The sequence below is a fragment of the Mobula hypostoma genome, chromosome 8 (genome assembly GCF_963921235.1).
Source record: "Mobula hypostoma chromosome 8, sMobHyp1.1, whole genome shotgun sequence".
NCBI lineage: Eukaryota > Metazoa > Chordata > Chondrichthyes > Myliobatiformes > Myliobatidae > Mobula > Mobula hypostoma.
Window position 1 is genome coordinate 126,538,411 of NC_086104.1, and position 144,179 is coordinate 126,682,589.

At 44.9% G+C, this 144,179-nt stretch overlaps 1 long non-coding RNA gene across 2 annotated transcripts; it reads left to right on the top strand.

Annotated features, from left to right (window-relative positions):
* The first annotated feature begins 17,178 nt into the window (after positions 1 to 17,178).
* Positions 17,179 to 96,563, top strand: LOC134350252 (uncharacterized). Of its 2 annotated transcripts, none has more exons than XR_010018857.1 (5): positions 17,179 to 17,419; positions 79,907 to 80,033; positions 85,005 to 85,199; positions 93,387 to 93,481; positions 94,994 to 96,563. It is a non-coding gene; the product is annotated as an uncharacterized LOC134350252 (long non-coding RNA). The 2 variants fall into 2 exon arrangements; XR_010018858.1 differs by lacking the exon at positions 17,179 to 17,419 and adding an exon at positions 32,450 to 32,519.
* Positions 96,564 to 144,179: the final 47,616 nt, after the last annotated feature.

Here is a 144,179-nt window from a genome sequence, read left to right on the forward strand (position 1 = left end):
TATTCTGAAGCCAGAATAACACAACCATGGCTGACAACAGAAGTGAAAGTCAACATAAAAGCAAATGAGAGGGCATATAATAGAGCAAAAATTAGTGAGAAGTTAGAGGATTGGGAATCTTTTAAAAACTAACAGAAGGCAACTAAAAACATCATAAAGAAGGAAAAGATGGAATATGAAAATAAGCTAGCCAATAGAATTAAAGAGGACACTAAAAGTTTCTTCAGATAAATAAAGTGTAAAAGACAGGACAGTAGATAAAGGACCGCTGGAAAATGATACTGGAGAGATAGTAATATGGGACAAGGAAATGGCAGACAAACTGAATAAGTATTTTGCATCAGTCTTCACTGTGAAGGACACTAGCAGTATGATGGAAGTTCAAGAGTGTCAGGAGGCAGAAGTGAGAACAGTTGTCATTACCAGTGAGATGGTGCTTGGAAAGCTGAAAGATCTGAAGTTAGAAAAGTCACCTGGACAAGATGGATTATTCCCAAGGGTCCTGAAAGAGGTAGCTGAAGAGATTGTGAAGGCACTATTAAGGATCTTTCAAGAATCACTGGATTCTGGCATGGTTCCACAGCACTGGAAAATTGCAGAGGTCACTCCACTCTAAGAAGAGACAGGGGAAAAAGACACGAAATTCTAGGCCATTTACCTGAATTCAGTGGTTGGGAAGATGTTAGAGTCAATTCTTAAGGCTATGGTTTCGGGACACATAATAAAATAGATCACAATTAGCATGGTTTCCTTAGGGGAAAATTTAGCCTGATAAATCTGTTGGAATTCTTTGAAGAAATAAGAAGCCGGATAGACAAAGGAAAATTGGTGGATGTAGTGTACTTAGATTTTCATAAGGCCTTTGACGAGTTGCCACACATGAGGCTGCTTAACAGATTAACAGCCCATGGTATTATAGGAAAGATACTAGCATGAGTAGAGCATTGGCTGACTAGATGGAGGCAAAGAATGGAAATAAAGGGAGCCTTTTCTGGTTGGCTGCCGGTAACTAGACACAGATGTCTATGTTGGGACTGCTTCTTTTTACATTATATGTCAATGACTTGAATGATGAAATTGATGGCTTTGTGGCCAAATTTGCGGGCAATATGAAAACAGGTGGAGGGGCAGATAGGTTTGAGGAAGCGAGGTTACAGAAGGACGTAGACAGATGAGGAGAATCAGCAAGGAAGTGGCAGATGGAATACAGAGTCAGGAAGTGTATGGTCATGCACTTTGGTCGAAGAAATAAAATCAAAGACTGTTTTCCAAATGGAGAGAAACTCAAAAATCTGAGGTGCAAAGAGACATTGCTCTCCGTTTTTCTTTCATTCATGAGCCTATCTAAGAGTCTCTTAAATATCATGAACATATCTGTCTTCACCTCCTCTGACAGTGTAAAAAAACCCTAGCTCTGACATCCTTCCTATACTTTTCTCCAGTTATCTTAAAATTATAGACCCTCATATTAGCCATTCCTGCCCTGGGAAAAAAATTCCCTGGCTGTCCACTCTACCTATGCCTCTTATCATCATACATGCCTCTATCAAGGCTCCTCTCTTCCTTCGCTCCAAAGAGTAAAGCCCTCGCTCACTCAACCTTTCCTCACGAGACAAGCTCTCTAATCCAGGCAACATTCTGGTAAATCTCCTCTGCATCCGCCCCCACCCCCTGTATGAGAGACCAGAACCAAACACAATTTTCGGAGCATTGTCTAACCACAACGTGCTCGAAGATGGCGCAAGATTGAGAAACGAAGTGCAGTGGTTCAGTGGAGTCAAAGTTACATTTGAAGTCTGCAGGCTGAAGGTCGGAACATTCACTTACACTGTGCAGTAATGTTGAAAGCAGACACTTGTGTTGCGTATCAGAAATTGGCTGAGAAAGAGTGGCGGTGTAGAATGAATAGGGGCAGAACACCAATTAAAGACGTAGATAGCACAGGGTACAGCTAATGGAGGAACTTCTGTCACAGCTCCAGTGACTCTTTGTTCAATCCAATCTCCAGCGCTGCCTGTGGGTGAAATTTTCATGTTTTCCCTGTGACCGTGTTAGTCTCCCACCCACCCCCACATCCCAAAGGCTAACTGGGTACTATGAGTTGCCCCTTCGTGTATAGGTGAGAGGTAGGATTGGGGGGGGGCGCTGTAGAAGAAGTAAGTTGGGGTAGGAATTGGTGTCAAAAATGGGTGCTTGATGGTGGGTACTGTCCCAATGGGCTGAAGGGCCTGTTTCTGAACAACTTTCTCAGAAAGGTGGTCAAACAACCAAAGGAGTAAGGCAAGGCACAATGTGAGACATTTAGTGCAAGGGTTCGATTCAGGGCAGCTTAGCCTGTGAGAAAGGGTAGCTTGGACACAATTAGTTACTACAGAAGATCACAGAGAAAGGGTACAATGGTATAAAGACAGAAAGGTGGAGCCAATGGGTGGGCTGAGAGGAGAAACCACACTCCAGTCACTCAGAGGCTAAGGTTTTGATGAACAAACTGTGACAAACGTCTCTGCTCAGTATTACCCTGCTGTAGGTATGTGTGTGCATCTAGGCAAACTTCTGATACAATCCACCAAGATCAAAGAACATGCTGGAGGAACTCAGAGAGTCAGGCAGCATCTTGTAAGGGGGAGAAAGGAGAAGTTGACATTTTGGGCTGAGGTGTTGACAGTTCCTTTCCCATGACAGATGCTGCTTGACCTGCCGAGTTGTTTGTTATGCCAGATTTTAGCATATGCAGTCTCTCATGTCTCCATCAGGATCAAGTATGACTTGCTTCCAAGTCTTATTCTGTGGAGTTCCAATATGACCAATGAGGTCATGTTGGACAATGTGGGCTCTTCCACAGTAGGACAGAAGGTGACTGACAGAACAGGAGAGGTGGTTGAGTAGTTGTAGAGGTGGCGTGTTTCTTCCCTGATGTATGTTGGGCTCTTTGCACTCTCAACATATTGATTTGAGTTCAAACTTGCACCCACAGTGGTCTGCTGTTGTGACAATCAAGTCTCTTCAGCCCGCTTAAATTAAACGTTGAAAATAAAACAACGCTGGTAGATTTGACATTAGGTTGAATGCTACTCTTTGGAACTCCTTCACGGATGTCTTCCATGTTTTTAAATGCAGTACCTAATCCAATAGGGTGGTGGGGCAGAGAAATATCTCCACCAAAAGAGGTGGGAGGCACTCCTTCCCTCCACTAGCCTACAGGTCACCTGTGGGCAAGGCGTAGCACCCACTTACCACCCACCCACCCTCCACCCTGATCAGGGCCACATGAAGCCAAGGGAGCAGGTGGTGGTTGGTCACATGAGTCCTAGTTATGCGACCACTGACGCCCCTCAGAGAATCTCTGAAGAGTATTGATAATGGCAGGGGTCACCCACCTTGTAAAGACACTGCCCAGAAGAAGGCAGTGGCAAGTTACTTCTGTGGAAAAATTTGTCACAAACAATCACAGTCATGGAAAGACCATGATGGCCTAATGGGCGCATATGAACGAATCACCCAAATCCAATGCTGTCAGAAGTTCAGATGTAAGACAACTGCCTCTCAACATTGGTGAAATGTGAGATGAATTATTGCTACAGTCTTTGAACAGTATACAGCATTGCTCTTCATAACTCTGATTATACCTTACTGCCTTGATAAACCAGCCAATATAATCAAAGACCCACCCACCCTGGACATTTTCTCTGTCCCCACCTTTGGGCAGAAGATACAAAAGCCTCTACCCCACTATTTTCAGACTCTTGAATGGCCTTCTTGTACAACAAATTGAACTCTGACCTCACAAACTACCTTGTTATGATCTTGCACATTAATGGCTACCTGCACTGCACTCTCTCCCTATCTGTTACAGTTTATTCTTCATTTTGTTATTGTTTTACCCTCAGGGTGGGGGAGCAACACTTTATAATCCATCTGGGTAGCCTCCAACCTGATGGCATGAATATCAATTTCTCCTTTCAGTAAACAAATCCCTCCCTCTCCCCCCCATCCCCACTCTGACCTCTTACCTCTTCTCATCTGCCTATGACTGCCCCTGGATCCCCTTCTCCAATGGTCCACTCTCCTCTCCTATCGGATGCCTTCCTCTCCAGCCCTTTCCACCTTCCACTTGGCTTCACCTATCACCTTCCAGCTAGCTTCCTTCCCCTCCACTCCTCCCCACATTTTTATTCTGGCATCTTCCCTCTTCCTTCTCAGTCCTGACCAAGGCCCGAAGCGTCAACTATCTATTAATTTCCATAGATACTGCCTGACCTGCTCAGTTCCTCCAGCACTTTGTGTGTGTTGCTTAAATCATGGCAGGATTTGACTGAGTTTCAGTTCTGAGTGCATTACTCGCAGATAGGAGGTGTTCTTACAGATAGAACTGACAGTACACAAGCTGGCCATCCAACAGTAGGCTTGTGCCAATGCTTAAGTTTCACACACCTTTCCTCCCACTCTTGTCACCTCACCCCATTGCCAAATCCTGCACCTTCTTCATCCATGTCTGTATCCAGCTTCCTGCTTAATACTCCAACATTTGCCTCAATCTCTGGACGTGGCAGCAAACTCCAGAGCCACACCACCCTCTGTGCAAAGGTATTTCTCCTGCTGAGAGTCGTTATAGCTATTCCACCCATAATTTCTCTTGTGCTTCTTGTTATCACAAACTGGCACTTGTGAGATTTGAAATCTTCATAAATAAGGAAATATGATCCTCTGAAGTTTAAACTGGAAGGGCAGTAATCTGTTCCTTAATGAATGTGCAACGGCTGGCTCTTTAATTAGACACTGACATGGTTTCTTCAAATTATTGCTCTACTATTAACCTGCAGGTCATGGGTATAGTAATTATTTAAAGGAGAAAGCCCCTACTGCATTATTTAAAGATGGTCAGTACATCATTAATTATTCAAAGACATTGGTTGCTGGCACTGAAATTACTTATAGATGGCAGACTGATTAATAATTTACTGAACGCAGACTTGCAGCCATTTAAAAAATTATTGGATTTGTGACTTGCAGCTCAAATCGGCAGTAATTAATGCAGGTCACTTCTAATTCTTTAACGGAGCACTCCTTGGTACCTCATTTTGAAATGCAAGTCACCAGCGCAGTTATTATTTAAAGCAGCGACTATGACGGACTATTTCCCTTCAGGAAGTAATTCCTACCCCAGTGAGGTCACTGGAATAGAAGTAACACGAGTGGCTGATCGACAAAATGCGCGCACCGCCATCACCCCCTGTTCTTCTCGTTGTTCGGCGGTTGTAGATGGCCGCTTGTGCTATGATAACCACGGTGGACCAGCTCAGCATTACAGCAAGACCCTACCGCGTGATACTTTCCCAGTGCTCAGGACAAATAACAAAAGCCCAAAAGCTCATGGGCTTTCTGGCCTGTTGACCTTGGCATTCAGTGAACGCAGGCTTCAGAGGCAATAGTGAGAGGCAAGAGGTTCAGGAGTGCATTTCTATGGAAAGTACCACCGGCCATGAAACACTCAGCTCTACATTCAGCCTCAGTCCTGTCCCCCACAGCTCACAGCACAGGCAGGCTGGTGAATGGCTCCTCAGGGACTGAGGCATTTTCACAGTTGCACTCTTTATTATAATCACTCTCTGACCATTTGTCTCCTGGAGAAAGCAGGAATCCAGGGAAGTGAATACAGAATCATATAGTGGCTGGTACACTGGATGAATACATAAAGCAGACTGCACAGTAACCCTTCCTCTCTGATCTCTGCCACATCCTCCTTTTTCTTTCAGTGACCAACGGAAAAAGAAATGTTATTAAATTAGACTTAGATGATTTTAAGAATACAGTTTTGTAGTTAGGAATACTGGTTTGTTGTTGAATAAACTAAATTTCACTTTTATTACACGGGATTCCTCCTGGTATGTTGTAAATTATAATTTATTTCTACAATTTTCCTGCCCCCCCCAGTACAACGTCCTTGACTATAATATTAAAACCCACATGAGCTATCAATATGTGTGAAAGCACATTGCTTTTGAAATCAAAGCTACAGAAAGCATTCAGCACTTGCAATTGGCTTTTATTTGAATAGCCATCAATCTGCTGTAGCCAGGGCTAGTTTTATAATCCTTGATCCAACTCCAGTCTGGTGAGAATCCTCAGGGCAGCAACCTCACAGGTTCAGTGACCCGGGGTTGATCCTGATCTCCGGTGCTGACTCTGTGTACATGCTCTTCCTCTGAGTGATCGGCTTTTCGCTCACATCCCTGAGATCCGCCGGCATGCTGAGTGGCTGCTGTACACCACACGCAGGTCACAGAGAAGCAGCTTGCCCAGAGTGTCAGGTAGCACAGGCACAAGAATTGGGCCAGGAATAGGCTTAAGGGAGGTTGACTCTGCATTGTGATCTGGAGCTCCTTGTTACATGGAAGGGCACCAGTTCTTACATCGGCCGCTCAGTGTACTTGCCACAAAGCTGTGTCCTGAGGTATATCCACAGCACCCGCCATGCAACCAGGGAAGATCACTCACCTCCGCTGAACATGCCACGGTCTTTCTGGAGCGACGGTGAAGCAAAGGAAGTTGATGACTGCAGAGACAGGCTGTCACGTGACGTGCCGTCGGCCCATGGGCTCTGCCTTAACAACCCTCAGTGATCGTAGCCAAGATCTGAGCACTACAGTTAATGTCATCTCACTCCAGAATCTCAGCTGACCATCCCCATCATATCCAAGGCTCTTCGCTTCCTTTGGACAGTTCACCACAGTTATCACCCTCCTGGGAATCAGCATTATCCAAGAAGAGACCCTGGGCCAGGCACTGAACAATGCGAGGGCTCTATGTAGTCATTCTCGCCGTAAATACATAGGGACTGTGCAGATTCAGGTGCAGGAACCTGAAGACACACACTCAGCACTTCAGGAACAGATTCTTCCCCTGCACCATCAGATTTCTGAATGATCCATGAATTCATGAACACTACCTTGCTAACTCCTTTTTTGCACTATTGATGTTATGTTTTGTTGTAACTTCCAGTAATTTTTTATGTCTAGCACAAAACAACAAATGTCATTATATATTCTATGTAATAAACCTGATCTGATTCACTCAAGGACCCCTGCACATTAACGCCAACCTTCAATATGCCGTTTATGCACAGTAATCCTCTTCCTAAAGCCTGTACCTAACAGTGAGAATGCAGGGACCCTGGCTGGGAGCAAATAGCTGACAATTTGCATCTATTAAAATCACACTTGTTTAAAAGACGTTCCATAGGTACACGGACAGAACAGGTTGGATATGAGCCGAACGTGGGCAAATGGGACTCGTTTGGATGGACATCTTGGTCGGCCTACACAAGCTGGGCCAAAGGGCCGGTTTCTGTGATGTATAACTCCATGACTCTGTTTGCTCCTCACCTCAGTCTGGCGCACTCCCCAAGACAGCACATTGTCCCTAGGTAGACAAGAACGACAGTTCTACACAAGATGAAAATCGGAGACTTTCAACTGCTTTGTACATCAGTTAATTTCCAGTTCAAGGAGGAACGGAGAGCTATTTGATTTAGGTCTGGGAAATGAAGTGCAGCAAATAACTGAGGCAGCAGACCAATTGGGAAATAATGAGCACCGCTTCAATAGGAAGCTACAATGAAGAGTCAAATCCTGTGAATTACTTGCCTACATTTGTAGATTGCTAGCTCAGTAATATAAGCACCATATTACTCTCTTGTTAAGCAAAAAGGATGGCATTTCAGATTGGAAGTGCTGGATTAGCCCTCTGACAATGAATGATTTGAATGTATCTAAGGAATACAAGTGGTCAAATTACTGGTGACACAAAGTAGGGACTCTAATCGCCAAGAAGAATGTTACAACAAGTAAACAGGCCTGTGGAGGAGACAGGGAGGTGGCAGATGCAATTCAAGGCAAAGTGAAGTGGAGAATTGGAAGGAAACACTCCACTGAAACGTGTTGAAACTTGCGGATCAGTGGAAAAAGACCCAACCTCCAAAAATGTCAGCAGATTCAGTGAAGGCAAACTAGAGTTCACAGTCTACGTGATAATGAGAGTTTGCCACAGATGCAGAGAAAACAAGAGGATTCTTCTCATCTTTCGAGTTCAGGGTTAATAGAAAAAAAGATCGATCCCTCTGGACGGGGAGTAGGTCACACACAATGGTCAGCAGAGTACCAAACAAAGAAATGCCTACATACAATGTGTTCTTAGACCACAGACAGTTTCACCACAGGGAATCACTGCAGTGACAGGAATGCAGAGAAAGAACGGGATATAGAAACAAAGACACAAGAGCAGCAATCATCATACATCGGTTCTACACTGAGTCACAAGCAGGTAGTTTTTAGACCATAAGAATTAGGCCATTTGGCCCATCAAGCCTGCTCCACTCCTCAGCCCCACTCCCTGATCTTCCCTCTGTAACGTTTGATGCTGTCGACATCCAATCAGCCTGAATGTTGAAATCTCCCATGACTATCACAACATTGCCCTTTTGACATGCCTCTTCTATTTCCTGTTGTAATCTGTGGTCCACATCCCAGCTACTGTTGGGATGACTGTATATAACTGCTATTAGGGTCCTTTTATCCTCGCAGTTTCTTAACTCTCAAGGATTCCACATCTTCCGATCCGATGTTATATCTTTCTACTGATTTGATGCCATTCTTTATCAGCAAAGCCATGCCACCCCCCTCCACCTACCTTCCAGTCCCTCCGATACAATGTGTAACCTTGGACATTCCGCTCCCAACTACAACCAAACCATTTTAAAGATCTGAAAGTGAGAAAGAAAGGGGAGCTTAAGAAGGGCAAGGCACAGGTGAAGGCACAGCTGTCAGGACGGAGGCAAAGGGAACAGGGTGACACAGAGAGCCCAAAAGCTGAAGATTTCAGAGAATGAGGAGTAGTGCAATAGAGCTATGGAGGGAGCTATAAGTATGGCAATTGTAGGATTCTTTTTAAATTCTCTTGTCAGGAACTAATTATTAGACAGACCCTGTTCTCTGTCCCTTCTAAACACGCCACTTTACCAAGTCGATGGAGTTCTGGAAGCGGGGGCAGGGCATTAATAATTTCATCGGCCACATCTTTAAGAATCTTTGATTTCTGTCTTCCTCATCCTCTCACTTGTTGAGTACTTCCCGGATTTCTCTCCATTGTCACCAATCCCATTCGTCACCATATCCTTACCCATTTAACACAATCCCTACCCGCCCTCAGCCAACCCCTCCAAGAACAGGCCCAGAGCCATCAAAAACCCTTCATGTGACAGGCTGTTTAATCCCGGAATCTTTGTAGACAGTACTCTGGTATCACCAATATAAAACCTTCCTGATCTTCAATTCCCTCCCCAGTAAATGATGACATTCAGTCATGTTTTCTGATTACCTGCTATACCTTCTCTGAGCAGACAGAGTGATGAAGCAGGCTTTCAGCACACCGTCCTTTATCAATTAGGGCACTGAGTATAGAAGTTGGTATGTTCTGCTGCAATTTTTCAATATGTTGGTGAGGCCACATTTGGAATAATATGTCCAGTTTTGGACACCCTGCTATAGGAAAGATGCTATTAAGCTGTTAAGAATACAGAGGAAATTTACAAGAAGTTTAAGGACTGAGTTATGGAGAGAGGTTGAGCAAGTTGGGATGTTTTCATTGGAGTGCAAGAGAAGAAGGGGTGATTTTAGAGTGGTGTATAAAGGCATGAGGGGCATTGGTAAGGTGAATGTGCACAATCTTTTTCCCAGGGTTGGGGAATCAAAGGCTCGAGGGCTTTGTTTGAGAGATTTAATGGGACCTGACTATGGTCAGTATATGGAAAGAGCTGATAAAGTTAGTGGTTGAGGCAGTTACATGAACAACACTTAAAGAGCACTTGGGCAAGTACATGCATAGAAAAGGTTTAGGGATATGGGCCAAACGTGGAAAAATGCGGCCGGCTTAGATGGGAATCTTGGCCAGCACAGAGCAGTTGGGCTGAAGGGCAGTTTCCATACTGTACAGCTTTATGAATCAGGCCCTAGGAAGCCCCGCCACCTTACTGTGTTTTGCTCCCTGATCAACGTCTCGGACACACCTCATTTCTTCGCTAGTTCCTGAAGGAGTTGCTCTCTGGATACATAGTCCACTCCCACTGTTACCAAGGCGGGTTTTCAACCTTGTTCTCCAGGAAGTTTACTTGCTCCACACACCCCATAGATAAAGCGTACTTCTACTCCCAGACTCTCTGAAACCATTGAAACGAAGGGCTTGTGATAAGAACCTCACAAGTTTGGTTTGAAAATCAATGCACTAAATGAGCACCACAGAGCCCAGGTGGCAGGACCTGTACTAGGCATTGTTCACAGCAGACACAGAATGCATCTGTTGTATTATGTGTTGTTTTGTGGGAAACTCTCAAGCAAGGTGTCATTGAACACTACAGCATAGAAACAAGCCCTTCTCCCATCTAGTCTGTGCTGAACCATTAATCTGTCTAGTCCCATCGATCTGCACACTGATCATAGCCACCAGACCCCTCTATCCATATACCTATCCAAATTTCTCTTAAATATTGAAGTTGACCCCATAGCCACCACTTGTGATGGCAGCTTATTCCACACTCTCACCACCCTCTGAATGAAGAGGTTCTCCCTCCTGTTCCCATTAAACATTTCACCTTTCACCCTTAACCCTTATAGGAGTAGAATTAGGCCACTCAATGGGCCAAAAAGCTTAATTCTGCTCCTATATCTTATGGTCTTAACCCATGACCTCTAGTTCTAGTCTCACCCAACTTCAGTGGGAAAAGCCTGCTTGCATTTACCCTATCTGTACCCCTGATAATTTTGTACACCTCTTTTAAATCTCTCCTCAATCATCTGCATTCTAGGGAACAAAGTCTTAACCTATTCAGAATGGCAGGCGGTAACTAGTGGGGTACCGCAAGGCTCAGTGCTGGGACCCCAGTTGTTTACAATATATATTAATGACTTGGATGAGGGAATTAAATGCAGCATCTCCAAGTTTGCGGATGACACGAAGCTGGGTGGCAGTGTTAGCAGTGAGGAGGATGCTAAGAGGATGCAGGGTGACTTGGATAGGTTGGGTGAGTGGGCAAACTCATGGCAGATGCAATTTAATGTGGATAAATGTGAAGTTATCCACTTTGGTGGCAAAAATAGGAAAATAGATTATTATCTGAATGGTGGCCGATTAGGAAAAGGGGAGGTGCAACGAGACCTGGGTGTCATTATACACCAGTCATTGAAAGTGGGCATGCAGGTACAGCAGGCGGTGAAAAAGGCGAATGGTATGCTGGCATTCATAGCAAGAGGATTTGAGTACAGGAGCAGGGAGGTACTACTGCAGTTGTACAAGGCCTTGGTGAGACCACACCTGGAGTATTGTGTGCAGTTTTGGTCCCCTAATCTGAGGAAAGACATCTTTGCCATAGAGGGAGTACAAAGAAGGTTCACCAGATTGATTCCTGGGATGGCAGGACTTTCATATGAAGAAAGACTGGATGAATTGGGCTTGTACTCGTTGGAATTTAGAAGATTGAGGGGGGATCTGATTGAAACGTATAAGATCCTAAAGGGGTTGGACAGGCTAGATGCAGGAAGATTGTTCCCGATGTTGGGGAAGTCCAGAACGAGGGGTCACAGTTTGAGGATAGAGGGGAAGCCTTTTAGGACTGAGATTAGGAAAAACTTCTCCACACAGAGAGTGGTGAATCTGTGGAATTCTCTGCCACAGCAAACTGTTGAGGCCAGTTCATTGGCTATGTTTAAGAGGGAGTTAGATATGGCCCTTGTGGCTATAGGGGTCAGGGGGTATGGAGGGAAGGCTGGGTTCTGAGTTGGATGATCAGCCATGATCATAATAAATGGCGGTGCAGGCTCGAAGGGCCGAATGGCCTACTCCTGCACCAATTTTCTATGTTTCTATGTTTCTATTCAACCTTTCCCTATAACTCAGGCCCTCAAGCCTCAGCAACATCCTTGCAAATTTTCTCTGCTCTCTCTCAACCTTGTTTCCTGTAGGTAGATGACCAGAAGTGCACACAATATTCCATATTAGGCCTCACCAACGTTTTATACAACCTCAACATAACTTCCCAACTCCTGAACGCAATACATTGATTTATGAAGGCTAACGTGCCAAAAGCTTTCATTACGATCCTGTCTACCTGTGATGACACTTTCTCTGAATTATAGATCTGTATTCCCAGACCCCTCTTCTACCACACTCTTCAGTGCCCTACCACTCACTGGGTAAGACCTGCCTGGTTAGTCCTCCCAAAGTGCAACATGTCACAATTGTCTGCATTAAGTTCCATCTGCCATTTTTCAGCCCATTTTGTCAGCTGGTCCAGATCCAGCTGCAAGCTCTGATAGTCTTCCTTGCTATCCACTACACCCCTAATCTTGGTGTCATCCAAAAATTTGTTGATCCAGTTCACCACATTATCACCCAGATCATTGATATAGGTAACAAACAACAATGGGCTCAGCAACAATCTCTAAGGTGCACCAGTAGTCAGAGGCCTCCAGTCAGTTGTAGAAGCAACCATCCACAACCACTCTCTGGCTTCTTCTGAGAAGCCAATGTCTAATTTGATTTTCTACCTCATCTTGAATGCCGAGCGACTCAACCTTCTTGACCAACCTCCCATGTGGGATCTTGTCAAAATCCATGCTAAAGTCCATGTAGAAAACATGGCCTTCATCCCTGCCCTTCATCAAGTTTCCTGGTATCTTTCTCGAAAAACTTTATAAGTTTGGTTATACATGACCTACCACACACAAAATCATGTTGGTTATCCCTAATCATTCCCCACTTATCTAATACAGTCCTTATATATCCGGTCCCATTGTATACCTTCCAATAACTTTCCCACTACCAATGTCAGGCTCACAGTCCTATAATTTCCTGACTTATTCTTAGAGCCTTTCTTAAACAACAGAACAACATTAGCTGTCCTTCAATCCTCCGGCACCTCACGTGTGGCTAAGGACGTTTTAAATATCTCTGCTAGCAACCGTGTAATTTCTGCACTTCCCTGACACAGAATCCAAGGGAATACCTTCTCAGGCCCTGGGGATTTACCCACCCTAATATGCCTCAAGGCAGCAAACACTTTCTCTTTAGTAATCTTTATAGGATCCTCCCTGCTGCATAGCCTCATATCTATAGACTCTGCATCTGTCTGCCGAGTAAATACAGATGCAAAAAAATCTTTTTAACATCCCTCTCATCTCTTTCAGCTCCACGCATAGATTACCACACTGATCTTCCAGCAGACCAGTACATACAAGTCCCAACGAGAGAGTGTATCTCTCTCAATGAGTTATAAATCTGTATTGCCAGATTCCTCTGTTCTACTGCATTCCACAGTGCCCTACCACTGCCCTATCAAGACCTACGTTGGTTGGTCCTCCCAAAGAGCAAGAGAGGCCTTGATCTATTAGGGAATGTGACAGGGCAGGTTTCAGAAGTTTGTGTTAGGGAACATTTTGCATCTAGCGATCATAATGCCATTAGTTTCAAGGTCATTCTGGAAAAGGACAGGTCTGGTCCTTGGGTTGAGGTTCTAAACTGGAGAAAGGCCAATTTTGAAGGTACCAGAAAGAATCTGGCAAAGGTGTACTTGATAAGTGGGGAGGGGAGGGGAGGGAACGTCGACTCAGACCATGAGAGGCCTGCGTCGAGCATTTTCATACCTTACAAGGCGCAGATTGGAAGTCTGTGTGGGGCGCCACTCCTCGCACAGACTAGAGCAATGTATGATTAAGTGCCTTGCTCAAGGGCACAAACACGCTGCCACAGTTGAGGCTCGAACTAGTGACCTTGAGGTAACTAGAGAAACGCCTTAACCACTTGGACATGTGCCCATAAGTGGGAGGCCTTCAAAAGTGAAATTTTGAGAGTACAAAGTTAGTATGTGCCTGTCAGAATAAAAAGGTAAAGACAACAAGTGTGGGGAACCTTGGTTTTTCAAGAGATATTGAGAAAAAAGAGGAGGTGCATTGCAGGTAGAACAAATGAGGTGCTTATGGAGTACAAGAAATGCAAGAGAATGCTTAAGAAAGAAACCAGGAGACTAAAAGAAGTTGCTCTAGCAGACAAGGTGAAGGAGAATCCGAAGTGCTTCTACAGATATATTAAGAGCAAAATTGCTCCTCTAGAAGATCTGAATGGTAATCTATGTGTGGAGCCGAAAGAGATGAGGGCGATCTTAAATGGACTTTTTGCATCTGTACTTACTTGGGAGACAGACACAGGGTGTATGGAAGTGAGGAGGCAAAGTAGCAGTAGGATCATGGACCCGAGACAGATTACGGAGGAGGAGGAGTTTGCTGTTTTGAGGCAAATTAGGGTGGGCAAATCCCCAGGGCCTGACAAGGTGTTCCCTTGAACCCTGTGGGAGGCAAGTACAGAAATTGCAAGGCCCTAGCAGAGATATTTAAAGCATCCTTAGCAACAGGTGAGGTGCCGGAGGATTGGAGGATAGCTAATATTGTTCCACTGTTTAAGAAAGGCTCTAAAAATAAACCGGGAAATTACAGGCTGGTGAGCCAGACATCAGTAGTGGGAAGTTATTGGAAGGTATTCTAAGGGCCGGATATGTAAGTATATATGAGCATGAGATAGGGACTGATTAGGGATAATCAGCATGGCTTTGCACATGTTAGGTCATGTCTAACCAATCTTATTGAGGAAATTATCAGGAAAGTGGATGAAGGCAAGGCAGTGGATGCTGTCTACATGGACTTCAGCAAAACATTTGACAAGATCTTGCATGAGAGGTTGATCAAGAAGGATCAGTTGCTTGGCATTCAAGATGAGGTAGTAAATTGCATTAGACATTTGATTTGCGGGAGAAGCCAGAGAGTTTTAGTTGATGGTTACCTCTCTGACTGAGGGCTGTGATTAGTGGAGTGCCACAGGGATTGGTGCTGGGTCTGTTGTTGTTTGTCATCTGTAGCAATGATCTGGATGACAATGTGGTTAACTGGATCTGTAATCTTGCAAATGATGCCAAGACTGGAGGTGTAGTGGACAGTGAGGAAGACTACCAGAGCTTGCAGTGAGATCTGGACCAGCTAGAAAAATGGACGAAAAAATGGCAGATGGAACTTAATGCAGACAAGTGCCTGGTGATGCACCAAGGTAGGTCTTACACAGTGAACGTAGGGCACTGAGGAGAGCTGTAGAACAAAAGGATCTGGGAATACAGGTCCATCAGTCATTGAAAGTGGTGTCACAGGCAGATAGGGTCACAAAGAAAGCTTTTGGCACATTGGCCTTCATAAATCAAAATATTGAGTACAAGAGATGAGATGTCATGTTGAAATTGTATAAGATGTTGGTGAGGCCTAATTTGGAGTACAGTGTGCAGTTTTGGTCACCTACCTAGAGAAAAGATGTAAATAAGGTTGAAACAATACAAAGAAAATATACAAAGATGTTGCCGGGTCTGGATGACCTGAGTTATAAGGAAAGATTGAACAGGTTAGGACTGTATTCTTTAGAATGTGGAAGATTGAGAGGAGATTTGATAGAGGTATACAAAATTATGAGGGGTATAGATAGGGTAAATGCAAGCAGTTGTTTTTCCCACTGAGGTTAGGTGGGACTACAACTAGAGATCATGGGTGAAAGATGAAAAGTTTAAGGGGAACATGAGAAGAAACGTCTTCACTCGGAAGGTCATGACAGTGTGGAATAAGCTACCAGGGCAAGTAGTGCATGTGAGCTTGATTTCAATACTTAAGAGAAGTTTGGATAGGTGCATGGGTGGTAGGAGTATGGAGGCTATGGTCCCAGTGCAGATCAATGGGAGTAGGCAGTTCAAGTGGTTCAGCATGAAATAGATGGGCTGATGAGCCTGTTTCTGTGCTGCAGTTTTCTATGACTCTATGACTAAGACCAAGTTTGCCCCTTGCTATCCTTTTCCTCTTAATATATCTGTAGAAGCTCTTAGGGTTTTCCTTCGCCTTGGCTGCTAGATCAACCTCCTGTCTTCTTTTAGCAATCCTGATTTCCTTCTTAAATGTTCTCTTACATTTCTTATACTTCCCAAGTACCTCATTTGTTCCTGCCTGCCTATACCTGCTATGCACCTCCTTCTTTTTCTGAACCAGGGCCTCAATATCTCTCAAAAACCAAGGATCCTGTTATCCTTGCCTTTCAGTCTGACAGGAACATACCAACGCTGTCCTGTCATGATTTTACTTTTCCAAGAATACCTTTGCCAGAAAACAACCTGTCGTGATCCACACTTGCCAGATCTCTTCTGATACCATGAAAATTGGCCTTTCCAATTTAGAATCTCAACCCAAGGACCAGATCAATCTTTTTTCCATATTTACTTTGAAGCTGATGGTATTATGATCACTAGATGCAAAGTGTTCCCCTACACAAACTTTTATCTCCTGCCCAGTCTCACTCCTTAATAGGAGGTCTAGTATCGCACTTTCTCTAGTTGGGATTCCATGCACTGATTAAGGAAACTTTCCTGAATACATTTGACAAATTCTTTCCCTTCCAGCCCTTTTACAACATGGGAGTCCCAGTCAATATATGGAAAGTTAAGTCATCTACAATCACAACCTTATGTTTCTTGGAACGGTCTATGATCTTTCTACAGATTTGTTCCTCTAAACCCCATAGACTGTTGGGTGGTCTATAATATAATCCCATTAATGTGGTCATAACTTTCTTATTCTTCAGTTCTACCCATAAAGCCTGACCAGACGAGCTCTTCAGTCTGTTCTGACTGTGGGGGATAGGTGAGGGGTGCGATGGGATGGGAGAGGGAAGGGCAAAAGTGAAAGGGGGATCCAGAGTGAGAGCCAGGGCATGATAGCTGTAAGAGTGTACCTGGGGGGGATGGTACCTGTTCCCAGCGTAGGAGGGATGAGGGGATGCAGATAACAGCTGGAAGAATGTACCCCAGGAGGTGAGGGTCCTGTATCCAAGGTAAGGGAGAGTGATGGGGGGGGAGTGTGTGGGGAGTCAATAGTTGATGGGATGTTCCTGGGGGGGAGTGAGGTTAGTACCGGGAGCAAGAGAGGTGCTGGGACTGATGGTTGGGGTCAACAACAGCGGACATCGGTGGACCCATCCCGGGAGAGGGCGGCATTTACAGGGACTGAGATGCCCTTCCCCCCCAGCTGCTGCAGCCAAAAGGATTGCTTCATCTATTGATCAGGTTTCTGTAATCGATTTCTCTTCCAGTGCTGCTGCAGCTCTCCTTACTGCCCCCTCCCTGATCTTTGGCAGCAACACCAGAGTTAACCGCACTCCCCCTCTCTCCCCCAGCCCTGTCAGGAGGTGGGGGCCTTGGTGGACGAAGGCAATAGCCGGCTGGCTCCCTGAGAGGGCCGGGGGGGGGGGGTCGGCTCCGCACACGCTCGCTCTGTCCTGATTTGATCATCACTACGATGCGGTAAGCACTCTGGATATTGCACCTATTTTTCACTGTGCTGCAGTCAATGAGAAGAGAAAGAGAGGGAGGAAGGGAGAGTGCTGGGGGGAGCGGGGGAGAGAGGGGGAGAGTGAGAGGGAGAGAGTAGAGGGGGAGAGAGAGGGAGAGGGAGAGAGAGAGAATGGGGAGAGAGAGAGGGCGGGAGGGAGAGAGAAATGGGTTTCAGGGAAAACTCATGGGTAAAATGACACTTAGAAGCTGAAAGATATATAGAGAGATTTATATAAATAGGGAAAAGGGGAATAAAATCTGGCACACAGAGAATGAGTTGAGATACACTAATTTAGCAGGTGATGATTTAGTTTGAGGTCTGTGCCCTTGTGCATGAGGCTGGGTCTATCACTGTACATATGAGAGGTGTGTGGCAGGGCTGCCAGGTCAACAGCCACACAATATGACGATGAATGTTTATGCAATAACCACTGTGTGTGTGAGTATGAGAGAGAGAGAGAGAGAGAGAGAGAGAGAGAGAGAGAGAGAGAGAGAGAGAGAGAGAGAGAGGGGGAGAGAGAGAGAGAGAGAGAGAGGGAGAGAGAGAGATAGGGAGAGAGAGAGAGAGGGAGAGAGAGAGAGGGATAGAGAGAGAGAGGGAGGGAGAGAGAGAGAGAGAGGGGGGGGAGAGAGAGAGAGAGGGAGAGAGAGAGAGGTAGGGAGAGAGAGAGAGGGAGAGAGAGAGAGGGAGAGGGAGAGAGAGAGAGAGGGGTAGAGAGAGAGAGGGGGAGGGGAGAGAGAGAAAAGAGAGAGTGTGCGAGTGGGAGAGGAAGTGTGAGAGAGAGGGAGAGTGGGAGAGAGAGAGGGAAAGAGAAGGAGAGAGAGAGGGAGAGAGGAGGAGAGAGAGAGAGAGACAGAGTGTGAGTGTGTGTGTGTGAGAGAGACACAGAGAGAGAGGGAAAGACAGAGAGTGCAAGTGGTTGAGGGGGAGTGTGTGATGTTAGTGGGAGAGGGGGAGTGTGTTATGTGAGAGGGAGAGTGTGAGTGGGAGAGGGGGAGTGCGAGTGGGAGAGGGAGAGTGTGAGTGGGAGAGGGAGAGTGCGAGTGGGAGAGGGAGAGTGCGAGTGGGAGAGTGTGAGTGGGAGAGGGGGAGTGCGAGTGGGAGAGGGAGAGTGTGAGTGGGAGAGAGAGTGTGAGTGGGAGAGGGAGAGTGCGAGTGGGAGAGGGAGAGCTTGAGTGGGAGTGGGAGAGTGCGAGTGGAAGTGAGAAAGTGTGGTGGGAGAGGGAGAGTGTGAGTGGGAGAGAGAGTGTGAGTGGGAGAGGGAGAGGGGGAGTGTGAGTGGGAGTGGGAGAGTGTGAGTGGGAGAGAGAGTGTGAGTGGGAGAGGGAAAGTATGAGTGAGAGAGAGAGTGTGAGTGGAGAGGGAGAGTGCGAGTGGGAGCGGCAGAGTGCAAGTGGCAGAGGGAGAGTGCGAGTGGGAGAGAGAGAGTGTGAGTGGGAGTGGGAGAGTGCGAGTGGGAGAGGGAGAGCTTGAGTGGGAGTGGGAGAGTGCGAATGGTAGTGAGAAAGTGTGGTGGGAGAGGGAGAGTGTGAGTAGGAGAGAGAGTGAGTTGGAGAGGGAGAGTGTGAGTGGGAGAGAGAGAGCGTGAGTGGGAGAGGGAGAATGTGCGAGTGGGAGTGAGAGAGTGTGAGTGAGAGAGGGAGAGTGTGAGAGGGAGAGTGTGAGTAGGAGAGAGAGAGTGTGAGTGGGAGAGTGTGAGTGGGAGAGGGAGAGTGGGAGAGGGAGAGTGGGAGAGGGAGAGTGCGAGTGGGAGAGTGTGAGTGGGAGAGGGAGAGTGTGAGGGAGAGTGTGAGTGGGAGAGGGAGTGGGAGAGTGTGAGTGAGAAAGGGAGAGTGTGAGTGGGAGAGAGAAAGTGCAAGTGGGAGAGGGAGAGTGCGAGTGGGAGAGTGTGAGTGGGAGAGGGAGAGTGTGAGTGGGAGAGGGAGAGTGCGAGTGGGAGAGTGTGAGTGGCAGAGGGAGAGTGTGAGTGGGAGAGAGAGTGTGTGAGTGGGAGAGAGAGAGTTTGAGTGGGAGAGTGCGAGTGGGAGAGTGTGAGTGGGAGAGAAAGTGCAAGTGGGAGAGTGTGAGTGGGAGAGGGAGAGGGAGAGTGCAAGTGGGAGAGTGTGAGTGGGAGAGGGAGAGTGCGAGTTGGAGGGGGAGAGTGTGAGTGGGAGAGGGAGAGTGCGAGTGGGAGAGTGTGAGTGGGAGAGGGAGAGTGCGAGTGGGAGAGGGAGAGTGCGAGTGGGAGGGGGAGAGTGTGAGTGGGAGAGGGAGAGTGCAAGTGGGAGAGTGTGAGTGGGAGAGAGAGAGTGTGTGGGAGAGGGAGAGTGTGAGTGGGAGAGGGAGAGTGTGAGTAGGAGAGTGTGAGTGGGAGAGTGTGATTGGGAGAGTGTGAGTGGGAGAGGGAGAGTGCGAGTGGGAGAGTGTGAGTGAGAGAGGGAGTGTGAGTGGGAGAGGGAGAGCTTGAGTGGGAGTGGGAGAGTGCGAGTGGAAGTGAGAAAGTGTGGTGGGAGAGGGAGAGTGTGAGTGGGAGAGAGAGAGTGTGAGTTGGAAAGGGAGAGTGTGAGTGGGAGAGAGAGAGCGTGAGTGGGAGAGGGAGAGCGTGAGTGGGAGAGGGAGAATGTGCGAGTGGGAGTGAGAGAGTGTGAGTGCGAGTGGGAGAGTGTGAGTGGGAGAGAGAGTGCGAGTGGGAGAGTGTGAGTGGGAGAGGGAGAGGGAGAGTGCGAGTGGGAGAGTGTGAGTGGGAGAGGGAGAGTGCGAGTTGGAGGGGGAGAGTGTGAGTGGGAGAGGGAGAGTGCGAGTGGGAGAGTGTGAGTGGGAGAGAGAGAGTGTGTGGGAGAGGGAGAGTGTGAGTGAGAGAGGGAGAGTGTGAGTGGGAGAGGGAGAGTGTGAGTGGGAGAGTGTGAGTGGGAGAGTGTGATTGGGAGAGTGTGAGTGCGAGTGGGAGAGTGTGAGTGAGAGAGGGAGAGTGTGAGTGGGAGAGGGAGAGTGCGAGTGGGAGAGTGTGAGTGAGAGAGGGTGAGTGGGAGAGGGAGAGTGCGAGTGGGAGAGGGAGAGTGGGAGAGGGAGATTGCGAGTGGGAGTGGGAGTGGGAGAGTGTGAGTGAGAGAGGGAGAGTGTGAGTGGGAGAGAGAGAGTGCGAGTGGGAAAGTGTGAGTGAGAGAGGGAGTGTGAGTGGGAGAGGGAGAGTGCAAGTGGGAGAGGGTGAGTGTGAGTGGGAGAGGGAAAGTGTGAGTGAAAGAGGGAGAGTGTGAGTGGGAGAGGGAAGTGCGAGTGGGAGAGGGAGAGTGGGAGAGGGAGATTGCGAGTGGGAGTGGGAGTGGGAGAGTGTGAGTGGGAGTGGGAGAGCGCAAGAGGGAGAGTGTGAGTGGGAGAGGGAGAGTGTGAGTGGGAGAGGGAGAGTGTGAGTGAAAGAGGGAGAGTGTGAGTGAGAGAGGGAGAGTGTGAGTGGGAGAGGGAGAGTGCGAGTGGGAGAGTGTGAGTGAGAGAGGGAGAGTGTGAGGGGGAGTGGGAGAGTGTGAGTGGGAGAGAGAGAGTGCGAGTGGGAGAGAGAGCGTGAGTGGGAGAGGGAGAGTGTGAGTGGGAGAGAGAGAGTGAGAGAGGGAGAGTGTGAGTGGGAGTGGGAGAGTGTGTGGGAGAGGGAGAGTGCGAGTGGGAGAGAGAGAGTGCGAGTGGGAGAGAGAGCGTGAGTGGGAGAGGGAGTGTGAGTTGGAGAGGGAGAGTGTGAGTGGGAGAGAGAGAGTGTAAGTGGGAGAGGGAGAGTGCGAGTGGGAGAGACAGAGAGTGCAAGTGAGAGAGAGAGGGTGTGTGGGAGTGGGAGTGTGTGAGTGGGAGTAGGAGAGTGTGAGTGGGAGTGGGAGAGGGAGAGTGCGAGTGGGAGAGTGTGAGTGGGAGAGGGAGAGTGCAAGTGGGAGTGGGAGGGTGTGAGTGGGAGTGGGAGGGTGTGAGTGGGAGTGAGAAAGTGTGAGTGCGAGAGAAGAGAGTGTGAGTGGGAGAGAGAGAGTGTGAGTGGGAGAAAGAGAGTGTGAGTGGGAGAGGGAGAGTGCGTGTGGGAGAGAGAGTGTGAGTGTGAGTGGGAGAGTGTGCGGGAGAGGGAGAGTGCGAGTGGGAGAGAGAGAGTGCGAGTGGGAGAGAGAGCGTGAGTGGGAGAGGGAGAGTGTGAGTTGGAAAGGGAGAGTGTGAGTGGGAGAGGGAGAGTGCGAGTGGGAGAGTGTGAGTGAGAGAGGGAGAGTGTGAGTGGGAGTAGGAGAGTGTGTGGGAGAGGGAGAGTGTGAGTTGGAGAGGGAGAGTGTGAGTGGGAGAGGGAGAGTGCGAGTGGGAGAGACAGAGAGTGCAAGTGAGAGAGACAGGGTGTGTGGGAGTGGGAGTGTGTGAGTGGGAGTGGGAGGGTGTGAGTGGGAGTGGGAGGGTGTGAGTGGGAGTGAGAAAGTGTGAGTGCGAGAGAAGAGAGTGTGAGTGGGAGAGAGAGATTGTGAGTGGGAGAAAGAGAGTGTGAGTGGGAGAGGGAGAGTGCGTGTGGGAGAGAGAGTGTGAGTGTGAGTGGGAGAGTGTGCGGGAGAGGGAGAGTGCGAGTGGGAGAGAGAGAGTGCGAGTGGGAGAGAGAGCGTGAGTGGGAGAGGGAGAGTGTGAGTTGGAAAGGGAGAGTGTGAGTGGGAGAGGGAGAGTGTGAGTGGGAGAGTGTGAGTGAGAGAGGGAGAGTGTGAGTGGGAGTAGGAGAGTGTGTGGGAGAGGGAGAGTGCGAGTGGGAGAGAGAGCGTGAGTGGGAGAGGGAGAGTGTGAGTTGGAGAGGGAGAGTGTGAGTGGGAGAGGGAGAGTGCGAGTGGGAGAGACAGAGAGTGCAAGTGAGAGAGACAGGGTGTGTGGGAGTGGGAGTGTGTGAGTGGGAGTAGGAGAGTGTGATGTGGAAGTGGGAGAGGGAGAGTGCGAGTGGGAGAGTGTGAGTGGGAGAGGGAGAGTGCGAGTGCGAGTGGGAGGGTGTGAGTGGGAGTGGGAGGGTGTGAGTGGGAGTGAGAAAGTGTGAGTGCGAGAGAAGAGAGTGTGAGTGGGAGAGAGAGAGTGTGAGTGGGAGAAAGAGAGTGTGAGTGGGAGAGGGAGAGTGCAAGTGGGAGAGGGAGAGTGCGAGTGGGACAGTGTGAGTGGGAGAGGGAGAGTGTGAGTGGGAGAGAGCGTGAGTGGGAGAGGGAGAATGTGAGTTGGAGAGGGAGAGGGAGAGTGCGAGTGGGAGAGGGAGAGTGCGAGTGGGACAGTGTGAGTGGGAGAGGGAGAGTGAGAGTGGGAGAGAGAGCGTGAGTGGGAGAGGGAGAATGTGAGTTGGAGAGGGAGAGTGTGAGTGGGAAAGGGAGAATGTGCGAGTGGGAGTGGGAGAGTGTGAGTGGGAGAAGGAGAGTGTGAGTGGGAGAGAGAGCGTGTGAGTGGGAGAGGGAGAGTATGAGTTGGAGAGGGAGAGTGTGAGTGGGAGAGAGAGCGTGAGTGGGAGAGGGAGAGTATGAGTTGGAGAGGGAGAGTGTGAGTTGGAGATGGAGAGTGTGAGTGGGAGAGGGAGAGTGTGAGTGGGAGAGGGAAGAGTGTGAGTGGGAGAGGGAAGAGTGTGAGTGGGAGAGAGCGAGTGTGAGTGGGAGAGGGAGAGTGTGAGTGGGAGAAGGAGTGTGAGTGGGAGAGAGAGCGTGAGTGGGAGAGAGAGCGTGAGTGGGAGAGGGAGAGTGCGAGTGGGAGAGAGAGTGTGAGTGGGAGAGGGAGAGTGCGAGTGGGAGAGAGAGCGTGAGTGGGAGAGGGAGAGTGTGAGTTGGAGAGGGAGAGTGTGAATGGGAAAGGGAGAATGTGCGAGTGGGAGGGGGAGAGTGTGAGTGGGAGTGGGAGAGTGTGAGTGGGAGAGAGAGAGTGTGAGTGGGAGAGGGAGAGTGCAAGTGGGAGAGGGAGAGTGTGAGTGGGAGAGGGAGAATGTGCGAGTGGGAGAGGGAAGAGTGTGAGTGGGAGAGAGAGTGTGAGTGGGAGAGGGAGAGTGTGAGTGGGAGAGGGAGAGTGTGAGTGAGAGAGGGAAGAGTGTGAGTAGGAGAGAGAGAGTGTGAGTGGGAGAGGGAGAGTGTGAGTGGGAGAAGGAGTGTGAGTGGGAGAGAGAGAGTGTGAGTGGGAGAGGGAGAGTGTGAGTGGGAGAAGGAGTGTGAGTGGGAGAGAGAGCGTGAGTGGGAGAGGGAGAGTGCGAGTGGGAGAGGGAGAGTGTGAGTTGGAGAGGGAGAGTGTGAGTGAGAGAGGGAAGAGTGTGAGTGGGAGAGAGAGAGTGTGAGTGGGAGAGGGAGAGTGTGAGTGGGAGAAGGAGTGTGAGTGGGAGAGAGAGCGTGAGTGGGAGAGGGAGAGTGCGAGTGGGAGAGAGAGAGTGTGAGTGGGAGAGGGAGAGTGTGAGTTGGAGAGGGAGAGTGTGAGTGGGAGAGGGAGTGTGCGAGTGGGAGAGAGAGCGTGAGTGGGAGAGGGAGAGTGTGAGTTTGAGAGGGAGAGTGTGAGTGGGAGAGGGAGAATGTGCGAGTGGGAGAGGGAGAGTGTGAGTGGGAGTGGGAGAGTACGAGTGGGAGCGAGAGAGTGTGAGTGGGAGAGGGAGAGTACGAGTGGGAGCGAGAGAGTGTGAGTGGGAGAGGAAGAGTGCGAGTGGGAGAGGGAGAGTGTGAGTGGGAGAGGGAGAATGTGCGAGTGGGAGAGGGAGAGTGTGAGTGGGAGTGGGAGAGTGCGAGTGGGAGAGAGAGAGTGTAAGTGGGAGAGGGAGAGTGCGAGTGGGAGAGGGAGAGTGTGAGTGGGAGAGGGAGAGTGCGAGTGTGAGTGGGAGAATGTGAGTGGGAGAGAGAGCGTGAGTGGGAGAGGGAGCGTGAGTGGGAGAGGAAGAGTGTGAGTTGGAGAGGGAGAGTGTGAGTGGGAGAGGGAGAGTGCGAGTGTGAGTGGGAGAGTGTGAGTGGGAGAGAGAGCGTGAGTGGGAGAGGGAGCGTGAGTGGGAGAGGAAGAGTGTGAGTTGGAGAGGGAGAGTGTGAGTGGGAGAGGGAGAATGTGCGAGTGCGAGTGGGAGAGTGCGAGTGGGAGAAGGAGAGTGTGAGTGGGAGAGAGAGAGTGCGAGTTGGAGAGGGAGAGTGCGAGTGGGAGATGGAGAGTGCGAGTGGGAGAGGGAGAGTGCAAGTGCGAGTGGGAGAGTGTGAGTGGGAGAGAGAGCGTGAGAGGGAGCGTGAGTGGGAGAGGGAGAGTGTGAGTTGGAGAGGGAGAGTGTGAGTGGGAGAGGGAGAATGTGCGAGTGCGAGTGGGAGAGTGTGAGTGGGAGAAGGAGATTGTGAGTGGGAGAGAGAGCGTGATTGGGAGAGGGAGAGTGCGAGTTGGAGAGGGAGAGTGCGAGTGGGAGAGGGAGAGTGTGAGTGGGAGAGGGAGAGTGTGAGTGGGAGAGGGAGAGTGCGAGTGGGAGTGGGAGAGTGTGAGTGGGAGAAGGAGAGTGCGAGTGCGAGTGGGAGAGTGTGAGTGGGAGAGAGAGCGTGAGTGGGAGAGGGAGCCTGCGAGTGGGAGAGTGTGAGTGGGAGAGAGAGCGTGAGTGGGAGAGGGAGAGTGCGAGTTGGAGAGGGAGAGTGCGAGTGGGAGAGGGAGAGTGTGAGTGGGAGAGGGAGAGTGTGAGTGGGAGAAGGAGAGTGTGAGTGGGAGAGGGAGAGTGTGAGTGTGAGAGAGAGTGTGAGTGGGAGAGGGAGAGTGCGAGTGGGAGAGGGAGAGTGTGAGTGGGAGTGGGAGAGTACGAGTGGGAGCGAGAGAGTGTGAGTGGGAGAGGGAGAGTACGAGTGGGAGCGAGAGAGTGTGAGTGGGAGAGGAAGAGTGCGAGTGGGAGAGGGAGAGTGTGAGTGGGAGAGGGAGACTGTGCGAGTGGGAGAGGGAGAGTGTGAGTGGGAGTGGGAGAGTGCGAGTGGGAGAGAGAGAGTGTAAGTGGGAGAGGGAGAGTGCGAGTGGGAGAGGGAGAGTGTGAGTGGGAGAGGGAGAGTGCGAGTGTGAGTGGGAGAATGTGAGTGGGAGAGAGAGCGTGAGTGGGAGAGGGAGCGTGAGTGGGAGAGGAAGAGTGTGAGTTGGAGAGGGAGAGTGTGAGTGGGAGAGGGAGAGTGCGAGTGTGAGTGGGAGAGTGTGAGTGGGAGAGAGAGCGTGAGTGGGAGAGGGAGCGTGAGTGGGAGAGGAAGAGTGTGAGTTGGAGAGGGAGAGTGTGAGTGGGAGAGGGAGAATGTGCGAGTGCGAGTGGGAGAGTGCGAGTGGGAGAAGGAGAGTGTGAGTGGGAGAGAGAGAGTGCGAGTTGGAGAGGGAGAGTGCGAGTGGGAGATGGAGAGTGCGAGTGGGAGAGGGAGAGTGCAAGTGCGAGTGGGAGAGTGTGAGTGGGAGAGAGAGCGTGAGAGGGAGCGTGAGTGGGAGAGGGAGAGTGTGAGTTGGAGAGGGAGAGTGTGAGTGGGAGAGGGAGAATGTGCGAGTGCGAGTGGGAGAGTGTGAGTGGGAGAAGGAGATTGTGAGTGGGAGAGAGAGCGTGATTGGGAGAGGGAGAGTGCGAGTTGGAGAGGGAGAGTGCGAGTGGGAGAGGGAGAGTGTGAGTGGGAGAGGGAGAGTGTGAGTGGGAGAGGGAGAGTGCGAGTGGGAGTGGGAGAGTGTGAGTGGGAGAAGGAGAGTGCGAGTGCGAGTGGGAGAGTGTGAGTGGGAGAGAGAGCATGAGTGGGAGAGGGAGCCTGCGAGTGGGAGAGTGTGAGTGGGAGAGAGAGCGTGAGTGGGAGAGGGAGAGTGCGAGTTGGAGAGGGAGAGTGCGAGTGGGAGAGGGAGAGTGTGAGTGGGAGAGGGAGAGTGTGAGTGGGAGAAGGAGAGTGTGAGTGGGAGAGGGAGAGTGTGAGTGGGAGAGAGAGTGTGAGTGGGAGAGGGAGAGTGCGAGTGGGAGAGGGAGAGTGCGAGTGGGAGAGTGTGAGTGGGAGAGGGAGAGTGTGAGTGGGAGAGAGAGCGTGAGTGGGAGAGGGAGAGTGTGAGTTGGAGAGGGAGAGTGTGAGTGGGAGAGACAGAGTGTGAGTGGGAGAGGGAGAATGTGCGAGAGAGGGAGAGGGACCGGTCCCAGCCTCAGGTGCTCTCTGTGTGTGGAGTTTACATATTCTCCCCCGACCTCGTGGGCCTCTCCTGGGTGCTCCACCTTCCCCCCACAGCCCAGAATCGTGTGTGTGGGTAGGTTAATGAACTGGGGTGGTAGCAGCTATGAGCAGGAATATAATACATAGAGGGGACTTTCTGTGACGTGGAAGGGGTCTGAAATATGTGTTCTGAGAACCTGCACGGGCCAAATGGCCTGCTGCCTCATGGCAAAATACATGCACTGTACGCAGGTGGTGAGGGAAACGCATGAACGTGTTCAGGCCATAGGTACTGAAGTCCGGGAACTTGCATTGCGTTTTACTGGGGAAAGCAGCAGAAAGTGTTTTGTGATTTTTAAGTCAGGAATGCAGTTATGAGGACGATGATGGGGTAGGATCCATTCTCTTCCACAGTATTACACTGATGGATGCTGGAATTTCACTTACATTTGTCAAGTTTACCAGGTTACAGGGTGCTAACCTTCACTGGGGGAATGTACCCTCTGATATCACACTCTCCACGTCTGAGCCCAGTTAGCGAGTGGGTCACCTCCTGCCTGTTGTACATGCCCTCGGCTACTAGGAATCCTCCCTGCAGTGGCGACTCAGGCTGGCCTCTATTGGTCAGCTAGCAGAGTCACTGTCTAACAGCAAGAGAGACCTGGTACCATCCTGACCTTTTCTGTGTGTGGAATTTGCACATTCTGCCCGTGACCGTGTGGGTTTCCACAGTTTCCACACACCAGGGTATGCTGGTTCACAGGTTAACCAGCCACAGCAAATTGCCCCCAATGTATGGATGAATGGGACAACTTGGAGGGAGCTGACGGGTGATTGTCGGGGCAATAAAATAGGATCAGTGTAAATCGGTGCCTGATGTTTGGTGTGGCCTCTATGGCTAAAGGCTTGTTTCCACGCTCTTTGACTCTATATTCCTTGATACTGAAGATGGTCTGTATTAATTTGACATTTTGCAACAACCGCCAAGACATGCCAACGTTACATGATAAGTAAGTAACAGGAACATGAGTCAGACTCTCAGCCTCTCGAGCTCACTGCACTATTCAGTGCTATTAGCTGATCTAGCCTTGGTCTCAGCATCACCCTCCCACTCTGCCTTCATACTCATCAGTTCCCTTTCCTGAGTATAGAGTCGTAGAACAATACAGACCTGAAACAGGCCCTTCAGCTCAACCAGCCCACAATGACCTTGGCGCCCACCCACCAAGTCCCAACTTCCTGTGTTTGGCCCAGATCTCTCCAGGACCCACCCTTCTATGCACCAATTCAAATGCTTCTTAAATGGCACTGTTGTAATTGCCTTAACAATTTCCTCATCCATAAATTCACCAACCTCTGCATGAAGAAGTTGTCCCTCAGGTCCCTTTTAAATCCTTCCCCTCCTACCCTAGATTTAGACTCCTCTACACTGGGGAAAAGATCCCACCTGCGCACTCCCCTTGGTAGAGAAATCAAGTCATGAACCTATGAGAGAAGAAATTCATCTTCACCTGTGTGAGATTGGCCACTCCAAATTTGGAAATGACATTCTTTGTTCTAGGTCCCCCACTGGTGGGACGTTCTCTTGGCAGCCTCGCAATCTATCCCATCCGGTATCTTGTACATTTCAATAAGATCACCTCTCCTTCTTCTAAACCCAATATCAGTACAAACTTTCTTTAAATGGCAATCCTTTCCTTGCAGGAATCTTCTCTACCCTGCCTCTAATGCAAACACATCCATCCTTAAAACGAGAGAGCAAATATGGGTGCAGGGTTCCGGCAGATGGCTCACGGCCCTCTGTAAAGTTGGATCAGAACTCCCTTACTTTTGTATTCCACAACCCTTGCAATAGGAGTCCTTCATCAGGACTGAAAAGAAAGAGAGGAAGCAACCAGTATAAAAGGTGGGCTGGACAGACATGTAGGTGTGGGAGTGGGAAGTGGAATTAAAATGGCCAGCCACTGGGAGATCTGGTTGTTACAAAGGATGGAGTGAAGATGCTCAGCTTTTTTTACTTTGGAGTCAATGAAACATACTGCAAAGTCATAGCCCTACAGTACATCCAGTCTATACTGACCATCATAGTTACACTACTCCTAGGCTAGTTCCATTTTATTCTCCCCACATTCCCACCAACACCTATCGTCTGCAAAACACAATTAACTGACAAACTCACACGGGTTCAGGATGTGAGGGGAAACCGGGTCATCCGGATGAAGCCCATAAATTACAGCTAAACTCCTCGCAGGAGCACTGGAGTCCAGGACTGGATCCGGGTCACTGGAACTGCTCTACTTCCCTTTTATATGCCTGCTCAAGTCTTATTGCTTATTTTACATTACCTGCTTGTTGATTCTTCTAACTATTTCCTCCCTTTGTAATTTTTACGGTCACATTGCTGGTCTTTAAAAGTTCCCCAATCCTCAAATCTTCCTTAATCTTCACAACATTTGGTGCCTGTTCTTTCAATCTGATCTCATCCTTGCCTTCCTCAGTGAGCCAAAGAGATTTAATGTTCTCATAGAAATGTTCCTGCTCAATACAATATGCTAAGACTTTTGAAACATCTCTTTAAATACTTCCCCTTTTAAACTACTTTCCAAGTCCACTTTAGACAACTTTGTCCTCATATCCTTACAAGTGCCTTTGCATAAATTTCAAATGTTATTTTCAGACCCACGTTTCTCATCCTCAACCTTAACTTGAAATTCTTCCAATCTATTTCTTCCTTAGGCAAATTCCTACTACGAAATCATTAATTAATTCTGTTTCATTACACGATAATGGATCTAAAATAGCTCTGTCCCTGCTTGGTTCTTCAGTGTTCACTCAAAAAGACCATCCAAGAACTAATCCTCCAGGCTACCGTTACCAAATCGAATTGTCAAAATCACCTCTGATTATTGCAGTATCCTTCTTGCAAGCCCATCATATTTCTTGATTTGTACTGTATCCAATAGTATAGCTGCTATTTGGAGGCCCATATACCAGTCCAGCCAGTGATTTCTTGCCCTAATTGTTTTGTAGCTCCACTCATACTATGGGTTGAATTTTCCAAACCACTGTCATGCCTCCCCACTGCAGACAGTACAGACTTTGTGAACAGAACCATCCTTCCCCAAATAACCCCAAAGATCTAGTTCCCAAGATCAATCACTGCCATGAACATCAAATCATGCCAGTTATTTCTATTTCTGGTGTCAGTTTATTAACTGGCAGCATGTATTTGCATGGTCACCTTCTGTACTCTGTCCCTTCCACGCTCCCTTCCTGATGCTCCCCAGTAACCACTATAAGAACAAAAGACTCCCTGTCATTGTCTAATCACAAACAAATGAAAATCTTCAGTTGCTGGAAATCCAAGCAATACACACAAAGTGCTGGAGAAACTCAGCAGGCCAGGCATCTTCCATGGAAAAGAGTAAACAGTGACATTTCAGGCTGAGACCTTTCAGCAGGACTGGACAGGACTGTCTGGCGGACTAACCTCTATAGGCAACAATTGTCAGACACCTCCCCTTATTTACCCCTTGTACAGGACCCCACTAAGGAGCACCAGGCCATTGTCTTCCACACTGACCTGAATAGCTCTAGGGATCTCCTATCTATTGCCACCAACCTCATAGTTCCCTCACCCTGCACCTCCCGTTTCTACCTCCTACCCAAAATCCATGAACCTGCCTGTCCAGGCAGACTCATTGTTTTTGTCCCATTGAACTTAAATCTGCATACCTCGACTCAGTTTTATCCCCCCTGGTTCAGACCCTTCCTACCTGCATCCATGACACTTCAAACGCTCTTGATCTTTTCAATGGTTTCAAGTTCCTTGGCCCTGATCATCTCACTTTCACTATGGATGCCCAGTCCCTATACACCTCCATCCCCCAGAAAGGCCTCAAAGCTCTTCATTTCTTTCTGGACGCCAGACCCAACCAGTTCCCCTCCACCACCACTCTCCTCTGTTTGGCTGAACTGGTCCTTATTTTCAATCATTTCTCCTTCGTTTCACCGCCCCCTTCAAGAAAAAAGGCGTAGTCATGGGCACTCGCAAGGGTCACAGCTATGCCTGCCTTTTTGTCGGCTACGTGGAACAGTTTATGTTCCAAACTACACTGGTATCACCCCTCAACTTATCCTACGCTATGTCGACGGCTCCATTGGTGCTGCTTCCAGTCCCCATGCGGAGCTTGTCGACTTCATCAACTTTGCCTCCCACTTCCACCCTGCTGTCAAATTTCTGACAGGTCCCTCCTCTTTCTCGATCTCTGTCTCTATATCTGGGGAGGGTTTACCTACTGATATCTTTTACAATCCCACTGATTCTCACAGCTACCTGGACTATATCTCTTCCCACCCTGTTACTTGTAAAAATGCCATCCCCTTCTCTCAGTTCCTCCGTCTCCACCACATCTGCTCTCAGGATAAGGCTTTTCATTCCAAAACTAAGGAGATGTTTCCTTCTTCAAAGAAAGGGGCTTCCCTTCTTCCACCATCAACAGTGTCCTCAACCACATCTCTTCCATTTCGCACACATCTGCCCTCACCCATCCTCCTATCACCCCACTAGTCATAGGGTTCCTCTTGTCCTCACCTACCACCCCACAAGCCTCCGTGTCCAGCAAATTATTCTCCATAACTTCCGCCATCTCCAACAGGATCCCATCACTCCTTTTTCTCTCCCTCCGTGCCCCCCCCCCACTTTCTGCTTTCCTCAGGGATTGCTCCCAACATGGCTCCGTTGTCCATTTGTCCCTCCTGGCACTTATCTTTGCAAGCAAATCAAGTGCTACACCTGCCCCTACACTTCCTTCCTCACTCCCATTCAGGGCCCAGGTGAGGCGACATTTCACCTGTGAGTCTGTTGGGCTCATCACTATATCTGGTGCTCCCAGCGTGGCCTCCTGTATATCACTGAGACCCGACGTAGATTGGGAGACCACTTCGCCGACCACCTATGCTCCATCTGCCAGAAAAATTGAGATCTCCCAGTGGCCACCCATTTTAATTCAACTTCCTATTCCAATATGTCAATCCATGGTCTCCTCTACTTTCGTGTTGAGGCCACACTCAAGTTGGAGGAGCAACACCTTATATTCTGTCTGGGTAGACTCGAACTTCTGCTAATGTCAACCCTTCACCATCCCCCATTCCCACCTTATCTCTTTACTGTCCATCACCTCCCTCTGGCACTCCTCCCCCTTCCCTTTCTTCCATGGACTTCTACCCTCTCCTATCAGATTTCCCCTTCTCCAGCCCTTTATCTCTTTCACCAATCAAATTCCCAGCTCTTTACTTCACCCCTTCCCTTCTCTCAGTTTTACCTATCACCTACTACCTTGTATTTCTTCTTCCCCTCCCCCCACTTTGTTACCCTGACTTTTCAACTTTTTTCTCCAGTTTTGATGAAGGGTTTTGGCCCAAAACATCAACTGTACTCTTTTCCAATGATGCTGCCTGGCCTGCTGAGTTCCTTCAGTATTTTGTGTGTGTGTTTCCTGTCATTGTCTTACCTTTACCATTTCCCTTTCCAAATACCACTTCTCTCCTTCAACTTGACTTAGTCTCTCATCTAATTCATTTCTGAGGTCCCTATCTATTGCCCAACAGGTTTCAACCCGCCCTCCAGTTTGCAAGGGGTCCTTCCTCCACTAAAACAGTACTGGGTTTTTCCTTCCCTCTGATTATTCTTAGCTGAAGTAGAGGGAAACTGTCAACCAGCATTTGATGAACAGATGCAGTAGGTGTTGGGGACACTGATTCTTAAACCATCTGTATGACAACTCCTATTTTTGTGCTGACAAACAATCTCATTAGCACAGAATTAATATAGATCTCTCCCACACGCAGGGAATTCCTCTGCAAGTGAACCTCTTGCACTGCCCATGATGAATTAGTGTCCACATGTCTTTCTCTACTCAGCTGCACGCTTCATCTCCACCCCCATGAAGGGTAAAGACACTGACGGAGGCTTGGGAAAAAGGCCAGAGCGCAGAAGGTCAGGACCTCACCATCTTTCAAATAGAAAAGAGGAATAATTTTGGTTTTAATTTGTTAGTGAGGCAAACTGTGAATGTGCAACCAGTGGTGGGCAAAGAAATGAGGACAGAAACACCCAGGGGATGGGGAATGGTGAAGGAGATGGAAGGGGGAATCATTACCGGTGCTCCTTCGGCCAGAAGAAGCAGGATCCCCACTAACCACCCCTTTAATTCTACTTCCCATTCCCACTCCAGTATATCAATCCATGGCTCCCTTTACTGTCACGATGAGGCCACATTCAGGTTTGAGGAACGACACCTTATATTCTGTCTGGGTAGCCTCAAACCTGATGGCATGAACATACATCAATTTCTCATACTTCTGTTACTATTCCCCAGCCCCTTTTCCCTCTATCACCTTACCCACCCATCGCCTCCCTCTGGTGCTCCTCCCCTGTTTTCTTTCGTCCATGGCTCTCTGTCACTCTTCTATCAGACTCTCCCTTCTCCAGCCCGGTATCTCTTTCACCAATCAACTTCCCAGCTCTTTTGTTCACCCCTCACCCCTCCTGGTTTCACTTATCACCTTGTGTTTCTCTCTCCCCTCCCCCACCTTTTAAATCTACCCCTCAGCTCTTTTTCTCCAGTCCTGATAAAGGGTCTTGGCCTGAAAGGTCGGTTGTACTCTTTTCCATAGATGCTGCCTGACCTGCTGAGTTCCTCCAGCATTTCGAGTGTGTTGTTGCAAATGTAATGACGTTGTATTGAAGTGCATCAGTGTTCTGAAATCAAAGACCAGGTTACTCTGAGAAAAGCAAGGTCTGGAAAAATGGAGACACACTGATCAACAGGCACATGAAGACGGATGTGTGGCAGACAGCAAGGGTCACTGACTGGAAGTGATCAGAAGGCAGGCAGAGAGACACTTTGTGTGTAACGTACTGGGAGGAAGTAAACAAAGGGAGACACTCCCACAATAACTCAGAGCCAGGAAGACAGGTGATAGTATGAGGGTGTGAAAAAGGGAGAAGGGATTCCATCTGGATTCAGCAGCACCTGTTCAAACCGTCGCAGCAGGTTTAAAGCTGGACAGCTAGTATGTCAGCTGAAAACCACAGCTCTGTCAGGAACGCCCAGGTATACAAAAGGTGAACAGCAATGGGTGGTTTTTGCCTTCTTTGCCTGAGGTGCACTGTCTATGGGCTGTGTTTTCCCTCCCCTGCACTGTCTATGGGCCATCTCCCCCCTCCCCGCAATGGCTATGGGCCGTCTCTCCCCTCACTGCACCATCTATGGGCCATCTCTCCCCTCCGCTGCACTGTCTACGGGCTGTCTCTCCCCTCCCCTGCACTGTCTATGGGCCGTCTCTCCCCTCTCCTGCTCTGTCTATGGGCCGTCTCTCCCCTCCCCTGCACTGTCCATGGGCCGTCTCTCCCCTCCCTGATCTGTCTATGGGCCGTCTCTCCCCTCCCCTGATTTGTCTATGGGTCGTCTCCCCTCCCCTGATCTGTCTATGGGCTGTCTCCCCTCCCCTGATCTGTCTATGGGCTGTCTCCCCTCCCCTGATCTGTCTATGGGCCGTGTCTCCCCTCTCCTGCACTGTCTATGGGCCGTCTCTCCCCTCCCCTGATCTGTCTATGAGCCGTGTCTCCCCTCCCCTGCACTGTCTATGGGCCGTCTCTCCCTTCCCCTGCACTGTCTATGGGCCATCTCTCCCCTCCCCTGATCTGTCTATGGGCCGTCTCTCCCCTCCCCTGATCTGTCTATGGGCCGTCTCTCCCCCCTCTGCTCCTCAGAAAGCCCAACTGCAAGAGTGAAAATTAAAAATATTATTTACAACTGAAGCACGTGTTTCCTTCTGCCCTCAGTAACTTGGGAGAGGTCATCCATAGTACAATGAACTCCAATAAATTGGCAAGGTGCACTCTGGGCTAGACTTTCCTGAGAGAGCGAGAGAGAGAGAGAGAGAGAGAGAGAGAGAGAGAGAGAGAAAGGTATATATAGAGAGAGAAGACAGACAGAGATGAATGCAAAGGGGAGAGAGAGATAGAGATAGATATTTATAGAGAGAAGAGAGACAGAGATGAGGGAGAAAGGCAAAGGAGAGAGAGAGAAATGTGGTGTACTGTACTGTGTTTCTCAGACGATGATGAGGGAATTTGAATTCCCTGTCTGGTCTGATTAAAAGAGTGTGAATACTCCCATAGAGGGATTACTAAATATGCTCTTTGCTGCGTAATCAAATATCACAGAAATAATTAATCCAGTCAAATTAAGGCCTCCCAAGGTGTTTGCAGGCACATGGAGACCGAGTGCACAATAAGATAATGAAACACATCAGTCGTGCTCGACAGCTGCTGTGCCTCAGACAAGACGGGTTTAGAAATATTAACGGAGCTGCACATGTTTGGCCACCCTTCCAGCCATACAAGGTGCCCAGTGTGAACTCTGATGTTTAGTGCAGAGGTCAGACAGAGCACCTCTGTCTCCTGGTACCACCTGTGCCTTGGCAATCTCACATATACTGTAGTGTGATGTATCTACTGTTGCCTACTCCTCTTCTCATCACACCTTCCTGTACACTTTGAACCTCTCCCTTTGCACAGACCAGTGGCATAAGCACTCCTCCCTCATGTAGTTCTAGTTTGCTCACACTGCTTTCAGTGTTGTATCTTGCATTATACACCGGAGAGATAAATCTCCGGCTGGCTGTGGGCTTGGTAGAATGTCTCCATCCGGAACTCAGGCTCCCTGGTGTTTGGATATTGTAGCATGCCATTTCACTGCTGCTCTGACTTCTCATTCCTGCCTTCTCTCGCTGTGCAAATGAAGCTCAACACTACAGCCCTCCAAGACAGATCAGTCAGTCAGTGGGTGCCGTCCCAAATCCGGGGTTGGCAGCTATGCACCTCCATCTTCTTCAATCTTGCAACAACACCGAGTACAGCCTCTCCTCCAGCTTGTTCTCACTGTCCGCCTTGGCACCGCCCGCCGCCGCCCCTGCTAAACTCGAGCCCGAGGCTGTGTCGGCCTCCAGCCGCGGCTGCTTCTTCAAGCTTGGCCCTTCCTTAGGTGGAGGCCTTGGGCAGGTCCAGGTACACGGTGCAGCGCCCAAGTTCATCATGTCTCTTCTAACTAGGTGCATAGCATACGATTCGTAGCTACCTGGTGAGGCTTTAATCTCTTTCACAGAAGATGGCCGTTGGCTTACAAGGAGCTCATCCACCCTTTGTCAGGTCTTGTTTTTTTTCAGTCCTGCTGGGTGTCCTCACACCCTCCTCACCAGACTAAGTCCGGTGGGGTAGCCGGCCCAAGTCGCCGACCACTCGACCACGGCCCCCAACCAAATCTCTCCAAGTACCTGGCGCCTGACCAAAAACCATGGTTGAGCGGCGGGCAACCAAACCAGACAGGCAGCACTCTTATTCTAGGTGACCAGCATTTCTTCCATATTCCCTTGATTATTTCAGATAAAATAGTCACAGGTAGACAGAGCAGTGAAACAAGCTCTTCAGCTAATTGAGTTTATGTGACTAAGCAGCTGCCCATTTTGATACTAATCTTGTTCTAATAAATCACATCCCCCTACATTTTCATTGCCCAACCCCTGCTCCCTCAGACTCATCAGCATACTGGGGAAAATATGAAGTGACCAGTTAACCCTATGTAGCCTAGTGTAAACTCTGCACTCCCAGCACCAATGGTCAGGTTTGGAGCTGGTTCACTGGGGGGAGGGGGGGGCTGTTCCACCAGCTGTGCCTCCTTGCTGCCCCTTCATTCTGCATTCTCCCGTCTTCTGGGCTGTCGTTGTTCGGCACTGTTACCCCTTCCATCCACTAATTCCACTTGTCTTCCAATCCCACTTCTCTCCTCTCTTGCTCTACACAATTAAGCATTATCCTTTTAGTCATTTTCCAGTTTGGATGAAAGGTTTTTGACCTAAAATATTTATTCTATTACTTTCTCCAAGGTGTGAACAGACTTCCCGGACATTTTGTGCATTTTCTGTTTTCATTTCAGATTATTATTAATGTTTTATTCAGACAGAGTTAATAACTATCAGCAACATACATCAAAGTTGCTGGTGAACGCAGCAGGCCAAGCAGCATCTATAGGAAGAGGCGCAGTCGACGTTTCAGGCCGAGACCCTTCGTCAGGACTAACTGAAGGATTCCTTCAGTTAGTCCTGACGAAGGGTCTCGGCCTGAAACGTCGACTGCGCCTCTTCCTATAGATGCTGCTTGGCCTGCTGCGTTCACCAGCAACTTTGATGTATGTTGCTTGAATTTCCAGCATCTGCAGAATTCCTGTTGTTTATATTAATAACTATCAGGCGTCTTTTCTCCAAAAAGAGCTGGTGGTAACAGAGGTCTCCAAAATTATAAGACAGGGAAGAATAATAGGAAAATAGAAAACTAAAGACACTTAAGGAAGCCAAATGGCCCATCCTGACTGCTTCTCAGGAAGAACCATCTAGTCTGATGCTACCTTCTGGCTCCTAGTCCACAGCCCTACATGACCTGGCTCTTCAAATAAACTGAAGACTCCTTAAATATGAAGAAGGTTAGGGAAATGAAACTGGAGAAATCACTGTGACAGAAAGCCAATAAATCCCAAGTAGCTGATGAATTTCCTCCCCGGGCTTTAAAAGAGAAAGCTTCAGAGACACTAGTTACCATCTTCCAAAGTTCTATAAATCCCTGTATAGTTCCCATCTACTAAAAGGTAGCAAATGTAACCCCACTATTTAAGGAAGGAGAGGGAAAACAGGGTACTATAGCCTAACATCTGTAAAATGGAAAATTCTAAATCCTAATGAAGAGATCGTAATAGAGCACTTGGGAAAAAGATTGGATAGAGTTTACGTGGATTATGAAAGGGAAATTATGTTTAACAAATCTGATTGAGGTTGTTTTTTAGTTGTAACTAACAAAATGGATATGGCTCAATGATTCCATTTAATATCAGATAAAGTATGCAATATACAATCTGAGTGAACACGTTGATGTGGTATAATTGGAGTTCAAAAGTCATTCTATAAGGTGCCACACAAGAGGTTATTAAAAAGAGTTAGAGCTCACTTGAGACAAGATACTACAAGGATGTACAGAAGCCTGAAGACCCACACTCGCCAATTCAGAAACAGCTTCTTCCCCTCCGCCATTATATTTCTGAAAGGTCCATAAATCCATGAACATTGCCTCATTATTCCTCTTTCATTTGGGGAAATGTCATCTGATTAAGGATAGTCTACATGACTTTGTGAGGGGGAGGTTATGTCTCACGAGCCTGAATGAATTCTTTGTGGATATTGATAAAAGTCGAGCAGTGGATGTGGTGTATGTGGATTTTAGTAAGGCAGTTCACAAGATTCCCCATGGTAGGCATATTGAGAAAGTCAGGAGGCATGGGCACCCAGGGGATGTTGGCTATGTGGATACAGAATTGGCTTGCACATAGGAGGCAAGAGGGAGCATATTCTGCCTGAAGGTAGATAACCAGCTGTGATCTGCAGGGATCTTGTCTGGGATTCCTGCTTTTTGTAATTTTTATAAATGACTTGGATGAGGAAATGGAGAGGTTGGGTTAATAAGATAAAATAAAGGTTGGTAAAGATGTGGATAGTGGAATTGTAGTATTGCAACAGGATATTGGCAGGATGCAGAGCTGGGTTGAGAAGTGGCAGATGGAGCAGAACCCAAAAAAATGTGAAGTGATATACTCTGGAAAGTCAAATTTGAAGGCAGAATACAGGGTTAATAGCAGGATTCTTAGCAGTGCAGACGAACAGAGAGATCTTGGGGATCACATCCAAAGATCGCTCAAAGTTGTATGGTGTGATGACAGGGGATTGTATGGTGATTGTATGGGAGTTGTATGGTGTGATGACAGTCAGGGGAACAAGTTCAAGAGCTGTGAGGTAATGTTGCAGCTCTGTAAAACCATGGTTAGACCACACTCAGAATATTGTGTTCAGATATGGTCACCTCATTATAGGAAGGATGTGGAAGCTTTAGACAGGGTGCAGAGGAGATTCACCAGGGTGTTCCCTGGACCAGAGAGACATGAAGATAGGTTGAGTGAGCTAGGGCTTTTCTCTTTAGAGCAAAGGATGAGAGGTGACTTGATAAGTGTACAAGATAATGAGTGGATGACCTAATTTTAGGGTGATTGGAGGGAAGATTTTTAAACGGAGAGTGGTAGGTGCATGGAACACCCTGCCTGGGGTGGTGATAGTGGCAGATAGATTAAGGGCATTTAGCAAAACTCTCAGATGGGGACATGGGTGATAGAAAAATGGAGAGTTATGTAAGAGGGAAGGGTTAGATTGATATTAGATTAAGCTAAAAGACTGGCACATCATAGGTTGTGCTGTAATGTTCTACGTTTGAAGTCTTTCAAATGAACTGCTGCTGCAAAGCCACGATTTTCACAACATATAATTCAGTGATAATAATTCTGATTCTGATGAATTGTGGATCAAAGGGTAGCAATGCACAAGTTATTTTTTAAGTCCTAAAGTCCCAGAAACCCTTCAGACCAACTTGTTGATGACAACCAAGGTGCATTTCTGAGATAGACATATTTGTCTGTATTTACCCATAACCCCATCATCTTTCCTATGCATATCAGTCCAAATGACTAAAACATTTCAATTGTACTCATCATTCCATACACACACCGCCCTCTTTGTGAAAAACTTCCCCTTTTAAATCCTTCCCCTATCACCCTAAACCTGTGCACTCTAGACTTAGACTCCCCTACTTTGGGAAAAAGACTGTGACCATTCATCTCATCCATGTCCCATATGAGCTAAAAATCTCTAAAAAGGTTACCTCTCGGCCTCCTATGTTTCAAGGAAAACAGTCCCAGCCTGTCCCATAGAGACAAGAGAGGCTGCAGACACCAGCATCTGGAGCAACAAACAAGAAGCTGAAGAAATTCACTGGGTCAGGTGGCATCGGTGCAGGGAAATGGACAGTTTTGTTTTGGGTTGAGACCCTTCATCTGGACTGAAAGATAGAGGGGAGATAGTCAGTACAGAGGGGAGGAAAAGGGTTGAAGCAAGAACTGGCAAGTGGTAGGTGGATCCAGGCAAGTAGGGTAGCAGGTAGGTGTCCACTCTCTAGATGAGAAGCTGTAACTAGTCAATGTCAGAGGGATCAGTGCTGGTTCCCCAACTGTTCACAGTGTGTGCTAATGATTTGGATAAAGAGTCTAACTGTAACATATCCAAGTTTGGACAATGGTACAAGATGGCATTGCAAAATGAGTTGTGAAAAGCATACAGAGGGGCTTCAAGGCGATCTGGACAGGTGGAGACAAGGTGATGTGGACAGGTGGAGACAAGCTGATGCGGATGGGTGGAGACAAGGTGATGCAGACAGGTGGGGACAAGGTGATGCGGATGGGTGGGGACAAGGTGATGTGGACAGATGGGGGCAAGGTGATGTAGACAGATGGGGCCAAGGTGATGTAGACAGGTGGGGACAAAGTGATGCGGACAGGTGGGGACAAGGTGATGCGGACGGGTGGGGACAAGGTGATGCGGACAAGGTGATGGGGACAAGGTGACGTGGACGGGTGGGGACAAGGTGACGCGGACGGGTGGGGACAAGGTGACGCGGATGGGTGGGGACAAGGTGACGTGGACAGGTGGGGACAAGGTGAATCGGATGGGTGGGGACAAGGTGATGCGGACGGGTGGGGACAAGGTGATGTGGACGGATGGGGACAAGGTGATGCGGACGGGTGGGGACAAGGTGACGTGGACGGGTGGGGACAAGGTGACGCGGATGGGTGGGGACAAGGTGACGTGGACAGGTGGGGACAAGGTGAATCGGATGGGTGGGGACAAGGTGATGTGGACGGGTGGGGACAAGGTGACGTGGACAGGTGGGGACAAGGTGAATCGGATGGGTGGGGACAAGGTGATGTGGACGGGTGGGGACAAGGTGATGCGGACGGGTGGGGACAAGGTGACGTGGATGGGTGGAGACAAGGTGACATGGATGGGTGGAGACAAGGTGAATCGGACAGGTGGAGACAAGCTGAATCGGACGGGTGGGGACAAGGTGACGTGGACGGGTGGGGACAAGGTGATGTGGACAGGTGGAGACAAGGTGACGTGGACAAGGTGGGGACAAGGTGATGCAGGCAGGTAGGGACATGCCAGATTTAGTAAAGTGAGGGTAAATATCGTCATCCACTGGTATAAAAAATGCAAAAGCAAATATATCATAATCATTAGAAGTTGAAAAATGTTGGTGTACAGATGTAGCAACAATTAGAAAGGCAAACAGTCAGAAGGCTGTAAGAGGATTTTAGTACATGAAGAAACTGATCTCACTGCAGTCTAGAGAGCTCTGGCATGACCACAACAGGAACATCTAGCTTCCCACACAACAAACACGTACTTGCAACAGATGGAGTCCAGTGATGATCTGCTAGATGGTTCCTATGACAGGAACAGATATACGTACACTGCAATTGTATAAGTCATTGTTGAGCCTCACCTGAACTACTATGTACAGCTTTGGTCACCTTGTTATACGAAAGATGTGGTTAAACTACAAAAAGTGTGGAAAAGATTTACAAGGATGTTGCAGGATTAGAAGACCTGAGTTACAGTGAGAAGTTTACAGGTCTTTATTCTTTGGAGTGCAGGCAGATGAGAAGTGAACTTAAGGGGGTGTATACAATCATGAGGGGCTAAATGGCAGTCCTTTCCCCAGTGTAGAGAAGCCCAAAACTGGGGGACATGGCAGATTTGGTAAAATGAGGGTAAATATAGTCATCTACTTTGGTACAAAAATGCAGAAGCAGATTGAGGGTGATGGGAAAGGATCTAAAGGGCATTTGAAGGGCAGCTTTTTCTTGCAGAGATGGTGAGTATATGGAACAAGCTGCCAGAGGAAGTAGTTGAAGCAGGTAGAAATATTGTCATTTAGGAAGAACTTGGATAAGGACATGGAAGGATGGTGCTTGGAGAGGCATGGGCTGGATACAGGGATTTGGGACTAGATGGATGGGCACTATGGTTGTCACAGATTAGTTGGGCTGGAGGGCCTGCATTTGTTGTTTGACTCTATACAGCAGTCTGTGCATATTTAAGCTGTAGTTTGGAAGTGTAAAAGTGATCTCATTGAAACACACAAAATTCCTCTGGCAGCCAGTGGGGTAGTGGCAGGGATGATGGCTTCCACTGGCTGGGAGATCCAGAACCGAGCCCCAGTCTCAGTCAAAGAGGAGAGATGATGAATCCTTAGCATCTCGGGCTCTGTCACTGAGTGTAATCCAGATAAAGATCCACAGATTTCTGGGTTTTAAGAAAACCAGTGTGTAAGGGAATAGTAGGGAAAAGTAGAACTGGAATAAAAGATCAAACATTTTAGCAGAGGAATCACAAGGAGGCAAGCAGCCTACACCTGCTTCTATTTCACATTCCCATCTCCCCATTATTTACTTTATGCCCCCTAACATACGATCACTCTGCTGAAGAAAATGGGTCCTACTTCTCAGAACTTTACTCGCCCCAGTTACATCTTCTCTCAACTTCCTCTCTTCTAAACAAAATGACCCAAGCATATTCAGAGCGTTGCAACAACCTGCTACGTGAACTCAGCAAGCTGAGCAGAACTGATCTGAACTGTCCAAGTTCCTCCGTGGATGCTGCCCACGGCTGGAGAAAAGGCTGGAGAAACTCAGCATGCCAGGCAGCATCCATGGAGGAACTTGGACCAGCTGATGTTTCAGGTTAACTTCCTGACAACTGACTTAACATTCTTCCTTCAGAACTAGGAAAAGTTAAAATTGAGCATATTTTAAGTTATGCAGTAAAGGAAGGAATGGAGAGAACAAAAGTAATGTGTGCGACAGGATGGAGATGTTGGCTGGGATCGCTTGTTAATCACAGGAGTACTCGGTTGGGATAGGATGTAAATCGAAAGGGACGAAAGAGGAGAGGGGGTAAAAAGAGAAAGAAGTGCAGGAATATTCAGGATACTGTAATGAGAGCGTGCAGGAAATATCTAGCAGGCCAGTCAGATTCTATTTAGAGAGGAAAACTGAGTTGACCATCTTTCATTGGAACTGGGATAGCAAAACTCAACAACTTCAGATCACCAGTGTTGAGTCCCAAGGGCTCTAATGTGTCTCATCAGAAGATCAGCTGCTGTGGGGCTTTACTGTGACAACCTTAAGAATCTGGAATAGAGCAAGATCAGAGTGGGAATGGGATGGGGAGTTTAAATGACAGACAAGTGGAAGGTCAGGGTCACCCTTGTGGATCAAATGGAGGCATTGAACAAAATAGTCACCCAAAATGAACTTGCTTTCTCCAATATACAGGCACTTTTGATGCCTTTTAATCACTGTTGACCTCTCCTGCCACGGCTAAGGTCTGTGGACAGAACCAGAAATATAAGCAGCTATTATTAAATCAAATGGGAATTGTAGGAGATACAGTATCTCTGTAGAATGCAATACTTACCACCATGCACAGTGACCTAAGTAATGGCTTGGTTGCATTCAAGGGAGTATCTAGATAGGTACTTGAGGGAGAGAGAGAGAGAGAGAGAGAAGCAAATGGTATCCTGAGTAGGCAAAAACATTCAGATGGACCACAAATACCAGTCTGATTGAGCTTTCAAGTCATTCATTCATAACAAATAATCGCCATGTGGATTTTGCGATAACTAAAGGTGCTGTTTGCCACTGGGAATCAAATAATTTTGTCTGACAAATGTATCAACGGGAATGATGTGATGTCTGTGATGGTGCAATCATAGCGAAATCAATAAATCCATCAAAACAAGAAATGGCATTTCAAGCTTAGACTCTTCTCAACTCTCCAACTAGGAATCGGCTTCGCACTGTCTCCCAACACAGTCAGCGAGGAAATGACCTCCACGAAATCTTGTATTATCATCAGAATCTGAACTGGGGTTCCTGGGAAGAGAAACCTTCTCCTCACCCACGTTGGTGCGGGGCCTACACCAGAAAATTTCAGGAGAAGCAGCACTTCCCAGACTAGATGAGCCAAAGAACAACAAGAAAATAGGGAGCACTGTAGGTCAACATTCAATCAAAAGCAGTTACTGACCCCAAGATACAATATCTGAACCAGGCAAGCCTAGAAATGCCAACAGAAATTCAGCACCCAGACATTGAGGCACATTAAATATGCTCAGCACCTGAGTGAACAAAATTGCTTCAGAATAGGTAAACAAGAATAGTGAATTCTGGCTACTCTTTAAATGAGACAGGAGGCAGGTAAAATCAAGGATTCAGGGTAGGAAAGGGACAAGATTACAGTAGTGATTAACACAGAGAGGAAAATGAGAACGGACAGAACTTCAAATGCAAATTCCACTCAAAATCTCCCCAGGCACTTTATGAGAAGACTGAGGTATTACTAAGGTCACAGAGATGTAGCTTGTGGGCAGGACGCGCAAGAGGGTAGTTACAATCTCTAAAAGAGGCAACACAGACAGATAGGGCAGTAAAGAAAGCATAACGACATGGATCGGGGCCTAGAATATAAAGATTGGGATGTTATGTTACAGCTTTCCATATCACTTGTGTGCTGTTCCGATTGTCACACTGTAGGAAAATTGCACATGTTGGAGAGAATGCAGAGGAGATTCTCCAGGAGGTTGTCTGTTTTGGAGAATTTAGTTGTTGGGAGGGATTTGATAGGCTGAGCTTGCTTTCTGTAGAGGGAAGGAAGCTAAGGGGTAAGTTGATAGAGGTATACAAAATGATAAGAGGCATAAATAGGGTAATAGTCAGAATAACACAGACGGAGTACTGGAAGAACTCAGCAGGTCAGGCGGTATCTATGAACAGTCAACATTTCGGGCCAAGGCCCTTCATCAGGACTGGAAAGGAAGGGGGAAGATGCCAGAATAAAAAGGTGAAGGGAGGGGAAGGAGGACAAGCTAGAATGTGATGGGCAAAGCCAGGTGGGCAAAGTAAAGAGCTGGAGAAGAAGGAATCTGAGAGGAAAGGAGAGTGGACCATAGGAGAAAGGGAAGGAGGGGTACTAGAGGGCGTGATTCACAGGTGAGAAGAAGAGATAGGAGGCCAGTGTGGGGAATAGAAGAAGAGGGAAGGGGAGCGGAAAAGAAAAACAGAGAAAGAAAGAAAAAAACATTACCAGAAGGAGAAATCGATGTTCTTGCCATCAGGTTGGAGGCTATTTCAACAGAACATAAGGTGTTGTTCCTCCACCCTGAGAGCGGCCTCATTGTGGCAGAAGAGGAAGCCAAGGATTGACATATCGGAAGGGGAATGGGGATTGGAATTAAAATGGTTGGCCACCGGGAAATTCCACTTTTGGCAGATTGAGCGGAGGCGCTTGACAAAGCGGCCTGCCAATTTAAGTTGAAGCTTTCAGTCAGAATCTGTTCCCCACGGTAGACGTATCTAAACCAAGAAGGCATGGATTTGAGAAAGGAAGGGGCACTTATTGGGATCTGAGGGGTACGTTTCTTACACAGAGCATGGTGATGGTGCAGTGACACACAATTACTACTTTTAAGTAGCATTTAGAAATAAACCCAAGTAGGCGAGGCATAGACCAGTGGTGGCACAAGTACATAAGCGGTCAAGAAGGTGATGCAGGCTTGCCTCATTGTGTTATAGACCGTAACTGGAGTATTCTGTGCAGTTCCAGTTGCCATACTATAGGAAGGATGTGATTCTGCTAGAAAGGGTGCAGAAAAGATTCAGAAGGATGTTGTCAGGCCTGGAGAGCTTGAATTAAAAGGAGAGACTAGATAGGCAGGGACTGCTTTCACTGGAATGAAGGAGGCTAAGGAATGACTTTACGGACACATGAACAATCACAAGGGGGCATAGATAAGGTGAATAGTCTCAGTCTTTTTCAGGGTTGGGAAGTCCAAAACTAGAGGGCACAGGTTCAAGGTGAGAGGAAAACAATTTAAATGGAACCTAAGGACCAGGTTTTTCATGCAGAGAGTGGGGGGTTTATGGAAGGAGGTGCCAGTGGAAGTTGTAGAGACAGGTACATTACGGTGTTTTGAAGATACTTCGACAGGTTCATGGACAGGAAAGGATGAGAGGGAATAAGGCCAGTTGTAAGTCAGTGGTGTTAGCTCAAGAAGGCACCTTGGTTGTCATGGAAGAGTTGGGCTGAAATAATTCTGTGATGCTGTGAACACAAACTTAATTCACCAATCCAACCTAATTCTCATAGAGCTACAGATTTATACAGCATAGAAATGGCCCCTTTGGCTCAATTGCAATGTTTGCCTACACTTCCCATTTGGCTACATTGGGCCCAAATCACTCTACTCCCTTCCATCCATAAATTGCCAAATGTTCCTTTTAAACATTGTAATTGTACACGCTTCTGGCATTTCTTCCAACAGCTTGTTCCACACATCCACACCTGCTGTATGAAAACATTGCCTTTCAGACCCCTTTTAAATCTTTCCCTTCTCCCCCTAAACCTATCACTTCTAGTTTTAGAATCCCAAGTTGGGATAAAAAGATTATTTTATCAATGCCCCTCATAATGTTCTAAAACTATGATGTCACCCTTCAGCTTCCCGTATTCCAGTGAGAATGAAGGCAACCTATGCAATCTCTCTTTATAACCACACTCCTGCATCAACTACAACACCTGGTGAATCTCATTTCAACTTGTTCAGATGCTCCCACATCTGTCCCACGTGTTTCGCACATTTCTCTCTGCCTCTCCTAAAAGCTGGCATGATTTCAGCATTGAGTACCGACTCTCAAGAGGCACCGGGCGGCCTAATGTTAGGAAAGGGTTTCTCGAGCTTTTCTTGTCCTTCCTCCTCTTTCGCTCTGGCCGTCAACTGATAAAAATGTGTCTCTCTGTCTCATCCCTACATAGTTTTAATAAAACATTTCTCATCTCCTCTGTTCAGTCTTTGTTCTGAAGGCACACAGTCAGCAAATCAGGAACAGCTACTTCCCCTCTGCCATACCATTCCTATATGGACATTGAACCCATGAACACAACCTCACTTTTTTCTAATATATATTATTTCTGTTTTGCACTATTTTTAGTCTATTCAATATACAATTATATACTTACTGATTTATTTATTTGTTTTTCTTCTTTCTATATTATCATGTATTGCATTGAACTGCTGCTGCTAAGTTAATAAATTTCAGGACATATGCTGGTGATATTAATAATAATAATAAGTACTTCATTGAATCTGGTGTGTCACCTCTCAAGTGTCAACTTCCTTCCCATAGTAAACACAAAACACTAAGTACACATGTCTACAATAAGATCCTACTGTATACAGATTTACCATTACACATCTATTTTTATGCTCAAAAGACCTTGCTATTGAATCCAGCACACAAAAAGGGGAGTATCTGCTTTATTTCATTTTACAATGCACGATTTTCCTGCAGACACACTGTCGGCCACATCCCCAAAACGACTGTTCTTCAGAAAAGCTGTAAGTACTTAATTGGCTGAGGAGCACTTCGACACTCTCCAAGGTCACAAAAGGACATTCTTGAAGAAGGGTCTTGGCCCGATACGTCGACTATTTACTCTTTTCCATAGATGCTGCCTGACCTGCTAAGTTCCTCCAGTATTTTGTGTGTGTCGCAAAAGACTATTCTTTCCTCCTAACCCATTTGCTTTACTTTACGATCTTTATCAGCTTTGTACTGCTGCCAAAAACAACAAATTTCGTAGCCTATACCAGTGATTCTGATTCTGTACAATTAATATGTCTATTCAGACAGAGATCCCACATACTGAAACCCACCCTGTTCAGCATACACACCAGGAGTCCAGTGACAGCAATCCCAAGCAGGGGGAGATCTTGCCCAGGATCTGTGACTCCACTGGTTTCAGTGAAGGTTGTAGGGTCATAGAGGGGAAGTTAGATTCCACTTTTTTAAAAAGTATCTGTTGTTGGCTTATTTATTTCTCTGGATGTCTCTGCACTACTGAAGGTGCAAAGGCACTGGGCAGAGAGATTCAAGTGTTCTTCACTTCCAAGGCAGCCACCAAAACTCAGCAGACAGGCTACAGGATGCAGACGATGCTATTGTGTACACACACTCAGAGGCTGAGCACTGCCATGAGAGGACGGCCTTTCCCTCCATAATCCACAGGTAAAGGACCTCTACCCAGCTGTCTCCAGTATACAATATTGCCCTCCAACATTAAAGGTTCAGTGACAGTCTCTGGAAAACATTGTCTCCACTTAAGACTTTGCCTCATTAACATCTTTAATAAATATTAGTGAAGCACAATTTGGGTTTTATCAGATAATCATAGAACGTGTTGGCGCGTGGCCAAGTGGTTAAGGCGTTGGTCTAGTGATCTGAAGGTCGCTAGTTCTAGCCTCAGCTGAGGTAGCGTGTTGTGTCCTTGAGCAAGGCACTTAACCACACATTGCTCTGCGACGACACCGGTGCCATAGGCTGTCTCGGCCCTAGTGCCCTTCCCTTAGACAACATCGGTGGCGTGGAGAAGAGAGACTTGCAGCATGGGCAACTGCCGGTCTTCCATACAACCTTGCCCCTGGAAACCTTCCAAGACAAAAATCCATGGTCTCACAAGACCAACGGATGCCTATAATAGAACATAGAAATCTACAGCACATAACAGGTCCTTTGGCCCACAATGTTGTGCTGACCATGTAACCTACTCTAGAAACTGCTTAGAATTTCCCTACCGCACAGCCCTCTATTTTTCTAAGCTCCAGGTACCTATCTAAAATTCTCTTAAAAGACCCTATTGTATTGCAATAAATAATGCTACAATTCTTTCCTTAACCTATACCATTCTAAGCAACTGTTAATTTCAACAAGGTTAACCTTGCAGCGCTTGAGTATATTTGCTATATCTTCTTTTGAGCAAGGGTACTGCCTTACAGTCCTCTGGAAAAGTCCTGTCTCTACAGAGAATCCCAAGGCTGGTGGTGTTGTGGATAGTGTAGAAGTCTGTCAAAGGTTTCAATGGGACATTAATAACATGCAGAGTCGGGCTAAGAAGTGGCAGATAGAGTTCAATCCAGAAAAGTATGAAGTGATATAATTAAGAAAGTCAAATGAAAGCAGTGTACAGGGCTAATGGCAGAACTCTTAGCAGTGTGGAAGAACAGGGAGACTTTGGGGCCCAGATCCCTCAAAGTTGTTGCGCAAGTTGATAGGATGGTTAAGAATGTGTTTGGTGTGTTGGTCTTCATTAGTCGGGGATTAAGTTCAAGAGCCACCAAGTAATGATGCAGCTCTATAAAACTCTGGTTGGAGCATTGTACTCAGCTCTGATCACCTCATTCCAGAGGGCAAGTGGCCTCGAGGCCAAGAAGCTTAGAGATGGGGTGCAAGCTCATGATCGATTTCATTTCTTGCCGATTAAAGCATCAAGGAGGATTGAAAACATTGAGGGGGGTGCAGAAGGTGAGTAGCTGTTCAGCGCCGTCTATCAACCTCTTGCTCGGTGCTCACGTAGGAAGGTCCCTGCGTTCAAATGGTCTCTCTCCCTCTCTCGTTGCTGTCCGACAAAGGTACTGGAGTGCCAGATTGAACTAGACACAGTGTTAGAATGAACTAGGACTGAATTGAAACTGAATATGACTGGAATCTTTCCATGACTTTTGTGGGTTGGTGTGTTATACTCTGTGTTTTCCCCTTGTTTACTTCTGCTGTTTGTGAGATTTGTTTCTCTTTGTGCATGGGGTGGGGGTGGTCTGATGTGTTCCTCTATGGTTTCGTGGCAGTCTGTGGGAAAAGGTAGGATTGTATACTGCATACATACTTTGATAATAAATGTACTTTGAACTTTGAACCTCATTATAGGAAGGATGTGGAAGCTTTAGAGATGGTGCCGAGGAGATTTACCAGGATGCTGCCTGCATTAGAGAGCATGATTTTCGAGGAAAGGCTGAGCGAGCTAAGGCTTTTCTCTTTGGAGCAAAAGAGGATGTTGATAGGGGTGTATAAGATGAAAAGAGACACGATGTGACTCCTGCCATCAAAGAGAGGGTGGTAAATGCTTGTTAATCTCAGCAGTTCTATCTGGAAGAGGTGTAAATGGAGAGATGGACGGGGACAGAACTGAGAACAGAAACAAATAAGCAATCTACGCTGGAACAGTGAAACAGAGAAGTCGGCTGGAAACCTTAAACAAAAGAGAATGCTGTTAATACTCGAAATGCTGGACAGTCCTGATGCAGTCTTGACCCAATACAGCAGCAACTCCTTTCTCTACACAAATATTGTCTGACCCACTGAGTTTCTCCAGCAGTTTGTCCTTTGCTACAGATTCCAGCATCAGCAATCTCTTGTGTTCCTGTTGGAAATACTTAGCTGATCATTGTATGTACAAAGTGTGAAAGTTCAGATAAATGGTCTTACAGGTGAATGATCTAACTTCACAACTGGTGAAAAGGATTCGAAGAAGGGTCTTTGACCCAGATGTTAACTGTTTCTCTTTTCACAGATTGGGTATTTTAACAGACTCTTAGGCTACATCCACACTAGACCGGATAATTTTGAAAATGCCGGTTTCGAGTAAAAACGACAGGCGTCCACACTAGGCGTTTTTCAAAATATCTCTGTCCACATTAAAACGGATATTTGGGTGAATCTACTCCTACTGGGCATGCGCAGACACATCTACAGAAAACAAGTGAAGAGGAAACGGTATAATATTTACATTTCCACAGCGGCGTTGTGCTATTTCCATTGGTCAAAAACTAGAGTACCAATAACAGCAAAAGAAAGTTTTCAACAATGTCTTCGAGGAATACAAAGAAAATCTCCGCTGGAAAAGGAAGACCGGACTTCTTCTTTTAGACAGACAATAAAGTCGAGCTGTTTCTGTGAGTTACAAACGACTACAAAGTCAGCAAAGCAGTGGAGAACGTGGAGATGTTTAATTCCAAACAAACTATTAATGTAGACAATAAAGTAAACAACACACGCGTGAAGCTGTCCTCTACCCAAAATCAACAAGAGAGTGGAATCTTCTGCCACCAGACCTGCGCAGTATTTCTGACATTAATATTTTTAAAGATAGACTCAATCAAATCAATTTAGGGGATCTAGTCAAAAAAGCTCACTTTACAATTTAACTCTCACGCCGTTCACATCGACTGCACGTTATAACAGCCATCCGGTAGTGCTTGCGCAGTACCAAGCAGAAGCAGAAAAAAGCATTGTTGTTGTGGTGTTGGCATGACAGCGTTTTTAAATCTCTCTGTTTACCCCATCCACACTACATCGCACAACAATCGTTTTCAAATTTACACACTCTGGAGAGTGTTTTAGAAAAGCTCCGTTTTCAGGGGATGAAAACGCCGTTTCAATGTGGACGGAGGATCAAAACGAAGAGAAAAAGCTTTGTTTTCAAAATTATCCGGTGTAGCGTCGATGTAGCCTAAGATAGGTACATGGAGCTGAGAAAAATAGAGGGCTATGCGGTAGGCAAATTCTAGGCAGTTTCTAGAATAGGTTACATGGTTGGCACAACATTTGTGGGCAGACGGGCCAGTAATGTGATGTAGATTTCTCTGTATGTTCTAGATGTTGCCCAATTTTCTGGGTGTATCCATCATTTTTCGTTTTTATTTCCAATTTCTAGCCTCTGAAGACTTTTTTTATTTTCAAACTGTGGCAAGATTGTGACCCATCTCCTCTTTCTTCAACTAATCTATTGTGCCAACCTTTGATTCCAGTTTATCTGGCAAGTCCATACAGGATCCACTAATACTAGCTGTGTGTAATTTTAATCTAGCTTTCTCATTGTTTCTTCCACCTCTACTGTGATCATGTCCCCAGTATTCCTCCACAATTGCTCATCCTCATTTGCTAGAACCAGATCCTCAAAGGGTGGAAATGTGTTCTGAAATTGTTCAGTGTCTCTGTCATAACCCTCTTACATAATGACTATCCCCGCCAATACCAGGCTCGCTAAAGTCTTTGATATAAGTCATTATAGCTCTTTGACCTGTCTGTAATTATTCCAGCAAATCGTTACTTTTGTATTTTTCTAGGTTGAAGTCAGAAACTTTACCTTATGGTATACCCAAGGTGACAGATGGGACTTATAGTCCTCTCAGGGGTCTTACGTAGAAAAGATTCCCAATGATAGGCTCATCCAGAAAGTCATAGATCCTTGAAAATGTGGCTGTATGGATTCAGAATTGGCTTGCCCATGGAAGGCAGAAGATGGTAGTTGATGGAACGTATTCTGCCTGGAGGTCAGTGATTAGGGACTTTTCCGGATTGAACTCCATCTGCTACTGCTTTGCCCAACTCTGCGTCTTTTGTAACCTACCACTATCTTCTACACTATCCATAACACCACCAACCTTCGTGTCATCTGCAGACTTACTAACCCCATCCTTCGCTTCCTCTTCCAAGACAATAGTCGTAGTGATTTCAATATGCAGGTAGATTGAGAAAATGATTATGGTGCTGGATCCCAACAGGGAGAGCTTCTAGAAATGCCTATGAGATGGCTTTTTAGAGCAGCATGTAGTTGAGCCCACTAGGGGATCAGCTATACTGGACTGGGTGTTGTGCAATGTTTAGAGAGCTTAAGGTAAAGGAACTCTTAATGATCATAAGATGATAGAGTTCACCCTGAAATCTGAGAAGGAGAAGTTAAAGTCAGATATATCAGTATTACAGTGGAGTAAAGTGAATTACAGAGGCATGAGAGTGGAGCTTGCCAAACTTGATTGGAAAAGACTTGATTGGAAAAGGATGACAGCAGAGTAGCAATGTCTGAAATTTCTGGAAGCAATTCAGAAGGCGCAGGATACATCCAAAGAGGAAGAAGTATTCTGAAGGCAGTATGACACAACCAAGGCTGACAAGAGAAGTCAAAGTCAACATAAAAGCCAAAGAGAGGGCAGATAATAGAGCAAAAATTAGTGGGAAGTTAGAGGATTGGGAAGCTTATAAAAACCAACAGAAGGCAACTAAAATGTCATATAAAAGGAAAAGATGGAATAACAAGGTAAGTTAGCAATAATATTAAAGCAGATACCAAAATTTTCTTCAGATACATAAAGTGTAAAAGAGAGGTGAGAGTAGATATCGGACCACTGAGAAACTATGCTGGAGATGTAGTAATGGTGAACGAGGAAATGATGGACAAACTGAATAAGTATTTTGCATCAGTCTTCACTTGTGGAAGACACTAGCAGTATCCCAGAAATTTGAGTGTGTCAGGGGGCAGAAATGTGTGAAGTTGCCATTACTAGGCAGAAGATTCTTGGGAAACTGAAAGGTCTGAAGTAGATAAGTCAGCTAGACCAGATGGCCTACATCCCAGGGTTCTGAAAGAGGTGGCTGAAGAGATTGTGGAGGCATAGTAATGATCTTTCAAGGATCAGGCATAGTTTCAGAGGACTGGAAGGGAGAGAGGCAGAAGAAAGGAAATTATAGGCCAGTTAATCTGACCTCAGTGGTTGGAAAGATGTTGGAGTCGATTATTAAGGATGTGGTTTCAGGGTACTTGGAGGCACATGATAAAATAGGCTGTAGAAATAACAAACAAGAGAAAATCTGCTGAAGGGTCTCAGCCCGAAACATTGACTGTACTCTTTTCCATAAATGCTGCCTGGCCTGCTGAATTCCTCCAGCATTTTGTGTGTGTTGCGTAGAAGTAACAAGCAGGATAGACAAAAGCGAATCGGTGGATGTTGTATACTTGAATTTTCAGAAAGCCTTTGACAAAGTGCCATACATGAGCCTGCTTAACAAGTTAAGAACCCATGGTATTACAGGAAAGATACTAGCATGGACAGAACATTGGCTGAATGGCAGGAGGCAAAGATGGGAAATAAAGGGAGCTTTTTCTGGTTGGCTGCCAGTGAATAGTGGTGTTCCACAGGGTCTGTGTTGGGACTGCTTCTATGTGCATTTTATATCAATGATTTGGATGATGGAATTGATGGCTTTGTTGCAAAGTTTGCTGACAATATGAAGGTAGGTGGAGGGACAGGTGGTTTTGAGGAAGTAGAGAGGATACAGAAGAAAGACAGATTAGGGGAATGGGCAATGAAGTGGCAGATAGAATATAGTGTTGGGAAGTGTATGGTCATGCACTTTGGTTGAAGAAATGAAAACGTAGACTATTTTCTAAATGGAGAGAAAATTCAAAAATCTAGGGCGCAAAGGGACTTGGGAGCCCTTGTGCAGGATTCGCTAAAGGCATATGCAATGTTAGCATTCATTGTGAAAGGACTAGAATATAAAATCAAGAATGTTATGTTGTGGTTTTATAAGGCACTGGTGAGGCCTCACTTGGAGTATTGTGAGGTGTTTTGGGCCCCTTATCTAACAAAGGATGTGCTGGCATTGGAGAGAGTTCCAAGGAGGTTCACGAGAATGATTCCGTGATTGAAAGGCTTATCATATGAGGAGCGTTTCATGGCTCTGGGCCTCCATACACTGGAATTCAGAAGAATTGGGGGGCGGGGGGAGGTGATCTCCTTGAAACCTATAGAGTGGATGTGGAGAGGATGTTTCCTCTGGTGGAGGAGTCTAAGAGCAGAGGACACAGCCTCGGGATAAAGGGACGTCCATTTTGAACGGATATGAGGAGGAATTTCTTTAGCCAGAGAGTGGTGAATCTGTGGAATTCTTTGCCACAGGAGGCTGTGGAGGCCAGTTCATTGGGTGTATTTAAGGCAGATTCCTGATTAGTCAGGGCATGAAAGGTTATAGGGAGAAGGCAGGAGATTGGAGCTAAGAGGGAAAATGGATCAGCCACGATGAAATGGCGGAGCAGACCGAGTGGCCAGATGGCCTAATTCTGCTCCTATGTCTTATGGTCTTAAAAACCTTAGGGTCTATGTCAGAGCCACACCTTGTAAATTTATACTTATCTACAGCCATGGTCTCTTTCTTTGTTCAGTCATAATCCAGAACTACAAAGTGACAGCCAGGTGGGAACTACAGATTATTACCCAGAAACAAAACTACAGATTCTTACCCAGAAACAATGTACATGTTAACAGCTATACCCTACCACAAAAGACTATTAACAGTTAAACCCTAGACAGGACCCCTGTAGAGTTGTACCTTGTAACATTTAACTATTTGTATCCTCGAAGAACAGATTTAACATTTGTGCTCAGTAAGTGTGGATCCAGTACAGTTGCATCCAGGAATAACCGATGTACAGTACTCAAAAGTGTTGCTTCTTGCTGGAACCTTTGAAATTGCTCCTAATAAATTGCCATTTCTTAGAGTTGTTACAACACGGCAGGAAGCCATCAAGTTTATATCAGTTCCTGGATGAGGAATCCCACCAGTCTCATTCTCCTGCTCTTCGCCACAGCCCTGCAAATGATTGCTCCTCACGTGCCTAGCTAACTCCCTTCTGAAAGACTTGAGCGAGTGTCCTAGTGGGCACTGAGTACCAGATCATCAGTGTGCTGAGGGAAAAGATTTCACTCATATTCCCCTTGCACAGGTCTTAATATCTGTGCCCTTGAAGTCCTTCAACTATCCACAAATGGAAGGGGCATATTGATGGAGTGAACTACTGGAGTGAGCGGGGGGGGGAGGTAGTGGAAGCAGATACAATTACAATGCTTAAAAGATGCTTGGACAGGACAGGGTTAGAGGGACATGAGCCTGATGTGGGCAGGTGGGGTTAGTGTACATGGGCATCATAGTCAGCATGGAGAGGGTTGGCCATGAGGCCCTGGTTCTGTGCTCTATGTTCCCATGATGGGTACTTGATAATCAAGGGGTTGTTTCCATAATGTTCGACTCTATCATGCCAAGTAAAAACACTTTTTCTAATCTCACTTTTGAGGTGAAATCCCTCATCCCTGGAATCTTGCTGGTCGATCTTTTCTGCACCTTATCTGTGACCTTCTCAACCTTCATCAAGTGTCATGATTAGGAATAATCATGGCACTATGTGACAATGCACCACAGGAACAGGTCAACAATGGCCGTGCCAAGCACAATGCCAAGTAAAACTGCACCCCTGCCTGCGCTTGGTCTATTTCCCTCCATCTTAACTGTCCATGGGCCTGTTAATGAACAGGCAGGGCGTGGAGGGACATAGACCATGTGTTTTATATGTTACTGGTATCTCCTGGACCTCTCCAGCAGGATGTTCCGCCCTCTGTGTAAAACTGAAACTTTCCTTATAAATTAACTTTAAACCTGAAACTTTTGCCCCTAGTATTTGACCCAGGGGGAAAAAAAACTCTGACCATCTACCATCTGCCTCTCATACTTTTATATATTTCTATTGGGTTTCCTCTCAGCCTCCAATCTCCAGAGCAGACATTCCAAGTGTGTTTATCCTCTCCTTAAAGCTAGTACTCTCTAATCCAGGCAGCATCCTGGAGAACCTCTTCTGCACCTTCTCCAAAGCCTCCACATTCTTCCTACAATGAGGCCATTAGAACTGAGACTATCCATGTACCCGTCCATTATCTTTCATAATAATTATAACAGGCTTGAAAAGCATGTAGATAAGGTGGAGGATATAGATATACAGGAACCAGCTTAAGTGGGATCAACAACAATCTTGCATTCAGTGTTAGCAAGACCAAAGAATTGATTGTGGACTTCAGGATGGGTAAATCAGGAAAACACACACCAGTCCTCATTGAGGAGTCAACAGTGAAAAGTGTGAGCAGTTTCAAGTTCCTGGGCATCAACGTCTGAGAGGATATATCCTGCGCCCAACATACTGAGGTAATCACAAAGAAGGCACACCAGCAGCTATCATAAACACTAGAGCTTATGTAGGTGTTGGAAATCCAGAGTAACACATACAAAATGCTGGACGATCTCAGCAGGTCAGGCGGCATCTACGGAAAGGAATAAGCTGTTGACGTTTTGGGGCGAGACCCTTCATCAGGGTGTCAGCCCAAAATGTTGACTGTTTATTCATTTCTACAGATGTTGCCTGACCTGCTGAGTTCCTCCAGCATTTTGTGTGTGTTACACCGCAGCTATCATTCATTAGGGGTTTGAGGAAATTTGGTATCTCACCAAAAGGCTCTAGCAAATTTCTACAGATATGCAATAGACAACATTCTGACTGGCTACGTCACCACCTGTTATGGAAGCTACATTCTGCAGAATCAAAAGTGGCTGCAGAGGGTTGTAGATTCAATCAGCTCCATCACAGACACAAGACCACTCCTCCACCTCCCCACCATTGAGGACATCTTCAAGAAGACTACATCCATCATTAAAGACCCTCACCACCCTGGACATGTTCTCTTCCCATTACTACCATCAAAGAGGAAGTACAGGAGCTTGAAGCAACACACACAACATTTTAGGAATAGCTTCTCTCCTCCACCACCATCAGATTTCTGAATGGTCCATGAACTCATGAACATTACCTCATTATTCTTCTTTGGCACTGTTTATTTATTTTATTGTTTTTAATTTTATGTCTTACAGCCACACAGCGACAAATTTCACACCATATCTGTGCTAAAGCAAACCCTGATTCTGCTTCTGATTGCTTTTTCTCACCTGCCCAATGACTGTCACCCTTAGCTACACCAGGAGCAATTGACAGCAGCCAATTAACCCCCCAGCAGGTCTTCAGGACGTGGGAGAAAACTCCACATTGACCGGGGGTCAGAGTCAAGTCTGAATCGCAGGAGCTTTGAGCAGCAGAACTTCTGGCTGTGGCAGGGTCCCACCGATCTCAGTGCTATCCCCAGAATGCTGCTCCTGCATGTCGAGCAGTTGTGGAACCAGGAATCAGTGGGGTTCTCAAGGGTAAACACCACCGTAGTGCCCATCACAGACAAAGCCCTCCTTATCATTGAGTACATTTACATGGAGTGCAGCCACAAGAAAGCAGCGTTCCTCAGTGAAGACCTCACCATCCAGGACATGCCCACTTCTCACCACTACTGGAAAAGGCGTACAGAATCCTTAACCCCATACCACCAGGCTCAGGAGCATCAGGATCCTGAACTTGCATTAGCCACCACTACTCTGAACTGATTTTATCACCTACAGACTTATTTCAAGGACTTCTTACAATGCTTTTTTAAAAATTATTTGCACAGTTTGTCTTCTTTTGCACCTCTTTGTTTATGTACAGTTTTTCTCATAAAATTCTACTGTATTTCTTTTTTCCTGTAAATGCCTGCAAGAAAATGAATCTCTAGGTAGCATATAGAAACATATACGTACTCTGATAATAAATTTACTTTGAACTTTAAACTTTGAAGGAGGCTTTCAGTAAATCTTTGAATCGTCGATGTTTCGATGGTTTCATGTTACAACATGGACCTTTTGATGTACGATGTAGCAATTAGTGGTTCTGTTATTACTGAGCAAAATATTAATGCCTATATAGTTTTAAGTCAATTAAAATCTCTAAGTTAAGAGGCAGAACTCTGTTAAATGCTCTTTAGTTTGTGGGAATAGCTTTCAAGAATGGGTATATATCGTAGGATTTTGTAATCAGTGAAGTGAGTTGGCTGTGCATTCTGAGTGTTAGATGGCTGGTAAAAGGTTAATAGAGCTGCAAAATGACAAGCTGTGGAAAACTAGCAGAAGAATCTCGCCCATTCACAGATACAAGCACAGAACAAGGAAGAGCTGGTTGTACTGAACAGTGGTTGGCTGAGGTGGAACACTGTAAACATGGGAGAGAATATGCTGTCAACTCTCCCCAGATTCATGATCAATAGGAATTCATTATTCTCTTAGCATAGTGAAATATTTGCTAGTGTATCCATGACACGTCTGATAAACAGCCAGAACAGTCAATAGAACTACTCAGGGACTTGAAGGTTCAAACTCTGAAGCAAGCAAGAGCACTCTTTATGCAGCTTTCCTGTAAACAAATATTGGGGTTTGATTATTAGTAAAACTACTAGTTTATAGTCCAGAATAATCCCTTGAAACAATTTTCTAACAGTCCAACCACTTCTATACATAACCCCAAGAACATCAATCACTCAGAGGCATTGTTTCAGCGCAACAGGGTAAAGTTAAGAAATCAAGGCCAAGGCTCCCAGGATAACAAAGGAGCTGGATATGATGAAAAAAGAGACTGAGATGCTGGAATCTGAAACTAATAAAAACAAACTGCTGAGGGAACTCATCAGGTCAGGCAGCATCTGTTGAGAGAAGTGTGCAGTCAATGTTTTGGGTCTAGACTCTCCATCTGGACTGAAAGATATGCATCCCTTCCCCCGTCTCCTCTTTATATTGGCCATCTTCCCATTGCCCTTCAGTCCAAAATATAGTGGTCGATCCATAACATCGACTGCTCCTTTCCATCCACAGATGCTGTCTGACCTGCTGAGGTAAAGGTGGTGAGGGAATGAAAAGAAGGTAACAGAGTGAAAGTTGAATTTTTTTTTTAATCGGCATCCATTAGGTCTTGTGAGACCATGGATTTGCGCCTCAGAAGGTTTCCAGGGCGCAGGCCTGGGCAAGGTTGTATGGAGGACTGGCAGTTGCTCATGCTGTAAGTCCCCCCTCTCCATGTCACCGATGTTGTCCAAGGGAAGGGCACTAGGACCGATACAGCTTGGCACCGGTGTCATCACAGAGCAATATGTGGTTAAGTGCTTTGCTCTAGGACACAACACGCTGCTTCAGCTGAGGCTCGAACTAGTGGTCTTCAGATCACTAGACCAAGGCCTTAACCACTTGGCCACATGCCAACACGTTGAATTTTATTGTCAGTTATACACAGGTGTGATGAAAAACTCATGAATGCTGCTTATATAACGCCACTGCTGGGAAACCTTGGGCAGTCAAGTAGCATCTGTGGAGACAGAGGGAGGGTGGAGGTTTTGGGCTGAAATCCTGCACCCAGGACTGCAGGATCTAGTAAATAGCTCATGAGATGCAGACTGAGTACAGCACATTAAGAGGGGAAGTTTAAAGAAGCCTTTTATATTCGCAGATGTGCTCTTTGCAAATCTTGTAATAGTAAGCAACGAACAATCTACTGGAGGGACACAGTGGGTCAAGCTGCATCTGTGGGGAGAAAGGAATTGCTGACACCTCAATGAGAGCTGGTGTGGGTTCTCCCAATTTCCCCCTACAGAAGTTCACATTTAATTCCTTGGTCATACCAATATTGAGTGCAAGGTTGTTGCTGTGACACCACTCAGCTAGCCAATCTGTCTCAATCCTGTATGCCTCCTGGTTAAAAAAAGAACTGAGATTCTTCACACAGGGGTGTCAATGGCAAATTTATAGATGGTACTTGAGCTGTGCCTAGCCACAGAGTCATGAATGTAGAGAGAGTAGAGCAGTGGGCTAAGCACTCATCCTTGAGGTGTTCAGAGAGGTGGAGATACTAATACTGATCCCCACTGACTTTGGAAGGATCCAGTTGGGAAATAAGCAGAGGTATGGGAGTAACAAACAACATGCTGGAAAACTGAGTAGGTTGAGCAGCATCTGTGGTGGGAGAGAAACTGCTGACACTTCGGGTCGAAACCCTGCGTCAGGACGATTGATCATTGTGCTGTAATAGACTCAAGGGGCTGTGAGTCATCCTTTTGATACACACTGGGGGTGCATCAATGGTGAAGAAGTGCTCCATCTCACTGCTGACACACCAGCCATCTCGGGCTCCCTAGGGAAGAGCCTGCAGTTCCTATGTGGGTTAGCTCAGACCCACAAAACTGACGAGGAGCAAGTCACCTTGACCCCAAGGAACTGCCTAAAAGTATTGTGTGAAACAATGATGATACAGCTAATGCATCTCATCACTATCGTGCCACACTTTGTAATTCACATCACCGTCTGGTCACCAACATGAAGCAAACACAAGACTGAGATCAATTTCTGCAGCATTTCTCTTGGAGTTGTTGCACAGTGCAGACATAAAGCAGAGGGAAGTGTATGGCCATGAAAGGAATAAATGCAAAGACTATTTTCTAAGTGGGAAGCAAATTCAGACACTGGAAGCGCAAATGAACTTGGGAGTCCTAGTGCAGGATTCCTTGAAGGTTATCTAGCAGGTTGAGTCAGTAGTAAGGAAGGCAAATGGAATGTTAGTGTGGACAGCCAAAGATTTTTTCCCAGGATGGAAACAACTAACATGAAGGGGTCATAATTTTAAGGTGTTTGGAGTAAAGTATAGGGGGGGATATCAGAGGTAAGTATTTTTACACAGAGTGGTGAGTACAGGCAGTTTTATTAGGGGCATTTAAGAAACTCTTAGGCATATGGATGATATTAAAATTGAGGGTGATGAAAGAGGAAATGGTTAGATTGATCTTAAAGTAGGTTAAAATGTTGGCACATCATCGTGGGCCAAAAGGCCTGTACTGTGCTGTAATGTTATATGTTCCCAGGCAAACATCCTCAGCACCAAAACCTTCATCAGAGGTTCATGAAAACCTTCATGAGAGGCAGAAGATAAAATGTCAGTATTACAGTGGAGTTTCTGAGGGCAATCGGAAGGCATAGAATAGATATGTCCCAAAAGTGAAGAGGTATTCTAAAGGGAGGGTGAGGCAACTGTGGCTGACAAGGGAAGTCAAAGACAGCATAAAGGCAAAAGAGGGAGCATATAATATAGCAAAAATTAGTGGGAGGATAGAGGATTCGGAAGCTTTTAAAAACCAATAGAAGGCAACTAAAAAAAACTACAAGGAGAGAAAAGATTAAATATCAAGGTAAGCAAGCTAGCCGAAAATACCAAAGAGAATACCAAAAGCCTTTTCCAAATAAATAAAGAGTAAAAGAGATATTGGACTACTGGAAAATAATGCTGGTGAGATAGTAATGGGGGCAAAGAAATGGAGGATAAACTTAATAAGTATTTTGCGTCAGTGTTCACTGTGGAAGCAATATGCCAAAATTTCGAGTGTCGGGGGGCAGAAGTGAGTGTAATATCTATTACTAAGGAGAAGGTGCTTGGGAAGCACAAAGGTCTGAAGGTAGGTAAGTTACTTAGACTAGATGGACTGCACCCCAGGGTTCTGAAGGAGATAGCTGAAGAGATTGTAGAGTGAAGATCTTTCAAGAATCATCAGATTCTGGAATGGTTCTGGAGGACTGGAAAATTGTTAAAGTCACTCCACACTTTAAGAAGGGAGGAGAGCAGAAGAAAGGAAATAAGCCTGACTTCAGTGGTTAGTAAGATGTTGGAGTCGATTGTTAAGTATGAGTTTCCAGGGGAATTGGAGGCACATGATTCAATAGGCCAAAGTCAGCATGGTTTCCTTAAGTGGAAACCTTGCCTGACAAATCTGTTGGAATTTGATGAAATAACAACCAGGATAGGCAAGGGAAAGTCGTTTACTTGGATTTTCAGAAGGCCTTTTGACAAGATGCTGCACATGAGGCTGCTTAACAAGATAAGTGGTATTACAGGAAAAATTCTATCATGGATAGAAGATTTGCTGACTGGCAGGAGGGAAAGAGTGTGAATAAAAGAATCCTTTTCTGCTTGGCTGCTATGACTAGTGGTGTTCCACAGGAGTCGGTGTTGGGACCACTTCTTTTCACATTATGTGTCAATGATTTGGATGAATAAATTGTGGGCATGTTTGCGGATAATACAAAGATAGTTGGAGGGGAAGGTAATATTGAGGAAACAGTTAGTCCACAGAAGGACTTGGACAGATTGTGAGAATGGGCAAAGAATTGATAGATGGAATATAGTGTAGGGAAGTGTATTGTCATGTATTTTTGGCAGAAGGAATAGAGCCGTAGACTATTTTCTAAATGGGAAGAAAATTTTAGAAACCAGAGGTACAAAGGGACTTTGAGTCCTTGTGCAGGATTTCCTAAAGATTAACTTGCAGGATGAGTCAGTGGTAAGGAAGGCAAATGCAACATTAGCATTCATTTCGAGTGGACTAGAATATAACAGCATGGATGTAATGCTGAGGCTTTATAAGGCATTGGTCAGATTACACTTGGAGTATTGTGAGTTTTTGGCCCCACATCTACAGAAAGATGTAGTTGCATTGGAGAAGGTCCAGAGGAGGTTCATGAGAATGATTCTGGGAATGAAAGGATGAACGTATGAGAAGTGTCTGAAGGCTCTGGCCCTGTACTCGCCGGAGGTTAGAAGAATGTGGGGGGCGGATCTTGTTGAAACCTATCGCATATTGAAAGACCTAGGCAGAGTAGATGTAGAGTGGATGTTTCCTAGAGTGGGTGAGTCTAGGAACGGAGGGCACAGCCTCAGAATAGAGGGACATCCATGTAGATAAGAGATGAGAAAGAATTTCTTTAGCCAGCGGATGGTGAATCTAAGGAATTCATTGCCTTGGACAGCTGTAGTGGCCAAGTCATTGAGTATACTTAAAGCAGAGGTTGATAGGCTCATGGTTGGCTAGGGCATCAAAGGTTACAGAGAGAAGGCAGAAGAGAGGGATAATAAATCAGCCATGATGGAATGGTGTTGATAGACTGAATGGTCTAATTCTGCTATATGGTCTTATCACATTGTTAAACCATGTGCTTCACACACCCGACCCCAATCTCTCAAAACAAGACTAGTGTCTAAGTTCTGCCATGGAAGGAGTTTACTAGTTGAAGAGAAGGAAGTAATCAGAATCACAATCAAGTTTATTATAACTGTCTTATATGACACAAAATTTGTTGTTCTGTGGCAGCAGTAAAGTGCAAAGCCATAAAATGACCATAAAATATAAAACAACAAACAAGGAATAATGGGGTAGAGTTCATGAACTGTTCAGAAATCTGATGGCAGAGGGCGAGAAGCTTTGGATCCTGTACCTCCTCTTCAATGAGGACATGCCCTGGTAAAGGTCTTTAATGATGGATGCTGTCTTCTTGATGCACTGTCTTTTGAAGAAGTCCTCGATGGTGGGGCCAGTTGTAACCATGAAGGAGCTGGCTTAGTCTACAACCCCTGTGATTGGAGAATGCCCTTAATGGAAATAACTTGGAAGATGTGCAGCTCAGGTGTTTGATTGTTGGATTGATTTGTTCTCCAATCTTGGTAACTTACTTGCAAACATTTCATCACCATGCGAGGAGACATCGACAGTGCACTGTTGATTGTTAGTAGGTCACTGACAATGTCTCCTGGTATGGTGATGCATTGCCTGCAAGTAAATTGCCAAGATCGGAGAACAACTCAACCCAGCCAATTCCCTTAATTCAACAATTGTAGTATTTCCAACAGCCCGTTCAAAGTCTGGCCACTCGAATTTGGGAATTTATTGAGAATTGAACACAGGGAGTGAAAAGTCCAGGGTAGATGTGGAAGGAGTGCAATATTGTCCAAACTACTTACATATCCGCCTATCAGCCATCTCCCACAGGGGTCGCATTGGCTTCCTCAGTCACCTTAGAATGCACAGAACAGTAGCAGAAGCAAGACACCCTCAATTCAACGGACTAATGACTGTTTCTAATAACACCCACAAAATGTTGGAGGAACTCAGCAGGTCAGGCAGCATCTTATGGGTGTTACTTAAAATTTCCAGCATCTGCAAAATCTCTTGTGCCACAGTTTCTAAGAAGTGTGACATTAAATATCACCTGCCTCTCCTGTATATATCAACCCATTTGTGTCTTATAATAGTCATATTTAGTGAATTCAATCATAACTATATGGTTGAACCTGTAAATATAGACCATGATTAGTCAAAGACTCTTATTATAACCCAAATAACAATAGTACTCTGCTAAAATCCTAAAATGTTGACTGTTTACTCTTTTCCATAGATGCTGCCTGGCCTGCTGAGTTCCTCCAGCATTTTGTGTGCGAGGCTTTGGATTTCCAGCATCTGCAGATTTTCTCGTTTGTGATTGACAGCTACATTAGGCAATTGTAAATCCATTAACTGTGTTCTTAACTGTAATTATAGCTGCATTAATAGTCATAACCTCATAGTCAGCACACTAATGTATAGAAATATATTTAAAGTCAAAGCCTGTCACAATAGCAGTGGTATTCTGCACGAACAGGTCAATAACAATTAGACCTTGCAACAATGGGTCATTAATATTTATGGTAGAACTCTGCCGGACAAGTAGCATCTGTGGAGGCAGAGGAATGGTTGACATTTTGGGTCGAGACCCTGCATCAGAGCCAAGTGTGTAGGAGGAAGATAGGGAGAGGCAGGGATTAAGATAGAGGCTGGTAGGTGACAGATGAAACCATGAAGAACCCAACTTCACCTTGACCTGAAATTCACCTGGAGAACTTCTGACATCTCTCTTCCTTTCATGACCCCTTTGTCCGTCTCTGTGGAATCCTTGACTACACCTTCTTCCACTCTACTTCCTGTAAGAATGTGATTCCCCTTCTCCCGGCTTCTCTGTTATGTTGTATCCGTCCTCAAGGTGAGATTTCCGCTCTAGGATTTGTGAAATGTCCTTCTTCATCCAGAAAGGTGGCTTTCCCTCTGTTATAGCTGATGGAGCCCTCACACACATTTCTTCCAATTCCCATATCTCTGTTCCCACCCTGTCCACAGATATAGAGTTCCTTTGATCCTTACTTTTAGCCCAGCAGCCTCCTCATCTAGCGTATCATTTTTGCCACTGCCACCAGCTTCAATGAGATCCCACCACCAGTCATATCTTCCCCTCTCTCCCCACTTTCTGCTTTCTACATGACTCCCCGGTCCTTTCATCCCTCTGTTCCCCATCACTTTCCCCTGCAGCCATAGGTGTAATATCTGCCCCTACCACCTTCTCCCTCACTAGCATCCTGGGACCTAAACAGCCTTTGGTTCAACTCCTCCAACCTGGCCCATTGCATTCAGTGCTCCTGAAGTATCATCCTCCACAAGTCAGACCAAGTGGGGGCCAGGTGACTGATTTGTAGAGCACCTGCTCTCTGTCCACAATGGCCATACCCAGTTCCTAGATATGGGTCTTTTGAACTTCCCTTCCCATTCCATCCTCACTGATCCATCTTTCCTAATCTTCTCCACTACCACCATGAGGCCAATCACAAATTCCCCATCCCTTTTACCTCTTCAGACTGCCTATCTTCTCTCTACACTTTCAGTCCAGAGGCAGAGTCTCAACCCAAAACATAACCATCCCTGTGCAAAACATGAGAAGATCTGCAGATGCTGGAAATCCAAGCAACACACACAAAACGCTGGAGGAACACAGCAGGCCAAGCAGCATCTATGGAAAAGAGTAAACAGTCAATGTTTCTGGCCGAGACCCTTCAGCAGGATGGAAAAAAAGATGAGAAGTCAAAGCAATAAGGGGGGAGGGAAGGAAAAAGTACATGGTGGTAGGTGATAGGTGGAACAGGGAGGTGGGAAGGGAGATGTGAAGTAAAGAGCTGGGAAGTTGATTGACAAAAGAGATAAAGGGCTGGAGGAGGGGGATTCTGATAGGAGAGGATAGAAGACCGTGGAAGAAAGGGAAGTGGGAGGAGCACCAGAGGGAGGTGATGGGCAGGTAAGGAGATAAGGTGAGAGAGGGAAATGGGAATAGGAATTGTGAAGGGGGTGGGGGGGGGGATTTACCGGAAAATCGAGAAATCAATGTTCATGCCATCAGATTGGCAGCTACCCAGACGGAATGCAAAATGTTGCTCCTCCAGTCTGACTGTGGCCTCATTGTGGTGGTAGAGGAGGCCATGGACTGACATGTCCAAATGGGAATGGGAAGTGAAATTGAAATGGGTGGCCACTGGGAGATCTCGCTTTTGCCACATCAGTTGCTGATTGACCCACTGGTACTTTAACCAGCTTATTTATTATTCCAAATTACATCATGTGCAGTCTCTTATACATCTATCAGTTGGCAAAATACCTTGTGATAGTTCCATTAACAGGATTATACCCCACAACTACAATCCCAATAAAAGCCATTGCTTGTAGTTAGGGAACTGTTCACGATTGCAGATTGCCCACAAATTCATCCATCCTATAACCACAGGCCCATTATGTTACATGCCTTACAACAGAAGAAACATTAACTAAAGTGGTTCAGTAATAGTCAAACATTGTAACTACAAACTCACTAACAGTTTTAACCTATAAATGCAATATATGAACTGTAGTTTCACTGTATCATCAACCAACAGGTTTCCATTGACGACAAACCCACTAAGTCACACAATGTACACTGAAAGAGTTACCAGCAGTCATACACTGGAACAATATACAACTTGATCATTATCTTTCCCACTGGACAGACCTCTCAATATGTTAACAGATGACATCTTGAACCTTTGATCTCCCAACTACCTCCTCAAGTCTCTTGCATCTTATTTGCCCACCTCCTGACACTGTACCTGTATCAAAGTCATTATCAGCATGAAACTTGTTGTAAAAAAGCATTCTGTTTCCTTTTTACTGACTCATTGTAATTACGTGTGGCATGATGGGTTCGGATGGCAAGCAAAACAAAAGGTTTACATTTTATCTCAGTACATGTGAGAAGAATAAACCAATACCATTCCCAACTATAGATCAATTAACTCTAACATCCCTGTAACTACAAAACCATTAAGAACATCCTATAATATCAGATTCATTAACTATTGTACTGTACAATGACAGAACTGTTAATAGTCACACACTGTAACATTCATTCACTCCAGAAGCTCATTACTGTGAATTCCCTGTAACAATAGGAATCCTGTACCTTAGGAAACATTAACTGTCACACCATGTAACCGCAGAATCATTATTAGTTAAACCCAATAAAAACAGCACTCAGACGCTGTAGACCCATCATTGGTACTCAACCTGTAGAAACAATAAGCCTGGCCATCTGTGTGACAATAAACTTGTTACCAGTGATGTAACCCGTAATTGCAGACCCTCAGTTACAATTTGTTACTGCAGAACCATTAAATTGAATCCTGTAACTACAGACCCAATTACTGAGTTGCTTCTTGAATCTATTGGAACATTAATGGTCATACCTTACAACTACTAATATATTTGCAGAGCTGCCTTACACCTGTCAAAATGCAAGGTTATTAATAATCATACACTATAAATATTACTCCACTAACAGCGAATGCCTGTAATTCAGAGGCACTGGAAAACCTTAAAAACCTTCACGTGGCAGAGACCCCACACCTCCACTTCCTGTCACAAGCATCCCAGAGACCTCTGGGCACAGCCACCACAATGCACTCTATGTGGTCCTGCTGCCTTCCAGAACTTGTCTCTGGATTCTGGTGTCCAAAGGCTCAGGGGGACAGACCCTCTGCAAGTAAACAATGCAACCCGTACGTCCACAATGTATGCTCACGCACATCTCAAGAAAGTAACTCTCTGCACAGATGCTCTCTGGCCCACTGAGAATCTTACAGCATTTCCTGTTTACATGTCATACATTCTTAACCACAGAATCATCAACTTTTAATTTTCAACCCATTAAACAGGACTGTACCAGGTAACTATACTAATAATCTCACTAATCTGAACGAATTATATTTGATTATTTTGATTGGGTTATTTTGAAGACGTAAGAAGAAGATTGAAGGCAGGGCAGTAGACCTTGCCATTAAGGTATTTGAAAAGGTCCCATGCTTGTTTTTGTAGGTTGAATCACAGAATATACAGTACTGTACAAAGGTCTAAGGCACATATATATAGCCTGGGTGCCTAAGACCTTTGCACAGTACTCTATTTGTCAACGTGGAGCGGAGAGCAAGTTTGTAAATCTAGCGGGTGCAAAGGATGTTGGGAATGGCACAGGTGGAGCTCCGCAGGAGAGGTATGGGACAGGTACCAGGGGCAGGGTGTAGCACGAGTGCAGCCATGGGACACGAGGCAATGTAATTTTGATTCCAAATAATTGGTTTATTGATCATTACAGAATGTCTCCCTGGTGCTTCCCACCCTCTCCCCTTTCCCTTCCACTTTTGCAAATCATGATTCCCCTCTCCCTGCCAATTTCCCACTCTCAGTCTACAATAGAGACCCAAATCAGAATCAGGTTTATCAACTTTCACATATGTCATGATTTTTTTTGCGTCAGCAATACACTACTGTGCAAAACGCTTAGGCACCCCAGCTGTATGCTATATCTAAGTGTGTGTAAGATTTTTGCACAGTACTATAAACACTGGGATTTGACACTGGAACTTTATAAATTTCACCAAGATTGGAGGACTTTAGTTGTGGTGAGAGACTGGATTGACAAGACTGGTTCTCTCTGGAGTGAAGAAGGCTAATGGCAAAAGTTTTTTCCCCATAGTAGGGAAAGGAAAACCAAGATCATAGTTTTAAAGTGAGAAGAGGGAGTTTCAAAAGGAGAACTGAGGGGCTAGTTTGTTTTTGAAAACACAGAGAGTGTTTGATACCTAGGACATGCTGCCAAGACAGGTGATGGCATGTTTTTAAAGCATGCAGACAGGCATGTAAATAGGATCATGCATCAAATGGTATTAGTGTCGCACAAGCACGATGGGCCGAAGGGCTTGCTCCTGTGCTCTGCACCCCTTTGGTTCTGTGACACACTGTAAATCTATCAACAGTTGTAGCCTGCAGCTGTACCCATCAATAGGCCATGAAGGACGGCCAAAGATCAGAAATAGGCACGTTCACTCACTAACTTTAAATAAAGGATTCCTTAACAGATACACACTGTGTACAGAGAACCATTATGTCATATGTATGCTACAACTAAAACTACATTAATACGTTTGTTTAATAACATGTCCATTCAAGTCTAACTCTATAATTAATTATTGGCCTATTGTGGATAGGCAGACCCATTAGAAGCTGTACTTTGCAACTGAACAGCAATTAGGACTTCATTTAATAACAGTAGGACCACTAACCTAACCGTAGACCCATTGACTGGCACTCTAATAATGCTAAACCTATAAATACATGTGCGTCCACTAACCACAGACCTATCAGCAGCTATTCTATGGAATTATGGAACCAAGAGCAATCTTACAATCTTAATATATAACAGCAGGCACCTTAAACATATAGCCCCTCTACCTATAAGGCTATTTACCTTGTGAATACACAATCAACAGTGGTCCCTCGAGGCATACTGTATCTGTAACTTACGATCCATTAATAGTCATAAATTATTACTGAAGATTCGTCAGTAACACCAAATCCATTAACCAGCATTCATTGTAACAATTGATGATAGGAGTATTTATGAATTGTATCATTACAGACTGATTAACTACTGCACTCCATAAATGAGGGCCCATTAACAGATACGTACTGTAACTGTGGATCCAGTGACAGAGTGAGATCCCATAACAGAAGCCCCCTGGACTTACCTTACTGCATGTTACAGTGACAGAACCATTGCATAACCGAATACTTGGGGCTATGGACAAACACACCATCTATGTTGCAGAACATCTGACACAGCTTCAAATTATCTCCTGAAGCAGCAGTGGTGGCCAAAAGACTAACAGCGGAAAGAGAATATTTTGCTGCACAATTTGTTACAGAAAATGTTTTGTTCATCCAGACAAGAGCAGAACACTGCAGTTTTCTGGGAATTGGTAATAAAAACAAAAAAAAGAAGCAAGAATGAACAGATACGTGGATAGGAGAGGTTTAGAAAGATATGGTCTAAAGGAGGGAAATAGGGCGAGGTTAGGTAGCAATTTTGGTCAGTGTGGACTAGTTACATGGAAACATAGAAAACCTACAGCACAATACAGGCCCCTCAGCCCACAATGCTGTGTGGAACATGTACTTACTTAGAAATTACCTAAGGTTACCCATAGCCCTCTATTTTTCTAAGCTCCATAAGTTGGGTGAAGGGCCTTTTTCTGTGCTTTGCGACTAAATACTTAGCAAGTCTAGCAGCATCTGTGGGGAGAGAGAGAAAGCAGGAAAGAGAAAGCAAAATGGTGGTAGCAGATGGAGTATATTTTACCTGGAGGTCAACAAGCAGTGATGTTCCACAGGGACCTGTTCTGGGTCTCCTGCTCTTTGTGATTTTTATAAATGACTTGGATGAGGAAGTGGTTTAGTAAGTTTGCAGATGACATGAAGGTTGGTGGCGTAGAAGATTGTCGTAGGTTATAACAGGTCACTGATAGAATGCAGAGCTGGGCTGAGAAGCGGCAGATCTGTTCAGCCTGGAGAAGGTCAAATTTAAAGGTGCAATTCAGAGTTAATGGCAGGATTCTGAGTAGTGTGGAAGAGCAGAGGGATTTGGGGGTCCATAGGTCCATCAAAGTTGTTGCACAGGTTGATGGGGCATTAGTCGGAGAATTGAGTTAAGAGCTTTAAGGTAAGAGCTAAAGGTAAGAGCTTTAAGGTAAAACCCTGGTTAGACCACACTTGGAGTATTGTGTTCATTTCTGGCCACTTCATTATAGGAAAGATGTGGAAGCTCTAGAGTAGGGGTCCCCAACCTTTTTCATGCCATAGACCTCTACCATTATCCGAGGGGTTCATGGACCCCAGGTCGGAAACCCTGCTCCAGAGGGTGGTGCCAAGGAAATTTACCACGCTGCTGCCTGGATTGGAGAACATGTCTTATGAGGATTGGAGTGAGGGGGGTTAGAAGTGACTTGATAGAGGGACGTAAGAAGATAAGAGGTATAGATAGAGAGGACAGTCAGAAATCTTTTTCCCAGGGCAGAAATGGCTAATACAAAAGGGCATAAATATAAGGTGTTTGGAGGGAAGTATAGGAAGGTGGCAGAAGAAAGTAAATTGGCTATATGGAAAGAAAGCTTTAGGTTGATCATGGAGCAGATTAAAAGGTCAGCAGGAGAGGGGGGAGACAGAGAGGGGAGGGAGAGGGGGAGAGAAAGGGGAGTGGTGAGAGAAAGGGAGGGGAGAGGGAGGGAGAGAGAGAGGAGAGAAAGGAGAGAAGGGGAGGGAGAGAGTGGTAGAGAGAAGGGTGAGAGAGGGGGGAGAGGGGAGAGACAGAGAGGAGGAGCGCAGAGGAAGAGAGAGAGAGAGGAAGGAGGGGGAGACAGGAGGACAGATGGGGGAGAGAAGGAGGGGAGAGAAGGAAGGGGAGGGGGGGGAGGGAGAGTGGGAGAAGGAGGGGGGGAGAGAGGGGAGAGAGGGGAGAGAGGGGGAGAGAGAGGGGAGAGAGGGGGAGAGAGAGGGGAGAGAGAGGGGGAGAGAGAGGGGGAGAGAGGGGGGAGAGAGGAAGGAGAGAGCATGGGGCGAGCGGGAGGAGAGGTGGTTGTGAGGGGTTAGAGGAGGGAGCATGAGGGGAGAGAAGGGGTGAAAAGGGGAAAGAGGGAGTAGGGAGAGGGAAAGAGAGAGAGGGAGAGAGAGGGGGAGACAGAAGGGAGAGAGGGAGGGGAGAGGGAGAGGGGTAGAGGGAGGGGGAGAGAGGGAGTGGGAGAGACGAGAGGCTGGGAGAGAGGGCGGGGAGAGGGGGAGAGAGGGAGGAGGAGAGAGGGAAGACAGATGGTGGGAGAGAAAAGATGGGGAAAGAGTAGGTGGGGAGAGAGGGGGGAGGGAGGGGGGAAGAGAATGGGAAGGGGGGGGCAGAGAGAGGGCCTGTCCAGACTTTCCTTATATCTCAAGCACTGCAGTCCAAGTTACACCGATGAGATTTGATATAAGAACATAATTCGGCCATTCGGCTCACTGTGTTTGATTTGTCAATCTGGCTGACTTTTTTCAAACTCCATTCCAGCTCTGCTCTCCTCATGCCTCTCTGGTTTATTTTGCTCAGCTGTAATATAGTATCAGGTTTCAGCATCTCCCTCTCAAACCAAAGGATGAATTCTATTGTATTTTATGATCACTGCCTCCTAAGAGCTCCTTCACCTTAAGATTCTTAATCAAGTCTGCCTCACCACAAAACACCAAATACAGAACTGCTCATTCCCTAGTGGGTTCTACCACAAGCTGCTCTAAAACCTTGTAAACGTTTCACAAATTCCTTTTCTTGGAGATCACTTACAATCTGATTTTCCCAGTCTACCTCGATATTGCAGCCCACCCCTCTCACCCATGATCACTGTAACACTGACTTTCTCATATGCCTTTTCTAACTATGGGTGTATTTTGTGCCTCCATCCTGAACAGCATTCAGAGGCATGTACACAACTACCATCAGGGTCTCTTTACCTTTGTGTTTCCTCTAGCTGCCAAGATTCTATGTCTTCTGATCCTATACAACGCCTTACTATCTATTTAATTTCACTTTTTAACCCAAAGGGTCACCCTCTCACCCTCTGCCCACCTGCCTGTCTTTTCAATAGCATCATATCCTTGGATGTTTAACTTGCAGCTCTGGTTCTCTTTTCATTCACATCTCTGTGATGCCCACGTTGAACCTGCGAATTTCAATCTACAATATTTTGGCACCTTTCCCAGCTTAATGACATCATTCCTACAGCTGGGGTTCACTAAGAATGGTCTCAATAATGACTTAGACAGTTGTAACATGACATCCCAATTCTTGTCAAATGCCTCCTTTATTATCCTGTCTGTATCAAAATTCAATGTTCAAAGTTCAAGGTAAATTTATGAGCAAGGTACATATACAACCCTGAGGTTCATTTTCTTGTGGGTATACTCATCAACTGTATAGAATAGTAACCAGAACAGGGTCAATGGATCAATGAAAGATCAACCAGAGTGCAGAAGACAACAAACTGTGCAAATGCAAATATACATAAATAGCAATAAATAATGAGAACATGAGATAATGAGATAAAGAGCCCTTAAAGTGAGATCATTAGTTGTGGGAACATTTCAAAGATAGGGCAAGTGAAGTTGAATGCAGCTATTCTCTTTTCTTCAAGAGCCTGATGGTTGAGGGGTAGTAACTGTTCTTAAAGCTGGTGGTGTGAGTCCTGATGCTCTTGTACCTTCTACCTGATAGAAACATAGAAACATAGAAAATAGGTGCAGGAGTAGGCCATTCGGCCCTTCGAGACTGCACCGCCATTCAGTACGATCCTGGCTAATCATCCAACTCAGAACCCTGTACATGCCTTCTCTCCATACCCCCTGATCCCTTTAGCCACAAGGGCTATATCTAACTCCCTCTTAAATATAGCCAATGAACTGGCCTCAACTGTTTCCTGTGGCAGAGAATTCCACAGATTCACCACTCTCTGTGTGAAGAAGTTTTTCCTCATCTCGGTCCTAAAAGGCTTCCCCTTTATCCTCAAACTGTGACCCCTCGTTCTGGACTTCCCCAACATCGGGAACAATCTTCCTACATCTAGCCTGTCCAATCCCTTTAGAATTTTATATGTTTCAATCAGATCCCCCCTCAATCTTCTAAATTCCAGAGAGTATAAGCCTAGCCGATCCAGTCTTTCATCATATGAAAGTCCTGCCATCCCAGGAATCAATCTGGTGAACCTTCTTTGTACTCCCTCTATGGCAAGGATGTCTTTCCTCAGATTAGGGGACCAAAACTGCACACAATACTCCAGGTGTGGTCTCACCAAGGCCTTGTACAACTGCAGTAGTACCTCCCTGCTCCTGTACTCGAATCCTCTTGCTATGAATGCCAGCATACCATTCGCCTTTTTCACCGCCTGCTGTACCTGCATGCCCACTTTCAATGACTGGTGTATAATGACACCCAGGTCTCGTTGCACCTCCCCTTTTCCTAATCGGCCACCATTCAGATAATAATCTGTTTTCCTGTTCTTGCCACCGAAGTGGATAACCTCACATTTATCCACATTAAATTGCATCTGCCATGAATTTGCCCACTCACCTAACCTATCCAAGTCACTCTGCATCCTCTTAGCATCCTCCTCACAGCTAACACTGCTGCCCAGCTTCGTGTCATCCGCAAACTTGGAGATGCTGCATTTAATTCCCTCATCCAAGTCATTAATATATATTGTAAACAATTGGGGTCCCAGCACTGAGCCTTGCGGTACCCCACTCGTCACTGCCTGCCATTCTGAAAAGGTCCCATTTATTCCCACTCTTTGCTTCCTGTCTGCCAACCAGTTCTCTATCCACATCAATACCATACCCCGAATACCATGTGCTTTAAGTTTGCACACTAATCTCCTGTGTGGGACCTTGTCAAAAGCCTTTTGAAAATCCAAATATACCACATCCACTGGTTCTCCCCTATCCACTCTACTAGTTACATCCTCAAAAAATTCTATGAGATTCATCAGACATGATTTTCCTTTCACAAATCCATGCTGACTTTGTCTGATGATTTCACCGCTTTCCAAATGTGCTGTTATCACATCTTTGATAACTGACTCTAGCATTTTCCCCACCACCGATGTCAGGCTTACCAGTCTATAATTCAAACAACAGGAATTCTGCAGATGCTGGAAATTCAAGCAACATACATCAAAGTTGCTGGTGAACGCAGCAGGCCAAGCAGCATCTATAGGAAGAGGCGCAGTCGACGTTTCAAGAAAGCTTTCAAATCCCTTACTCACTCTTCCTTCAGTTAGTCCTGACGAAGGGTCTCGGCCTGAAACGTCGACTGCGCCTCTTCCTATAGATGCTGCTTGGCCTGCTGCATTCACCTGCAACTTTGATGTATGTTGCCAGTCTATAATTCCCCGGTTTCTCTCTCCCTCCTTTTTTAAAAAGCGGGGTTAGATTAGCCACCCTCCAATCCTCAGGAACTAATCCAGAATCTAAAGAGTTTTGATAGTAGCAGCAAGAGGAGAAAGTGGCCTGGGCAGTGGGAATCCAATGATGGATGTAGCTTTTCTACGACAGCGTTTCATGTAAATGTTCTCAATGGTCAGGGGGGGGCGGAATGCTTTACTCCTGATGGACTGGGCAGAATCTACTACTTTTTCTAGGATTTTCCATTCAAGGGCATTGATGTTTCCAAACCAGGTTGTGATACAGCCTGTCAATATACTCCACAGTACACCTCAATAGAAGTTTGTCGAAGTTTTAGATGTCATGCTGAATCTCTGCCAATTCCTAAGGAAGTAGAGGTGCTGCTGTGCTTTTTTCATAATGGCACTTACTTGTTGGGCCCAGAACAGATCCCTGAAATAGTAACAACCAAGCATTTAAAGCTACTAGACCTCTCCAATTCTCATCCTCCAATAGGGACTGGCTCATGGGCTTCTGGTTTCCCTCTCCTGAAGCCTATAATCAGTTCCTTTGTCTTGTTGACATTGAGGGAGAGGTTGTTGTGATTGCCAATGATCACAAATACAAAAATAAGGTAGTTATCCAAAATCTAGGAAGTCCGTGGAACTCTAATCCTCAAAAAAGAGTTAAATAGATACTTGATAAGCAAAGGAAGTGTAAGGTGCACAGATAGACAGGAATGTGGGACTGAGGTACCAGGCATGAGACTGAACGGTCAACTCCTGTACGAACTCACATGTTCACAAATACAAGTAAACTGTTGCTTCACCCAGCAAAAGTGGACAGGATCAAGGGGAACAGATCTAGAGTGGGTGCTATATCCTCTGCAGTTGAACGGGGAAGTAGAAATTGATGGAGGTGAAAGAATGAGCCAGAATCTTGGAAGCTGGAAAGAAGAGAGCAGGCAAGATGCTGCATTCTTTTGGGTGTATCGGAAATAACAGGAGATGATATACTAGATTTGAAGGCTATGGGGAGGAATAATTTGGGGCATGAGAGAAGGAAGGGATGCAGGAAACAGAATGGGCACAGTCAAGGGGTGTGTCAACTATGGTGGAAGGAATCTCCAGTAGAGGAAAATTATCTCCATTACCTGAGAACCTCTTAATGGTGACATTTCCATAAGGTTTTGGCCCTGTGTTTCCAGGTGGAAGACTAACTAAGTTTAAGAAGTTGAATACATTGCCACAGTGTAGGTATTGGAAGCCTGCACTGTCAGAACAGATGTAAGGAGAATTAAATGGAATCCGGGCAGCAAGCAAACTGTAGAAATAAGAGAAAGCAGATGCTGAGAGGAGCAGAGGGGGGACAGGAGGAAGCCTTGACTTGAATCATCAGTTGCCCATTTCCTCTACTGGTGGCTATGGGACACAGTGAGCTTGCTGCTCTATCCCCTGAAATGGAGATGGAAGGCAGGAGTTTGAGATGAACTGTATAAAAGTGAGCACAGGGTGAAAAATGGAAGCAAAGTTAATGAAGTTTTGATTAAGTGTAGAAAGTAGCACAAATATAGTCATCAATGTACCAGAAAGAAAGGTAGGAGAGGTGGCCAAACCAAACCTTACTGTGTGCTGGATTCATCACTGAGTTCAATGATTTTAAATAACCAGTTGTTGGCACTATGGCTCCAGATCCCCTTCAAAATTATTTCGGAATTTATATATTACTGCTCTGAATTTTTACCTGCTCTGAGATTTTGTTACCTTGTGCTATTCTCTACTCTCTGTATTTTAGACCTTTGTCATGTAGGCTTACTGCACCCAATAGCTGGAATATAATGAATCCTTTAGAGACAGGGAAAGTTGCTACAATACATGGATCTTCTTTACTGAGCTCTCTCCATTCATACTGGGCACGTGCACTTACGTACAAGTCACAGTCTTTAACTGAAGCAAGGTGTTTTTAACCTGAAATGTTAATTGTGATTTTCTTTCCACAGATGCACCTTGTCTTGCTGAGTAGATTTTGTATTTTTCTGGATGTATTTCAGTTCATCCTGTATTGGATGTCCGACAAACAATGTGGTAAATTTGAGATGGTAGAGTGCCCCATTAGGGACACCTACCATTAACCAGGGACCCCCACCTTTCAGGCTGTGCCCACTTCTCAAAGTTGGCATAAGGCCGGAGGTACAGGAGCCTGAAAGTTTATACCTTGGGGTTCACCAACAGCTTCTCCCCAATACCATCAGGTTCTTGAACTGACCTGAAAGCCCTCGGACTCCTTTTCTTTTGCTCCCTTTCAGTTTGCACAGTGTATGTTATTTTTTTGCCCGTGTATGTTATGCGTAATTTATGCTAATTTAAATTTATGTTAATTTATGTTAGTCGTGTTTGTAATGTACTATACTGCACTGCTGCTGCTTAAAGCTAATTTTCACGGCATTTATACCCTGTATGTGTTTGCCTATGACAATAAATGAACTTGACTTGTCCCAGAGAGAGATTTGAATGACATTGGCATACATATGGAACAAGTTGTACCATGGAATTATTTTGTCAAGGCATAGCATGTTGTTGAGAAATCGAAGGGAGCTTGGGATAGAATCTTTGAGAGCTCTGGGACTGGGCAGTAAAAAAAACATTGCAGTTTGTTTTCTGCAAGGATTCAATAAATAATAAAAGTATTGATTTGCAACCCCCACCACTGTCTTGTTCTTCTCAAGCTCACTACAGCTTTCAAATAGACCGCAATCCTCTCACCTCCTTCAGTACTTCTTCCTCCCATGTTGGTTGACAATCTAGATGGCATAGCCTATGCCTCAATCTATTCTTTATACGTTAAATCCTCTCTCTCTCTCAACTCCAGCCCTGGATAGTGCCATTTAAAGATGCAACGTGTTCCACGTGGCTTTCTATAACAATCAGGCCTTTTTCTCCTTCTGACCCACAGCAGCGTGTCTGACTTGTCTCTTTGCTTACCAACATCTAAAACTTGACGAGCAGAGATAAAAACAGAAAATACTGGAAATACTCAGCGTGGCAGTGATTGCTGTACCCCATCACAAAAGATGTACAAAAAGATATATACCCTATAATCACAAACAAATTAGCAATCATCTCTGTTTGAAACACATTGGCAGCTGTACCCTATAACTATACAGCCATTAATGTTCTGAAGTACACAAGCATTGACAGTCACACGCAGGGAAGCTCATTATCAGACAGTGTAACATACACTCATTAATACATGTATTTGGCATCTTTAGCTGTAGGCCAATTGAATATCACTCCTTGTAATTATGGACCTGTTAACAGAGTTGATCCCACCTCTACAAACTCATTAGTAGGCAATCATTGTAACTGTAGGTGCATTAACAAAGTCATAATTTGTAACGATAAAGCTATCTGCAGTCTTATTCTGCAAATATGCACCCTTTAACTGTGAAAATATCCTGTAATTTTAGACCCATTAACAGCCATATTCTGTATCTGTGAACTCACACTGTTCACTCGATAGTCTTATAGATACAGTATATGAACAAAGCTGACCATGGATCATTTGACAGAACTGTACCTGAAACCCATGGATCGCTTAGTGGGAATTTGCCAGAGATTTTGAGGGAAAATACATACTAGCATCTACTCTAGCATAATAGAGTAGATGCTAGCATACTAGCATAAACTCTCGCATCTTAAAATTTAAGTACTAGTATTATCTTGGCGCACCTCAAATGTATTACCACCAAGGTCAACAAATCCAAACAGCCTCTTAACCTCTTTGGAAGAACCTCATCATCACTGAAAATAAGCTTCAGCTACACGATAACAAGAAAGTAGCTCAAAGGAGAAGTTGGACAGCTTTGCATTGTTTTCTCTGAAGTGTCAGATGGAGGCTTAGAAGAGACCTGATAGGTACTTACAAAATTATGAGAGTCGTTGATAGACTATTACGCTAGAAATGTATTCCAACAAATCCAAAGTGTGAACAAAAGATGTCACCTCCATCTCTCCAGTTTAGGATGGCGCTGGTGATGCCAAGTAATTACTTATCGGCAGCAAAATATAAAACAGACATCTAAAAACCTTATTAATAACACTTTATTAATAACAATCACTGCTAATAAAGGAGAGTTGTGCAGAGGTGAGGTTAGGCAAGTGGAGGAGGAGGTGAAAGCGAGGCATGGCAGAGGCAAGCAAAAGCAGGAGTGAGGTAAGTCCCGATGTCTGATCAAGTTAAGTGCCAGGCTGAATTGGAAAGATCGGGTACGGGCCAAATCATGACAGGGTTCAGGCTCCAGAGCTGTCCAAGAGCAAGGAGCAACCCAACTTAAGTGCTGGGCCAGATTGAAATGATCAGGGTCTCAGGAATGGAGGCGAGGAAGGGGCCAGTTTCGGCTGGTTCTGCTCACTGCTCCACGACGTTTACTCAGCTCGGACCAGAACCAAAGCTGTGGCCTGCTCCAGCTGCAGTGATGCCTGGCTTTCTGTCATCCATAAAGCTTCAGTTCTCCCTATTCCTTCTTCACCTTTCCTGCTTATCACCTCCCTGCTTCCCCTCCCCCACCCCTTTATCTTTCCCCTTACTGGTTTTCCACCTGGAACCTACCAGCCTTCTCCTTCCCACCCTCCCCCGACCTTCTTTATAGGGCCTCTGCCCCTTCCCTCTTCAGTCCTAACGAAGGGTTCTGGCCCGAAACATTGACTGATCACTTCCACGGATGCTGCCCAACCTGCTGAGTTCCTCCAGCGTGTTGTGAGTGTTGCTTTGACCCCAGCATCTGCAGAGTATTTTGTGTTTAGTTCTCAATGCAATATGCTTACTTTTATTGTTTGCACAATTCTTTTTCTCTCGGCGCATCAAGCGTTTGGCCATCTTTTGTTCATGGGTTCTTTCGAGGTTTCTTTGTTTGGTAGCTGCCCGTAAGGAGATGAATTTCAAGGCTATATAATATATATGTACTTTGATAATAAATGGACTTTGAACTTTGAAACTTTGAACAGATCATTGGCTTCAGCCTTCCTGAAGACTGTGGACAAAGCTTTGCAGAATCTACGTGGCCTGCTGCTCTACAAATACTATCCAAAAAGACAGGAAGTTCAGACAGCCACGAGCCTCAAACTATAACAGGTATCACATTGACCCCATGCAGAAGACACCTTTAGCATTTCAGAAGGCCCGTGACTGGGTTAACGGACTGGACACCCGAGTGCGAGATTTTTGATGCCGTATCAAAGAGGAGCCATAGGAGGTGAACATAAACTTAAAAAGGCAGAAAGGGAAACAAAGAGGTAGGAAGGTTTAGTGGGGAAGTTCAGAGCAGTAACACAGAAATAGATAGGACGGTGGACCCAACTTATCCATGATTTCCACACTTGCCCTATATCCCTCTGAGCCTTTCCTATCTGTGTAGCTGTCCAAATGCCTTCTTGTGAGTAAATGGGGTTGATCAATTAAAGCAGCAGAGACGTCCTGGTGGGATGTAGGGTTTCAGATCTCAGAAACTGAAGCTCCCAAGAATAACTGAAAGTGTGGCTTGAGCAAATCAACTCTGACAGCAGATGGGAACACGAGTGACTGCAGATACTGGAATTTGGAGCAAAGAACAAGATGCTGGAGGAATTGGGTAGGTCAGATGAAGGTCTCGACCTGAAACAGCGTCCCTCCACTGAGCTCCTTCAGCATTTTCTGTTTTCTTTACTTCAGATGGAGTCTGACCAAAGTGAAACTAGATTCCTCCCCGAATGGTGAAAGCCAACATTCATTTACATAGAATAAGAACCATCCAGCACAGGAACCAGCCCACAATGTCTGCACCGAACACTACTGAATTAAACCTCTTCTCCCAGCAGAAGATCCACATCACTCCAGTCCCTGCTCACTCATGTGTCTATTTAAAAGCCTCATAAAGATCACTATTGTATCTGCTTCCACCACCACCCTTAGCAGCCCTTTTCAGACACCAACCACCCTGTAAAAACATGTCCCGCACATCTCCTTTCAACTTTCCCCTTACCTTAAATGCATGCCTGTTAGTTCATGACATTTCTGCCCTGGGAAAAGGATTCTGACGATTTACCTGATCTTTGCTCTCTTAAGTTTACAAGCTTCCAGGAGGCCTTCCCTCAGCGCCAGAGAAAACAACCTGTTTGTCCAATCTCTCATATAGTTCATATCCTCTACTCCAGCTAGCTTCCTGTAGAATCTCTTCTGCACTCTCTCCAAAGTCTCCTTAATCCTTCCAGTAATGGTCAACCAAAACTCCAAGAGTGGCTTAACCAAAGTTGATACACTATATCATGGCTTCCTGATTGTTATACTCAATGCCATACCCAGTGAAGGTAAGCATATCATATGGCTTCTTCATTTGTTTTGCATGTCCACCTTCAGTGAGCTATGGACTTGGACCCCAAGGTCCAAGATTTGACTTCTGTTAAAGTCATTGATCTGTTAAATAATTAAATCCTTTCATCAGATCCAATGCAGATGATGGCACACAACTCAATTTACAGCAGTTTTGCCCCCTTAAGGTGCAACTCGGAAGATACTCTTTGCCCATGCAGTGCTGGTGTTTTGAAAGAGTTTTCAGAATAATTCCATGTCCCTGTTCTTTCTACGTTGGTCGGAAAATATTTCCTGTTCAAAGACAGATCACCCACAATTGCACAAAACCCACTATGCAATTTCATAAACCTTTCCATGAATGTAGCTTGAAAATCCATGCACAGTAATCATTTAATTATATTGCTACTGACAACCTGAAAACTTTTTCAGATTTATCAAACACCATTTTTCTTCTTTCACCTGCATTGACTCTGCTCAGTCATATTCACTCTATAGCCTATCACTGAAAGCCTTGAGTTAGAAACCATCAGGTTTGGGAGATAAGTTTCATTATTTTCCACTTTTTATTACATAAAAATACACATCAAGTCTAATAAACAATCCTAAATCTATCCACGCAACATACATCAAAGTTGCTGGTGAACGCAGCAGGCCAAGCAGCATCTATAGGAAGAGGCGCAGTCGACGTTTCAGGCCGAGACCCTTCGTCAGGATCCACCTTAGTTCTGTTCTCTCAGAATCTTACAAGAGTGAATCTATTCTGCATATATTCAATAACGTTCTGTGATAAGGAACTTAAACCACACAATAATCCAGAATCAGCAAGATGTCCTTCCTTTTATGCTCCAGTTCCACTGTGATTGCGATAGACACACTAACTGCCCTGATAATTCCTTGCTGTACTTGCATGCCACATCATATATCTTATGAGTTACACTGGAGTCTTGATCAGCTCAGTAAGTGGCCGAGGACCAGCAAAGGAAGTTGAATTCAGATGAGTATGAGGTGCTGCAGTTTGGTAAGTCAAATCAAAATTGGACTTTCATTGTAAACAGTTGGACACTGGAAAATGTTGCAGAACACAGTGATCTGAGTGAATGTTGTAGACAAAATGGTGAAGAAGGCTGTTGGTATTGCTAGCCTTCATCAGATCGGGCACTGAGTATAAAAGTTGGGAGGTATACTGCAGTTGTACAGGATGCTAGTGAGGGCACCTTGGAGTATCATCTTCAGATTTGGTCACCCTGTTATACAAAAGATGTTATTAAAATAGAAAGAATGCAGAAGAGATTAGGGTGTTGCCAGGACTTACAGGAGAGGTTGGACACAAGGACTTTGTTCTCTGGAGTGTAGATAACTGAGAGCTGATGGTGTATAAAATCATAAGGATGCAGACAGGATGAATGTACTTAGTCTTTTTCCCAGGGTTGGGGAATCAAGAACAAGAGGGCATAGACTTAAGATGAGGGGAAAGACTTAACAGGAATATGAGGGACAACTTTTTTTTGCATAAAGGGTGGTAAAGGGTGTAATGAGACCCCAGAGGAAGTGGCCGAGGCTGCAGAGTAACAACTTTTAAACTACAGTTCGACAGTACATGGATAGGAAAAGTTTAGAAGGTTATCGACCAAACACTGGCAAATGGGACTGACTTGGAAGAATACCTTTGTTGGTATGAACCATTCGGTCCAGAGGGCCTGCTTCTATGCTGTTTATATAGGCATCCGTTAGCCTCATGAGAGCATGGATTTGTGCCTTGGAAGGTTTCCAGGGCGCAGGCCTGGGCAAGGTGGTACGGAAGACCAGCAGTTGCCCATTCTGCAAGTCTCCCCTCTCCATGCCACCGATGTTGTCCAAGGGAAGGGCATTAGGACCCATACAGCTTGGCACCGGTGTCGTCGCAGAGCAATGTGTGGTTAAGTGCCTTGCTCAAGGACACAACACGCTGCCTCAGCCAAGGCTTGAACTAGCAACCTTCAGATCACTAGATGAACACCTTAACCACTTGGCCGTGCTGTATGACACTATGAACCAGCACAGTTAGATCTGGCAAAATATCACCAGTTTCTCATTAATTATAACATATATTTTTCTATGCTTTCTACCAAAATGGAAAACCTCAGATTTTTCCACCATTTATTAAATGTCTTTTAAAAATCCAAATATAACATGTCTATTGGTTCCCCTTTATCTACAGTTGGTTACATCCTCAAAAAACTGTTAAAAAACTGAAACAATATTATTTCTGCTAATCATATTACAATTTTCTAAACATCCTCAGTGATTGATGGTATTACTTTCTCTACTTTTTAATCTGCAGCATCTGCTCCAGAATCTCTCAGAATGGGTTAGATTATCAGTGATGCATCCATTTTCTCTGCAGCCTGCGTTCGTCAGCTAAGCCTGCCTTTAAGAGTTGGCCAAACCTTAATATTCTTGTAATTATCTTTAACATCTCGCTGGATATCTGTCATGAGATTTCCCTCTCAATCTTTCTACTTACTTTTATATTCTTCAGCGCTCCTTGTATCTCGCCCAGTCTGTGGGATCCCAGTGGATCTTGCCTTTCTTTTAAATCTCTCAGCCAACTTCATGACCAGGAATGTTTCATAATACATGCAGAGCTCTTACCCTTTGATGTTATGAGCAAATCCTGTACTACATCACCACCTAACTGAATACCTCCCCCAAGGGCACTGTACAGAGCAAAATCTACACCTAACCACAGGTAACAATGCATTTTGTGCATCCAGGACCTACTCCACTCCCATGGTTATACTGGTCCTCCTCACCACCATGATACAAAATTTGCCTCTTGCCACAGGAATAAGAGCTAGCTCTGTGACATCCATGTGGCAGCCATTGTGCGACAGTCACCCATGTTAAAGGAAACCATGCAAAGACAATCTCCATTCCACGAGATGAAATTTTCCCAGGTTCTGAAAATGAATATTGTAATTTACCAAAGCTCTAAATAAATTTAACTGCTTCTAGATTTGATATGTGTTTTTTTTAAATGCCATACTGCTCGTGTTTCCCTGCTCTTTGATTCAAGAAGTGGACTCAGCTGTAGGTGTGAATTTAATTTTGCTTGTAATCTTTCATTAATTCTCCCCCACAGATTCATTCTCTCTATTGTCACACTCACAGCCAAATTTTCTAAATTTTAACATCAACTCTGTCTTGAACTCGGTGTCGCTATTTATAAATTCCTGGATGGATCCTACCTGTTCTTTTATAAAAAGCAGTTTTATCAATGCTTTCCTATTCTTAAATGGTCTTTTGTCCCTCCTCTGCCACTACCTTCAGTCTTTCATGAGTTGGTATTTCTTCTCTTTATCTTTCTACTCAATACATACCTTGATCCTTTCTTGCATTAACAGCCCTTTCACAGGTCTTTGCCAATCTGTGAATACATGCACTTTATACATAGAGTACATGAGAGGTGGTGGGGGCGGTGGGGGGGTAAAGAGCATTGATCGGCAAGGAGCATTACTGCCTTCACTCTGGAAAACATCCATTAATTGTTGGTGTCTTAATGGAGGGACATCACTGATACTCAGTCCTGCCTTTCATTACCATGGGTCTTCAATTCATCAGTAAGCCTCCAATGGATACTTCAGATGCCTTTTTGAAAAGCCTTATAAATATGATTCGCATTGCTTTACCTATACACGCCAAACAATTGCATTAAATGTATTAATTGAACCTTTTAGACAAGCATTAACTTCCTATATTTTCAAATTAACTTTATAGGAGCATCAGTGGGAAGGCCAGCATTGCTTCCTTCCCCTAACTGGTGAAGCATTCACACTCACAGCAACAATAACAGTTACGTGTTTCCAAGTTAGGATGCCATACGCGGATGGCGGGATTCCCATGTGACTGGTGCTCTCGGCCTTCTTGGTGGCGGAGGACGAGGGTCTGGGAGTTGGTATCATAGTAGCCTGGGTAAGTAGCTACTGCTGTGGATCAAGTAAGTGCTTACAGTTGCAAACACGAGTGGGCTACTTTAGTCTTGATGGAGCCGAGTTTCTTGTTGGAGTTACACTCATCCAGAGAAATAGAGAGGATTCCATCACACTACTAATTGTTGCTTGGAAATGCTAGAAAGCTTCTGGGTCAGCAGAGCAACACTCAGCCTTGGAACTGTTAAAAAGAGTCACTCATCCTAATCCTCCTTGTTGCGTGAGATCTATATCTCCGCAGGTCACAGAACTCCAATACAATTTTATAAGACCCGATACAAATACAGAAATATGATTATAAGACCATGAGATATAGGAGCAGAAATAAACCATTCGGCCCATCAAACCCACTCTGCCATTCAACCATAGCTGATATAGTTTCCCTCTAAATCCATCATCCTGCCTGCTCCCTGTAATCTTTGACACTCTTACTAAACAAGAACCTATCAACCTCCGCTTTAAGTATACTCAATGATTGCCCTCCACAGCTCTCTGTGACAATAATTCCAGAGATTCACCACCATCTGGCTTTTAAAAAAGTTCCTTCTCATCTCTGTTCTAAAGGGATGTCCTTCCATTCTGAGGCTGTGCCTTCTCGTCCTAGATTCCTCTACGATGAAAAACATCCTCTCTATCCAGGCCATTTAATGAGATAGGTGGGTTCAATGAGGTGGGTTTCAGTGAGATAGATAGTCTTTGTTCCTGTAGGAGAAAGTTTAAGGTGAGAGGGGGAAGGTTTAAAGAGGATTTACCTGGCAAGGCAATTTTTTTTTAAACACATTGTAGAAGATGCCCAGAACACTCTTCCAGGGGAAAAGGCAGAAGCAGAAATGATAGCACCATTCAAAAGGCGGTTAGATAGACATTTGCTATTTTTCTGTCCAGTTGCTCAGACTATCTACATAATCCTGGATATAAAACTTTCCTCCTGACTATAACTTACATGATACTTCTTTATTACATCCCGTCATTAACATATATGACAAAAATCAAGGTATTGACCCCCACACACTTTTGCACCAACCCATCAAGAGTCCCAGTGGTGTCAGTCTAAGTCCCACAAACACAACCAACCATTCCCATTTCCTTCTGCTGCTGAACCATTTTGGGCCCAATTTGCCATCTTCCCTTGGATCCCTTGAGCTTTTACTTTTCTATCATCCCATCATAGGACCCTTTCTCACAGATACACACACACATCAAGTACACTACCCTCATCAATCCTTCTTGATATTGCCACAAAGAATTCAAACCAATCAGACAAAACTCTCTTAAAGTTCCAGGTTGATTGTCCCAGATTATTCTGTTCTTTTACAAATGAAGGTTCTTAACAATGGATTCTAGTAACCTTCTGACCATAGTTAAACTAATCACTTAAACTAATTCAAGTAATCATTTAGTTGTACAGTGCAGTACCAGCTATCCTCCAATCCTCAGATATCATTCTGCAGACAGAGAGGTTTGAATAACCAGAGGCAGGTTCTTTACAATTTCCGAGCTTGTTTCTGTTCATAGCCTGGGAGATATTTCACCAAGACCAAGCAATTTGCCCATTTAGAAAGACAGTAAGTGCCTTTACATGGTCTCTTTTACCGTGTTGATCCTATCAAAAATTTAACACTTGTTTACCTTAACAACAAAATCAGATATAATATGATGCTGTAGTTACATCAAACAGGTGTAAAATTTTTTGAAGGTGATCTCAAAAGGTATTCATTAAAACCTTCCATAATCCATTATCCTTATGCTCCCTAAACCATAGTCTTTCTTTAGTTATCCTCACACCGGTGATGATTTATGAAACGTGATTGGATTTTTGTCCTGTGTATTTTCCTAATATCAGTCTTACACTTTCTGCACTCATCAACGCCCATAATGTCTCATATAAGTTTTACGTTCTTGCCCTATCCTTCTCTTGCTATGGATTTAGCTGTACCACCTTTTCGCTTTATGGAATCATGTTTGTCCGGGACATGTTGAATCTCTCCTCAAAAGCCTTCCATTGCTTTGAGACTGATTTACTTTGAAGTAGCTTCCTTCTAGTCTAGTTTTGCCAAGTCATTTCTCAGTGTAATAGAACCGACCTCAGTCTAAGTTAGAGCCTTTACTCCCATATCTCTGCCCTTTTCCATGATCATGCTATTGCTAAACGTTAAATGATCATTGCCACAATAAAGCTCCCCAGTAATACACCTTCCACCAGTACAGCCTCATTCCTAGAACTCTGTCCAAAATTACTCTCCCATGCTTGGGCTTGGACAAAAAAAAGTTCTACTGAACATCTGCACTTAATACATGTCAGGTTATGACACTAATCAGTAAAGTGTTTGCCCCTTGATATCCCCTTGACTTCAGTTTCACTTGGTCTCCTTGTGAGCAGGTTATTGATGAGTAAATGCCACTTTGTAGCACTGTTGACGACACCTCCTATCACTGATAATGATTAAGAGGAGACTTTTCCACTCCTTTGGCAGTAATTAACTGGATTAGATTCATCCTGTGTATCCGGGCAATTCTCCACATTTTTGGACGGAAGCCAATGGTTTAACTGGCGGGAACAGCTTGGCTATTGATGCAGTTAATTCTGTGTTTTTGCTGTGATCAATGCTCTCCGCTGTTCCTCAGCATCACATGGAGTGAATCAAACTGGATTCTGCGATGACAGATATCTCGAGTAGAATCCAAGACACTGGGCCCAAAACAGTTGCTAATGCATTAGACATGCTTTGGGCATTCACATTGTTGACGAAGGAGCTGCTCCTGTTCTTAAGGGGTTTCACCCACCACATGTTGTTTAATTGCCTGCCTTATTCATGAATAGAAGTGCCAGTATTGCAGGGATTTCAACTAATCCATCATTTGTCTCCTGCCTGCTAGTTTTGGAGGCATGTAGACCTGTGTCATTGGCACCCCACCTTTTGGCTTGCTTGGCTCTTCTCTCAGTCAGCTACCTCTGCTCTCCTCGCGAGGGCAGAGCTCGCCTGCTGATTCGACAGAAATGAAGGAGTGAGGAACGAGCCGGGCCATCACTTACCCATTTTCAGTGGAATCACAGATGTCTGCTTTCAGACCTCCTGATCTTTTCCAGTGCTTTTCACCCTCAGCACAATGGGAATGCTGCACAGCACAATACATGTCCTCAGTGCTTGTCCCTTCAGTACATACTTCTCCCAAAGCTATCTTGCCAATTCTGACATCCTCTGCAAGAAAGTCTGTAGTTCTTCCTGCGAGTGTGTGGGTTTCCTCCAACAGTCCAAAGAATGCCGCTTACTAGATTAATTGGTCAATGTAAATTGTCCTGTCAGTAGGCTAGGGTTAAATAGATGGGTTGTTGGGTGGGGTGGCTCGTCTAAATGAAATTGATGCATGTGCAACAGGGAAACTGGCAGGAAGAAGTTGCCAATTTATCTTTTGAGTTGGTTAATTCCTTGCCAACTGTAAGTTTCTCATTCAGTGGTGTGCTCCCTTGGAGATGGATACACGAGTTCTTCATCACTGGTGCATTTGCTACTCCCAGTGCTGCTTCCAAGTACTGTTCAACGTGAAGGAGCAACAATCCATCAGTCAAGGGACAACAGGATAAGGTGTCATCTCCTGCGCTTAAGCCGATGCCAGCCAAAAGGCATCATGGGGTCCAGAACCAGTACAAGGACAGCTTCTTCGCACCTCTTTAGCGAGGTTGTCCTTGTGACAGCGGACTCCAAAGTGAGACTCTTCAAATAAAATGTTAGACTCTTGCTTGAATAGTTTCTGCAGCAAATATTCTAATGGCTGGCATTGTCAATTTCAGCTCCAGTTCATTTAGCCTTTACATTTTTATTTTATTGTTATTTTTATTTAGAAATATAGCACAGTAACAGGCTCTTTTGGCTCAACAAGCTCAGGCCACTCCATTACACCCAGTGACCATTTGGAACCCTGTGGAACGTGAGAGGAAACCAGAGCAGCTGGAAGAAGCCCACGCAGTCACGGGGAGAACGTACAAACTTACAGACAGCGGCAGAAATGAACCTGCTCGCTGGCGCTGTAATAGCGTTACGCTAAGTGCTATGCTGCCATTGCTCGTCGTTCATGGGCTTTTCAAATTCACATATCCAGTTGGATATTAAATGTTGCATTAGTCTTTTAAGGCAACTTCATTCCCTGCATTTATTTATGAAAACTTTTGCTCCTAGTTCCACTTTCTCTATTCAGCGGTAATGGGTATCCCATACTATCCGCTGCACACTCTTTCATGATGATGCTGGTGATCCTATACAGTCCTGTATGGCAGTGATCCCACATTCTCTAGACACAGTTAAGCCTTTCATTTCTCCAGCATCTCCTCTTTGCTGGCAATGCTCCTTCACGGACCTCTTTCTCCCAGGACTAGGCATCTTTCCTAAGACCTTTGCTAAATTACAAGCAGTTTGTAATCTCGGAAAGATGTGGAGGAACTTGGGAGCAAGCAGAGAAAGTTGACTGGAATGTTCCCCAGGTGAATTTTAAATACTGCTAACATGCCCTCCTCAACCACTATTTCTGACCGCTTGTTCCCTATATGCTCCATCCTCTGCATGAAGAAGCTGCCCCTGATGACCATTCTGATCTCTCACCTATGTCCTCCCGCTTTTGCACCCGCTTCCTGGAGAAAGGACATGTTCTGTCACCTTCTACATGCTCCTCGTGATCAGATATTCCTCTATCACGTCACCTCTCTGTCTCCTTTGTGCCAGGGAATAAAGTGCTGGCCAGCGCAACCTCTGATTGTAGCCCAGGTTAAATCGGCCAAACCAGTCCATGCCAATTACATCATCAGCCTAGCTAGCCCCAAAGTGCTGCTTTTAGCCCATATCCCTCGAAGCCCTGGCCCATTCATGTACCTGTCCAAGTATTTTTTAAATGATAGCATTGTACCTCCTTCAACCACTTCCTCTTGCATATACTTACCACCATCGGTATGGGAAAAAGTTGCCCCTCAGGTCCCTTCTAGTTTTTTGCCCTCTCACCCTAAGCCCATGTCCCCCAGTTTTGGTCTCCCCCTACCCTGGGGAAAAGGCTGCAACTCTCAACCATAACTATGCCTGTCATCATTTTAAAGACTTCAAACAAATCATATAATCTATAGAAAAATACCAGACCTGATAATTCAATTTTCACAATTACACTGCTCCCCGTTTACAGAAACAGTTAGCTAATCAATGGGATATTTAAAAAGGATCCAATCCATACACATCACATAGCTGGCCATTGATGACCCAAACCTCAGACCCTCATGGTAAAATCAAAAGAACCGCCACATCAAATGAATTGAATTCACTCTGCACAAAGGAATCACAGAATACACAACATGTATCAACATGTGAGTGAGGGGCCAGGGTCACCACTCAGCTCCTCTAGTCTGCTCAGGTCTTTAACAACCTCAGGCTGATCTGAACATGGTCACATCTCTCCAGCCCCACACTTCCCTACCCATCCAGTTTTCATCTACCTTTGCTTCCACTGCCCATTCAGCAACAGAGTTCCATGGTCTCGTGGCTCAAAGGGAAAAAATACACTTCACCTCTGACTGACAGAGTCATACTGAACACAGTGACCCAGTGTGTAGACTCAGACCAAAATCCAGTGATCCTGCGTACATGATCAGGCCAATCCCAGTGATCCTGTGTACATGATCAGGCCAAACCCAGTGATCCTGTGTACAGGACAGGATCAGGCCAATCCCAGTGATCCTGTGTACAGGACAGGATCAGGCCAATCCCAGGGACAGCCCCCTACCCAGTACCGGACCAGACCAAACCCAGTGACCCAGGGTGTATGATCACATCAAACCCAGTGACCCTGTGTACTGGATGAGACTGGACCCAGTGAACCAGTGCCTTGTGTCAGTCTGGGACCAGTGGCCCAGTGTACTGTATCAATTGAACCCAGTGAACTGGGTCAGCCTGAACCCAGTCACCCATGTACAGGATCAGCCCAAACCCAGTGACCCAGTGTACTGGATCAGACCGAACCCACTGACCCAGTGTACAGGATCAGCCAGAACACAGTGACCCAGTGTATTGGATCAGACCAAACCCAGTGACCCAGTGTGTTGGATCAGACTGAGCCCAGTGACCCAGTGTACTGGATCAGACCAAAACCAGTCAATCTAACTGCCGACCTCAGTCAAAGAGGTGGTGTATAGATCATTCATTATGTGATTGACCTTGTGGATCACATAATGCCCAAAGTAAACAATCACAGATAACCAATAAACATACAGTATACACCAAATCAACCACAGGAATGGTCACTGAATCAATAACGTATATAGAAACAAACATGTTGAGTAAAATTTTCCCCAAAACACCACGCTCGCTGACCTTCCATGCTACAGAATTCTACAGTGGTCGATAATACAACTGTTGCACCTGAACCCAATAACAAATCTGAATACCGGATTTCAACATGTGCTTCAGGAGCCGAAGGCTTTGTCACTAGAATGGGAGGTTGAGTTTTGGTGGGAAGTAGTTGCTTATGGCCAGTGTAAGTTTCGGGATAAGAGACAAGGTAATGAGCAGACACAACATCAAGCAAATACCATAAATTGGAGGAAGAGGATCGAGGGTACATGTGATGGAATCACAGGGTTTCACAGCATGGAAACAGGCCCTTTGGCTCACTTTATTCACACTGTCCTTTCTGTCCATCCACACTAATCCCATCTGCCTGCATTGGGACTGTATCCTTATCAGCCTTGTCTCTTAAATATAAAAACTCACACAAGTTGATAGGGCGATTAGGAAGGCTTATGCTGCGTTGGCCTTCATTAGTCAGAGTTCAAGAGCCTCAGGGTAATATTAAAGCTCTATAAAACTCTGGTTAGACCACACTTGGAGTATTCTGCTCAGTTCTGGTCAATTCATTATCGAAACAATGTGGAAGCCTTAGGAAGGGCACAGAGGAAATTTACCAGGATGCTGTTGGAATTAGAGAGCATGTCTTATGATAAACGGTTGAGCGAGTTGAGGCTTTTCGCTTTGGGGTGAAGGGGGATGGGAGGCAAGTTGATAGAGGTGTATAAGATGATAAGAGCGATAGACAGACTGGACAGATGGCGCCTTTCTCCCAGGGCAGTGGTGGATAATACCAGAGGTGAGTGGAGAAGGGCTTAGGGGAGATGTCAGAGGTGACTGAGAGCAGTAGGTGCCAGGAAACCACTGTTGTGGTGCGTGGTATATTAGGGACACTTAAGAGACTCTTAGATAGACATATGGATGAAAGATAAATGGAGAGTTATGGACTGTGTAGGGGGGAAGTGTTAGATTGATCATGGAATATGTTTAAGGGTCAGCACAACATTGTGGGCCAAAAGGCCCCTACTGTGCTGCATTGTTCTATGTTCTAACTCACCACCTCCTCTGACAACGAGCTTCTGAGAGCAACTGTCTACTGAAGGGCCAAAAAAACCCTCAGATCTCCTTTAAAACTCTTTCTCCCTCACATTAAACCCATGCCTTCTTGTTTTTGATGCCCGTACCATGGGAAAAGGATTCCGACTAGCTGGGATCTATGCCACTTAGAGATTTATAAAGCTCCATCAGGTTACCTGTTGCCTTCCTCCACTCCTGTGCAGACTATCCCAGCTTACCTAATGTCCTCCAGCCCAGGCAGCATCCTGGTTCAGCCACGTTGATATCATGCCAAGAAAGCTCACCAGCACCTCTACTGTGTCAGGAGGCTAAAGAAACTTGGCATATCCCCGTCAACCCTTACCGATTTTTATTGTTGCACCATAGAAAGCATTCTGCCTGGGATCAGGCTGGCTCGGTAAGGCAACTGCTCTGCCTGTGACTGCAAGAAACTGCAAAGAGCGTGGACACAGCTCGGCACATCATAGCAACCAGCTTCCCCTCTATGGACTCTAACTGCACTTCTCACTGCTTCAGTAAAGCAGCCAGCACAGTCAAAGACCCCACCCACCCCACCTCTTCTCCCCCTCTCCCATCCAGCAGGAAACTACGTACCATCAGACTCAAGGACAGCTTCTATCCCACTGTTAACAGACTCATGAACAGATCTCTTGTACAATAAGATAGATTTTTGGCCCCATAATCTAGCTCATTATGATCACCATACTGTTTCCCTGAACTCCACTTTTTCAGTAGCTTTTACTCTTTATTCTGTATTATTACTGTCAACATTTCAGGTTGAAGCCTTACATCAAGACTTGTATTCTATGCCCTGATCAACCAAGGCAAGGATGCCCATCATTCTTCGTCCTTCTATCCATCTGTTTGAGAGGTGAGTAGGATCTACTGCTGTCCGGCGATCGGTTACAGCATTTCGGAAGTTTGCATAAAGATTGTCACAGAGTTAGTGGTGTGGAGAAGACTGGAATTTCCAAGTCTGGAGCCAACCAAAGCAGAGTTAGAAGTTAGCAGAGAGAACAGATATTCAGAGTAGAATGAAGTCTGCAATATTTCTGAGGTGAAAGGCAGCAGTTCTGTGAAGGACAGGCAAACACTGGAAGCTTATTCTAGTCCAGAATGAGACAGTTGCCAGAAAGATGGCTTCATTGGCTCCTCTCCAGCTTGGTTGAGCCTTATTAAGACAGAGCATAGTGTCATTGCACCTCAGACATCCCTCCAAATGGTTAACCCACATTATTGTGCTGCAGAGGCCAGAGTTGAAAGCTTTTATGGCTTTCAATCTGTTTCAGCATCACACCTTATCGGGTCCCAAATTCAAAAGTGAAAAAAACAAATGTGTGCAGATTGCAAAGGAGATCTGCAAAAATCGCAACATTTACACACTGACAGCAAGCAGTAAATCTTTCCTTAGAATATTTCAGACTGTACCGCTGCTCCCCAGCTTCATCGCCTCTGCACAGGGGTGGGCAGTCAAATGGAGAGCAATTATAAACCTTTCTTTATCCCTGTGCAAAGATATTGTATAATTTGGGTGCACAATACTGTCACCTCTGTAATTCATATTGCCGCCCATTCTCCAAGGCTGAGGACAGGTTATTAGGGCACCGGCACCCAACCCGCTGTGTTGCAGACTTTGGATTCAACCACCAGAGCAAACTAGGTGATAAATGCAAGATTATGTTGTACAGGCGACGACAGTGTTACGGGGGGGGGGGGGGCGGGCTGAGTGCCAAGAAAATATCCTGTATTATAATTTTCCATAACAGAAAACCACATCATCTGTGCATGTGTCAAGGAACTCAGGTTGAAAATATATTTATGTTTATCTATTTACACATAAATTCCACATGAAGAGTTAATCGCAGATTTTTGGTAGTAATGTGTGATTTCCACGAGGCTAAATTCTGCTATCCGAACTAGAGTCACCTGTATCCTTTCAATGACTCCACAACAAATCACTTTTTCTGCAACTTGCATTTAGCACAATCAAAATACCCTTCCTCCACCACCGGCTGAGCAATTTCAACAAATAGGGACATCTCCCAAACAGTCACACTTGGAGTGTTGAAGAAATTGTGGAGTGGAGCTAATTTTAGCCAGCAGAGTTGTGCGGCTGAACAGGGCACAAATAATTATCAGTGATGAGGTTATTCTGGTGGTCCAGTTATTACTCAGGTTTGTGGCTGAGTGGGAAAGATAAGGCTCCAGGTGCAGGAACACCAGAGCTCCCATTTACAGGCACCATCCACTCACATTTTTAACCTACCAGAAGCATCACTGAATTGAATTCCAGGGTTTTATCAGCCCAGAGATCATGGATTTGCCCCTACTTGCAAAAGTTTCTGATGAAATGAAAATTAACACTTTTTTTTTTACATTTTAGGGCTCACAGAAAAAGAAACATTTTCAAGAAACAGCAAATGATTGCAAAGCATCCTACTCGCGGCAGTTGGTCATTAATCTCTACAGCTGTAGCTCAGAGATGTGCACGTTGCATGATTATAAATGCTCTAGGAACTACCTGAATGCCGTTGAGTTTAAACAAAGCAAGAAGTGATTGTGAGAAATCCTAACAAGGAGCACAGCATGAAGTACCAAAAAGCAACAGAAACAATTGGACAGGAGTGGGAAACAAGACAATAGCCACACAGCGAGACGGCGTAATTTCTCATTGCAGGAAGCCAGGAACATTCCTTCTCGTTTTTTTTAAATGCACACAATCACACAAACAGCTGTTACCACATTCAGCCCACGGTAAAACCCCACCAGAACATCCCTATTGCAAGTGTCTCCGCCACCAAGAGAAAGACCCTGAGACTTGTGTGGAAGAAGCTTGGGTTTGCAATGGGGAGTCACCAAAATCAGCAACGTGGTCTCTTTTGCACTCAAAAGCTTACTGAGGCTCTGCGAGCATTGCTTCACCCGGGCAAAGAAAGAAATAGTGGTGCAGGAAGAGGACACCGGTGGGAGAGGCAAAAATTAGGGCAGCGGGAAAGAGGAACAAAAAAAAGGCATGACGATAGATCTTCAAAACCTAGGAGGATGAAGTAGATGTCAGGAGTAAGAGAAGTGAACACAAAGAATGAGAGCTAAAAAGAAAAGCAGAAAAGGCAAGATATATAAAAAAATGAGAGTGGGGGAGGGGAAACAGAGGGCAATAGGATGAGGAGCAAGCATAGGAGTTAGAAACTAGGAAGGAAAAGATGAGCCAAATCGGGCACGCAAAGCGTGAGAGCGGGAGAGGGAGTGGGAAACGAAGGGGGCGAAGCAGCAAAAATCAGACAGAACCAGAAGGGAAAGAGGAGTGGCAGAGGAGCTGGAGACCAGGCCTAGCAACCCTTCAACTGGTCAACGGATGAAGCTATGATGCTCAGTCAGCCCATCTGCCTTTTCTGGATGCTCTGAGCCACTCCATAGTTAAACAAATGCACTAGATAAATCAACAGCAGGAACACAAGACCAGCTCTGCCTGTGCCTTTCAGTTCAACTAATAAGCATAAATTATTCTGCTATTGACAAACAATCACTTTCCTTATCTCCACATTACTCTCTCTATTTTCTCTCTTTCCTCAGCCTCTCCCTACTCTCCCTGCTAACAGCAGCCCAGTAATCCCCGACGCCTTTTTTCTATCGACCGGCTTCTGGCTCGGCCGCTCGATCCACACTGTGACATTCAGATCAATACTGCATGAATAAAAAGAAGCCTTTTCCTCTCTCCCGGCTCCTCTCTCTCTCTCGTCAGCTTACCGTCAGACGCTCGTAGTCCCAGGGTCGATTTCAGCTTCCATGCGTTGTCAGATGTGGAGCGCTGGAAAACGAAGGGAACGGGCAATGGAACAAACATATCGAGACTGACAGGCAGTTTTCCAACCTTGCATACCAGGGACCCAAGTTGGTGTGTATGTGAGTGTGTGTGGCTGTATCTGTGCCTTCAAACAGGGAATAAAGCGTGAGTGGTGAAGATTGTAACAGTGACAGTTATATGTGCTCAGAACTGACTATCTGTCTCTCTATGTATTAAAATCACACATACACCACATACACACGCATGCACACACACACACACACACACAGACATACACACACACACACACACACACACACACACACACAAACAGAGGCACACTGTACCCCTTCACCTCCTCGATTACTGCCGTGTGAGAAGCCAGCAGTTCATAGCCCAGAGTAAATGCATGTTGGTTTCACAGCTTGTTGGGAACAATGGACTCCCCCCCTCAACCTAATCTTCTTGTATTGTCTGGTACTATCATTCTCTCTCACTCTCTTTCATACTCTTCCCCAGTTTGACAGCTGACGACTGATTTCAGAGAGAAAGCGATCCGTCCCCTCTCAGTCCCCCTCAGAGGAGCCCCTAGCCCTTCGCAGACAAAAGCAATTATTCCAAAGGTACAATATTCTGCGTCCGCTACACACCAAAATCACACCTCCCCCTTCCTCCCCACACAGAAGACCATAGCAACCAGCCTTCCCACAGCTCCAGCTTAAACGGTGCAGAAAAATACATTTAAAAAAAAACTTCCTCTCCCTTAAAAGATAAATGACATGTTAAGGGGCTTCCATTCAATGAGCAGGACAACTTTAATTTCATTCTAAGGTCAAAACTCAAGCAGCAAATCCAGCTCTGTGATCAGCCAGGGCATCAGTGAAGGCACAATTAAAAATCCTTTCATTGAGAATTTCATAGGCAGGTGATTCTGTGGAGCATCCACATTCAAAGCAAACCGTAATAAATTGGTGAGTTTAAATATCAGAGTGCAGAGAACTCGACTTGAACTCATCAGTAAATTCTCTGACGGTAAAAGGAGGAGGGAGCTGGGGGTGTTGAGACTCAGACTGAGATGGGTCTGAAAACACGGTGGGGTGAAGGGTGAAGGGTTGGGTGGGGAGGGGGGGAACAGCTAATTACACCAAAAGAAAAATATATCATCACAGAGCTAGACGTGACATGGGCACAGGCAGTTGCTGATAATGTAAAGCACCACTCCCACTAAGCAGCTGCTGGCCAATGGTGTAATGCAAAGAGGAACTTAATGTGGAAATGGTTACATTAAGGGTTTGGCCACTGAGAGATCAAAGAGCCAGGCAAGCAACTGGAGGATGCCCACCAAATTTTCATAAATAACAGACAATTTCTCAATTACTTACACAAATACACAGGATCCAACTTGCCCCTTTCACTCATTAAAGTGCCAGACCTTTCACAACAACCATTGAGTTGTAGTTATGCAGCAGTAAGCAGACCCTCAGTTCAACTTGTCCATTCTGAACAAGTTGTTTACCTGAGCTAGTCCCATATTCCTTGAAACTCTCCTATCCGTGTACCCGCCTACGTGTCTTTTGAACACTGTAATTGCACCTGCCTCTACTACTTCCTTGAGCATTTTGTTCCATATACCCACTGCCCTCTGTGGGGAAAAAAGCTTGCTCTCAAGTTCCTTTCAAATCTCTCCCTCCGCTCTTTAAACCTATGACCCTTACCCCGGGCCATAAGATTTATAAGAACGTATGGAAGAGAAACAAGCCTCTGAGTTATTTATATCCATAAAGACACAGTCATACAAAGCTGAAACAGACCCTTCAGCCCAACTGTGTTGCTAGCAAGCTAGTCCCATCTGCCTATGGGACAGATTTGGCCCACACTCCTCTGAACTTCTGCTCTCCATGTACTTGTCTAGGTGGATTTTGAATGTTATTAATATACCTGCCTCAACTGCTATAAAACCATAAGACGTAGGAGCAGAATTAGACCATTTGGCCCATTAAGTGTGCTCCATCATTTCATCATGGCTGATCCATTTCCCTCTCAACCCTATTCTCCTGCCTTCTCCCAATAACCTTTCACGCCCTGACTAATCAACTTAAATGCACCCAGTGACTTGGCCTCCATAGCCGCCCGTGGCAACGAATTCCACCACCTGGCTAAAGAAATTGCTCCTCATCTCTGTTCTGAATTATATCCCTCTATTTTGAGGCCATGCCCTCTGGTCCTAGACTCACCCACCAAAGGAAACATCCTCTCCAAATCCACTGTATCTAAGCCTTTCAACATTCGATAAGTTTCAATGAGATTCCCTCCCCCCCACCATTATTCTAAATTCCAGTGAGTACAGGCCCAGAGCCTTCAATCACTGTTCATACGATAACCTTTTCATTCCCAGAATCATTCTCCTGAACCTCCTCTGAACCCACTCCAATGTCAACACATCCTTTCTTAAATCAGGGGCGCAAAAAACTACCCACAGTACTCCAAGTGAGGCCTCATCAGTGACTTATACAGCCTTGATTTTATTTATATTCTAGTCCTCTTGAAATGAATGTTAACATTGCATTCACCTTCCTCACCACCGATTCAACCTGCAAATGAACCTTTTGGAAATCTGCACGAAGATTTTTGAAATTTCTCCCTATTTAGAAAATAGTCTATATTTTTATTCCTTCTAGCAAAATGTATAATCAAACGCTTCCCGATACTTTATTCTATCTGTCACCTTTTTGCCTATTCTCCTAATCTAAGTTCTTCTGCAGTCTCTCTGCTTCCTCAACACTACCTGTCCCCCCACCTATCTTCATATCGTCTGCAAACTTGGCTACGAAGCCATCAATTCCATCACCCAAATCATTGAAAAACAACTTAAAAAGAAGTGGTCCCAACCCAGACTCCTGTGGATCTAGTCACTGGCAGCCAACCAGAAAAGGAACCCCTTATTCTCATTCTTTGCCTCCTGCCAATCAGCCAATGCCCTATTCATGCTAGAATCTTTTCTGTAATACCCCAGACTCCTATCTTATTTAGGAGCATCATGGACGGCACCTTGTCAAAGGCCTTCTGAAAATCCAAGGACACAACATCCACCAATTCTCCTTTGTCTATGCTGCTTGTCATTTCTTCAAAAAATTCCAACAAATTTGTCACATGAAATTTTCCACTAAGGAAACCATGCTGACTTAGGCCTATTTTTTCACGTGCCTCCAAGTATCCTGAAACCACATCCTTAACAATCGACCCCCAACCACTGAGGTTAGGCTAACTGGCCTATAATTTATTTTTTCTGTCTCCCTCCCTTCTTGAAGAGTGGAGTGACATTCGCAATTTTCCAGTCCTCTGGAACCATGCCAGGATCTATTGAATAATGAAAGATCATTATTAATGCCTTCAGCCACCTCGTTCAGAGCCCTGGGGTGTGGTCTGTCAGGTCCAGGTGACCTATATACCTTCAGACCTTTCAGTTTTCCAAGCACCATCTCCCTAGTAACAGCAACTGCACTCACTTCTGCCCCCCGACACTCAAACTTCCTGCATACTGCTAAGTGAAGTCAGAAGTCGTAATCAGGTTTAATATCACCAGCATACATGTCATGAAATTTGTTGTCTTTGCAGTAGCAGTACAATGCAATAGATAATAATAGAAAAAAAGTGAATTACAGTAAAAAGGTATATATATTATAATAAAATTAAATAAGTAGTGCAAAAATAAAAAAAATAGTGAGGTAGTGTTCATGGGTTCAATGTCCATTCAGGAATGGGATGGCAGAGAGGAGGAAGCTGTTCCTGAATCGCTGAGTGTGTGCCTTCAGGTTTCTGTACCTTCTTTCTGATGGCAACAATGAGAACGAGGCATGTCCTGGGTGATGAGGGCCCTTAACAATGGATGCCATCTTTTTGAGGTACTGCTCCTTGAAGATGTCCTGAATACTATGGAGGCTAGTGCCCATGGTGGAGCTGACTAAGTTTACAACTCTCTGGGGCTTATTTCGACCCTGTGCAGTTGCCCCCACCCCATACTAGATGTTGATGCAGCCAGTTAGAATGCTCTCCACGGTAGATCTGTAGAAATTTGTGAGTGCCTTTGGTGACATACCAAATCTTCTCAAACTGCTAATGAAATACATCCACTATTGTATCTCCTTTGTAGCTATATTGATATGTTGGGACCATATGTTGTGTCGTCCACAGTGAAGACTGATGCTAAATACTTATTCCGTACGTCTGCTATTTCCTTGTCTCCCATTACTACTTCTCCAGCATCATTTTCCAGTCGTCCAATATTTACTCTCATGTCTTTTACTCTGCATGTATCTGAAAAAAACTTTTGGTATCATTTTTGATATTATTGGCTAGCTTACCCTCATCTTTCAACTTTTCCCTCTTCATGGTTTTTTCAGTTGCCTTCTGTTGGTTTTTAAAAATTTCTCCTCAAACTTCTCGCCTCAAATTTTTGCTCTATTATGCCCGCTCTTTTGCGTGTATGTGGCTTTGATTTTCCTAGTCAAACGTGGTTGTGTCATCCTGCCTTTAGAGTACTTCCTCTTCTTTGGGATGTATCTATCCTGCGCCTTCCAAGTTGCTCCAGAAATTCCAGCCATAGCTGCTCTGCCATCATCCCTGCTAGTGACCCCTTCCAATCAACTTTGGCCAGCTCCTCTCTCATGCCGCTTTAATTCTGTTTACTCCACTATCTAACTTTAGCTTCTCCCTTTGAAACTGCAAGGTGAATTATATCATAATATGATCACTGTTTCCTAAGGGTTCCTTTACCTTAAGCTCTCTAATCACATCTGGTTCATTACCCAATACCCAGTCCAGAATTGCTGATCCCCTACTGGGTTCAACCGCAAGATATTCCAAAAAGCCATCTCTCTCTCTCTCTCTCTCTCTCTCTCTCTCGAGATGCAGCATCAACTTGATTTTCACAATCTATTTGCATATTGAAATCTCCCATGACTAACATAGCATTGCCTTTTTGACATGCTTTTTCTATTTCTCACTGTAATTTGTAGACCACATCCCATCTACTGTTCAGAGGCCTGTAAATAACTCCCATCAGGGTCTTCTTACCCTTGCAGTTTCTTAACTCTACACACAAGGATTCTACATGTCCTGATCTTATGCACATCCTGCTAAAGATGTGATTTCATTTTTTTACCGGCAGAGCCACTCTTGCTCCACTTCAATGTCCCTTCAATACATTTTGTATCCTTGCATATTAAGCTCCCATCTACAATAGTCTTTCAGCCATGACTCCGTGATATCCACAATGTCACATTGTTTGTTTGCCTTCTTCAAAGGACCCACCTCACAGCTCATTACACTGGGCTTCTTTTGGTCACTTTGGCTCCCCTGACTTATCCATATATCACTGACATCTTCTGCAGCTTTCTTCCTTACTATTAACTACACTGATGATTTTGGTATCACCTGCACACTCCTCAGTCATGGCTCCCGCATGAAGTGTAAGGCACGGAGTGCAGCCTATGGCTAAGCCCTCCAGAAGACATTGGAAACACCCTTGCAGTCACTAAAGCACCTGTCAGCCATTAGCCTTTGCTTTCTGCCACTAGATTAACTTTGAATTCAGTGCCACTACCTCTTGAAAGCCATGCCTACCATGTTAGGCTTTGTCAAATGCTTTGCTAAAACTTCAAGAACAAAGACAATCTCTTTCATGGTTCAAATTTCACGACTTATGTCAGTGGTAATAAACCTGATTCTGATTCATCCGTTTTGTCTATACAAAATAAATCAAGTTCAGTCTGTCAGATAACTGCTTCATAACAAATCGATGCCAACCATTCCTGATTAATGATACTTTAAAATGTGTCCAGAACCATTTTTTCCCAATAATTTAGCAGGAATTTTCTTGACTGGCTTGCAATTATCTACTCAATCTCTTCCCCCTCTTTTTTTAAACAGCAGCCTTCCTGTTATACCTTAGGATCAAAACTCTGACTCCAGCCCTGCTGAAGGGTCTCAGCCCAAAACGTTGACTATACTCTTTTCCATAGATGCTGCCTGGCCTGCTGAATTCCTCTAGTGTTTTGTGTGTGTTGCTTTGAGTTTTCCCAGCATTTTGTGTGTGTTTCAAAGATGATATGCTTTGTTGGTTCTGAAGGTACTTCTGAGGCCATTGCAGCAGGCCCTGGGCACTCCGGACTGGAAAGGCAGGCAGAAGTGAGGATAAGGTGAGGGAGGGAGGATGAAGTAAGAAGCTGGGAGGTGATTGGAGAAAGAGGTAAGGAGCTGAAAGAAGAAGAAATCTAATAGGCTAATAGGAAAGGACAGTGAAATATGGAAGAAAAGAAAGGGGAACCAAAGTCAAAGTTCAAAATAAATTTATTAATATTTTATATATATATATATATATGTTACTATATAGAACATTGAGATTCATTTTCTTATGGACCTACTCAGCAAACGGAAAATAGAATCAATGGAACACTGCACCCAACAGGAGGATAAACAACGAGTGTGCAAAAGACAGCAAACTGTAGGTAGATAGATAGACAGACAGACAGATAGATTGATAGATAGTTAGATAGGTAGGCAGGCAGGCAGACAAATAGATAAACAGATAGTAATATATAGCACACGAAATGAAGAGTCCTTGAAAGTGAGTCTGTAAGTTGTAGGAACAGTTCAGTGGTGGGTGAGTGAAGTTACCCCCACTGGTTCAGGAGTCTGGTGTGGGTTCTGAGGCTCCTGTACCTTCTTCCTGATGGCAACAGTGAGAAGAGAACATGGTCTGAGTGGTGGAGATCCCTGATGATGGACATTGCTTTTCTGCGACAGAGGGAGATGATGGACAGACAACGAGAAAAGAAGGGGTGAGTGGGTAACCAGACTGGGGAGTGGAAAAACAGAGAACAGCAAGTAATTACCAGAAGTTAGAAAAAGTGATGCCCATGTCATCAGGTTGGAGACTACATAGACGGAATTTGAGGTGCTGCTCCTCCAACCTGAGTTTGATTTCATCTTGGCAGTAGAGGAGACCAGGGACATAGTACCCATTATAGGACAGGCAGATAGATCAGTGGTTTGGGAGATGGTGCACCCCTTCCATCACTTACATAGGGGTTTCCTGTACTTCCATCCATGGAAGTTCTGACTCGCATCCTGAATGCTCCTTCTCCACTTTGACTGATTATGGGTCATTCTAGGATGCTGAGGAGTATTCCGGTCTTCTGGAACCACACTAACCGTAGCCTAAAGAGGTTTGGAAAGTGATAGGGCCTGTGTTACTTTCCAGTCTACTCTTACTTCAGGGGTACCTTCAATAAGAGCTTAGTGAATCTGCATTTCCTTTGCTTATTGTAACCAACATTTCACACTTTTCACTGCTAACATCGATACCCATGCCACATCCTCCTTTCATTAAGATGGAATACAAAATTTTCATTTGGTACCATATTCCTAAACTCCCTTCTGCATCCTAATTTCTCAAACTGGAGAATATTGAACCCTTTTATCTCCCCTTGAATGCCCCCCACTGCTGTGAAACTGATCACTTTTCAGTAATTGTTACCAGCCCACTTTTGCTCAAGCAGAATTACTGCAATCTAGCAAAATCAGCTTTGCACTAATTCTGTTTAGTCATTGTTTAAATTAAACAGAGCTATGAAAAATGACAAGGTAGTTAACTGCTTCTAAGAATCCCATTTCAACTGCCCAGGTTCAAGATGTAAGCTCAGAATTATCTACATCTTATTAAAGTTGATTAAAGATATTTCCATTGAATGCACTGACAACTCCGCTCCCTCTCCTCTCTACCTTTTATATCTTTCTAATCCAGTTAACAACAAGGAGCTGAAATCCCCTATTCTTTCGGTCATGGCTCTGCCCACTGCAGAGTGGGTTTAGATCAATCAGCGCGGTTAGGTCAGGTGGCAGAGAAAGCAAAAGAACTGCTAGCCCTCGTTAGCCAGGACACAGAGAACAAGAATGGGGAAATGGTGGTACATCTCTAAAGCCAACATTGTGTGCAGTTTTGGTCACTTGGGTATAGAAAAGACACGATTACAGTGCACAGCGTATAGTGGAGATCCACCAGGGTATTGGCTGGGATAGAGTGTCTCAGTTATGAGGAGGGACGAAGCAGAGAGGCTTGTTTTTTTCTCAGAATTGGAAAGATAGTTGGGGAATAGATATCCTAAAAGAGGCATATAAAATTATGAGGGGCACAGATAAGGCAGGCAGTAGTAATTTCTCCATAGCAGATGGGGCTGTAACCAGAGGGTGTAAGTTTAGGGTAAGGGGTAGGCAGTTTTAGAGGGGATATAATGAAGACAGTTTCACCCAGAGTTTGAAATGCCCTATGCCAGAGGAAGGAGGTAGAAGAGGCTGTCCTGAATTTAGATATCTGCATCAGCTCTTGAAATGACAAGCCAAAGCTGACTACATACCAAATGCTAGTAAATGGGATCACCTAAGGGTTGGCTTGGACACGATGGGTCAAAGGGCCTGTTTCAGGGACATACGACTCTGGTGTAATATCAGATCAGGTTTGCCACAAGTCATTGGCCAAGTATTTAATTTTTAGCTCAGAAAGGTTGCTGGAGATAGAATAATCATAGGTCCAAGAATGAGAGCCATTACACAGTGGAACAAAACAGAATGACCATGGGCCAAATGGTTACAGAGGTCCAGAGCTCACAAACCAAAAGACAGCGGTTTGGAGTCACCAATGGACAGTATGCAGAGCAGTGAGCACAGTCTACCACAGTGACGCCAGCGGACACAGTCAGAGGAAGAGGCCCCACAGAGCAGGCATGCAGTCAGACAAGGAGTCCTCCGACATTAATACGATAGGGATTAGTCATCTTGTGATGAGAAATTTTCATCTGATTTTATTGGGTTTTACATTTTAAAAGTCCCCCACACCACACCACCTGTGGGCACTGGTGTCCCTGCAACACCCAGCCTGTGGGCACCGGGATCCCTGCAGCACACAGCACGTTAGCTTTGAGCTTCTTGCAGTCAGTGCCCAGCTCTGCATTAGCCCGAGTCTCTTCAACTAAGTCCTGGCCAGTGTGCACTGCTGCCATTGCCCTGCTTCCCATTCGCCTGCTCTTGAGCAGCAGGGGTTTGACTGCCCCTGTTCTGCCTTTCAGCCTCTGGAGTCCTTACCCTGAGCGGCATCCCCTCCTGCCTGAGCACGCGGCTGTATGAAGCCATTCCCTTGCTGAGTTCGTTACTGAATGACACACTGTCCCATGGGTTTTAAGAATTCTACCCAGAGCTCTGGGAAGCTGCCACTGCCTCCCAAGGACTGATAAGTTTATAGTAGTTTTCTTTCTGGCATTCCCATCTTGTGGCAGCGGGTATTTTTCTGGCTTGTCTCTGGTGGGATTCAAATAGTAATCAGATCCAGCCTCTCTCACCCCCAGCAGCAATGGAGGTTGGTGTAGCTCTACACCGTTGGACTCTGCTAGCGATGCGTGAACCAGTGGCCTTAACTGCCTCATGTGGAAAAGGGTTCCTGCATAGATGGTCATACCTTATTTACAGACTGTTCTCTGTAGTGCAAGCCTTTTCTCCTATTTTCCCAAGTGCCATATTTGATAGCCAAAGTCCCTTCTTTGCACTAAGGGTTGCAGGCTTCCCCGAAGCTGGTATTAGACGCCAGAGTTGCAGTACAATCAATGTTATGTTGTAGCTTTTTCTTTCAAATGGTGGCCGCTGAGTATATGTTTATGGTTTTCTGTTGCTGTAGCCCATCCACTCCAAAGTTCGAGGTGTTGTCCATTCAGAGATGCTCTTCTGCACACCACTGTTGTAACACCTGGTTATTTGAGTTACTGTTGACTTCCTGTCAGCTTGAACTAGTCTGGCCATTCTCCTCTGACCTACTAACAAAGTCCAAAGAACTGCCACTCACTGGATGTTTTTTTTTGTTCTTCACAGCATTCTCTGTAAACTCTAGAGACCGTTGTGTGTGAAAATCCCAGGAGATCAGCAGTTTCTGAGATACTCAAACCACTCCATCTGGCACCAACAATCATTCCACGGTCAAAGTCACTTCAATCACATTTCTTTCCCATTCTGATGTTCAGTCTGAACAACATCTGAACCTCTTGACAACGTCTGTATGCTTCAATGCATTGAGTTGGTGCCACATGATTGGCTGATTAAATATTTGCATTAACGAGCAAGTGTACAGGCGTACCTAATAAAGTGGCCACTGAATGTATAATCAATTAATATCTGTAATCACTTCAAAAAAACGTTTTTTAAAACCACACAAAACCAGATATGATATTTCACTTACTTTCTAAAGCTACTCTTTTCAGATTACAAAAAAAAAACAATAATGTTTCCTGCTTTAAAATGCATGGAGTTCCGGCTTGTGATCTTATGCTTGCTTCTGTCCGTGCTCAGGGCACTATCCTTTGGAGTTCAGAATCAAACATTATTGATTACAGCATTAACTGGTTTGCAAATCAAATTTAAGTTTAATTATTGAAACTACACAAATTTTCTGCCATCCACTACACTCTACCGTAATTTGGATGATTTCCAAATCAAACTCGTGAACCTTCAACGATTCCTGTTTGCTTGATACACTGTAGAAGCCATCCTTTCTTTGCCCCTCAGCAATGCCAACGCACGCTGCTGTCACCTGTTCAGGATTCAGCCATCCATATTACAAGTAACTAGACAGAGGAGTTGAGGAACACATTCCTTGTGAATATACACCTGACTCCAGCCTACACAGCCGAAGGATAGAGCAGCTTAATAAGGAAACTAGTTGCTTCTTTATGACGCTATGTGCCTGCGATGTTACAGCAGGTAAGTTTTTCATTGCACCTGTGCAAACATGTACATGACAATAAACTGAGTTTTACGGAAATCCTTTACACTTAAAAGGTATTGCTGAGAACTCATCTGGATTTACCGTATGCCAGTGACCATGACTTTGACGGTGCAGTAGGGAGGTGGTGAGTGGGTGAGAAGGGTGTTGTTGTTCACAGTGCAGACAAGTGCAAGTTCTCCATTCGCAAACCCTTGATGTCTTTGTGGTCAGATAGTTGAGAGGCCAACAAAAGAACATAGAACACTACAGCATAAGAACAGGACAAAAACACCCGACTAAACTCATCCCTTCTGCCTACACAGTGTCCATATCCCTTCATTATTTGCACATCCATGTCCCTGTCTAATAGCTTCTTAAACATCTCTATTGCATTTGCCTCCTCCCTCATCCCTAGTAGCTCATTCCAAGCTCCCACCACACTTCAGCTAAAACGTTTGCCCCATACTTCTCCTTTGAACTTTACCCTCTCATGCCCTCTGGTATTAAACATTCCCAACCTGGGGAAAAAGTACCAGCCATCTACTCTATCGATACCGCTCATAATCTTACAGACCCCTTTTAGGACTCCCCTCATCTCTGCCACTCCAGAGGAAACAAACCTACGTTCGTCCAAGCCCTCCTTTTCATACATGCTCTCTAATCCAGGCAGCAGCTTGTAATCCTCTCCCAAGCCTCCAGGTCCTTCCCGTAATGGGGTGACCGGAAATAAATGCAATACTCTAGATGTGGCCTAACCAGAGTTTTATAAAGCTGAAAAATAACCTCCTGACCCTTGGACACAATGCCTTGACGTAATAAAGGCAAGCTCGCCATAGGCCTTCTTTACCACCTGCTTAACCTGCACAACCCTTCAGGGGGCGATGGACTTGAATCTCAAAATCACCTTACATCAACACTATTGAGAGACTTGCCATTAACAGTGCATTTTTCCTTTAAATTTGATCCCCCAAAGAGCAACACTTCACATTTAGCCCAATAAATCTCCATCTGCCATTTCTCTGCCCAGATCTGCAACTGATCTATATCCTGCTATAATCTTTGGCAATGTCCTACACCATCCACAGCCCCACCAATCTTTTACTTCATCTGCAAACTGACTAATCTATCCTTCTACATTTTCATGCATGTCATTTATATACATCACAAACAGCAGATCCCTGTGGAACACCACTAGTCACAGATCTCAGGCCAGAATGCACATTAACCACTGCCCTCAGTCTTCTATGAGCAAACCAATTCTGAATCCAATTGCTACAGAACCCAAGCATCTTAATCTTCTAGAGGAGCTTACCATGAGCGACCTTGTCAAACGCTTTACTAAATCCATGCGGACAGCATTCACAGCCCTACCTTTATCAATCACCTTCGCCACCTTAACTTCATCAAATAAGAGATAACTTGCCCTGCACAAAGTTACGTTGGATGTCCCTAATTAAGCCATAGTTTTCTAACTGCTCGTAAACCCTATCCCTAAGAATCCTCTTCAAAAGCTTCCCTACCAATGACATGACACACAGGTACAGGAAACAAATTAATGCTGCCATTATAAAATCAATCCCTCACTCACCTGTTATAATTTTCATGATGCAGATTCCACAAAATAGCATTTTCATACACAGAACAGTACAATAGACAGGACCCTCTGAACCCATCTAGAGACTTGAAGAGACTACAGATGTGGGTAGAGGTTAGAAATACACAGGTCATGCAAGTTTGGAGAACAATGTTGGAGGCTGTGGAAGGGAATTCTCCAGAAATGAAGGGTCTTGGGCCAAAATAGTGACTGTCCATTTCCCTCCTTAGATGCTGCCTGGCCTGTTGAGTTTCTCCAGCACTTTGTGTGTTGCTCCAGAGACTTGGTGCATCTTTCCAGGTTTGGGAATTTTTCCTCACAGTTGAAAACTTCCCAACATCTGCCAATGGTCCAAACACCAGCATCGACCTTTTGTCTCTGGGAAGATGGTGCCGAGACGATCACCCAAACTCCATCATACCAATCAAGAAATGACTCCCTGGCAGGGTGTGTGCTTTACTCCTTGTTCAACCTTTGCTTAAGAGTAAGCAGATTCTTATCACCATTAATTACCTGCAGATGAGAAATAAGCGGCAAGACCAGGAAGACAGTGGTCTTAATCGTTGTGCAGTTCTACTCATTGGTGATCATATACTTTGCTGCGAGCAAGTTTAGTTAGAGATGTGTTGCAAGCCTCCATCATGCACGGCTATCAGACCACATAAAAGAGCAGATATTCAGCCTGGGAAATAGTAAAGTTCAGTACTAGGTGGAAGGAAGCCAAGCTGACTAGAATCGGCTGTCTACTCAGTCCATGCCGCCCTGTGGAAGGAGCTAAGGACGCCAATAAGAACGATATCCCAGGCTGAATTTGAACCACAGTCAATATAATGCAAGTAGCATGGCACTTATAGAATCATTCAGTCAAGAGCTCTGGATTCTGTAAATTTGCGAGTGACTTCTGAGGTTACCACAATCGTGTGCCAGTCAGCAGTCCAACGCTCGCCCTGTTGACAGACAGGCCTCATCAATCTCTGCTCTGCAGGTACTTGGGTTAGAGTTAGAGAGTTGTACAGCACATAAACACACCCCTCAACCCACCATGTCAATCTGTATTAATCCCATTTGCCCACACTACCCGGTCTTTCCTATTTATCAGCCTATCTAAATGTTTCTTAAATATCCCCCTTCTTTCTTTTCTATTCCCCATTCTAGTTCCCCTGTCACTCCTCTTTTCATCCTGTATTACCTCCCTCTGATGCCCCTCATCCTTTCCTTTCTTCCATGGTCCACTATCCTCTCCAATCAGATTCCTTCTTATTCAGCCCTTTACCTCCTCCACCTATCACCTCCCAGTTTTCTTCACCCCCTTCCCCACCCACCCATTTTCCCCCTCACCTATCACCTGCCAGCTGGTATTCCTTCCACTCCCTCACCTTCTTATTCTGGCTTTCTCCCTTTTCCTTTCCGGTCCTGATGAAGGGCCTCGGCCTGAAACATTGACTATTTATTCCCCTCCACAGATACTGCCTGACTTGCTGAGTTCCTCTAGCATCTGCAGAACCTCTTGTGTTTAAATATAGTGATTGTATCTGATTCCAACAGTGCCTCTGGTCACAGCCACTGCCTCTGCCTCTAACCAGATATCAACCACTCTGGGCAAACAAGGCTTTCCCTGCAAATACTGGCATCCCAAGGGCCATGGCCTTACTGGGACATGTTCTGTGGGCACTGGAGACTCTGGCATCCCTGGAGCACAGAGATTAGGGTATGCAGCACAGAAACAGGCCCTTTGGTCTAACTTGTCGGTGCTGACCAAGGTGCCTTCCTGAGCTAGTCCCATTCACCTGAGTTCATCTGCAGCATTCTCAGAGCATGGGCTAGAAACCCAGTGCTGGATGAGAACATAGCTGCGTGCTTGGTAACTCTGTGGATGGCGAGTGAAGCAGGTTCTCTAAGATTGCAACAGGATCTAGATAGGAAAATGGACAAAGGAATGGCAGATGGAAAACTTCAGAGTTATGTACAGGATTTGTAGTGTCCCTTGGGATGATAGTTTCTCCAGTACTCCAAGAGTATGATCCAGGATGCTAATTGCCCAGGAATGCCAGTGCTCCTAGAACATGGAGTAGGAAGAAGCCCAGTGCCACAGGGGTGTCACAGCCCCCAGTGTGTGCACCTGTAGGACCAGTGCCTTAGGATGCCCTCTAGTTCTGGTGACATCCTTGTAAGTCTTCTCTGTGTTCCTTCCATTTTAACTACAACTTCCCTATGAAAGGGTGACCAAAACTACACAGTATTCTAAGCATAGCCTCATCAATGACTTATATAACTGCAACATTACATCCCAACTCCTATATACTCAATGTCCTGACTGATGAAGGCCAGTGTAACAAATGCCTTTTTCACCACCCTGCTGACAGGTGATGCCACTTTCCAATAAACTATACACTTCTGTTCCGAGGTCCCACGGTTCTGTCAATTAAGGCGACATAAACTATACCTAATTCCCCAGATGCAGTCACTCCAAATATCTCGTATAATAATGTAATATACAAAACTTGACTCTGTGGTTGGTAGTGAGCAGGAAAGCTTCAGACTGCAGGAAGAAGTACATGGCGTGGTCAATTCAGCAGGAGAGTGGCAAATAGAATCCAGAGAAAGTGAGAGGCAAGGCACTGGGCAAAGTTAAATAAGGTTAGGGAATATACAACATTTAGAAATAAAGAAAAACAGACAGGCTTTATCAATTGCATCCTTCGATCCTTACAGGTAGCAGGTGGTTTATAAGGAAAATAGAATGGATTTCTTCACTTGGTGAAGAGGATAAAATTTGCTGCCGATGACACCACCGTAGTGCGCCAAATCTCATATAATAATGAGTTGGAGTACAGGAAAGAGATAAAGAGTCTAGTGACAGGCTGTCATGATAACAGCCTATCTCTCAAAGTCAGCAAGACAAAAGAGCTGGTCATTGACTTCAGGAAAGGGGTTGGTGCCATGCTCCTATTTACATCAATATTGTCAACGTTCATGGGGTTGAGAGCCTCATGTTCCTAGGAGTGAACATCACTAATAGTCTCTCCTGTCCAACTACATAGACTCCATAGCCAAGAAAGTTCACTAAAGCCTTGACGTCCTCGGGAGGCTAAAAAAAAATTGGCATGTCCCTGTTGACGTTGACCAATTGTTATCAATGCATCATAGAGAGCATTCTACATGGATACATTACGGCTTGGAATGGCAACTGTTCTGCAGAGAGTTGTAGATACAGCTCAGCATGTCATGGAAACCAGCCTCCTCTCCAAGGACTGAGTCTATACTTCTCGTTGTTTCAGTAAAGAAGCCAGCATAAAACCAAAAGATATAGGGGCAGAATTAGGCCACTTGGCCCAATGAGTCTGCTCCACCACTTCATCATGACAGATCCACTTTCCCTCTCAGCCCCAATCTCCTGCCTTCTCCCCATATCCCTTCATGCCCTGATTAATCAAGAATCTATCAACCTTTGCCTTAAATGACTTGGCCCCTACAGATGCCTGTGGCAATGAATTCCACAGATTCACCAGTCTCTGGCCAAAAGAACTCCTCCTCATCTCCATTCTGAAAGGACATCCCTCTATTCTGAAGCTATGTCCTCTGGTCTTAGACTCCCTCACCATAGGAAACATCTCTCCACATTCACTCTATCAAGGTCTTTCAAAATTCGATAGGTTTCAATGAGGTCACCCTTTATTCTTCTGAAATCCAGTGAGTAGAGGCCCAGAGCCATCAAATACTCTTTGTATGACAAGCATGGAATCATTTTCATAAACTTCTTTTGAACCGTTTTCAGTGTTAGTACATCCTTTCTAAGATAAGGGGCCCAAAAACTGCTCACAATACTCCAAATGACACCTCAGCAGTGCTTTACAAAGCTTCAATATTACATCCTTGCCTTTATATTCTAGTCCTCTTAAAATGAATGCTAATATCGCATTTGCCTTCCTTACCACCAACTCCCCTGCAAATTAAACATTAGGGAATTCTGCACAAGGACTCCAAGTTCCTTTGCACCTCAGATTTTTTAATTTTCTCTCCATTTAGAAAACAGTCTACACTAGGACATAAGCCGGGAAGATGTGGAATCGATATGGGTAGAGCTGCGTAACACTAAGGGGCAGAAAACGCTGGTGGGAGTTGTGTACAGGCCACCTAACAGTAGTAGTGAGGTCGGAGATGGTATTAAACAGGAAATTAGAAATGTGTGCAATAAAGGAACAGCAGTTATAATGGGTGACTTCAATCTACATGTAGATTGGGTGAACCAAATTGGTAAAGGTGCTGAGGAAGAGGATTTCTTGGAATGTATGCAGGATGGTTTTTTGAACCAACATGTCGAGGAACCAACTAGAGAGCAGGCTATTCTGGACTGGGTTTTGAGCAATGAGGAAGAGTTAATTAGCAATCTTGTCGTGAGAGGCCCCTTGGGTAAGAGTGACCATAATATGGTGGAATTCTTCATTAGGATGGAGAGTGACATAGTTAATTCAGAAACAAAGGTTCTGAACTTAAAGAGGGGTAACTTTGAAGGTATGAGACATGAATTAGCTAAGATAGACTGGCAAATGACACTTAAAGGATTGATGGCGGATATGCAATGGCAAGCATTTAAAGGTTGCATGGATGAACTACAACAATTGTTCATCCCAGTTTGGCAAACGAATAAATCAAGGAAGGTAGTGCACCCGTGGTTGACAAGAGAAATTAGGGATAGTATCAATTCCAAAGAAGAAGCATACAAATTAGCCAGAAAAAGTGGCTCACCTGAGGACTGGGAGAAATTCAGAGTTCAGCAGAGGACAAAGGGCTTAATTAGGAAGGGGAAAAAAGATTATGAGAGAAAACTGGCAGGGAACATAAAAACTGACTGTAAAAGCTTTTATAGATATGTAAAAAGGAAAAGACTGGTAAAGACAAATGTAGGTCCCCTACAGACAGAAACAGGTGAATTGATTATGGGGAGCAAGGACATGGCAGACCAATTGAATAGTTACTTTGGTTCTGTCTTCACTAAGGAGGACATAAATAATCTTCCAGAAATAGTAGGGGACAGAGTGTCCAGTGAGATGGAGGAACTGAGCGAAATACATGTTAGTAGGGAAGTGGTGTTAGGTAAATTGAAGGGATTGAAGGCAGATAAATCCCCAGGGCCAGATGGTCTGCATCCCAGAGTGCTTAAGGAAGTAGCCCAAGAAATAGTGGATGCATTAGTGATAATTTTTCAAAACTCGTTAGATTCTGGACTAGTTCCTGAGGATTGGAGGGTGGCTAATGTAACCCCACTTTTTAAAAAAGGAGGGAGAGAGAAACCGGGAAATTATAGACCGGTTAGCCTGACGTCAGTGGTGGGGAAACTGCTGGAGTCAGTTATCAAGGATGTGATAACAGCACATTTGGAAAGCGGTGAAATCATCGGACAAAGTCAGCATGGATTTCTGAAAGGAAAATCATGTCTGACGAATCTCATAGAATTTTTTGAAGATGTAACTAGTAGAGTGGATAGGGGAGAACCAGTGGATGTGGTATATTTGGATTTTCAAAAGGCTTTTGACAAGGTCCCACACAGGAGATTAGTGTGCAAACTTAAAGCACACGGTATTGGGGGTAAGGTATTGATGTGGATAGAGAATTGGTTAGCAGACAGGAAGCAAAGAGTGGGAATAAACGGGACCTTTTCAGAATGGCAGGCAGTGACTAGTGGGGTACCGCAAGGCTCAGTGCTGGGACCCCAGTTGTTTACAATATATATTAATGACTTGGATGAGGGAATTAAATGCAGCATCTCCAAGTTTGCGGATGACACGAAGCTGGGTGGCAGTGTTAGCTGTGAGGAGGATGCTAAGAGGATGCAGAGTGACTTGGATAGGTTGGGTGAGTGGGCAAATTCATGGCAGATGCAATTTAATGTGGGTAAGTGTGAAGTTATCCACTTTGGTGGCAAAAATAGGAAAACAGATTATTATCTGAATGGTGGCCGATTAGGAAAAGGGGAGGTGCAACGAGACCTGGGTGTCATTATACACCAGTCATTGAAAGTGGGCATGCAGGTACAGCAGGCGGTGAAAAAGGCGAATGGTATGCTGGCATTTATAGCGAGAGGATTCGAGTACAGGAGCAGGGAGGTACTACTGCAGTTGTACAAAGCCTTGGTGAGACCACACCTGGAGTATTGTGTGCAGTTTTGGTCCCCTAATCTGAGGAAAGACATCTTTGCCATAGAGGGAGTACAAAGAAGGTTCACCAGATTGATTCCTGGGATGGCAGGACTTTCATATGAAGAAAGACTGGATGAACTGGGCTTGTACTCGTTGGAATTTAGAAGATTGAGGGGGGATCTGATTGAAACGTATAAGATCCTAAAGGGATTGGACAGGCTAGATGCAGGAAGATTGTTCCCGATGTTGGGGAAGTCCAGAACGAGGGGTCACAGTTTGAGGATAGAGGGGAAGCCTTTTAGGACCGAGATTAGGAAAAACTTCTTCACACAGAGAGTGGTGAATCTGTGGAATTCTCTGCCACAGCAAACTGTTGAGGCCAGTTCATTGGCTATGTTTAAGAGGGAGTTAGATATGGCCCTTGTGGCTACAGGGGTCAGGGGGTATGGAGGGAAGGCTGGGGCGGGGTTCTGAGTTGGATGATCAGCCATGATCATAATAAATGGCGGTGCAGGCTCGAAGGGCCGAATGGCCTACTCCTGCACCTATTTCCTATTTTCTATTTTCTATTTTCTATTTTATTTCTTCTACCAAAATGCATGACCGTACACTTTCCGACACTGTATTCCATTTGCTATTTCTTTGCCCATTCTTCTAATTTGTCTAAGTCCTTCTGTAGCCTATCTACTTTCTCAAAACTACCTGCCCCTCCACCTATCTTCGTATCATTTGTAAACTTGGCCACAAAGCCATCAATTCCATCATCCAAATCACTGACATATGACGTAAAAAGAAGCAGTCCCAACACGTACCCATGTGAAACACAACTAGGCGCCAGCAGATAACCAGAAAAGGCTCCTTTTCCTCCCACTCTTTGCCTCCTGCAGATCAGCCACAGTTTTATCCATGCTAGCATCTTTCCAGTAATACCATGAGCTTGTTACGCAGCCTCACGTGTGGCACCTTGTCAATGGCCCCCTGAAAACCCAAGTACACAACATCCACTGATTTTCCTTTGTCTATCTTGTTATTTCTTCAAAGAATTCCAGCAGATTTGTCAGGACAAGATTTTCCCTGAAGGAAACCATGCTGACTAGCATATTTTATCATGCGCCTCCAGGTACCATGAAACCACATCCTTAACAATCGACTTCAACATCTTCCTAACCACTGAGGTCAGACTAACTGGCCTATAATTTCTTTCTCCTGCCTCCCTCCCTTCTTGAAGAGTGGAGTGATATTTCAAATTTTCCAGTCCTCCAGAAGCATGTCAGAATCAATTGATTCTTGAAAGGTCATTACTAATGCCTCCACAATTTCTTCAGACACCTCTTTCAGAACCCTGGGGTATACTCCACCTAGTCCAGGCGTCTTATATACCTCCAGATATTTCAGTTTCCCAAAAACCTTCTCCCTAGTAATTGCAACTTCAAACACTTCTGGCCCCTGACACTCTCGGAATTCCTGCATATTCCACACTGAAGACTAATGAAAAATACTTATTCTGTTTGTCTGTCAGTTCCTTGTCCCCATTACTACATCTACAATGGTCCAATATCTACCCTCGCCTCTCTTTTACACGTTATATATCTGAAGAAACTTTTGGTATCCTCTTTAATATTATTGGCTAGTTTACTTGCATATTCCATCTTTAGCACTTTTTTAGTTGCCTTCTATTGATTTTAAGAGCTTCCTAATTCTCTAACTTCCCACTAATTTTTGCTCTATTATATGCCCTCCTTTTGGTTTTTATGTTGGCTTTGAAGTCTCTTCTCAGCAACATTGTGTCATCTTGCCTTTAGAATACTACTTCCTCTTTGGGATGTACATATCCTGTGCCTTCTGAAGTGCCAGAAATTCCAACCATTGCTGCTCTGCCATCATACCTGCTGGTGTACCTTACCGATCAATTTTGGCCAGCTTCTCTCTCATACCTCTGTAATCCCCTTTACTCCACTGTAATACTTATACATCTTCTTCTCTTGGAGGGTGAATTCTATTATATTATGATCACTGCACCCCTAAGGGTTCCTTTACCTTAAGCTCTCTAATCAATTCCAGTTCATTGCACAACACCCACTCCAGAGTAGTTGATCCCCTAATGGGCTCAACTATAAGCTGTTCTGAAAAGCCATCTCACATGCATTCTATAAATTCCCCCTTTTGGGATCCAGCACCATCCTGATTTTCCCAATCTACCTGCACGGTGAAATCTCCCGTGACTATTGTAACATTGCCCTACTGACTTGTATTTTCTATCTCCCATTGTAATTTGTAGCCCACATCTTTACTCCTGTTTGGGGGTCTGTGCATAACTCCCATCAGGGCTTTTTTTTTTACCTTTGCAGTTCCTTAACTCTACCACAATGATTCAACACCTTCCTGATTGTATGTCACCTCTTTCTAATGATTTGATTTAATGTTTTACCAGCACAGCCACGCCACCCCCTCTGCCTACCTGCCTTGTCCTTTCAATGGAATGTTTCGCCTTGGGCATTAATCTTCTTTCAGCCATATTTCAGTGATGCCCACAACATTATACATGCCAAACTGTAACTGTGCTACAAGTTTATTCATCTTATTCCATATACTGCATGTATTGAAATGTAACAAGCATGATCAAAGACCCCAACCACACCTCTCTTCTCCTCCCTCCTAACAGGCAGAAGACACAAAAGCCAGAAAGCACGTACCACCCGGTTCTATCCCACTGTAACAAGACTATTGAATGGTCCCCTAGTACGATAAGATAGGCTCTTGACCTCACTATCTATCTCATCATGCATATGCTGCACTTTCTCATCTAACCGTAACATTTTATTCTGCATTCTGTATACTATCCCAATGCACTGTTGCAATGAAATGATCTGTATGGACAGCATGCAAAGCAAGATTTTCACCTCGCCTTGGTACATAATCATATCGTCAAAATAATAATATTATACCAATTGAAGATGGGCAGACAGGAAATACTGAAACTATATGCACCTCTAGTTTGGTCACAGTTCCCAAAATGAATGCTGTTCTGGTCAGGAGAGATGCAGTTTCACTGGAGTGGGTGAAACTTACATGACCAGGACTGGAAAACCAGAAGAGAACTATGAAGGAAGATTGGATATGATGTGATTATTCCCTGTAGAACAGGGGAAGCAGAGGGGAGACTTACTTGGAAGGTCTGAAGTAATGAGTAGTCAATAATGGACGCGGTTCTCTGAAGAGAGGGGCCAAACCCCACGGGCAAGCATTGAGAGTAATTGATTCAGGAGCTCAAAGGGAGCTGGGGAACAGTTTTGTCACACAGAGGGTACTGGGGATCCTTGAACTCACCATCTGATGCAGGGATAACATTATGAGACAATGGCCCCTTTCTGTTCTGCAAGTATTTTGCAATTCTATCTGCTCATCCCTCCACTCACCCCTGTCAAATTTAGTACAGCATCACGGGGATTCACGGGGAACACTGGTTAGAACCCAAATATTCGAAGATCCAGCCAGCCTGAGGAAGCTTGTGTCACTTTCTGTGCTACACATTCCATACCAAACACCGCCACCTCTGCTGTACCAAAAAGGGGGGGATTAGAGGCACTCAGGGGTTAAATTTAAGATCAAATCCACAGGTTCAATCACCTATGCGTGTTCACAGTTAACACACTTAATCAGTGCTTGTCATCTGTGGTTTGAGCTCTAGTTTAGAGAGATTTAAGGCGGGAGTCAATAGCAAATTTAAAAATCAATGCAGTTAGAATTGAAAAATCAATGCCCTTTAATCGTCTATCCGATCCACAGTCAAAACAATTAGAACCATGTAATACGCAACATCCCAACAACATTACAACAACATCAATATTAGTGCGAGCTGCACAGAAGGAGGGTTCTGAGGGGGGACCCTCGGCATCATTTCATACAACAGCAATACCAGGAGCATAGCCAGGTCCTGAATACCAGCTGTGCTGCTCACAGAGAAAGACCAATTATACAACAGCGTCAATGCTAAGGTCATCCATAATCTCAGAACATCAATATCTGTTTCAAATGAACTTCTGGAGCATCACTAACAGTGAGGGAAGTGTCTTCCTGGAGATTACATTGCAGGAAGACGATCAGCAGCAACTCCAGCTGCACGCAGCACCGTGAAGCTTCTCCGGAGGCAAGAATGCAGTAAAAGGTGGCGGAATTCAAGCATCAACCGCTTACTCTACCAAGACAACCTAGCGCAGAAACAAAGCAAAGTGCAAATCTTATTACAGCTAGTATCCCTGCCACAAATAACAGTCACCATCACAGCCAAGGGTCAGACGAATTCCAGTGAGCACCACTGGCTCGACAGTCTCCAATTGCTCAATGCATCTTGAATAAAACTGCAGTTGAGATCTACAAAAGTAGTGAAATATTCCCCAAGCACTGGGACCTGGGAGAGAGACCCTGAATAAATACTGCAGGATATTCTGCACACACTGAGGCCTGAGAGAGAGACCCTGGATAAATGCTGCAGGATATTCCCCACATACTGGAGCCTGACAGTTAACTGAATAAATGCTACATATATTCTCCATGCACATGGGTACAAGAGGAATCATAAAGAGGAACTGCAAGATATTCCCCAATGACTGAGAACCAAGAGAAACTATGAACTTTTGTGAGAGGGCATTCACATTCACCGGGCCAGAGAAAGATCAGAATACACAGTGCAGTGTATTTCCCATTCGCTAGAACTTGAGGGAGTTACCGAATACACACTGCAGGATATTTCACACTAATGGGGGGAGGGAGGGGGCTCTGAGAGTCACTGGATAAATACCACAACCAATTCCCCATGCGCTGGAGATTGGGAGACATCTTGAACAAATTCTAGATTCAAGATTCAAGATTGCTCAATGCCATCTTCAGTACACAGGTGTAAAGGAGAACAAAATAATTGTTACTGTGGATCAATGCAGCAAAAAAAAACACAATGATAACAAAGAAAACACAATAAATATAAATATGTAAGATAGCTTATGTACATAGCTGATTGTATGTTCATCAGGTGATGCTAATGACAGAAGTGTCTGTATATAAGGAGCCTGGCAGGAAATTATATATAGTGGTGGTTGGGAATATGGAGGGCCAGGTTAGAAGGTGGAGCTGTTAATCAGGCTTACTGCTTGAATGCTACGTAGCCTCCTCCCTAAAGGGTGTGGCACAAACAGTCCAGAAGCAAAGTGGGTGGGATCCATCATGATGTTACTAGCCCCTTTTCCGGCTCTTTCTGCAAAAGGTCCTTGATGGCAGGTATGTTGGTGCCGGTGATGCGTCGGGGAGATTTGACTACCCCTTGTAGAGGCTTCCTGTCTGCTGCAGTGTAGCTTCAGTACAAAGCAGTGATGAAGCTTGTTAGGATGCGCATCTCTAAAATGGCATGAGTATAGATGTGCATAGTCCAGCTTTCTTTAGGCTCCTCGGAAAGTATAGGTGCTGGTGAGCTTTCCTGATTGTGTATCCTATGTTCTGGGACCACGTGAGGGTGTGCAAAGTATGCACTGACAGGAGTGTTTGGCTGTGCCCCCGATGTAAAGAGAGGTATGGTCCACTTTGTCTTGTTGACATTCAGGAAGAGGTCATTTGCAGTAGTGCAGCATTTTTCTCAGGCACGGTGAACTGGAAGACATTGTAGATAAAAACTTCATAATTTTTTATTTACAGTAACCTGATAGATGGGTTTGGGAGAGGTCCACAATGACTGTGACCTGATTAAGAGATAGGTTTGGGAGAGGTCCATCGTAACTGTGGCCTGATAATGAGATGGGTTTGGGAGAACTCCACAGTAACTGTGACCTGATTAACAGGGGGTTTGGGAGAGGTCCACAGAAACAGTGACCCGAAAAAGAGAGGGTTTGCAAGAGGTCCATAGTAACTGTGGCCTCATAAAGACAGTGTTCGGGAGAGGTCGATAGTACCATGACCTGATAAAGAGATAGTTTTGGGAGAAATCCAAGGTAACTGTGACCTGATAATGAGATGGGGAGAGGTCATGGTGATGGTGACCTGATAAGACGAAGGTTTGCGAGAAGTCCAGAGTAACTGTGACCTGATAAAAAGATGGGTTTGGGTTAGGTCACGGCAACTGTGACCTGATAAAGAGATGGGTTTAGGAGCAGTCCATGGTGACTGTGGTCTGGTGAAGAGATGGGTTTGAGAGAGGTTCACAGTGACTGTGACCTGATAATAAGATGGGTTTGTGAGAGGTTCATGGTACTGTGACCTGATAAAGAGAGGGTATGGAAGAGCTCTACAGTGACTATAACATGATAAAGAGGTGGGTTTGGGAGAGGTCCATGGTAATTGTGACCTGATAAAGGGAGGATTTGGGAAGGTCTACAGTGACTGTGACCTGATAATGAGATAGGTTTGGGAGAGCTCCACAGTAACTTTGACCTGATAAAGTGTATGTTTGTGAAGTGTCCAAAGTGACTGTGAACTAATAAAGAGATGGGTTTGGGAGAGGTCAATGATAACTGTGACCTGATAATAAGATGGGTTTGGGAGAGGATCACAGTAACTGTGTCCTGATAAAGAGATGGGTTTGGGAGGGGTCACGGCTATTGTGACTTGATAAAGCGAGGGTCTGTGAGAAGGCCTCAGTAAATCTGACCTGATACATAGAGGTGTTTGGGTTAGGTCATGGTAATTGTAACCTGATAAACTGAATGTTTGTGGGAGGTCAACAGTGACTGTGACCTGATAATGAGATGGGTTTGGGAGCAGTCCATAGTGATCGTGACTTAATAAAGAGAAGGGTTTGGGAGAGGTCCACACTAATTGTGATCGGATAAAGAGATTGGTTTGGTAGAGGTCCACAGTAACAGTGACCTGATAATAAGGTGGGTTTGGGAGCGGTCCATAGTGACTGTGACCTGATAGTGAGAAGGGTTTGGGAGTGCTCCACAGTGACTGTGACCTGATAAAAGAGAGGATTTGGAAGGGGTCTACAATGACTGTGACCTGATAAAGAGATGAGTTTGGGTGAGGTCATGGTAATTATGACCTGATAAAGAGAATGTTTGTGAGAGGTCAACAGTAACTGTGACCTGATAAAGAGATGGGTTTGGGAGACTTCTACAGTAACTGTGACCTGATAAAGAGATGGGTTTTGGGAGAGTTCTACAGTAACTGTGACCTGATAAAGAGACGGGTTCAGGAGAGGTCCACAGTGACAAGTGACCTGATAATGAGGTGGGTTTGGGACAGGTCCATGGTGATGGTGACCTGATAAAGAGAGGGTTTGGGAGAGGTCTGCAGTGACTGTAACCTGATAATGAGATAGGTTTGGGAGAGCTCCACAGTAACTATAACCGGACATAGAGAGGGCTTGGGCGAGTTCCATGGCAACTGTGATGTGATAAAGCGAATGTTTGTGAGAGGTCCATGGTACTGTGACTTGATAAACAGAGGTTTTAGGAGGGGTCATGATGTTTGTGATTGATAAAGTGAGGGTTTGTTAGAAGTCCACAGTAACTGTGACCTGATAAAGAGATGAGTTTGTGAGAGGTCCACAGTAACTGACAAAGAGATTGGTTTTGGAGAGGTCCATGGTGATGGTGATCTGATAAAGAGATTGTGACCTGATAAGGAGATGGGTTTGGGATAGGTGTATAGTGACTGTGACCTGATAATCAGATGGGTTTCAATAAGGTCAGTGGTGATGGTGACCTGATAATGAGATGGGTTTGGGAGAGGTCCACAGTGACTGTGACCTGATAAAGAGATAGGTTTCAGGGTGGTCCTTGGTACTGTGACCTAAGGGTTAGGTCATGGTGATTGTGACCTGATCAAGCGAAGGTTTGTGAGAGGTCCACAGTAACTGTGACCTGATAAAGAGATGAGTTTGGATAAAGTCCACTGTGATCTGATAAAGAGATGGGTTTGGGAAAGATCCATGGTGATGGTGGCCTGATAAAAAGATGGGTTTAGGGGAGGCCTACAGTGACTGTGACCTAATAAGAAGATGGGTTTAGGAGAACCATGGTAACTGTGACCTGATAATGAGAAGGGTTTGGGGGAGGCCCTCAGTGACTGTGACTTGATAAAGGGAGGATTTGGGAGAGGTTGTGGTGACTGTGACCTGATAAAGCAAGGGTTTGTGAGAGGTCCACAGTAACTGTGACCTGATAAAGAGAGGGTTTGGGAGGAATCCACAGTGACAGTGACCCAATAAAGAGATGGGTTTGGGAGAGGTCCACAGTGACTATGACCTGATAAAGTGAATGTTTGTGAGAGGTCCACAGAAACTGTGACCTGATAAAGAGATGGGTTGGGGAGAGGTTCATTGTACTGTGACCTGATAAAGAGAGGATTTGGAGAGGACCACATTAACTGTAACTGGTAAAGAGATGGGTTTGGGAGAGGCCCATGGTGATGGTGACCTTATAACGAGATTCGTTTGAGAGAGGTCCACAGTAACTGTGACCTGATAATGATATCAGTTTGGGAGATGTCTACAGTGACTCTGACCTGATAAAGAGATGGGTTGGGGAGAGGTTCATTGTACTGTGACCTGATAAAGAGAGGATTTCGAGATGACCACATTAACTGTGACTGGTAAAGAGATGGGTTTGGGAGAGGCCCATGGTAAATGTGACATGATAAAGAGAATGGTTTGGATAAGGTCTATGGTGATGGTGACCTGATAAAGAGAGGGTTTGGAGATGTCTACAGTAACTGTGACTGATCAAAAGATGGGTTTGGGAGAGGTCCATGGTAACTGTTACTTGATAATAAGATGGGTTTGGGTGAGGTTCACAGTGACTGTGAGCTGATAAAGAGATGGGTTTGGGAGAGGTCCATGTTGATTGTGACCTGATAAACCGAGGGTATGGGAGAGGTCCACAGTGTCTGTGACCTGATAAAGAGATGGGTTTGGGACAGGTCCACGGTAACTATCACCTCATAAAGGGATGGGTTAGCAGTGGTCCTGGATAAATATTACATGATATTTCCCAGACACTGAGGCCTAGGAGAGATCATGAATAACCTCAGTGAAGTTTTGGGTAGACTCACAACAGGTTGTTTCCCTTCCACAAGCGATAGCAGATTCTACAACCTGGAGTACATTGCAAACTGCTGCAGGAATGCAGTAGATGAGGCAGCACCTCTTGAGACAGGGATATGGTCAGTGTGTCCAGTCAAAACCCTTCATCAGTCCTGACATGCAGAGTTCCTCCAGCTGCTCTTTGTTCAGGGATTAATATTGCAGGAAATTTCCGATTTGCTTCATACTGATTAAATACTAAATATTATTCATCATCATCATCAGGTGCCATGCCCAGTTTGAGCTTTGACCGCCATGGTCCACACACTCCTGTTTTGGGTCAAGTGGATCAATTCATTGGTATTCATTTCCAGTTCTCTGGCTGTTGCCTCCATCATCATTTGTCTTTGCCTTCCTCTTGCTTTCTTCCCTTCAATCTTTCCCATAATTACTGTGCATTTTAACTCCTCTTTCCTAATCACATGTCCAATGAGGTCACATTGCCTTTGCATGATCTCATACATTATTTCTATTTTTGTGCTTGCTCTGTTCATGACATCCTCATTAGATACAGTATTCACTTTGTCCATAATATTCTTTGCATCCTCCTCAAAAACCACATCTCTGCTGTTTCAATTTGTTTCCTCATGTTACTATGTAAATGTTATTACCCTCTTATTTTAGCCTGAGAAAGATTCTGAACATTGTACAGAATAGTCTTCTTCCATTGGACCCTGAGAGAGATTCTCTCTCAGAAGAGAGAGGACATAATATGTTTGGATCATTTGCCTCTTTTCCAGGGAAGTTGGGACCTGTATAGAAGAAATGGTTTGCACCTGAACTAGAGGGGGACTAATATCCTTGTGGGAAGGTTTGCTAGTGCTGCACGGTGGGGTTTAAACTAGAGTTGCAGGAGAATGGGAACCAGAGCGTGAGAACAATTAGTGGACAGGTTGTGGAGACAGATGTTATTAAGACCTCAAAGTCAGGAATCAAAAGGTTGAGCATGGAGCAACTAGTGTCCTGAGCTGCGTATATTTCAATGCAAGAAGTATCGTAGGAAAGGCAGAAGAGCTCAGGGCTTGGATCAACAGCTGGAGCTATGACGTTGTAGCCATAGGTGAGACTTGGTTGCAGGATGGGCAAGACTGACAGCTCAATATTGCAGGGTTCCATTGTTTTAGATGCAACAGAGTGGGAGGGATTAAAGGAGGTGGGGTAGCATTACTAGTCAGGGAAAATGTCATGGCACCACTCAATTAGAACAGACTGGAGAGCTCATCCAGTGAGGCATTATGGATGGATATGAGGAATAAGAAAGGTATAACCATGTTAATGGACCTATATTACAGACCACTCAACAATCCAAGGGATTTAGAGGAACTGCAGAAAGGAAGACGAGGTTGTTATAGTAGGTGATTTTGATTGGGACCCCCAAACTGTAAAAGGACTGGATGGGATAGAGCTTGTCAATTGTGTTCAGGAAAGAGTGGGCTGAGTGTGCTTGATCTGCTGTTGGGGAATGAGACAGGGCAGGTAACAGAAGTTTGTGTAGGGGAACACTTTGCATCTAGTGAACACAATGCCATTCGTTTCAAAGTGAATATGCAAAAAAGACAGATCTGCTTTGCAGTTGACATTCTAAATTGGAGAAAGGCCAATTTTGATGGTGTCCGAAAGGATCTGGCAAGTGTGGATGGGGACAAGCTGCTTTCTGACAAAGGTGTACTTACTTGGCAAGTGGGAGGCCTTCAATAGTGAAATTTTGAGAGTACAAAGCTTGTATGTGTCTATCAGAATAAAAGGTAAAGATAACAAGTGTAGGGAACCTTGGTTTTCAAGAGAGATTGAGACCCTGGTTAAGAGAAAAAAAAGGAGGTGTAGCAGGTATAGGTAGGTAGGATCAAATGAGGTGCTATTGGATTACAAGAAATGCAAGAGAACAGTTAAGAAATAAATCAGGAGGGCTAAAAGAAGGCATGAAGTTGCCTTAGAAAACAAGGTGAAGGAGAATCCTAAGGGATTCTACAGATTTGTTAAGAGCAATAGGATTGCAAGGGACAAAATTGGTCCTCCGGAAGATCAGAATGGTAATCCATGCCAAAAGAGATGGGAGAGATCTAAAATTAATTTTGTTGCATCTGTGCTTACTCAGGAGATGGACACAGAGTCTGTAGAAGTGAGACAAAGCTGCATCAACTTCATGGACCCTATACAGATTACAGAGGAGGAGGTGTTTGTTATCCTGAGGCAAATCGGGGTGGATAAATCCCCAGATCCTGACAAGGTGTTGCACTGGACCCTACGGGAAGCATGTAGAAATTGTCAAGGCCTAGCAGAGATATTTAAATCATCCTTAATGACAAGTGAAGTACCAGAGGATTGGAGGATAGCCAATGTTGTTCTGCTGTTTAAGAAAGGATCTAAAAATAAACCAGGAAATTATAGGCCAGTGAATCTGACATCAGTAGTGGGAAAGTTATTGGAAAGCATTCTGAGGGACCGGATATATAAGTATTTGGATAGACATGGACTGATTATGGATAGTCAGCATGGCTTCAAGTGTGGTAGGTCATGTCTAACCAATTTTATAGAGTTTTTCGAGGAAGTTATCAGGAAGGTTGGTGAAGGCAGGGCAGTGGATGTTGTCTGCATGGACCAGCAAGGCATTTGACAAGGTTCTGCATGGGAGGTTGGTCAAGAAGGTTCAGTCACTCGGCATTCAAGATGAGGCAGTAAATTGGATTAGATATTGGCTGCATCGGAGAAGCCAGAGAGTGGTAGTAGACGGTTGCCTCTCTGACTGGGGACCTGTGAATAGCAGACAGCCATAGGAATTGGTGCTGGGTCCGTTGTTGTTTGTCATCTATATCAACGATCTGGATGATAACGCGGTTAAGTACATGAGCAAATTTGCAGATGACACCAAGAGAGGGGCTGTAGTGGACAGCGAGGAAAGCTATCATGGCTTGCAGCAGGATATGGACCAGCTGAGCCATTTTTGCCTGGGGATTATCCTGAATAAATCCTGCAGCATATTCCAAACACAAAGGGGTCTGAGAAAGATCCATGGATCACTTAAATCCATGATGTGCATTCACCTGGCTGAACTTGGTCTCTAAGTCATTGTCTGCATATAGCAGCCTCAGAGAGTGGGCTTTGATCAATGAAGGGTGATGGTGAGGATGGGCTGTGGGTTCTTCTCAACACTGACCTTTTGTCTGCACGATGTGGTCAGGACAGTGCCTGGTGAGCATTTTCAATTTTTAATAGTCCTAATAAACAGTCATTGAGTCAGAGTAAAACAGGCTCTTCAGTTCATCAAGTCCATACTGACCAACAGGCCCATTCACACTAATCCCACAGTAATACTACTTTTAATTTTTTTTTGTTGTAGCTAAGATTGAACTACACTTAAATGGAGGCTGTAGGAGAATATGATAGAGGTATACTAAGTTATGACAAGCATGGACGGGCGAGATAGAAAGAAACTTTTCCTTATAGAGTTTGTCTAAAACAAAGTGTTTTAGGATTAGGGTTAACCGGAGTTGATGGATCTGAAACATTTCTTTTTATACAGGGGTTGGCTGAAAAGTAGAACAGGCTGCCTGAGGGGGTGTGGAGGCAGAGACTCTCACACCATTTAACAGGCATCTTGATCGGCACTGTGACTGCCAAGGCACACAGGCTATAATCTAGGTGCTGGTAAATAAGTCCAAAAGGCCTGTTTCTTTGCTCCATAATCCATCCTGCTGTATTATTTAGTTGCAACAATAGGAACTGGCATTGGCTTTGGCTATGTCCATCTTTTGTGGAGGACACAGAATAACCATCCCCCCATCTTTCTGGTACATAGATGACTGTATCGATGTGGCTCCCTGCAGAACTCTGAAGCTTCAGCCCTTTTGCTGCCAATTTCCTCACCTTCACAAAGCTCAACTCAAAAACAGACATTTCCTTTCTTTTTTTAGATCTTTGTGCCTCTACCTTGGCGTATAGTTTAGCAGCAAATATCCATTATAACGCACCAAAAGCTGGAGGAATTCAGCAGGTCAGGCGGCATCTTCAGAGGGAAATAGACAATTGATATAAAGACGAGAAAATCTGCAGACACTGGAAATCCGAGCAACACACACAAAATGCTGGAGGAACTCAGCAGGCCAAGTAGCATCTATGGAAAAGAGTACTGATGAAGGGTCTTGGCGGGAAACGTTGACTGTTCACCCTTTTCCATAGATGTTGCCTGGCTCACTGAGTTCCTCCAGCATTTTGTGTGTGTTGCTCAGACAGTTGACATTTTGGGTTGAGACCCTTCATCTGGACTGATATCCATTACAAGCACACTGGCTCCGACAGGTCCTGTAGCTATACTATCTCCTACCCATCTCTTGTAAGGACTGGATTCCATTCTCCCAGTTCCTCTGTTTCTATCATTTCTGCTTTCCTCACAGGAGCCTCTAACACCTGCACCCTGTCCTGAGCTAAGGTTGTACACCATTTCAATTCCTTTTCCCATTCCCACATGACCTATCTTTCCTTGGCCTTGTCCACTGATGGGGTGGGGCCGAATAACACCTCATGTGCCACCTCAGAATCAGGCTTAACATCACTGGCATATGTCATGAAATTTGTTGTTTTGCAGTAGCAGTACAATGCAGTACAAAACAAAAACTATAAACTACTATAAGAGTATATATACATATATTTAAATAAGTAATGCAAAAAGAGAGCAAAGCAAATAGCTAGTGTCCATGAGTTCATTGTCCATTTGGAAATCAGATGGCAAGGGGGAAGAAATCTACTGGCATGAACACACATGGGCACAAGAGACCCTGAATCAATACTGCAGGATATTGCTATCTATGAGGGAAATACTGCAGAATATTCTGCAATTGCTGGGAAGTAAAAGAGATTGTGGAAGTATGGCAGGATGCTTACATAGATTGGGGACTGAGAAAAACCCCTGAATAAAGGTGATAGAACATTCCCCTCACACTGGACCCTGAGTAAGCCCCTGAATAAATGCTGCAAGATATTCCCTCTGACTGAGACCCTGAACAGCACCTGAATAAATACCACAGCTTATACACTTATAAGTGCGGAGGATATTCAAGGCCTGAGTAGACCTGGAATGAAATCTGAAAAAGATTGCCAATTCAGAGGAACCTAAACGAGACCCTTAACAAATACCGCAAACTTTACCCTCTTGCTTTAGCCTAATACCTTTAATAAACCTTGTCACTGGTACAAAACAGAAACCCTAAATGATTCAGCAGAATTCAAGATTCAAGATTGGCTATTGTCATTTTTCAGTACACGGGTGTAAAGGAGAATGAAATGGTTGTTACTGTGGATACGATGCAGCACAAAAAAAAAGCACAATATGTGTAAAGAACACAACAAAAGAACAAAAAAAGCTAATATAAATATAAAAGAAATCCTATGAAACACAATGTACAACTATTATATACATAGATTGCACATACAAAAAGTGATGCAAGGTGATTTGTATGTAGTGGAGGTGGTGACAAACTGGGGCTGGAGAGAGATTCTTAATGAATAACCGTTGGATAGTTCCTGTACTTTCAGTGCCTGAGAAAGATCATCAGAAAAAGAGAAAAGAAATTCAGCACTTGGAAAAACAATGACAGGATCAAGCAAAGTCATCATGGATCTAGGGAGGAGAATGAATGTTTGATAAATCACCTGGACCTTCTGGGGTTGTAACTTGCAGAACGCGCGAGAAGGAATCAATGGATGGTGGACATTTGAACTTCCAGCTTTTCATTCATGGACAGAGAGAGACAACAGAGAACATGGACAAACAGACATCATCCTATGGGGAAAGCTTGTAGGGAGAAATGGCCTCATCAATCTCTGACTTAGACCATAAGGCCATAAGATATAGGAGCAGAATTAGACCATTTGGCCATCGAGTCTGCTCCACTATTTCATCATGGCTGATCCACTTTCCTCTCAGCCCCAGTCTCCTGCCTTCTCCCCGTGTCCCTTCATGTTCTGACTAATCAAGAATCTGTCAACATCTGCCTTAACTATACTAATGACTTGGCATCCACAGTTGCCTGTGGCAATGAATTCCACAGATCCACCACTCTCTGGCTAAAGAAATTCTTCCTCATCTCCATTCCAAATGGAAACTCCTCTATTCTGAGGCTGTGTCCTCTGGTCTTAGATTCCCCCACCATAGGAAACATCCTCTCCACATCAGCTCTATCGAGGCCTTTCAACATTCGATAGGTCTCAATGAGATCATCCCTCATTCTTCTGAATTCCAGTAAGTAGAGTCATCAAATACTCCTCATTTGACAAGCTTTTCAATCCTGGAATCACTTTCGTGAACCTCCTTTGAACCCTCCCCAATGTCAGCACATCCTTTCTTAGATAAGGGATCCAAAAACTGTTCACAATACTCCAAGTGAGACCTCACCAGTCCTTTAAAAAACCTCAAAATTACGTCCTTGCTTTTATTATTTTAATCCTCTTGAAATAACTGCTAGCATCATATTTGCCTTCCCCACCACCAACTCAACCTGAAAATTAATCCTGCACAAGGAATCCCATCCCTTTGCACCTCAGATTTTTGTATTTTCTCTCCATTTAGAAAATAGTCTACCCTTTTATTTCTTCTACCAAAGTCCATGACCCTACAATTCCCGACACCGTATTCCATCTACCACTTCTTTGCCCATTCTCCTAATCTGTCTAAGTCCTTCTATAGCCTCTCCACTTCCACAAAACTACCTGCCCCTCCACCTATCTTCATATTGTCCACAAACCTGACCACAAAACCGTCAATTCCATCATCCAAATTATTGGCATACAACATAATAAGAGGCAATCCCTACACAGACCCCTGTGTAGGACATATGCAGGAAAGGTTAAAAGTTAGAGAGTGCCATGGTTTTCAAGGGATATTGGAAACTTGGTTCGGAAAAAAGAGAGATCTACAATAAATATAGACAGCATGGAGTAAAGGAGGTGCTCGAATATCCTGACAGGATATTCCCTAGGACATTGAGGGAAGTTAGTGTGGAAATAGCAGGGGCTCTGACAGAAATATTTCAAATGTCATTAGAAACGGGGATGGTGCCGAAGGATTGGTGTATTGCTCATGTTGTTCCATTGTTTAAAAAGGGTTCTAAGAGTAAACCTAGCAATTATCGGCCTGTGAGTTTGACGTCAGTGGTGGGTAAATTGATGGAAAGTATTCTTAGAGATGGTATATATAATTATCCAGATAGACAGGGTCTGATTAGGAACAGTCAACATGAATTTGTACGTGGAAGGTCATGTTTCACAAATCTTATTGAATTTTTTGAAGAGGTTACTAGGGATGTTGACCAGGGTAAAGCAGTGGATGTTGTCTATATGGACTTCAGTGAGGCCTTTGACAAGGTCCCACACGGAAGGTTGGTTAGGAAGGTTCAATCGTTAGGTATTAATATTGAAGTAGTAAAATGGATTCAGCAGTGGCTGGATGGGAGACGCCAGAGAGTGGTGATGGAAAACTGTTTGTCAGATTGGAGGCCGGTGACTAGTGGTGTGCCTCAGGGATCTGTACTGGGTACAATGTTATTTGTCATATACATTAATGATCTGGATGCTGGGGTAGTAAATTGGATGAGTAAGTATGCAGATGATACTAAGATAGGTGGAGTTGTGGATAATGAAATAGGTTTTCAAAGCTTGCAGAGAGATTTAGGCCAGTTAGAAGAGTGGGCTAAAAGATGGCAGATGGAGTTTAATGCTGATAAATGTGAGGTCCCACATTTTGGTAGGACTAATCAAAATAGACATACATGGTAAATGGTAGGGCATTGAAGAATGCAGTAGAACAGAGGGATCTAGGAATAGTGATCCATAGTTCCCTGAAGGTGGAATCTCATGTGGATAGGGTTGTGAAGAAAGCTTTTGGTATGCTGGCCTTTATAAATCAGAGCATTGAGTATAGGAGTTGGGATGTAATGTTGAAATTGTACAAGGCATTGGTGAGGCCAAATTTGGAGTATTGTGTACAGTTCTGGTCACCGAATTATAGGAAAGATGTCAATAAAATTGAGAGAGTACAGAGGAGATTTACTAAAATGTTGCCTGGGTTTCATCTCCTAAGTTACAGGGAAAGGTTGAACAAGTTGGGTCTTTATTCTTTGGAGCATAGAAGGTTGAGGGGGGACTTGATAGAGGTATTTAAAATTATGAGAGAGATTGATAGAGTTGACGTGGATAGGCTTTTTCCATTGAGAATGGGGGAGAATCAAACAAGAGGACATGAGTTGAGAATTAAAGGGCAAAAGTTTAGGGGTAACATGAGGGGGAACTTCTTTACTCAGAGTGGTGGCTGTGTGGAACGAGCTTCCAGCAGAAATGGTTGAGGCAGGTTCGATGTTGTCATTTAAAGTTAAACTGGACAGCTATATGGACAGGAAAGGAATGGAGGGTTATGGGCTGAGTGCAGGTCGGTGGGACTAGGTGAGAGTAAGAGTTCGGCACGAACTAGAAGGGCCAAGGAGGCCTGTTTCCGTGCTGTAATTGTTATATGGTTATATATACATCCTGAAAAGGAAGAAGTATTCTAAAGGAAAGATGAAACAACCATGGCTAACATGAGAAGTCAAAGCCAACATAAAAGCCAAAGAGAGGGCTTACAATAGAGCAAAAATCCATGGGAAACTAGATGATTGGGAGGCTTTTAAAAGCAAACAGAAGGCAACTAAAAAGTTGTAAAGAAGAAGAAGAAGGTGGAATACAAAGATAAGCCAGCCAAATATTATTAAAGAGGATACCAGAAGTTTCTTCAGATATGTAAAATGAAAAAGAGAAGTCACAGTCGATATTGGACCGCTGGAAAATGATGCTGGCGAGGTAGTAATGGGGGATAAGGAAAGAGCGAATGAACTGAATAAGTATTTTGCATCAGCCTTCTCTGTGGAAGACATTAGCAGTATGCCAGAAGTTTGATAGTGTCAGGGGGCAGAAGTGTGTGAAGTTGCCAGTAATCAGAGAAGGTCCTTGGGAAACTGAAAGGTCTGAAGGTAGATAAATCACCTGGACCAGACGGTATACACTTGAAGGCTTTGAAGGAGATGGCTGAAAAGATTGTGGAGGCATTAGTAATGATCTTCCAAGAATCAATATATCCTGCACATTCCAAATTGCTCTGAGGAATTCCAGCTATTGCTGATCTGACATTATTCCTGCTAGTGTTCCTTTCCAATCAACTTTGGTCGGGTCCTCTCTCATGTCTCTTTAATTCCCTATACTCCACTGTAATACTGATACACCTGACTTCAGCTTCTCCTTCTTAAATTGTAGGGTGAATTCTATCAAATTATCATCACTGGCCCCTAAAAGTTCCTTTACCTTAAGCTCTCTAATTAATTCTGGTTCATTGTACAACACCTAATCCAGAATAGTTGATCAAAGGTTCAAAGGTTAAAAGGTTAATTTTATTGTCAAAGTATGCAGGTACGAGTTTGATATCTGTCTTCTCCAGATAGCCATGAAATACAGAAAGAGCATGGGATTTGTTGAAATAAAAGACATTAATTCCCCATCCCCAGCATGAAAAAGGCAAAAACAAACAAAACTCGCAAATCCTAAAATCCCCCACACATCACCCACATGAAAAAAATCAGTGATCCTCCCAGTGGACTCAACTACGAACTATTCTAAAAAACCATCTCATGTTTATTCCCCTTCATGGGATCCAGCACCAACATGATTTTTCCAATCTTCCTATATATTGAAAATACCAATGACTATTGTAATTTTGCTCTTTTGGCATTCATTTTCTATCTCCCATTGTAATTTGTAATTCACATCTTTACCACTGTTTGGAGATCTGTATATAACTCCCATCAGGGTCTTTTTACCCTTGCAATTTCTCAGCCCCACCCACAAGGATTCAACACTTTCTGATCATATGTCAGCTCTTTCTAATGATTTGATTTCATTTTTTACCAGCAGAGCCACAGCACTCCCTCTGCCTTCCTGCCTGTCCTTTCAATACAATGTGTATCCTTGGACATTAATCTTCTTTCAGCCACGATTCACTGATATCCACAACATCATACATGCCAATCTGTAACCGTGCTACAGGTTCATCTACTTCATTCTGTATACTGCATACATTCTAATATAACACCTTCAATCTTGTATGCACCCTTTTCGATTTTGTCCACCTTTCACATTACAACTCATCGTGTTGACTGCAATTTTGCCCTATTAGCCTCTCCTTGCTAGCAGCTCACTACACACTGCACCTGTTTGTAAACCAAATACGCCATCCTCAGCACTATCACTCCGTTTCCCATCACACTGCCAAATTAGTTTAAACCCTCCCAAACAGCTCGAGCAAACCTGCCCGCAAGGCTATGAGACCCACTCTGGTTCAGGTGTAACACATCCCTTTCCTAAGGGTTGTATCTGAACAAAATTTATAGTGCTTCAGTGAATAAATACTGCGGGATATTACCCACTCACAAGATTAGAGATAGAAAGAAGGAGGTAAAAAAAAAGATGTAGGTAAATAAATTATTTTTGGGGAATACCCTACAGTGTATATTCAAAGCCCTTCTTTATCCTCTTTGTTTACTCAGCCTGAAATAAAGAGGCAGGATAAAGGACTGAACATACACTGCAGTCTATTTCCATTTCACTGGGGCCTGAGCAACTTACTGAACACACACTGCAGTCTATTTCCCAGCTACTGGAAAGTGAGGGCGGGGGGTGGTTACTGAATACACATTGTAGACTATTTCCCAGCTACTGGGGTGTGAGGGGTTACTGAATACACAATGTAGTCTGAATACACACTGCAATCTATTCCCCATTCACTGGGGTGTGAGGGGTTACTGAATACACATTGTAGTCTATTCCCCATTCACTGGGGTCGGGGGGTTATTGAATACACACTGCAATCTATTCCCCATTCACTGGGGTCAGGGGGGTTATTGAATACACACTGCAATCTATTCCCCATTCACTGGGGTGTGAGGGGGTTATTGAATACACACTGTAATCTATTCCCCATTCACTGGGGTCAGGGGGGTTATTGAATACACACTGTAATCTATTCCCCATTCATTGGGGTGTGAGGGGGTTATTGAATACACACTGCAATCTATTCCCCATTCACTGGGGTCAGGGGGGTTATTGAATACACACGGCAATCTATTCCCCATTCATTGGGGTGTGAGGGGGTTATTGAATACACACTGCAATCTATTCCCCATTCACTGGGGTGTGAGGGGTTACTGAATACACACTGTAGTCTATTCCCCTGTTACTAGGGTGTGTGAGGGGTTACTGAATACACACTGTAATCTATTCCCCTGTCACTGGGGTGTGAGAGGTTACTGAATACACACTGTAATCTATTCCCCATTCACTGGGGTGTGTGAGGGGGTTATTGAATACACACTGTAGTCTGAATACACACTGCTTTCTATTCCCTATTCACTGGGGTGTGAGGGGTTACTGAATACACATTGTAGTCTATTCCCCATTCACTGGGGTGAGAGGGGTTACTGAGTACACCTGCAGCCCATTCTCCTATCACTGGGGTGTGATGGGGGGGTGTTACTGAAACACACTTCAGTCTATTTTCCTTTCACTTGGGAGTGAGGGCTTCTCTGAATACACACTGTAGTCTTTTGCCCATCCATAGGGCTGGGAGGGGGTTACTGAATACACACTATGTCCCATTACTGAATACACACTGCATCACTGATTCGTGGCTGAAGGAATACCATAGTTGGGAGCTTAACATCAAAGGATATAATTTGTATCGAAAGGACAGGCAGGAAGGTATAGGTGCTGGTGTGGCTCTGTTGGTAAGAGATGGAATTACATTTTTAGAAAGAGGTGTCATAGGGTCAGAGAATGTTGAATCTTTGTGGGAGGATTTAAGAAATTGCAAGGGTAAAAAAACCATTACGGGAAATATATATAGGCCTTCAAATAATAGCCAAGATGTGGAGTTAATATTGCAAAGGGAGCTGGAAAAGGCATGTAATAAGAATAATGTCACAATTGTAATGGGGGACTTCAATATGCAAGGAGATTGGGATAATCGGGTTGGTGTCGGATCACAAGGGAGGGAATTTGTTCAATGCCTACAAGATGGCTTTTTAGAGCAGATGTGCTTGAGCCTACTAGCTGAAAGTCTGTCTTAGATTTGGTGTTGTGCAATAACTCAGATGTTATTAGGGAGCTGAATGTAAAGGAACCCGTAGGAAGCAGTTATCATAATATGATTGAATTCATACTGCAATTTGAGAGGGAAAAGCATAACTCATATCTATCAGTATTGCAATGGAATAAAGGAAATTAGAGGCATGAGAGAGGAGCTTTCCCAGGTGGATTGGAGGGGGATACTGGCAGGGATAATGGAAGAGCAGTGATGGCTGAAGTTTCTGGGAATAGTTTACAGGGCACAGGATAGATATGTCTCATAAAGGAGGAAGTTCACAAAAGGCAGGCAACCGTGGATGACAAAGAAAGTAAAGGGCGACATAAAAGCCGAGGAAAGGGCATATATATAGCAAAAGTGAATGTGAAGTTGGATGATTGGGAAGCTTTTAAAATCCAACAAAATACAACTAAAAAAGCTATAAGAAGGGAAAAGATAAAGTATGAGGCAGACTAGCCAGTAATATAAAGCAGGATACCGAAAGCTTTTTTCAGATATATAAAGAGTAAAAGGGAGGTGTAGTTGATATTGGACCACTGGAAGATAATTCTGGTGAGGTAGAAATGGATGACAAAGAAATGGCAGATGTACGTAATGGGTACTTTGCATCTGTCTTCACTGTGGAAGACACCAACAGCGTGCCAGAGGTCCATGAGTGTCAGGGAGTTGGAGTGACTGCCATTGCTATTACAAAGGAAAATAGGCATCCGTTAGTCTCATGAGACCATGAATTTGCACCTTGGAAGATTTCCAGGGCGCAGGCCTGGGCAAGGTTGTATGGAAGACCGGCAGTTACCCATGCTGCAAATCTCCCCTCTCCACACCACCGATGTTGTCCAAGGGCAGGGCACTAGGGCCGATACAGATTGGCACCGGTGTCATCGCAGAGCAATGTGTGGTTAAGTGCCTTGCTCGAGAACACACCACGCTGCCTCAGCTGAGGCTCGAACTAGTGACCTTCAGATCACTAGACCGACACCTTAACCACTTGGCCACGTGCAAACACAAAGGAAGGAGTGCGAGGCGAGCTCAGAGGTCTTAATGTAAGTCTCCTGGGCCAGATGGACTATGTCCCAGAGTCCTGAAAGAGGTTGCTGAAGGGGTAACGGATGCATTGGTCATGATCTTTCAAGAATTACTTCACTCTGGCATGGACCTGGAGGACTGGAAAATTGCAAATGTCACTCCATTCTTTAAGAAAGGAGGAAGGTAAAAGAAAGGAAATTATAGGCCAGTTAGCCTAAACCCAGTGGTTGGGAAAGTATCCGAGTCCATTATTAAAGATGAAGTTTTGAGGTACTTGGAGATTAATGATAAAATAAGCCAAATACAGCATGGTTTCTGTAATGGGAAATCTTGCCTGACAAATTTGTTAGAGTTCTTTGAGGAAGTAACAAGCAGGGTGGACAAAGGAGAGGCAGTGAATTTCACTTACTTGGATTTTCAGCAGGCGTTTGATAATGTGCCACACATGAGGCTGCTTAACAAGACAAGATCCAATGGCTTTACAGGAGAGATAGTGGCACGGATAGCAGAATGGCTGACAGGCAGGAGGCAGCAAGTGGGAATAAAAGGGACCTTTTCTGGTTGGCTGCCGGTGACTAGTGGTGTTCCTCAGGGACTGCTACTTTCACATTGTTTTTCAATGATTCAGATAATGGAATTGATGACTTTGGGCAAAGTTTGCAGATAATACAAAGATAGATGGAGGGGTAGGTAGTGCTGAGGAAGCAATGAAATTACAGTAAGACAGACAAATTGGAAGAATGCAAAAAAGTGACAGATGGAATATAGTGTTGGGAAATGTATGATAATGTATTCTGGTAAAAGGACTACTATCTAAATAGGGAGAAGGTTCAAACATCAGAGATGCAGAGGGACTTAGGAGTCCTTGTGCAAGACTCCCAGGAGGTTAATTCACAGGCTGAGTCTGTGGTAAAGAAGGCAAATGCAATGTTGGCATTTATTCAAGGGGTATAGAGTATAAAAACAAGCAGATAATGCTGAGCCTTTATAAGACACTAGTCAAGCCACACTTGGAGTATTATCAACAGTTTTGGGCCCCATATCTGAGAAAGGATGTGTTGTTATTGGACAGAGTCCAGAGGAGGTTCATGAAGATGAATCTGGGAATGAAGGGGTTAACATATGAGGAATGTTTGGCAGCTTTGGACCTGTACTCACTGGAATTTAGAAGAATGTGCGGGATCTCATTGAAACCCTCCAAATGTTGAATGGACTAGATAGGGTGGATGTGCAGTGGATGTGCAGAGGATGTTTCCTGTGGTACGGTATACAGAACTAGAGGGTACAGCCTCAAAATTGAGGGGCAACTCTTTAGAACAGAGGTAAAGAAGAAATATTTTTAGCCATTGAGTAGTAAATCTGTGGAATGCTCTGCCATAGATTTAAGGGGGAAGTTGATCATTTCCTGATCAGTCAGGGTGTCAAGGGATATGGTGGGAGGGCAGGTGTATGGGGTTGAATGGGATCCGGGATCAGCCATGATGGAATGGCGGAGCAGACTCAATGGGCTGAATGGCCTAATTCTGCTCATAACTCTTATGCTCTTATGGAGGGCAGTTACTGAATACACACTGTATTCTACTCTCCGTTCACTGTGGTGTGAGGGGGTTACTAAATTCACAATTGGGTCTATATCCCACTTACCGGGGTGTGAGGGGGTTACTGAATTCACAATTGGGTCTATATCCCACTTACCGGGGTGTGAGGGGGTTACTGAATTCACAATTGGGTCTATATCCCACTTACCAGGGTGTGAGGGGGTTACTGAATTCACAATTGTGTCTATATCCCATTCACTGTGGTGTGAGGGGGTTACTGAATTCACAATTGGGTCTATATCCCACTTACCGGGGTGTGAGGGGGTTACTGAATTCACAAGTGGGTCTATATCCCACTTACCGGGGTGTGAGGGGGTTACTGAATTCACAATTGGGTCTATATCCCACTTACCGGGGTGTGAGGGGGTTACTGAATTCACAATTCTGTCTATATCCCACTTACCGGGGTGTAAGGGGGTTACTGAATTCACAATTGGGTCTATATCCCACTTACCGGGGTGTGAGGGGGTTACTGAATTCACAATTGGGTCTATATCCCACTTACCGGGGTGTGAGGGGGTTACTGAATTCACAATTGTGTCTATATCCCACTTACCGGGGTGTGAGGGGGTTACTGAATTCACAATTGGGTCTATATCCCACTTACCGGGGTGTGAGGGGGTTACTGAATTCACAATTGGGTCTATATCCCACTTACCGGGGTGTGAGGGGGTTACTGAATTCACAATTGGGTCTATATCCCACTTACCGGGGTGTGAGGGGGTTACTGAATTCACAATTGGGTCTATATCCCACTTACCGGGGTGTGAGGGGGTTACTGAATTCACAATTGGGTCTATATCCCATTTACTGGGGAGCGAGGTGTTTGCTCATTACATTGAATGCACCATGGAGCCTATGTCCGTTCACTGGGATGAGAGGGGATTACTGAATACCATGACAATCTATTCCCCAATCACTGGGTACTGAATACACACTGCAGACAATATCCTATTTACAGGGATCTGTGGGGGTTAGTGAATGCACAAAGTCATCTATTTCCTATTCACTGCGGCATCAGGGGGTTGCTGAATATAGAATGTGAGATATTCCCCATTCACTGGTCTGTGTTGCATAGTTACTGAATACACACTGCAGACTATCCCCCATTCACTGGGATGTATAGGGCTTTCTGAATATACACTGAAGACATTTTCCTACACACTGGGACCTGTTCCCCATTCACTGGGGTGTGTAGGGCTTTCTGAATATACACTATAGACATTATCCTGCACACTGGGACTTGCGGGGGGAGGGCATTACTGAATGCACAAAACCATCTATTTCCCATTCACTGGGGTGTGAGGGGCTTACTGGTTACAAACTGCAGACAATATTCTATTTACTGGGTGTGAAGGGGGGGTGGGGCGGTTACTGAACACACACTGCAGTCTATTTCCCAGCTACTGGAAAGTGAGCGGGGTGGTTACTGAATACACACTGTAGCCTATTCCCCATCACTAGGATGTGAGGGCTTACTGAACACACCTGCATTCTATTCCCGAATCACTCAGCCCCGAGGGAGGTTCTGCATAACTGTTGCTAGATAGTCCACACACACTGGGTCCTAACTAAGATCCTCAATAAATATTGCAGGAACACACACACACACACACACACACACACACACACACCAGGGATATTCTGACTCATCTTGCTCTAGAATGGTAGCTACTGAACATTTGTGGTGATTCACTTTCTCTCTCTCTCTCTCTCTCTCTTTTCCCGGCTCCCTCTCTCTTCCCCACTCCCTCTCTCTCCCCCGCTCCCTCTTCCTCCCCTTCTCTCTCTCTCTCTCTCTCTGTGAGTGAGTGAGTGAGTGTAAGTGTGTGTGTGAGAGCGAGAGAAGAGGTGAGACAAAGGAGACAGATATCCTGTAGGATAATCAACATTTGCCAAGTTTTCACGAAGACCTTGAAGGAATGCTGCAGCATGAGCTACGTGAGTACTTACCGCAGGGCATTCCCTATTCACACTGTTTTATGTTATGATGAAGTTATTTGGCAGGGCAATTTCCTCTTCCCCATTCCCAAGCTTGCTCACGTGTTCCACATCGTACTGCAGGGTCTTCCCCAAACGCATCAGTCTGTGATCCAGAATAAATGCTGTAGGGTATTTATTCCCCTTCCACCAGGCTCTGTGTGAGCTCTGGAATAAATTATTCCCTTTTCACTGCTTTCTGTGAAAAATCCTGAATAAACAACACCAGGATTTGTTTTCTTGGTTTATTCAGCTTTTAGAACGGGTTGCATCTGGAAAGACCAGCATTAATTGCCCACTCCTAACTGCACCCTGGGTTTCAGAGCCACTGCACTCCTTCTGAAGAAAGTCCTTCCCCAGATAGATTGCTTTGATCCACTCACAATGAAAGACTAGCAAAAAGTCAACACAACATGTGAGCTGAAGGGAAACCTGGAGAGGGTGGCGTTCCCCTTCACACGTTGCCTTGTCTTGTTGGGTGGCAGAGGGCCTGGGTTTGGAGATGTTCCTGGAGAAGCCTTGGCAAGGAGCTGGAGTGTATTCTGTGGATGTTGAAATAGCAGTGGAGGGAGTGAACATTTAAAGCAGCTCTTGAGGGTGCCCAATGAATGGGACCATTGTTGTGCATTGTGCCAAGCTCCTTGAGTATTGTCAGAACTGCACTCATCCTACCAAGTGAAGAGAACTCTTCTGCCTTCGGGTGATGGAAATGCATCATTAGGCGAGTCACTCAGTGCAGGTTCCTAACTGCTGACTTGCTCTCATAACAGCAGAATTTGACCACAAGACACAGGAGCAGAATTTGGCCCGTCAGCTCATCGAGTCTGCTCTGCCATTTCATCATGGCTGATCCATTTCCCTCTCAACCCTATTCTCTCCCTGACCTTTCATGCCCTGACTAATCAAGAACCTATCAACCTCCACCTTAAATATACCCAGTGACCTGGCTTCCAACGCCAGTGTGGTAATGAATTCCACAGATTCACCACCCTCTGGCTAAAGAAGTTCCTCCTCTTCTCTATTCTCATTTCTATTTTGGGACTCACCCACCAAAGGACAAATCCTATTCGTATCCATGCTATCTATGCCTTCCGATATTCAATAGGTTTCAATGAGATCCGCCCCTCATACTTCTAAGACCCAAAGCCTTCAATTGCTGCTCATATAATAAGCCTTTCATTCCCAGAATCATTCTCGTGAACCTCCTTGAAACCCTCTTCAATGTCAGCACATCCTTTCTTAAATAAAGGGTCCAGAACTACTCACAACACTCCAAGTGAGGTCTCACCAGTTCCTTATACATTACATGCTTGCTTTTATATTCTAGTCGTCTCAAAATGAATGCTAACATTGCATTCGTTTTCCTCACCACAGACTCAACCTGCCTTTATGGAATCCTGTACGAAGACCCAAATTCCTTTGCATCTCAAATTTTAAAATTTTTTTCCCCTTCTACCAAAGTGCATGACACTTCCCGACACGGAATGCCATCTGCCACCTCTTTGCCCATTACCCTCATCTGTCTAAGTCCTTCTGCAGTCTGGCTGCTTTCTCAGTACTACCTGCCTCTCTACCTAACTTCATATCATCCACAATCTTGGCCACAAAGCCATCAATTCCATCATCCAAATCATTGACATCCAATGTAAAAAGAAGAGTCCCAACACAGACCCCTGCGGAACAACACTAGTCATCGGCAGCCAATCTGAAAAGGATCCATTTATTCCCAATCATTGCCTCCTTTCAATCAGCCAATGCTCTATCCATGCTAGCATCTTTCCTGTAATACCCTAGGGCTCTTATCTTGTTTAGCAGCTTCATGGGTGACACCTTGTCAAAGGCCTTCTGAAAGTTAAAATACACAACATCCACTGATTCTTCATTGACTAACCTACTTATTATTTCTCAAAGAATTCCACAGATTTGTCAGGCAAGAGTTTCTCTTTAGGAAACCATGCTGACTTTGGCCCATTTTATCATGTGTCACAAAGTACCCCAAAACCACATTTTTAACAATCAACTCCAACATCTTCCCAACCACTAAGGTTAGGCTAAATGGCCTATAATTTTCTTTATTCTGCCTCTCTCCCTTCTTAAAGAGTGAAGTGACATTTGCAAATTTCCAGTCCTTTGGAACCATTCCAGAATCGAGTGATTCTTGAAAGATCATTACTCATGCCTCCACAAACTCTTCAGCTACCTTATTTAGAACCCTGGGGTATAGTCTATCAGATCCAGGTATTTGTCTACCTTCAGACCTTTCAGTTTCTCAGGCACCATCTCCCTACTAATAACAACTGCTCTCTCTTCTGTTCCTTGACACGCTTGAACTTCCAGCATACTGCTAGTGTCTTCCACAGTTCATCTGTCATTTCCTTCTCCCCCAATACCATCTCACCAGTGTCATTTTTCAGCAGTCCAATTTCTACTCTCACCTCTCTTTTACTCTTTATGTGCCTGAAAAATCTTTTTGATTCATTTTTGATATTATTGGCTAGCTTACCTTCGTATTTCATATTTTCTTCTTTTTAGTTACCTTCTGTTGGTTTTTAAACACTTCCCAATCTGCTAACTTTCCACTAATTTTCATTCTATTATATGCCCTCTCTTTTGCTATTATGTTGGCTTTGATCTCTCTTGTCAGCCATGGTTGCCTCATCCTGCTTTAGAATACTTCCTGTTCTTTGGTATATATCTATCTTGGGCCTTCCAAATTGCTCCCAGAAACTCCAGCCATTGCTCTGTCATCATCCCTGCTACTGTCCCCCTCCAATCAACTTTGGCCAGCTTCTCTCTCATGCCTCTGTAATTCCCTTTAATCCACTAATACTGATAAATCTGACTTCAGCTTCTCTCTCTCAAATTGTAGGGTGAATTATCTCATAATATGACCACTATTTCCTTAGGGTTCCTTTACCTTAAGTTCCCTAATCACATCCAGTTCAATACCCAACACCCAATCCAGAATTTCTGATCCAAAAGAGCCATCTTTCTCTCAAGATCCAGCATCAACTTGATTTTCACAATCTATCCCCCATGACTAATATAACATTGCCTTTTTGACATGTTTTTCTGTCTCCTGCTGTATATTGTAGACCACATCCTGCCTATTGTTTGGAGGCCTGTAACTAACTCCCATCAGGGTCCTCTTACCCTTGCAATTTCTTAACTCTACCCACAAGGATACTACATCTTCTGATCCTATGTACCTCTTTCTAAAGATTTGATTTCATTTTTTTTCACCAGCAGAGCCACTCTTGCTCCACTGCCCACTAGCCTGTCCTTTCGATAAACTGTGTATCCTCAGATATTAAGCTCCCATCTACAATGGTCTTTCAGCCATGACTCTGTGATACTCACAACGTCAGACCTGCCAATCTCTAACTGCGCTACAAGATAATCTACCTTATTTTGTATACTGTGTG